The sequence below is a fragment of the Nelumbo nucifera genome, chromosome 4 (assembly GCF_055504915.1).
Source record: "Nelumbo nucifera cultivar China Antique chromosome 4, China Antique-T2T, whole genome shotgun sequence".
Lineage (NCBI taxonomy): Eukaryota > Viridiplantae > Streptophyta > Magnoliopsida > Proteales > Nelumbonaceae > Nelumbo > Nelumbo nucifera.
The window spans coordinates 55,290,550-55,434,728 of record NC_142652.1 but is presented as its reverse complement, the minus strand read 5'-3'; the positions used below and the strand labels follow the sequence as shown (position 1 = coordinate 55,434,728).

At 36.9% G+C, this 144,179-nt stretch overlaps 4 protein-coding genes, 1 long non-coding RNA gene and 1 pseudogene across 9 annotated transcripts; 5 read left to right on the top strand and 1 right to left on the bottom strand.

The window, feature by feature from the left end:
- Positions 1–27,138: 27,138 nt before the first annotated feature.
- IRX1 (cellulose synthase family protein) lies at positions 27,139–33,757 on the bottom strand. Its single transcript, XM_010276619.3, has 13 exons — positions 33,441–33,757; positions 32,928–33,007; positions 32,709–32,760; positions 32,478–32,619; positions 31,734–32,000; positions 31,140–31,485; positions 30,842–30,979; positions 30,094–30,219; positions 29,795–30,007; positions 29,456–29,711; positions 29,171–29,370; positions 28,274–28,627; positions 27,139–28,001 (listed from the first exon to the last, which is right to left on the bottom strand). Exons 1-13 carry the CDS (start codon positions 33,616–33,618, stop codon positions 27,414–27,416), a joined length of 2,940 nt encoding a protein of 979 aa, XP_010274921.1. The 5' UTR covers positions 33,619–33,757; the 3' UTR covers positions 27,139–27,413.
- A 14,782-nt stretch (positions 33,758–48,539) lies between these two features.
- LOC104610131 (protein CLAVATA3 INSENSITIVE RECEPTOR KINASE 1-like) lies at positions 48,540–61,516 on the top strand (annotated as a pseudogene). Its single transcript, XR_016085132.1, has 11 exons — positions 48,540–49,129; positions 49,558–49,658; positions 54,458–54,662; positions 54,840–55,099; positions 56,030–56,451; positions 56,549–56,592; positions 57,726–57,821; positions 57,941–58,090; positions 58,735–59,074; positions 59,692–60,083; positions 60,824–61,516. The product of XR_016085132.1 is annotated as a protein CLAVATA3 INSENSITIVE RECEPTOR KINASE 1-like (transcript).
- Positions 54,452–56,312, top strand: LOC109115675 (65-kDa microtubule-associated protein 1-like). Its single transcript, XM_019199882.1, has 4 exons — positions 54,452–54,662; positions 54,769–55,099; positions 55,194–55,345; positions 56,200–56,312. Exons 1-4 carry the CDS (start codon positions 54,452–54,454, stop codon positions 56,310–56,312), a joined length of 807 nt encoding a protein of 268 aa, XP_019055427.1.
- A 6,718-nt stretch (positions 61,517–68,234) lies between the features above and the next one.
- On the top strand, positions 68,235–104,272 carry CBR (NADH:cytochrome B5 reductase 1). 2 transcript variants are annotated; one of them, XM_010276618.3, is made up of 10 exons: positions 68,235–68,363; positions 68,489–68,630; positions 72,660–72,801; positions 72,997–73,087; positions 73,195–73,272; positions 77,003–77,083; positions 77,171–77,260; positions 84,286–84,351; positions 103,813–103,899; positions 104,020–104,272. In XM_010276618.3, exons 2-10 carry the CDS (start codon positions 68,528–68,530, stop codon positions 104,110–104,112), a joined length of 831 nt encoding a protein of 276 aa, XP_010274920.1. In that variant the 5' UTR covers positions 68,235–68,363; positions 68,489–68,527; the 3' UTR covers positions 104,113–104,272. The 2 variants fall into 2 exon arrangements, with proteins under 2 accessions (XP_010274920.1, XP_010274919.1); XM_010276617.2 differs by lacking the exon at positions 68,235–68,363 and having other exon boundaries at positions 68,420–68,630.
- A 9,316-nt stretch (positions 104,273–113,588) lies between these two features.
- On the top strand, positions 113,589–116,172 carry LOC104610129 (uncharacterized). 2 transcript variants are annotated; one of them, XR_737382.3, is made up of 6 exons: positions 113,589–114,272; positions 114,437–114,512; positions 114,622–114,672; positions 114,868–115,020; positions 115,107–115,311; positions 115,831–116,172. It is a non-coding gene; the product is annotated as an uncharacterized LOC104610129 (long non-coding RNA). The 2 variants fall into 2 exon arrangements; XR_016085958.1 differs by lacking the exon at positions 115,831–116,172 and having other exon boundaries at positions 113,590–114,272; positions 115,107–115,520.
- A 14,356-nt stretch (positions 116,173–130,528) lies between these two features.
- Positions 130,529–141,506, top strand: LOC104610127 (uncharacterized). 2 transcript variants are annotated; one of them, XM_010276616.3, is made up of 6 exons: positions 130,529–130,709; positions 132,112–132,274; positions 132,541–132,639; positions 138,659–138,729; positions 138,828–138,893; positions 138,975–141,506. In XM_010276616.3, the coding sequence occupies exons 2-6, from the start codon at positions 132,187–132,189 to the stop codon at positions 139,251–139,253; spliced, it is 603 nt and encodes a 200-aa protein (XP_010274918.1). In that variant the 5' UTR covers positions 130,529–130,709; positions 132,112–132,186; the 3' UTR covers positions 139,254–141,506. The 2 variants fall into 2 exon arrangements, with proteins under 2 accessions (XP_010274918.1, XP_088758799.1); XM_088902673.1 differs by lacking the exon at positions 130,529–130,709 and adding an exon at positions 131,292–131,606 and having other exon boundaries at positions 138,975–139,479.
- Positions 141,507–144,179: the final 2,673 nt, after the last annotated feature.

Here is a 144,179-nt window from a genome sequence, read left to right as displayed (position 1 = left end):
ATTTTTAGTTATAATGGATACAATCCTGAGATTGAAAATAACCTTTTTAACATTGATCAACTTTTTTTTTTCAACCAGGAGACATTACCAATCAGCCAATTGGCACCTTTGCAACATTGATCAACTTTGAGTTCAAAGTTTGTATTCTCTCATTTTGGATGTCAAAATGCCTTGAAATTTGTAAAAGTTGCCACTTTTGGTAAATAAATGCATTTTTCCCAAAGGAGCCTATAAGGCTGTGTTTAGTTGCAATGTAAATAAATTTACACTGATGCAAAACCATGACAACACAAATGATTTGAGTGTAAATTCTAATTTATTTTTGTTTCAAATTTTAGCTTATTTTGTTTGATTCCAGTACAAATAAAGTAAATTAAGACATGAAACAGAATAAAGTAAAATCCAAAACAAAATTATACAAGAATTTGCATTTTTTTTTTCAGTTGCACTCTCATGCATTTGTACTAATGCAAATAAAATTGCACTGCAACCAAATGCAACCTGCTGTGTTTGTCTTCGATGTAACACTCAAGCGTGGATTTCAGCACCAATGGATTTAAAATTTTAGTGAACCGTTGGAACCTTTTTAATATGATAATCAATGGAAAAATCAACCGATGGGGAGAACCTTACACCGAAAACAATGGCATGAAAATATGAATCATGAATAAAATTTTGCACTGATCCATATATACACTCAAAACAAACATGGGCAAATATAAACTAATGGTGGAATTTTATGATAATTTGCATTTACACCAAAAACAAACGCAGCCTTAAAAATTTTGAAACCTCAACTCTCTATTTTCTCTTTTATTTCATATCAAACTAAGCATAGCATTGATGCTAAAGCCAAATCCATATTTTCTTTATGCTCATGCAGTATTTTTAGAAGAAACCCTTCACTACGGGCAAATCCATATTTCTCTTCTACAACTTGTTTAATTAATTCCAACAAAATATAAATTAATTAATCTCTGAAAAAAACAAATAACTAGTGCAAAATAAAAAGAAAAGTTTTCATATATAAATTTATAATAGGTCTTGCAATTTTACAAAGCCAAAATAAGAAAAAGACAAAGCAAAATCTCAAATTAAGTCATGGCACCCGTTTATGGCTTTTATCTTGTTGGGGGCCGCTTTGATAACAGCTGAAGTGGTTGAAACTGAATGATTTATTGGTTTGTTTGTTACTGAATGTTATTATTAAGTATGTTGTAAGCCCCTTAATAGTTAAATGGATTGACGGATTTATTAAGTAGGCTGTGTTTGATATAATGAAAAAATATCAGGGCCGGCCCGTTTGGTTTGCAGAAATAGAGATTTCGAGTTAGAATTAGAATGGGTTATTCCAATTTCAATTGTTTTGTTGGGTAGAATCGGAGTTTCATTTCTCTATTTGAGGGAATGGCTATTCCCTCCCCCTCCTTTGAGAATTAAATCTTATTCTAGCTGATTTCAATTCCTATTCTGATATCTGTATAAATCAAATAGATCATAAAAAAAGACTATTCTGATTCAGATTCTGAAGAATTTTGATTCCAACTCCAACTATAAAACAAATGAACCCTCACACCGAAAAGCTTGAGAATTCAGTTTCAAGTTAGAGACGTACTAATTACTTTGTCACTTCTCATTCTGGTCCATAAATCATACATAATCAAAACTATTTTCTTTGACTTGGCCAAAGAAAAAGAAATGAGTGAATAAGAATAACAAGAATATATGGGTTATCATCCAATTAAATCCGACCAAATTGCAGACAAAGTAGAGGGATAAGACTTGGAAACATTTGCAGGATATAAAAATAAAAAAAAAGGTAAAGATAACCATATAAGTCTCATTCAATGCAAGATTAGACACACTAAGTGAACTATTATTCAAATTATTTGAAGAACAATGCTGCTACAAAAATTTCTGCAAACAAGTTCATTTGTGTAAGAGTTCTCAGCCGTCTGATATGTTGGTGGGTTCCACTTGCAATACACCCTGATGGGTACCATATGTGTAATATTAGAGTTGATGAAAATCATCAATGGGTCTTTATATTAATCATCATAAGAACTTAATGTGATTTAATTAACCCTTGATGCTGTTGCATTATATATATCATCATTGCTTCCAATACCTACATGTTCTCTTTTCTCACCTTTAAAAGAGTTTTTACAGCTATTCTAGAGCTCTCTCAAACTTCATACATTAATTTTTCACCACAATCCAAATATTTTTCTCAAGTTCTCAGATTTTAGATCATGGCTTTCAAAATCGGATCGGATTGGACAGTTAGACTGGAAGAATCGGAAACTAGTCAGGTGATTGGTTTTATTTTACCCTATAACCGTTATTTTTTCAAAACCATTGATTTGGTCAGCAAACCGCTGATCCGGGTGGTCAAACCGTTTAAAGATTTGGTCGGTTTTTATTTTTCTAAATGCTTTTATTTTTTTTTTATCAAAATGGGCCATTCATTTGGTTCAAATGGTCAGACTGTTTGACCCAGGAACTGGACCCTTGACCGGTTCGTTGTCTGGATCAGTTTTAAAAACCTTATTTAAGATGGCAATTTCAGATGAATTTTGGCCCACTTAATATTCAATATAGGACCCTTTCAATGTAGATGCAAATTGGGGCTCTTATAACTTGCCAACTTTAAAAAATTTCAGTGGGTCAGTGCTATATATCAGAAAGTTTGCTTATCAAGATGACTTTAATTTAACCATCTGATTATTTATTTTATGCTTTAGGTTGTGTTTGATTGCAGTGCAATTTTATTTGTACTAATACAAATGTATTGGAGTACAAATGAAAAAAAATGTAAATTTTCACTTAAAATAAACTAAAATTTGAAACATAAATAGGTTAGAATTTACAATCAAATCATTTGTATTGCCATAATTTACATTACAATCAAACATAGCATTAGGCTCAATATGGAAAGAGTACAAAATACAAGATTTTGCACTCTATATATTTGTATTTGTACTCCTTCTCAATTGAACCTTAAAAAAATTAAGGGTCCGTTTAGTTTGCAGTTGGAATTGGGATCGGAATCGAAATCTTCCGGAATTGGAATTGGAATTGGAATGGTTCATTCCCATAGTTTGTTTGGTTCAGACAGGAATAAGAATGGAAATTAAAATCAGAATGAATGGGATTTCATTCCCAAAGGAAAAGCAGGGATGAGGGAATGGCCATTCCAGCAGGAATGGGAATGGGATTCCGATTCCGCCCAACCAAATAGTTGGAATCAAAATAATCTATTCCGATTCTAATTCCAAAACTCTATTTCCTTGAATCAAACGGGGCCTAAATGGAAAGAGGGTGATTTGTCAAAACCAGGAATCCAAATTTTGCATCAATATCAACTGCCACGTGGAAATATACCCCTGGGTAGTTCAGCTGCTACATCAATTGATCTCAATCTCCTGTTAGAGTTCACTATCAACGCTAGTACTAATATCTATCAGTAGGGCTTATCAAGAAATCTGGGCTAGATTGTGTGGGCCCTTGTCTAGTACCAAAGATAAGGTGAGGAGACCACACTCGGATTTATAGTCAACCATTAAAAGGACCCATTCACTCCTCTCAGCCTTTTTATGGTTTTGGTTTTCTAGGGGTTGTTGAATATTTTTTCTGTTATCATTTGTTTCTCAAATCAACAGTCAGACTCGCTGTCAGAAAACGTGTGCTAACACACTGAAAGCACGTGGAGATGTAGTGCCATGTCAGCAAAAAACAAAAAACAAAAAACAAAAAACATATCCTTGAATAATCGTGTTTGTGCTTTGTTTTGAATTTGTTTGAAAAAGAAAAAGCAATTTAAAACCAAAAAATACATGTTTATAGCAAAAAAGGGGTAAATTCAAAGACCCACCTACTATATGGGGTCAGTGATAAATACCTCCCCTAAACTTTTATTTGCAGCAAAGACCCCGTGACCGTAAGTGTTAATTTATCAAGATGTTCACCTGAACCGTCCTTTATTTTTCTCTTCGCCTTTTTTTCTTAAACCCTAATTGACCAAAAATATTTTCAATTTTTCTAAATGAAACTAGCTAAAATAACAAGAATCATTGCACTAATTTAGATTTTGTTTTTTTCATTCTTGATTGATATGAATGTCTCTCTTCATCTTAAAATCTAAAAATTATCCACTCCCTCCATTAAATCAAGAAAAACCAAATAAAACCATAAATCTATATCTATCACAAAGAAACCTCTACCATTTCATAAATAGAACCACCGTGTCGAGAGGACTTCAATGTTATATTTAAAAATTAATTAAATCATCAATAGTTCAAATAAATAAAAAAGGGTAGTTTGGGGATTTAAAAAATTTTGAACAGCTGAGTGAGAATCTTTTTTCAAAGTTAACTGACGGAACTTGAAAGTTAATGGGGCTTTATCGCAAAGTGAAAGTTCAATGGGTCTTTATCGCCAATGAAAGTTAATGGGGCTATTTGTTACTAACTCGTATGAAGGGTCTTTGTTATTTACCTAAAAAATATAGTAAAATAAATGTAGAATACAAACATTATATTATTTAGGGTAAATTTCTTAAACTACCCTTATGGTTTAGCTAATTGACCAAGTATACACCTACTGTTTTACTATTGTCTAATACTACCCCTACTGTTTTGAAAAATTGCCACTGCCATTAAAATATTGATAGAAGGACTGAAATGTCCATTTTGCCCTTAAAACAAATTGGAAGCTCCTCCAATCCTTTCTCAGTTTGGTCTTCACCGCCCATGTCCAATTTGGTCTTCATCGATCAAAATCATTGCCGCCACTACAACTTCTAGCAATGATAGTGATCTTCTTCCTCCACCCCCTTCCCCTCTTCGTTCTCCTTCTCCACCTCCCCTATATACAATTCCATCTCAGGTTCCTTGATCTGAGATGAGGTGGGCAGCAACGAAGGAGCCTTGAATAGTAGCAGATCTGAGTAGACTTGACTGAGTAAGAAGACAGTTCGGAGGGTTAGGGTTCGAGGAGGCAATGTGAAGTGGTTCTTCTCAGAGCATTGGAGGCGGGGGATTGGACCTAGGCGGCAAAGACTAGACCCTCTTCTCTCTTTCTTCATCGTTGGTCTAGTCGCAGAAGACTTGGATGGATGAGACCCCAGGTGGTAGAAAGAACAAAGAGGGAAGGAGAGGGAGAGAGAACGAAGGGAGAGAGAGAGAGAGAGAGGAGGTCGAGGGGGCTATCGCCACCGCTGGTTAAGGACCGAGCCAACTCGATTTGTTAGTGCTAAAAGGAAGAAGATGGTAAGGGTAAAATTGGGTTTTAAAAAAAAAGTATACATCATGTATGTATGAATTTCAACGGAATATTAACAAATGCTAACAGTGAGAATATACTTAGTCAATTAACTAAACCATAAGGATAATTTAAGAAACTTACCTATTTTCATGTCTTTTTATTGTAAAAAAAAAAAGCAATTTGTTTTCAAAATTAGTAGCAAGAAAAAGGATTCACATCGAAGAACGCATTGGAATATAAATAAAGGCAGTTCATGAATCACATGTTAGGCTAGGTAGTATCACCATTTAATAAAAAACTATTAAAAGCTGAGGGGTTTGCTTAATGTTTATTTAATTCATAAAATACTAAAAGAATATAAAATCACTATGGATGGCAGGATTCTTAATCCCTTCTTTAATTATGTTTTTTAATTGACATTGGAACTCTGTCTTTGTTTTTAATATTATTATTATTATTTTTGGTCAACAATTACCAATCTGCCCTTCCTTTCTGCTGGAATTTATTATCTTTGTAAATACTAAATAGTGTTCCCTTGGAATGAATTAGTTTTTTCACTCATTATAAAAGGAATTGTCAATTTTCTTTATTGTTGTATTGACAACGGTTTTAAGCAGTGTTCTAGGCTTGGGTCAGATCTTTCTAAAAAAAGATTGGATCAGACCCAGCTGTTGAGGATAGGGGTGCACCATCAACATTAAAAAAGAAATATTAATACATCAGTCTTCGCTTGGGAATTGAAGAGTGGGGTTTGATTTTGTATTGATAAATTTATATTATTGATAAATGATTTTTAATTGTAATGGATGTAAATACGAATTCCAAGATTGAAAAATAATTTCTTAACATTTATGAATTTTGAATATAAAGTTTACATCCTTTCTGGATATGTGGCAAAAATCACATCAGTGCCTTATATGCATATCTCAACGTGCATTGAGAACATCTTTTATACTTGTCATCGGAAGATATTATCAATACATACATGGTTGGAATGTGCTATGGGGCATTGTGGGGTGCTGATGTAAATTCAACTTTGATTTCATTTTGTGTAAAATCTGTCACTTAACAAAATGAAATAAAAAATGACTTAAGATCAATATATCATGATGAAAATAATTTACGAAACTTGAAGTAAAAAAAAAAAAAACATTTAAACCAACTTTATCAATAGGTAAAAACATATAAGTTTTAAGCACATACTTACAAATTGAATTGAATTGAATTATAGTGTGGATTCATATGGATCCAATCGAAATTCAAATTTAAAATTAAATTTGGATAAAGGGAAGAGGCAGTTAAATAGGTAAAGCCGTGACCTGATGAACTTGCAGGTTTTTGGTCAGATTATTCAAATCTAAAAATATTGGTTTTTGGTGAGCACAGGGTAGGTAGAAGGCAGAAGCAGGTTCAAGCTGAACCGATTGGAATCCTTGTGAGCTCTGAGAGTCTGAGTCATACCACACTGAATTCTTTATTTCTTTCTTTGTCTTTTTCTTTCTTCTTCTTCTTTTTGTTTGCCTGTAATTTATGGCACACCAGATTATCAAGGGGATCTCTGAGATCTGAGGGCTGGGCAACTGAGTTGAATGTGGTTTGATATGATAACCCACACACCATTAAAATGAGTCCAACGTGAGAATCAAAAACCATTAACTGATGACTTTGAAAAGTAGAATTAAATTAAAGCTTCTACTTTCTGTGTTGTCTAGTGGGCCGTTTTTATAATGGCTTAAATGGTTGAACTGAATCACTTATTAATTTGTCTTTTTAGTGAAAGAATTAATCAAATATTAAAATGTTCAGTTTCAAAGGTAGCGTAAATAATTCAACTTTTCAGCTCTAGCCTTAAAGAGTGGAAGTATAACCTCCTTAATTATTTATTCACTGAAAGACAAAGCAATAAATTCAGTTTAATAATTTCAGATGTGAACCAGCTTTTTTTAGAAGCCCAGATGTGAACCAGCTGAATGGAAGAACCCAACCACCAAATAAAATGAAAGTATCCATTGTCAACATTTGTTTAATAAATAGAGGGAAAAAAAGTTGGGTTTTTTTATCAGTGATACTCATCTCCCAGATGACTGTTTTAAGGCTAAAACAGTTGTTGTCTCTAGGGGTGTCAATTCACAATTGGACTAGATTTGGTCCAATCCGATTCAGTCCAATGTGAGTCTATTATAAATGGACCAGGTCCAATCCAGTCCAATGAATGTTTTAGACTAATTTGGACCGGTCCATTTCAATGTTTGGGCCATCCCATCTGTCAAATTTATTTTGATTTAGATTGGTTTCAACCCAAACCCGGTTCATTGGCACATATATTCTTATCTTATATCAATGGACCAGATATTGACTTAATCCAACCCAGTCCAACATAAATTTATTATGGATGGACCAGGTCCAATCCAATCTAATAAATATTTTGGACCAGATTGGTCCAATCCAATATATCTTGTTGGTCTGTCCAATCTGTCCAAAATGATTTTTGGCTGCTCAATTACCTGAAAATAAAAGAACATGAGCAAATGCATTTATCCAGATAAGTACATTTACCTATCTGGTCCAAAACGAACGAGACCTCATTCTTAAACAAGAAAGACTTCCCCCCCCCCCCCCCCCCCCCCCCAATTCCTTCTTTCAAAACAAATTTAAGACTCCAAGGCTAAGTTTGGAAGTACTTAAAAATAAATGCTTATTCACTTATTTTGAGTCGAGACCATACCAATAAAGACTTATTTGCATTTTGATAAATAAACCTGGAATAAGTGTTTATTCTTCACGTATTTGTGAAGCCCAAATTTTAGACTTATTTTTAAGTGCTTATCTTGACCTGCCACATCATTTTAAAAATGCCTATACTATCCCTGTTTAAAATAAGGCTAATTTGTGATAAAAGGTGCGCCTCTATTTTCTCCCCTACTTTTTTCCCTCTATCTTCTAACTTACTATGATCTCTGAAATAATAATAAATAAATAAATATCCAAGCCTGGGCTTGAATTGGCCCACAACTAGGCCTGGGCCAATGCTTTAGGCCCAGTCTGCAATACATTTATAGTCATATGCATCGCATACATTTATATTTTATATTATATTAGATATTAATATTATAATATGACACAAGATATATATTATATAAGGTATGATATTATTTTATGAATATACTCCAGTTTTTGAGGACTTATAAATATATTATATTTCATAAAATATAAAGTATAAAATAGTATATAAATATTTACAACAAATTGATGCTTACACTCTTTGTAATTCTACAACTTAATATAAATACAGTTGGATCATCTTGCACAATGGATTGAATCATTCTCCTTATTTCAGCTCATGATGATATCGAGCTAGCACCCACCAGCTCTGCCATGTCCAACAATTTGGGCGGTGTTTGGAATAGATATTGTTTTTTGAGAAAACGATGCCACATTGGTGTCATGTTAGAAAAAACGGTCATTCAGAAGATAACTTTTTATTTGGTATCGTTTTTCTAGAAAAATTGTTGCTCTAAAGTACACCTTGGAAATTGGGAAATGTGGTATAAACAAACAGTAAATTTAATGTTTTCTCAAAAAACAGCCCATTAATGCTAGCGGTGCAATGATGTGACATCATCTTGGGGGTTGAATAATGTAGACCAACACTGAAAACAGTTATACAGCATTAGTACCAAACAAAACCAGTGCTGTTTTCCTAGAAAAAGTTTATGTGGCAGCATCGATGCCAAAAAAAGGGGGGTTATTTTTTGAGAAAACAGTGCAACACACCTTCATGCATACAACACCGTTTTCTCAAAAAATATCTCTAAAGCAACAACATCGATGCCCAAACACCTACTTGAACAACTCGGACTGCATCTACTACAAGACAACTGGGATCTCCATCCAATTTGTCCTCTTTATTAGAGGTGTCAATTGGACTGATTTGGTCCAACCCGATCCGGTCCAATTTGAGTCCAGTTACAAATGGACTGGACCAAATCCCATTTAAATCCAATACAAACCAAATCCAATCCAATCCATTAAAATGTAAACGGACTGGATTGGATCCAATCCAAACCGAATGAAATATCAAAAATTATATATAAAAAACAGAACATATAAATATAAAAATTACAAAAATATATTAACATGAAGAAATCTGAAAATTGCAAAAGTATACACTTTTGGCATTGAGAAAGCACTTTTGTAAAAGCACTTCCAAAGTACTTTCGCATAAGTGCTTTTGTAAAAGTACCTAAGTACTTTCGTAAAAGTGCTTTTGCAAAAATGCTTTCCTAAAAGTACTTTACTTTTATAAAAGTACTTTTGTATGTGTTTTTATGAAAGTACTTTCGTAAAAGTTCTTTCGTAAAAGTTCTTTCATAAAAGTGCTTTCGTAAAAATGCTTTTATAAAAGTACTTCCATAAAAGTGATTTTATAAAAGTACTTCCATAAAAGTTCTTTGGAAAAAGTGCTTTCGTGTAAAAGTACTTTTGTAATAGTGCTTTTTTAAAACTACTATAAAAGTGCTTTCATAAAAGCACTTTTTTGAAAGTGCTTTCGTAAAAGTATTTTTGTATAAGTGCTTTCGTAAAAGTACTTTCATAAAAGTGATTTTATGTTGGCTTCAGTTTTGATCAGTTTCAAATTGGACGAGGGTTTGGTCTCATGATCGGATTATTGGAAATTTGGTTTAGGTCCAATTTAGACCAATAAGAATATAGACGAATTTATTTTGGATTGGCCCAATCCAATAATAATATGGACCGTCCAAATTTGATTTGATAAGGTTTGGATCGGATTGGATCCAACCCAAAACCGGCCATTGACACCGCTGCTCTCTAGTATTCACTAATGACAATCTTGGCAACTTGATCTCAATCAAAATGGATGATCACAACTATCTGCTTTGGAAGTTTCACATTCAAGCTGTTCTTAATGGATTAAGTCTCACAAGCTTTGTTGACGGAACACACCGATGTCCCCCTTGTCAGTTGGAGAACACTATTGCTATCAACCCAACTTGTTCAGAATGGGTCAAGCAAGACCAACTTCTGATGAGGCGGATTTTATCGACACTCATCACTAAGATAGTAATTGTACAACTGATTGGATGTACCACTTCATATGAAGTGTGGCACACTCTCAAAAACCTAGCCATCGGGTGAGTATGGGTCAGTTCAGTTCGGTTCCATGATAGAACTTCGAACCTACCCCGTAGGAGTCGGTTCTAAGTATTTAGAAATGGAACCTATTCTATGAAGGTCAATTCCAAGGTTGGTTCTAGCTTTGATTGTTCCAGGTCAATTTTAGGGTCTACCCATGGAACCTGTTTCTTTCTTTACTCCCCCTTCAAACTTCAACAATAAAAAAAGAAACATATTCTTTAAAAACTTGAATTTAATAAACATAATATATAGTTTAAAACTTGTATTATCTTTATCAATTAAATTGAGTAACTCAATATGTAGATTATCATTATATGGTTCAAAACTTATAATTTAAATTTAAATTTTGTAAATATTACCTTTTGTGTTACTTATTGTACACATTCAAATATTAAAATGAAAACAAATGATCAAATAACTTAAGTAACTCAATGGTTAAATGTATGGCCTTTGTAACCATGACTACTTGGTTCAATTCTTCACATCCCTAAAAGCATTTCGGGGGTTATTTCAAAACAAGTTTGGTTCCAAAGTAGGTTTCACCAAGGTTGGTTCATTAGGTCAGTTTAGATGGGCTAAAACCCTAGACCGTGGAACCAACTCAGGTGGTGGTCAGTTCAAAGAATTTAGAACTAGACCCTACCCTGTAATAAATTGGGTAGGGTTGATTCAAGGCCAGTTCAAGGTAAGTACCATTCAGTTCCAGGTAGAACCTACCCATTTGCTTACCCCTACCTGGTTATATGCCCCCAAGTATCATTCATGAATTACCCAACTTAGAGATGAGTTGCTGCTTCTAAAGAAGGAGAACTCCGCTATCATGCAGAACTACTTTTAGAATGTTAAGAGCAAGATTTAATTATCAACAAGGCATATCATATCAGTATTAGTCAATGGCCAAAAGCATAGGTATTCCGTTTGTATTGGACCAATATGGGTGCGTATTGGCTTGTATCGCATTGACGCATTGTATCAGCCAATACGCACTGATACGTTGCATCTCTCTATTAAAAAACATGCATATGGTGTGATTCAAGCTCAGGGTCACTAACTAGCTCCTAATGACAAACCTTAAATGCAGATTTTAAACCACTAAACCACATTACATCTTGTGATAATAAATGAAATAAAATAATTTTTATTAACTTTATTGTCCACATGCAATTCAATCAAACAAATATTCAAAATTAGTATTTTATAAGTTAACGGAATAAATCATCTATGAAATCTACATTTATATTAAAATACCATTAAAATTGAACGAGAGTGCATGTGCATGCACTGAATCAGTATTTGCACTCTTCCCAAACAGAACAATGTTAACAAAATGAAATGAAAATGACTTTAAGATCAATATACCCTGAAGAAAATAATTTATGAAGCTTCAACTGATGATTGTTTAGTAAAAAACCCAACATTTAAAGCAACTTCATTAATAGATAAAACATATAAGTTTTAAGCACATACTTACAAATTGAATTGAATTGAATTAGTGTGGATTCATATTGGATCCAATCGAAATTCAAATTTGAAATTAAATTTGTATAAAGGGAAGAGGCAGTTAAATAGGTAAAGCCGTGACCTGATGAACTTGCAGGTTTTTGGTCAGATTATTCAAATCTAAAAATATTGGTTTTGGGTGAAGGCAGAAGCAGGAGCAAGCAGAATCGATTGGGATCCTTGTGAGCTCTGAGAGTCTGAGTCATGGCACACTGAATTCTTTATTTCTTTCTTTGTCTTTTTCTTTCTTCTTTCTTCTTTTTATGGCACACCAGATTATCATGGGGATCTCTGATATCTGGGGGCTGGGTTACTGAGTTGAATGTGGTCTATAAAATTTCCTTCAATCAGCATGCATCAGCCCTATAAATAAATGTCTGCTTTCAATGACCAACTCTAGTTGATCTTAATGATATCCTTTTCATTCTCAATATTATATCGTAAGGGTTATTGATTCAAGTACAAAAAAGATTTTGGATTAGTGATAGTGGTGGTGATGGTGATGGTAATGATAATAGTAATAGTAGTGGGGAAAAAGTAGCATAATCACATCATTTTCTCTCTTATCTACATTAAAGGACTATTATCCAAGATATTGGGAGGACCGGGGCTGAATGCAAATCTAACCTTTGAATTTGATATATCTTCTGCATAAATTGGGCACTTTCAGATTCAAACCCATACTCTCACACTTTATCAACAATGTTAGGATCTGCTCTACCAAAACCTGTCCCAACATGATCTGTGTCTTCACATTATTGTGAGATGTGTGGATGCAGATCATGTTGGAATGTTTTGGAAGCACATTTTGTTGGGAGCCTGAGATCTTGCCATTGCACCAAGCAATAGCCCTTATGTTATGTTTCTTCTCTAGATATCTCCACCTAGGGGTGCTCATAAAAAAAACCAAAAAATCAAACTGAATCAAGAAAATCGAACCGGAAAATGCGGTTAATCAAATCGATCAAAGTATATATTTTTAATGTATATCATATATTATATATAATTATCTATTTATAATCTATAATATATATTATAAATATAAAAAATCTAAAACTAAAGAATTGAATCGATCAAAAACCAAAACTGATCAACCAGTTACGTCAATTTTAGTTCAGAAAATTGCAAAAACTCGTGATACCGGTTTGGTTTGTGAACACCCCCAACTCCACCTATTCTTACTTCTACCATGTGGGGGTGTCATGTAAGTCAATCCAATCATCTACTGGATGGGGACTTGTGGATTAATTGGTCCTATGTGTACTTCCACAATCCAAGTTACTACTGTACCCCATCTTATGTTGGACTTCATTATTGATGTTGGTATCAATAACTATACTTTGCAACGAAAAAAGAAAAAAAAAAAAAAAAAGAGCTTGTGAGAAGATTTTTTTTTCTTGTGGAAATTTGCCTCCAATAATACAGAGTGAGAGAGATGCTTGGTGCTTCTTTAGGGCCTGCAAATCTCAGAATATCCATAATAAACTTTTCAACGAAGATATTAGATGAAAGAGAATTCACATCTGCTGCAATCATGGTTGTAGCATGCATTTTTTTTCTTTTTTTTTCGATTACCAATTAAACACAATCATAAAGCTTCAAATTCAAAACGGGTTCGACTATGATATAGAAAAGATATGATATCTGAAAAAATTTTGACAATCAACTAGTATCATAAACGTGATAGCCAATCAGGTGTTATTTATCAAAAATCATGGGTGGATTTTGATTGATCAAAACTCTTTCCATACCATACCTTTCCGGCATCATAAATTTTCCCTTTTGGGTTTCCTATTTGAAAGGAAACGAATATCCATCGTTTTAAAACCGTCATTGGCACAGGTGGTCGAACTGCTTGATCCAAAATCTGATTTTTCATTTGGTTCCATTTTTCATCTAACCTAGATTTTCTAAAAGAAACATTGATCAACAAATCACTGACCTAGATGGTTGAACCACTGAACCGTTAACCCAGGCAATGATTTACGGTTTAATGATAAAAAACGAAATTATTTTTTAAACTAAAGTAAAAAAAAAAGGTTAAAAGCAATAAAAGTTGAGGGTTCACTCAATTGGTGGGAGAAGAGAAAGCTATTGATTAGATGATGAGAGAGAGAGATAAGCCCAGGGCCACATCATAATCTCACACATGCAATATTGTGCCCAACTTCAGCCCATCTCTCCTTGTAATCATAAAGTTTAACCTAAATTACATATAGGTATCCTGTATTCACTTAAAGGGTCTAGACTTTTAATTACGACATTTCAGTATCTTCAACTTTTAGAAATATACACTTGAGTCCAATTCTCTTAAAATTAATGTTACAGTGAGAGTAAAATTATAGAAATGCCTATATTCAGATTTTCTATTTTTTTCATTGCTTTTCGTTGTTCCATTTAAATGTTTTTTTCTTTGTTAAAAAGAATTATAGAGATGGTTTCATATGTGAAAAAAAATAATAAAATAAAAGTTCAATGAAGAAAAGAGAATCTGAACATGGGCATTTTTATAATTTTAACTCATTGTACATCGGTTTTAACATAATTACTTGAAAGTTCAGGTCCTTAAGTGTCACTGCCCCTAAAATAAGGGTACCTATCTATAATTTACCCTAAAATTTATCCTTTCATCTCTACAGTTGTAACTATTATATTTATCTCCCATACTTTATAACAAATTGATGCTTACACTATCTAATTCTACAACTTAATATAAATATAGTTGGATCATTTGCACAATGGATTGAATCATTCTCCTTATTTTAGCTCATGATGACATATATTGAACTAACACCCACCAGCTCTACTATATTGAACAATTTGAACAATTCCGATTATGGGCCTATTCGTTTGCTCTGAAGTCTAACATCTGAAAGTATAATAATTACATTAAGAGGTATATTGGTATTGGTGAACTTTTCTTTCTTCTAAACTCGGAATACAAAAAATATTGTTATAAATTTTGAATTCTGAAAATTATCAAATATCCATTTTGACCCCATATATGAGAGTTTTTGTTTGTCCTTTTGGGGGTATCATTAGAAAACAAAAACTTGTATGATTGCACTTAAAGAGATAAGAGATAAGAGATAAGAGGAAATGAACATGCCCATCTACTATATGACAATCGGGATCTCCATCCAATTCGTCTTCTCTAGTATTCACTAATGACAATCTCGGCACCTTGACCTCAATCAAAATGGATGATCAAAATTACCTGCTCTAGAAGTTTCACATTCAATATGTTCTCAATAGATCAAGTCTCACCAGCTTTGTTGATGGAACACATGCACCAGTGTCCACCTTGTCAGTTGGAGAATGATACTGTCATCAACCCAACTTGTTTGAAATGGGTCGAGCAAAACCACCTTCTGATGAGGTGGCTTTTATTGAAACTCACTAAAGCACACCACACTCTCAAAAACCTAACTATAGGGGTGAGCATGGATCAGTTCGATTATTAGTCTCTCATTCAATAATTGACCACCCTTTGAGCATATATGTGTATTTTGTTCTTAATAATGGCCGAATAGGGTCTGATTTATAATAGTTGCTCACGGTTTCTTAGCAACAAAACTATAAGAAGAAGTCAATTTCTAACCACTAGAGCTAAATCTAGAGACCTAAACTGGTGGGCAGTTCTTCACCATTGAAAGAAAGAGTATTACATACATTATCTAATACTTTTTTGAAAGAAATGATTTATGGGTTTTGACCAGACAAATCTCATGGTCAGTCTGAAACCACCCTAGTCCACATTTCAAGTTGAAAATTTGGGCCTAAGCAGAGTCCGTTCCAAAAAACAGCTATGTGAGATTCATTGGAAATAGAGTTTGGTTGTTTTGGAAGGTTGGGTTAAAAGTTGCCATCCATTATACAGTACTGATTCGCAGTTGAAATTGAATCAATTTGATCGCGTTTTGGATTGAAAATAGTTGAAATTGAATTAATTTAAGCCTTTTAGATTGAAAATACCTTATAGCCCGAAAGAAAGAAAAAAATGAGAATAAGGTTCAAAAAAGTTCTCCTTCAAATAATTACAGCCCATTAAAATTAAACTCAGTCTTGTCCCATTGGGATCACAATAGAGCTGCAATTTGGTCCAGGTTAGCCAGAACCCAAACAATACAAAATGCCTTGGATTGAGTCAGTCGGATTGAAGTTTGAATTAGGGTTATGGTTGAAAAATAAGAATCCAACTTGAATTTGGGTTAAGTTAGGATTAAGGCTTTGGGCAATACAATCACGCCTAGTCACCTAATCGCAATTTCTTCATATATGTATGTATAAATATCATATTGATATGTATGTTTGTACATGTGTACATATGTAACTATGCATCCATGAGTGAATGTATATCAACAATTTTAAGCTTGTTTTCCTTTGATAATACAACAATTTAATGCTTAAAGGCAAAACATTTTCTAGTATATAGCTCAAGTATGATTAACTAAAAGGTTCAAAGTATTGACATGTATTGGCCCATATCGGTTGATACGTATCATGTCGATGGCTTTTCGATACGCCCCTCCAGGGGTTGTATCGAGTCAGATCATGGTTTAAAGGGTATCCGGGCCTTAAACCACCCTTCTGATTCGGTTTTGAAAAAAATAAATAAAATTTAAAAAATAAAAAGTACCGATATATCAATGCTTTGAACCTTGTGATTAACAATGTTATGGAGAATCAACTTTAAGGGGCAAAGGTCCAAGAAAAGGGAACATCTTAGCAAAAAAGAAATGAAGAAATCAGCCCAGCCCAAAGACTTTAGGTTGAATTAGGGTTGACCTCAACCAGACCTAACCCAACTCAACCTACATCTTACATTCCTACCGGTGAAGGGCAACTTTTGTCAAGCCTAAGGGATCATTAGTTATTGATAAAAATTAAGTCAGATAAATGGAATTTAGATCGTGTTTGGATAAATTTCAGGATTTGTGGTTCAAAGCCCAAAAAATATAAAGCCCCAATTTTAGGCTTTGAGCTTTGGGGCTTAAAAAGTACTTGGACTTCAGATTGTAATGTTTTTAGAAGCTACTTTTACCAAACACTCAAAACACTTTTTTGCTCAAATTTATTTCCACAACCCACTCTTAAGAAATTCCACCTGCTTCATCAGGTTCTCCCATTAAAGTGTGCCAAACATGATTTACACACAGAACTGAATGCTAGAGAGTAGAGGATATTTCAAATACTCTTTTCTAGTTTCAATCCTCATTCTTCTGGCTTGTTTCTCTTTTCCTTTCTTTCTCTTTCTTGTTCTTTCCTTTGTAATTTGTTACATATTTGTCTTCTCTTGATGAGTATTGAAAATTCAATAGACCAATCCGGCTAAAAAGTCAAGGGAAATGTTATGGGGTATTAGACTTTTCAAAAACAAAACCAACTATGTTGTCAAACACACCCTCAGTTGTTTTTCTTAATCTGGTAAGATTGGTTTTTGACTGAGAAAGCTTTCTTACTCGCCAAAACCAAGGTACAAGAGGCCCTAATAACCTTAGTCCATTGAATTCAAGGCAGGTTGATACTGCCCTTCAGTCAACAGAAACTTCTATTTGGCCTTTGAGCACAAGACTGTTAGGTTAGGCCAAGTTTGGGAGTGCTTATTTTTAATAAACGCTCATAAGCATTTGGTGAAATTGCACTTATTTCAAACTGGGATAGTATAGGTATTTTCAAAATGACATGGCAGACCAAGACAGGCCAGAAAGGAAATAAGTGCTTCTTGAATAACCACTTAAAAATAAACCCAAATTTTGGGCTTCTCTTGTTCTCAAAATTTTGAGCTTATTTCTCAAACACTAATAAGTGCTTATTGGTGTAGTCTCAGGCCTCCTGGCCCAAATAAGTGCTTATTTGAGTAAGTACTTATTTTTAAGCACTCTCAAACTTGGCCTTAATTTTCCTAATGAGAAGTACAAACTATTCCAAATGTAATTGTGTTTTTAAGTGTGAATCCCAATTACATAGGAATCTATATATATTTTATATAGGTTCCCACTATGATACCGAAGCATTAAGATTTACCCATATTATATAGGGGAAAGAGGGGGCTAGGGGGGCCAATAATCCTCTCACCTCAATGCTTGGTATGCACCCCCCTTCTCTCATTTAATAATTTAATTTATTTTTAAGTTAAATTATTAAAAAATAAAAAATAAGAAGTTACAATAAAAACCCACTTAAGTCATAATTTTCTCTAGTGAAATCCATTATTAGTCTCTCTAGAAAATCATTTTTAAAATTCTCTCTCATTAAATCCCTTATTTTCTCTTAATTCTCTCTGAACCATGGCTGGGTTAACCCAAAACTAGCTCTAAACATGAACCTTGGCCTTGGCCTGGCCCAAACTGATTCAAAATTTCAAATTTGCAACCAAACTATTTCTAGTAGAAATAAAAATGAACAAAATAATGCACACTAGACGCATTTGGCATTATGATCAAAAAGAAGATATTGAATAGGTGCCACTGTAAGGTTAGTACCTCTTGCATAAGATATGAGTAGACAAACCAAGCCCAGCTGGAGTTAAATTTGGATGAATTCAGGATGGGCCGGATCTTGGGCCTACTGGGCTTGGGTGGGTGGCTTAGACTTTTTCTTTGGTTTCATGGGACTACACAAAGGGGGTAGTTCGAAGTGAGCACATTTGCTGAAAGCCTGACGACCCCATTGGATGTGTATGTAATTGCCGTCTATTTTACTTTTGTTAAAATTGCTGCACACATTTTTCCCAGTTTTGGGGTGAAATGTAGGTGTCATTATAATTTATAAATGGTTGTGCTGTAGCTATTTGAATTTTGAGTCTCACCTTTGTACTGGGCCTCATAAACATGCCAATGAGGCCCGTGGATGTAAATGATGATCAATCCCCATGATAGTGAATGCCATGCCAGTAGGCCTATGAAAAAAAAAAATCTATATCTATACTACTTTAAAAAGTATGGATAGCGTCAACTGAAATTTTGTGAGGGTAAAATTTATCCCTCTATATTTAAATTTATTGATGAAAAATTAGGGCAAATAAGGTACGTAATTGGTATTGATAAGATATTCAATGCATTCAATTCTCTCTCAGTAAATTCAACATTACGCTATGTTTGGTTTGAAGGAAAGAGTAAAGGTTTCCCTGCATTTCCCTTCCTTTCCCTACTTTTTCCTTCAAACCAAACATAGCCTTAAGGTATTAATTTGCATTCACCTCCATTGGATCATATATTTAAGGTTTTTTTTTCTTCTCATCATTAAATTCTATATTTAAATCCATATGTAATAAATTAATAATTTCAGTAACATAAAAACTTATACTTTTAAAATCTACCTGGAAAAAAATAGTGTTTTCATCTAGGTGGTAGTAAGAAATTAAACAATTTGGGTCAAATGGGCCAATCCATGTTCCCACAATTAAATAATAAAATTCAAAACTATATAAAATATAGAAATGAAAAAAATAGGAATGTTTTTAACATCATATATTTGACATATTAAATAATAATAATTACGATAAACAATGTTTTAAAATCCAACCCAGAGGCCAACCAACTTTTGCCTTCGGGTGATAGGTCAAACGAGGCATACTCTACGTCAACACTATGTGTGTGTGTGTATGTGTAAAAATACATATTTTATCAATAAATAGTATACTTATGTTTTACAAATATTTTATAATTATGTTTTACATATATTACATATAATATATGTATTATGTTACATTTATTTATGTTTTTAATTCAATTTTAATTTTTCATTTATAAAAAATATTAAAATTGCAATTTGGGGCCAAAAAAGGAATTTTTTCGCAAAAATAACAAGACAAGGCACCCAAGGCCCTTGGGACGTATAGTCAATAGATCTTGAAAAGTTATTCAAAATAAAAAATAAAAAAAATAACAAGATAACCCCAATCGGACATTGGAGTGCAAAGTTATGGCTTTCAAAAGTTTGTACATATTTAAGTGTGCAACCTGCGACCTAGTTACTAGGTCGAACAGATCAATGGTTGATCCGCCCAAGTTTAGATCGTTTTTAACCAGAATGGGGAGTTTCAACAAAACCAAACCTAGAATCAAGGCCGAGTGATGGTTCGAACGGTTCAATGGACCAGGTCAACAACAAGTTGAAAACATTGGTGGTAAATAAGAAATGTTTTTATTAATGATGGAAATGAAATGTAAACTTTAAAACCAATTGGAAGTAAAACTATTTTCCTACTATCTCTCATTAAATCTTAAATCTAAGGTATATTCTCTTATGAAACCCTATACTTAAGATATATTTTTCTCATTATTAAATTCTACTAATTAATTCCACAATATTAATTTTAATCATATAAAAATAAATATTTAAAACAAAACTATTTTCTTCCCTCTAAGTGGGGGGTAAGCAATTCAACCATTTGGGGTCAAATCCATTAATAAATAATGTCATAATTAAATAATAAAAAATTAAAATAATATATATAATACAAAAATAAAAAGAACTGGACACGTCACTAATATTGTATATTCATCATACTGAACAAAAATAAGTATGAAATGTAAAAAAGTTTTTGCAAATGATGGCAATTCTCGAAAATGAGCTCGCATCTGCATCATACTGCGATGGTGTCTGCTCGTTTTCTGGTGACGGGATCTGGTAACATCAGCGACTGGTTTTATTGAGGGTTTGTAGTTTTCATTTTTTATTAGTCCATATGGCTTGCTACTTTCCTCCTAGCAAATCTGTTGGAGGGAAGAGAAGATGGGATGCTAACAACTGGTATCGAAGAGTGGAGAAAAAGCGAGGACAAGGGCCAACTTTTTCTACAGTAAAGCGGCGGCGGCAGGAGCCTGGCCTGGTTTCAGGTCGACGGAGGTGAAGAAGTTTGGCAACAAATGGGTTGTAGTTACTGATTCTCAGGAGGTGGAAGCAAGAAGAGAGTTTTTGTGGAACTGTTTGGTGGGGGAGGGGATTAGGGAAGTGGAGACTTGGGTAAACAGGTAATGCCGAAAGGAGGGGGGAGTAAAAGTGAAGAAACTGGCAGATGGTTTCTTCCTATTCATTTGCCCTTCGAGAGCTGATGCAGAATGGGTCTTACGAAATGGGCCTTGGCATCTGGGGAGAAATCCGCTCCTGTTGGATTGGTGGGGTGCGAGTGCGGAATGCTCTTACCCAGATCCTTTTTCTATGGGGGAGGACTTGGAGTTGGTTTGGATCAGGGCGTTCGGTCTCCCTCTTCTTCTCCGGTGTCCAAGTGTAATAAAAGCTATCGGTGATGCTTGTGGGGGCTTCATTGAAACAGATGATTTGCCAACAAAGATTGCTACTTGTGAGTGGGTTAGAATTAAGGTTCGCAGGGCGGATTCCATTCCAAACAAGGTTGAAGGGGTGTTTGGGAGTATTCAGAGAGAGGGGGGAGTGGTTTCAGACTATACCAAGACGTTGGTCTTGGAAGAATCTAGTGAAAGTTTCCAATCCTGAATGTCTGCAGATGAGTTGCATCAGAATCTTCGTGCTCGGTCAAGATCCCCAACAGCTGTTGGTAGAGAAGGTGACAGGCTCAGCTTTTTCCCGAGCCGTCTAATCTCAAAGGGAGTGAAGGGCTCAGATGTGCTCATGGAGGAGTCTAGTGGGGATGGGTTTCGAATTTCAAATTTTGGGGCTAGAGGGCAGACTTTGGGAGTAGAGAACATTAAATGTTTGATTAAAGAGTGTCTTGTTGAGATGTACATGGCACTTTGGGAGGTTTGCTCACCAAGAAACCAAGGTATTGACCGCTAGCTTCCTGGTCCTGAGAATCACCTGGCCCAAGAAAATTTAGAAGGTAATGGACCTGCCTTGCCCCCTCCAGCCCAGTCGAAGTCCCCCCTCTTTATTTCGGGTGTTGGGCCTGGGCCCAAAGCAATTAGTGAGCCCAGGCTTACTCTTGGTCATAGGACGCCCAATAGTCTGACTTTCAGGAATCCTGGATGGTCCAGCCAGCCTCTAAAGGGTTCAGGGGTCAACCGGGGTTCTCAATACCAGCGGTTGAGTTCTCTGCTGGTGGAGTCGAAGGATGATGGGGGAGTCTTGGATCTTCACTCTCTTTCTTCGAATCCTCTGCCTCCATCGACTACTTCACTTGGGGCTGAGACCCATCTGGATGCTCAACAATTTTCCTTGTCAAGAGTGGAAGACGCCCTGATTGAGGTGGATCCGATTGCGATGGTGGTTTCAAATTCACAGTTTGAAGACAGGGGAGATGATCAAGACCTTGTTAGTTCCCAAGCGGAAGCAAGAAGGAGTAGTGCAACCACGGAGGGTTCTGGAATAGTAGAACAGACGTAGGAGAATGGTAGAATGATGTTGATTCAATCGATTCAGTGAGGTAAACAACCAGTGACCTCTAGTGCTTCCTCTGGGGTTTCATCAAAACTATTGGAATTGGGTAATTATCTAGGGATTTCGTTAGGAGGGTTGGAGGAGGAGACAATCAAATACTTAGAGGGATTTGAACAAAGAGTTCTTATGGAAAGGGGGAAAATTGAAGCAAAGAAGGAGAGAAATAAATCCAAGAGAAGCAAAGAAGTGATGCGGCTGACGTGGGGTTTAAACGACAAGGCTGGCAGTAGTGAGGGGAGTGCGAGGGGGGAGGAGAAAGTCTTAAGGATTAAGCTTGCTTTTGCTTTAGGTTTTTGTAATGGAGATAAAGTTGTTATCTTGGAATGTAAGGGGTTTCAAGTCGGGTAGAAGAAGGCTTGTAGTGTGTGAGCCTCTGAAGAAGTTGGGGTCAAAAATTATTTTGCTGCAAGAAACCAAGCAGGATAGTGTAGAGGTTGCAGTAGCTAGAAGCATCTGGGGGGAGGGAGAAGTTAGATGGAGAGCAAAGTTAGCAATTGGGAGTGCAGGGGGCTGCTGAGTATGTGGGATCCGTCAGTTTGTAGTCTGATTTCCTCTCATATTGGAAATTTTTTGATTTCCCTAGTTTTGAAATTTGCAGATGGGAATGTTTGTCAAGTCACAAATGTGTATGGTCCTAATGATCGAAGTCTGCGGGAGGAGTTCTGAGAGGAGCTAGTTGTGGTGAGGGGAAGTATGTCTTACCCTTGGGTTATTGGTGGTGATTTTAATGTTACTTTGTCTACTGAAGAGAGAAATTCTAGAGGGAGAAAATCCAGGGATATGGTTCAGTTTGCTGAATTCATCAACATATTTGAATTAATAAACTTACCCCTTCATGGTAGTCAGTTTACTTGGACCAACAATCAAGATATCCCTACTCTTGTGAGACTAGATAGGTTTTTGGTTACTTCTAATTGGGATGAGCTCTTTCCATATTTTAAGTAGATTGCTCTTCCTAGGCCAGTTTCATATCACATTCCAATTCAGATAGTCTGTGGTGCCAGAAGTAGAGTAAAAGCCCCTTTCAAAATGGAGAATGCTTGGTTTGAAGATGTTACTCTTGTTCCTTTGTTGAAGTCTGTGTGGGATGATATGCATGTAGTGGGAACCAGCTCTTACATTCTGGCAAAAAATTGGGTGCCATCAAAGCAAGATTAAAGATTTGGAAATTGGAGAAAAGCATGAGTTTAGATACTAAAAAGAAAGCTCTTTTGAGTACCATAAAGGAAATTGATTCAGCAGAAGAGTTGGGTCCTATATCAGAGGAGCATAGATTAAAAAGATCTTAGGCGAAGTTGAAGTATGATAAATTGGCAGTGACAGATGAAATTAAATGGAGACAAAGAGCTAAAGTGGTTTGGCTAAAAAAGGGGGACTTATCTTGGTTTGGTTTGAGGTGGTCTCTGGCCTTAAAGTCAATTAATTTCAGTGGGTCAGGTTTCCAATTTAGTAGATTGTGCAAAAAATTTGGCTTGTCAGATTGAGTCCCTCCCAGTCAAATATTTGGGTCTTCCTCTAGGGGCAAGTTGTGGATTATCTTCAATTTGGGACCCAGTAATTGAGAGAACTGAGAGAAATTTGGCTTCTTGGAAGGCAAAATACCTTTCTTTCAGGGGTAAGGTGACTTTGATTTAAGAGCACACTTTCCGATTTGCCCACCTATTCCCTATCCCTTTTCCCTATTTTGAACAAAGTTGCAAGTAAGCTTCAAAAATTTCAAAGGAATTTTCTTTGGAGGGGTTGGGAAGGAGAAAAAAGTTCATTTGGTAAGTTGGGATCAAGTATGCCTCCCCAAGGATGAAGGGGGGTTAGGCATAAGGAAGTTGAAATCCTTTAACTCTGCCCTTCTCTGCAAGTGGATTTGGAGATTTGCAGCTAAAAATGATGCTTGGTGGAGATCTCTCGTTGCTGGTAAATATGGTGTGGAATGGGGAAATTGGAGAACTAGGGACCCTCCTCCCAGTTGGGGAAACTCTTTGTGGAAAGGGATAATGAAGAAATTCTCAGCTCTTGTTGATGGGATCTCAATTAAAGTTGGCAATGCTAATAGGACCAAGTTTTGGAAGGATTCTTGGTGCTCAGATGGCCCCCTTGCTAATTCCTTTCCTCTCCTTTTCTAGTGTGCTTCTAACCAAGAGGCTTCTGTTGCCGAGTGCTGCAGTGCATCTGGTGATTCAGTTCTTTGGTCTCCTTCCTTTAGAATGAACCTTTTGGACTGGGAGGTGGAAGAGATATTGAACCTATTGACTCTTCTTCAAATCAAGAGATAGATGTCAGCTCAGAAGATAAGTGGCAATGGAAGTGGAATTCAGATGGTGTTTTCTTTGTCAAGTCTCTAGCTTCTAATCTCTGTAGAAGGAGTGTTACTGATTTCCCTTGCCATCAAATGTGGAACTCCATTAGCCCAACTAAATATAACTTTCTAGTTTGGACTATGGCTCTAAATAAATGTTTGGCTAGAGCTAACCTTGTGAGAAGGAGCATTCAACTTTTGGACCTTTCATGTAGCTTGTGTGGGAGCATTGCTGAAACTACTGATCATGTGTGCATTCACTGCCCGTATTCTTCTCAGTTGTGGAATCATTTCTTCAGCTCTATGAACTTAAGTTTGGTTATGCCAAGTTCGGTTAAGAAGTTGTTGTGTTGCTGGAAGCTTAAGGGGTTGAACAAGAAAAAAAAGAGTGTATGGAAGACTATTCCTAATGCGGTTTTATGGTCCATCTAGTATGAGAGGAATAGAAGGATTTTCTGTAACAAGGCTTTAAGTCCGGAAGAGCTAATCCAGAAAGCAGTGGGCAAATTAATATCTTGGGTGTCAGTTTCTGAGGAATTCAAAAATTGTAATGTGTCTGTTGTTTTTCTTTCTTGTTCTTGGTGGAATTTGTAACTACTGATTTGGTCAATCGGCCTTTCTGGGACTGATCTCAACTTTCCTTGTGTATCTCTTGTTTCAATAAATATTACTTTACCTTTTCCAAAAAAAAATTAAAATCAACCTAGAAGTGAAATGATGTCAAAGTCAAATAATAAATTTTTTAAAAAGAAAATACAAAGAATCACAAAAATAAATATTATACATAAGATATAATGTTATATATTTATAAAAAATAAAATATTGGGTATATATATATATAATATTATATATTCATTATGTTGAACAAAAATAAATATTATGCATAAGATATAATTTTATCAATTATGGAAATGTAATACAAAATTGAATGTCAACCTAGAAATCACACTATTTGTCTTTTTGGGTTGTGGGTTAATGGTTTGGGCCAAATGGATTAAGTGATGATATGATAGTTAAATAATAGATATTTAAAAAATAATAAAAAAGTACAAACGTGTGATAAGTAAAAATTATGTATATAATCTAGATGAAATATATGATTTAAAACTGATCCAAAAGCAAAGGTATTTTCGTATCCAAATAGTGGGTCAATAATCCAAATTTTCAAAGAAATTCATGATGTCATAATTGAATAATAAATATTTAAAAAAGATATAACAAAAAAATAAAAAAGTATAGAATCTTGTCAAAGACATTTCGAAACATTTCTAATGTTATATAATCATAATATTAAATAAAACTAATTGTTAAAATAAAAGTTATTTTTATTTAAGACAAAAATAGAATACAAAATTTAATAATAATAATAATAATTGTTATTGTAATTTAAAATTTCTGCAACTACACATTTAGTACAAGTATTTAAGTTTATTTTTATTAATTTTCAATTTCTACCCTAACTATGATATATCTAAAATTCAAGTAATTAATATGAAAAAATTCATACCTGCAACACACGTGCTTAATTACTAGTATATATATATATATGGTGGAAAAATAAAATATATATGCGTTATTTTAATTTATATTTTTTTATTGTCTCTTATTTTTTTATTTGTAGAAAAATATTAAAAATTGTGATTTGATGCCCCAAAAAGGGTTTTTTTTTTTGCAAAAATGGTGGGGCAAGGCACCATATGCATAAATCTCAAAAATTGAAGCACAAAGTCATCCTCCGAAAGTTTGCATACATATTTAATGTGCTGCAACCTGTGGCCCAGTCACCAAGTCAAATGGGTCAATAGTTTGGTCATCTGGGTCAAATAGTTTTTGACCTAGTCAATGGTTTCTGAACAAATTCCAAGTTTTACTAGAACTGGACCCAAAATCATGACCAGGTGACAATTCGAACGGTTCAACCGGCCAGGTCAATGGCAGGTTGAAAACACTGCTTGTAACAATCACTTTTTCTTACAGGTGTTGTGGATGATCTTCTCTGTTTGTGACCCAACCATCTCAGTCTACTATTTCTTACAGGTGTTGGAGCTGTTCTTAGGTTCCTTAAATGATTCATTTGAGACAGTCTTCTAGTTTTTCTATTTATCCATCTCAACATTGACATTTCCACCTATCTTTTTTTTTGGGACATGTTTCTTGACTGCCCAACACTCTACTCCGATATGGATATAAACATTATGTACTTTGCATGATTTGGCCCCAGCTTTTTGTATAACCCAAACCCAGTTTGCTTGTAATTCCAATAGAAATCTAGACCTAGGCCCAGTTTGACAGGTCCCAGGATCGACTTGGGCCAGCCATACTCATTAGTCTAGGCTAGCCTGAATTATCATGCGTACATCTTCAAAATCCACTCAATGGGTCCTTTGCTCTGGAGTCTTAATTCTAGAATGATTATTAGTACAGATTTCAGTTACCATCTATGTCAATCAAATTTATCCAGTACCATCCAATGCACCCTCAGTCCAACCTACTGCTTATTTATGTGTTTCAGTTTGCATATTCTCTACAATAAAATGAAGATGGAAGATCATTACCACTGAATATGGTTGTCAAAATTATCTCTCATTCATTTGCAGATAAAAATAAAATCAAAACTTTAAAAATGTTACATACTGATGTTTTGACTATTAAACAACACCACCTAATAATATGTGGTAAAATAGTAAAGACAAACTGGAGACCTGTCATGGTGTGCAGTTGAAGAGTGACTGCTTGCCTCGAGACATAATTACAAGTCTCAGATTGATAAGAGAATCATAAGTGGGTTCCAAATCATCTGCTTACCAAAATATAGATAAATTTCCGGTGGTAACTGATTTCAACAATCAATAGAAATGCAGCTCTGGGCAACACTGGAACTATTTGAATTGCTCAAGAATGGATCCACCTTCACCCAAAGAAGTGAAAAAACAGAGGCCAACAACACCGACCAGAGGACCACAATGGTAGGGGTCCTGTTTTGCCGACCCATAAGACCCTTGAGGAATGGGTAAAGATGAAGAATAACCCAGAAAGCAAAGAAGACCTTGCCAAACAGAGGGCCCCATGCTTCATATCCATTGTTCAGTGCATCAGAAAATCCAGCAACAACACCTACCATGTTGACCACAAGAAGAGTAGTTGGAGGAATCAACAATGTCGTCCACTTGAAAATATAGAGTTCACCAAACTGTGTGTCATCGGCAGCTTTTGCTGTCACAGTAAAGTTTGTGTCAAGGCCAGCCAGCATCTTTAGGAATCCTTGGAAGACAGCAAAGAGATGAGCTGAAACGCCTCCAATCACCCAGAACTGTTCATTTCGCCACCAGTCCTCAATGCCAACACCACTCCAACGCAGCTCAAGCACACTAGTCACAATGATGGAGATGAAGAGGCCAAGAAACCAGATGCTTGCAAGGTTCGAAAGCTGAAACAAATTGAATAAGTACACTTAGAAGGAAGTTTATCATGTCTAACCTGTCCTTAAATAGTCTTTAGCTAAAGAACCTCGAACAGTCAATATAGAAGCAAAACCAATCATTCAAATATGAGAAATTTGTCATTAGCCAATTGGCTAAACTGACATAGAAAGACTTCAAACAGAATGTAGACAAACAAATATAAGTCTTCAAGGTACTTGAATTAGCATCAACTTAAAAAAGGGTTGTGTAACATCTGGATGGAGGACAAGGAAATTACCGTTGGTATTATAAATTTTCCAGTCAGAAGGCATATGGCAGGTAGAGAGCAATATGCTATGAGAGGGAGAGAGGTGAAAGGGTAGACAATGGTGTTTATGTATGCCAATCTTTGCAGCCATTTGAGGCGACCTCCAGCAAATCCATACCAGAGGGGACAGTGTCTACTGAGGAATATTTCCACAGATCCAAGGGCCCACCGGAGTACTTGGTGCAGCCGATCAGATAAGTTGATAGGTGCAGAACCTTTGAATGCTGGCCTCAAGGGCATGCAGTAAATTGATCTCCATCCTCGGCAGTGCATCTTGAACCCCGTTAAAATATCCTCCGTCACAGAACCATATATCCAACCAATCTGAGAAAACATAAAATAAAATGCATTCAACTATCAATAAAATAAAACATTATACATTTCAATCTTCCAAGGATATTAGTTGTTAACTTTAATTGTTTGGAAGCATTTCAGGTTGGGAAAGTGAAATAAGGTAAATATAACTGAACAAAGGACAGTAGAATTGTATCAAAATGATTACACAAGGACATGAAATACAAAAGTCATGAAGAAATTAAAAAAAAAAATCCTATTTCTGTTTTCTAGGATTAATAGATCCAAATTCCATTGTTACCATCCACCAGTATAAGACAGTCTTCTACAGTTATATTCTTTTCTTTGTTTTCCTTCCGTTCTTTAAGGAGCCTTCTGGAAATGAGCTCATACTATTCTTGTATTTCTGAAGAGAGGAATACGAACCTTAAATATAATCCTTGATATTTTAAAATCCACTCATCAAAAATTATACTGCTTGGTGTGAATTCCTTAATCAAACTTTAAAGAAGAAAGAAAGAAAACACAAAGTGAATAAAATGGACATAAAAAATATGGAATCAAACAGCAAACCTCTTTTCCCCATTCAGTTTTTTCTTCATATCCACAACTAATGACATGAATTGCTTCCTTTATCAACGTCGATGGGTTTGCAGACTCTGCCACTCCTCCATTTTCCATCAGTGTAGATTCAATGAATACAGAAGACAAGCCAAAGGTCTTTTCAAAGCTCATCTGGGAAATTAGCATTGACCTGTCATACTCATCATAATCTGCATGAAAATAACTGTATATGTTAGTATTATCACTAGTCAAACTGCTAAAATACTCAGATCTGATTGCACAAGGAACACTCACTGTCAATCTCTCTAAGGTTAAAAATAGCAGCATTAAGATCATCCTGTTTTGAATCTCGGTACACCTCTGAGATATCTTTAGAAGGCTTTTTTGAACGGCAGCAGCAACAGCAGCAGCCCCATGAGCAAGATGAAGAAGCCTTTGGTAGGCTAGGCAAGGATGGAGGTCCATAGCCATAGAGCGCTTGCCTATAGAAAACACAACCTGTCCCCACATAAACTGGTCCTTGAATGCCATCCAATCCTTTCATGTTAACCTGGAAATGTCAGTTATGAAATTCTCAATAAGATGAAAATATTGTCTCTTCTAACAATGCTGGATAATATATTCATAGCTTACATCAAAGAAGACTATGTTCCGGTTGGCATATCTGTCACTTCTATCAATACCATCAAATCTCTGAGGAAACTGGATATAGCAGACATCTCTACCAACTTGTGGATCCATCATGAAACACATTGCTTCACGAACAGCCTTGCTATTGTTAACATAGTGATCACAATCAAGATTGAGAATATAGGGAGCATTGGTAAGAACCGCAGACACTCTGACCTGTAAGGAAGCAATATTGAAGTGTTAACTAGAAAAAAAAATGTTCAACAGATCACATTTTGCTTAGATAATGCAGTTAGACATACCAAAGCATTCATTGCACCAGCCTTCTTGTGATGTTGGTAACCAGGTCTCTTCTCTCTTGATACATAAACCAGTCGGGGAAGCTCATTTCCCTCTATGTCATGGGCACCAGTATGTCCAAGAAAAACCTGAAATAAATAAATAAATAAATAGAGGACCTATGTCAAGCTCCAATTGCAAATTATATAGCTAACGTATATTAAAAAGAAATATCCATTAGAAAAAAAAAATCCTATTAAAAATGGCAATATCTCCCTACATTCTCATGAAAGACCTGGTACTTCACCTCAATATTCAAGGATGCCACTAAAATATATTAAAAATATTATTTGGTTACAAAATTTTTACAAGGTGTGCAGTAACCTGATAACTAATAGCATTCAAATTCCGCATACAGGCATCTCATTTAAGATGAAAGTAGTAGCAAACAAAAAATTGGACACTTCCTGAAATAATAAAAATTTGCACCTAGCTCTAAATTCATTTGAATGTACAGAACTTGTATTTTGATGTAAACTCTGCAAAAACATAGACAAATGTTGGCATGACTAGAGCAGGAGAATTTTAATAAGAGAATCACAAACGAACAAGAAAAACGTCTAAAAAGAAATGAAGTGTATTGAGTTGAAAAAATTAGGCTAAAATGGAACTGGAATTCTTAATACATTCAAAGCATAACACAACCAATTGCTTTTGTCACCTCTTATTGGACCGATAGATAAATAAAGATAATAGATGAACTGATTGAACCTGAATCATGCCAGGATGATCACGAGGGTTGTTTCCTGGCCAAGATGTCCCATCTTGCATTGTCCAGCCCTCATCTGGTGTTTTTTGAGCCTTTGCTACTAAAGCATTTATCCTCACTTTGTACTCTTCATAATCTCTCTGAAATCAAATGTAAAATCAATGAAAAAATTCTTGCTTTTGCATAATTTGATTAGTAAAATTGTAAATGTAGCTTCTTTTAATATATCAGCCTAATAATAGTAGATGCTGAATTTTACAGGCAATCCCATTGTTAAAAAGGATAAGTTCAAATTCTCACTTTCATTGCTCTTCGCTCCTTCACAAAGGAAGGTTGTACTTTATCCTTCAAGTAATCAATCTTCTGCGAGAAATAGAACTCAGGTGCACGTGGTTCAATTGAGAATTTTTTGCAGAAAGGGACCCATTTTCTTGCAAACTCAGCCGTTTCAGCAAGAGCCTCAAATGTAAGCATAGCAGACCCATCATCAGACACGTAGCAGGATACTTTATCAACAGGATAGTCCACAGCAAGAATTGAAAGCACAGTATTGGCTGTGATCAATGGTGGTTCTTTTAATGGATCCACTGTACTTACAAAGAAGTCCACAGCAGCAAGTTCGGAGGGCTCTCCCTCTCTTTCATACCTGCCATGACAGTTTGAAATAAACACTTCAGCATTATATTCAAGTATTAACCATTAACATTTTTAATAAAGTGTATTAAATTATTGATTGTCTTCAGAAGGCATGTTTTTCTGTAATTTTCATAACCCTTTTTATCAAGTATATTAAAATTTCTTACCATTTAACCATAATGTCAGGATGCACCAACTTTCAATGTCAAATGGCATGCAACTTAGTTACATCCAAAGGTTTTGCAGTTATAACTATACCTGGAGGATAGTTTGTCAAGGTATGTCACCCGATTAACAGGAGACCATTTAGGGAACTGATCCAAAACCCAGGAGACAGCAAACCAGATCTCACATATGACAGAGGTAAGCCATAGGCCATAAGCGCTATCAACAGGGTTTGTTACCCTGTAGTGGAAGAAAAGTCCCAGAATTATCAGTCTCATAATGATCACAATTCTGTATGGAGTGATTTTGTTGGGAGGAATTGGAATTGTTTTTGAAAAAGTTTGTATAGATTCTGGAGACCTGCATAAGCAAACTGCCCATATTAGGAAAATGTAAATATTACATAAAAGGTCTTGATATGGAACATAAACAATACATTTGCCAAGATATCATAGATCCATAAAACTAATGGAATATGGAATAGCTAATCCCTAAAAAAGGAATAAAATGCCTGCAGTTGATATAGGAATAATACATTCCTATATCCCATAATTAATATCATACTTTAACACCAGTAGTTGAAAATTTAAATGAGATCTCAACCATAAATGAACATACAACCGACTGATTGACACCATAAAATAATACTTTTGTTCCTTCTCTTAAGAAAGTAAAAAACAATTTCATAGATAGGAAGCAGTTTTTGAAATCCACGTAATGGTGTTATTCTTTCTTCTTGTTCTCTTTTTATTCTCAAGATATCCGTGGCCGCTTTTCCTATCTGGGGGCTTTAAAATGATATTCTACTTTCTTTACATTCAAACAACTTCTACTTACTGTTTCTCTTCCATCTGCTGTTCAGTTGGAATTTGAACTTCCTCAGTAGCCTTACTTGCAGCCTTTTTCTTTTTATTCTTTTTCTCCTTCCAACTTTCCACTCTGTTCTTCCATATAGGGTTCCCAGGTTCACCATTTGATTCTTCACAGGAAAACAAGATAATTAAGCTTAAGATATAATCAAGAAAAAGAACATAAGGACTAATTTGAAAGAAATGCAATAACACTCACCACTTTCCACTGCAGAGAGATTACTCACAGTTCTGGCATGGATTCCAGTATCCTGTACGATATTACATGATGATTAAAACAGCCAGGTCCCTAATATGCAGGGATTTAGTACAAGAATGCCATGTGAAGTGCTCAAGCAGCATCCCAGCAGGAATATTCTGGTGAAACGTCGGACTACAGAATGGTAAAGAATGCAATGAAAAGAACAAATAGGGTCACCTGATGATTATCGAGATGATCTGCCATAGTTGAACGACTGACTGGTAATTCCTTTCCAACATCATCCAGTGCCAAGTTCTCTGTAAATCCATGACCAAAAATTCAGCCAAGGATGTTAAATAACTGTAACCAGTAGTCATTAACAAAGAAAAAGATTCGCATCCTTGTAATGAAGATTCATATATTGATTATGAGATTTTAATAATTATCACCACCAAGCATTCATAGGATCATGGGTTCAGTTCTAGCACCACTTGAAAACAGAAAACTCGGATCCAAGAAAGTTAGCATAAATGCAGAGCATGATTCTATGACTAGCAGGTAAGTAGGCAGGCATCAGAACATTGTCATAATTTGCTTTGAAGAAACGGATGACAAAATGAAGAGTAGAAGCATTAATTTGCACGATCATTTCATAATCAATAAGAATCTCAAAGTGACAAAATCAGCAATCAACTGACAGGCAAGCAAAACAGTAAACCCCATTAAATCACAGAATAGCTAAAGATGTACCGTCGTATGGGTTTCCGCATCTCAAGCAAGCTTTCTTTCCCTCTCTGAGCTCATAATCAAAACAAGACCGGCAAATAGAGAAATTGCATTCCTGACAGGCGACAAAAACCTCTCCATTAGAAGCATGCCCAACAGATTCACCACAGGAGTTGCAGAGAGGGACCCCGGACTCCATCATCTTGGTTGAAATTTCCCTCAGAAACCCCAGCTAGGGTCTCCCTTCCCTTCTTCTGAATCTTGCTCTTGATCTCCTCAGAAACCCCAGCTAGGGTTTGTTGGTGGTGTCCAATGGAAGACATTGTCGGCATCTTTGTAATGGGGAGGGATGATGGAAGGGAGGTTGGTGAAGAGTGGAAGTTGGGAGGTTGGTGTCAATGGTTTCACAGAAAAGAGAAGCTAAGGAAAGATGAGAAGCAACGTCTATTTCCCATTTCTTTTCTGGGGGAAAAGAAGAAATAATTCGAAATGTTGAGAAGGCGGGCGTTTTAAGGAACCCTTCAGTTGGGCGGGAGACATCTTAACTAACCTACCGACCTTCTTTCCCCCGGGTTGTTTGTTTTTTACCTTTATCCTGTACCACCCCTCTGTTTTACCGTTAGGTTTCAGAAACATCCCCTATTTGGCCATTTGATTGTCCATAATTAATTGCATATATACGCCCCAGTTCTAATTTTTATTTTCTTACCAGGTCTTCTCTATGACTCTATCGACTATCGTCAGTGTGGATCACTTGCCAATAGAAGACGTTCCAAACACCCTACCAACATCATCTGACACCGCACATCTCGCAGGTCCACTCAATTTCATAGTGAGATATGTGGTGTCACATCAAGTTGCTAGGACATTGGAACGTGTTTTATTCGCAGGAGATCCCAATTCACAAGGTAATGGTGAGCAAGATTCGAAGTTTCATCAGGTAGGAAGGCATGTTACATTGGCCCCATTCAAATATGAGATCAAATCAGCCCTCACAAGATTGCCCCCACGGCGTCCCACAATATATTTCTGCTGTGTATTGGGAACATTTCCCAATGATGACATCATCATTTCTGATATTATCATCGGGAGATGTTTCCAATAGAGGCGGAGATGTGTTATGGGACGTTGTGGGGGGCTGATTTAAACTCTTCAAATACACAAAATGTTTTTTAAAATTTTAATAATTTCACAGGGGAAAATTCATGGGATAGGTCTTCCATTTCTTGCTAAGACTTGACCCCAATAAAACAGAAAAAAAAAAGAGGTAAAAAAATTAATCATACTTGAGTTTTCATAAATAGACCTAAATATTTCTGAGTTTTTCAAATAGACTTAGGGGCGTTCTTTTTTAAGATTTTGAGAGGGGGGAAAGTTGGTCAATGGGAACCAAAATCCCATTGACCAAGAGTCCCATGTTTTTTCTTCAGATTTATGTGGGGGCTAGGGAAATTTTATTTTCCTGGGTATCATTTACTTGGGCAAATGATACCCATTTCCTAGGTGGGTAAATAACTTTCCCACCTAGAGGGAAAGTTGCCAACACTTGAATGGGACAAAAATGCCCCTTTTAATAATGGGTTTTTATGGATAAAATTGTCATTGTCTTATTTACATGAGAAATAAAAGAACATGGGTAAATGCACTTACCCGGATAACTGTTTCCCATGAAAAACTTACCCAAGTAACTGCATTTACCTGGGCAACTAATTTACCGAAAAGTGAACGGGCCTTAAATATACCTAATGTTCAAAATATCGATACAATATGCCCTCTATCATGCATATTGTATAGTATTTTTTTGGTCCCCGATACACCTGTTTACCGGTGTTTTCGTGAATCCATTTTTTTAAAGTAATATATAAATATATATTTAAAACTGAAACTTCAAAAAAAAAACTAAAAAAATAAAAGGAGTATGATTTCAAGTACCGATACATGTGCAGAGTGTAGGATTTGCATTTGTCATATAATACTAGAGAATAAGTTTGTCCTAAAAGGGGATTCTACAAAGAGAGTTAGATGGAGATTAAAGTAATGGTTTCATTTCTCTTTGGTTCTTATTGAAAATTTGAAGATTTATGAAGGATAAAAAAGTATTTGAAGTATTAAAGTGATGGTTTCGTTTCTCTATGGTTCTTTTACAAAAAATAAATAAATAGAAAAAATAGGATTCACTTTGATCAAACGTTTGATATGTACAGTGGGATGTATAGACATTCTAAACCTTGATGGTAAGTGATTTTAGTCTGCAGTTCTTTTTTTTCTTGTATGCCTTAGTCACAATGCATTGTATATCACGTAGGCATGAAGAATATTGTTTGTAGTAGGGGTGTTCAACAAAAACTTAAAAACCAAAAAACCAAAACTGAATCAAAGAAACCAAATTGAAAAATTCGGTTAACCAAACCAAAATCAAATTGATCGGTTCAATTTCAGTTAACATTAAAGAAAAACTGACGATTAACCAAATCAAGTGGTATATATATTTATATGTATTATATATAAATTTATATGCATTATATATAAATACAAGTGTATTATATTTATAATAATCTATTTGTAATAACTTATATGTATATATTTGTAGCTAGTATTTATAATATAATATGTATATATGTATATTTATTATGTATTATATATTATATTATGTATATTTGTAGTATTTATATTATATACTTCTATATTCAGTTATAATATGTATTGTAAATATAAAAACCAAAAATCTAAAGAATTGAACCAATAAAAAACCAAACCAGTCAACTAGTTAATCAATTGCTTTTTAGTTCGAGTTCGATTCATGATTTTTCAAAAAAAAAAAAAAAACCGATGATACTAGTTCAGTTTCAAAAAAGAATCCACAGTTTGGAACCATGAATGGTTTATAGTACTGCAAATGGATTAGATTGAATTTGGACAAGGTATCCAATAACAGTTCAAGAGATTTTAGTCCAATTTGATATCCAACAGTATGTAATACATAGATTTAGGTATTGCAATTTCTACCCTACCAGGTGGGTACTCGCCAAGGTTCAAAGTACTAGAAACGCTAAGTGTATCTAAAAGGCAATTTTAAGAGACGTATCAAGATACACCTTAGACATGCATGTGTATCAGAGAAAAATTAAAATACGCATGGAAACACTATAAAATATACTTTAATAAATCATAAAGATACATCAATAACACTAAATATAAGGCCTTTGTGAGGTATACATATATTAAGTTATTATATTTTAATGGTTTTACAATTTATAATTTATAAATTCTAATTCTTAAGTTTTAAAGGGATGGGAAAAAACCCAACTATCATATCCAACCATAAAACATGCATTGGCACAACTTCTAAGTGAAAATATTATTAATAGTTATTTATTATTTAAATAATTACTATTTATTTTTTATTTTCAAAAATTATAAAAAATAAATAAACATTGTATAATATATTCAAAAAATAATAATTATTGAAGAAGATATTTCAATTGCTCTTAGGATATGATAAGTGATCCACATATAGATCTATAATATATCCAATCATTGTGATTAGATTACAAAATATAATTAATTATTATTTATTTTTTTAATTCTAAAAATATAAAAAATAAAAAAAAATATTGAAGAAGAAATTTCAGATATATAGATATGATAGATAATCCATAGATCTAAAACATATTAAGTCTTTATAGGTAGATAAAAAATTACATTTTCAAATTCTTTGTTATTTTATATTTTTCACAAATCTCTTCATAAAATTTCCATAAGTCTATTCATAACACAAAAAAAAATTATGATTTTTTGAATATTATAAGAAATATAGATCAACATATATTTAAGCATTTTCAAGCATTCAAGAAAAAATAAATAAATTACAAGATATTATGAAAATTTGAAAAAACTTACTTACTTTTGCCATATTTTTTCAAAACTTGAAAAATCTTCAAAAAACATTAATGATTCACACTTGTTTCTTGCATTTTTTTTATATATCTAGCACTCTAGGAATGAGGTTTAGAGTCTTAGAGTCATTTGGAGGTGAAAGAAAACTTTCTTTCCCCTTTTTATTTTTTTTTTCATTTTCTGTCTGCATCTTTTTCGTAGCATATGTATCCACCGATATGCCCTGGATATGGGTTCGATACAGTGGAAAAAAGATGATACCTTCAATTTTCTGTTGTATCTCGTATTAGGTTTTAAAAGATACGACACTATATGCCCCGTATCGGGCATATTTTGTCGAAATTAAAAACCTTGGTATCTGCCCCTACCCTCTCCAACGGGGTGGGTTTTTTTTTTTTTTTGCTTGAAGGACAGGTTTTGGGATTCTACAACCCATACGGGTATGGGTAGGGTACGATATTAGGCTAAACCCAACTCACATAATGTTAGAAAGCATATAAGCTAGCTTTATGTACTAGGTGTTGAATTTAATAATATTTTGAATTTTATGTGAAGGATAATTGATAGTTTATGTGTTTTCTACATGTCTAAATCAAATAATTGGCAATTTTGTTGTTTATTTGTGTTATTTTACTTATTTATTGCTTATATATTACAAGAAATAATAGAAAATTAGATGCAGGTTCTAAACCCAACCCACCCCTACCCTTGAATGTAGGGAGGTTAGGGTCAGGGAGGTTTTGCATTTTCATGTGCAGGGGGAGGGTTTGGATTTTCAAAATCCAACCCGCTACAGGTTTTGAGGCAAGTAAGGTTGAGAGGTTTAGGGGGGCAGGTAGGGTCTATAATTTACAATTACAACTCTCCCCGAATCCGCCCCATTGCCATCCCTACATAGATTTGAGTTTGATTTGTTTACAAATCTACAAATCCGATTTGAAACTTCATCTAAAACATCTGATATGATTAAAATATTAGTAAATCCATATAAAATTAGAATAAATTTATAAAATTAAATATAAAACAAAAATATTTACCATAAGTGAAAAGTGAATTTATCTTAATCCCAAATCCAACTTAGTTCTAAATAATTTTAGTACTAAATAATATATATATATATATATATATATATATATATATATATATATATATATATATTATTGGGCCATGCTTTCAATCTAAATGAAAATGGGCAAATTAGAGTTAGATGGAGATTAAAGTAAGGGTTTCATTTATCTTTGGCTCTTATTGAAAACTTGAAGAATTATGAAGGATGAAAAGTATTTTAGTTGATTCCTTATGGAGATTAAAATGAGGGCTTCATTTCTCTCTGGTTCATATTGAAAACTTCAAGAATTATGAAGGATGAAAAAAGTATTTTAGTTGATTCCTCTAAATCAAATGGATGCAAGGTATATTAGTTTTTTTGGAAAATCAAGAAATTTTCAAGTCAATTTATGAAAACTCAGGGTATGACTTAACATTTTAACAAAAAAAAAACTAGAATAAATTGGATGTGCTTTGGTCAGCCTTGATATGTACGCCGGGGTGTATCGATGTTTTGAACCTTAATGGTAAGTGGTTTTAGTCTAGAGATTCTTTTTCTTGTATGCCTTGGTCACGATGCACCGTATACCACGTATGCCTGAAGAATATTGTTTGTAGTAGGAGTGTTCAACAAAAACTGAAAAACCAAAAAAATCAAACCAAAATGAAAATTCTAGTTAACCGAACCAAAACTAAACGCATCAGTTCAGTTTCGGTTAACCTTAAAGACAAATTGGCGATTAACTGAACCAACCGGTATATATATTTATATATTATATATAAATTTATATGCATTATATATAAATAAAAATATATTATATTATGTATGTTTATAGTATTATATTATATATTTATATATTTAGTTATAATATATATTATAGATATTAAAAACTAAAAAACTGAAGAATTGAACTAGTAAAAAATTGAACCGATCAACTGGTTAACCGATTGGTTTTGGTTTGATTTCCATTCAGTTTTTCAAAAACTGGTGATATTAGTTTGGTTTCAGAAAAAACCCATTGGTTTGAAACTGTTAGCACCTCTGGTTTGTAGTACTACAAATGGATAGGTTGAATTTGGATAGGGTATGTATCCAAATACAATCCTATAATAATTCAAGAAATTTTAATTCGATTTGATACCCAACGGTATGTAATACAAAGAATTGAGTTTGATTGGTTTGCAAATCTACAAATCTGCTTTGATTAAAATATTAGTAAATCCATATAAAATTATAATAAATTTATAAAATTAAATATAAAACAAAAATATATAATATAAATGAAAAATAAATTTATGCTAATCCCAAATCCAACTTCTAAATAATTTTAGAGACAAAATTATTAAAGTAACCTTAAGGTGTAGGAAATTGACTAACTCTATTCTTACAATTTATACATTGTCTTAAACTAGAATACTCTACTCTTACCTCCAAGTTTTCTGACAATCATATGGTCACTAAACACTAATAGAAAAAAAATTAAAATGTGAAAATTTCCCTTCATTCTTCAAAATTTTAAAATAAAATCCAAGTGATAAAAATTTTTAGGAAAAATTACTCATGGAAAGAGACCTGATCCAAAGCAAGAAATTTGTTGGCCGAGCTCAAGTGACGAACCCACTTTTGCACAGCATCGAATCACTATTCTGAATTGATGGTCATGTGGAAGAGAAAAAAAAAAAGAAAAAACAGAGAAAAAGGGTTCGATATTGATTAGACGTTGTCTATCCTGGGTGCTGATAACGAGGTAAAGCAATTCTTCCCATTCCCCCATGGCAGAAACCGATCGAACGTTAATTGGAGTTTCTTCATATGGAGGTCAGTGACGATGTGAGCGATTGGGATGAAGATGAGGAAGTGGATCGACGATGTGAGCGATTGGGATGAAGATGAGGAAGCGGATGGCAGCTCTAACAGTGATGTTTGAAACGATAAAACCTCTTAACTACGAAACATGCTACAACAGTCAACAGAGTTCTCAATCTTCTCTGATGAAGGGTGATGACAACTCAGCTTGACAAGCTCAATTCGCAACAATTGAGCTCGCGTATTCAGTCACCTTGGCACAAAGGTCGCCTCGGCTCAAGGCTCACCTCAGAGCAGGGCCACCTCGTCGCAAGTCTCACATCGGTATCCAAGCCAGTTCGGAACTAAAAGACCGAAGTACCAGTTCGGAACCAACAACTCGAAGTGCCACGTAACTGACTCCAGAGGTCTCTCCAATGAATCCCGAATCCCTCGAGATCACGATGAGTTAACAGAGCCCGACTTTTCCGGGATCATGATAAGGACTTATCCTGACTCTGCCGGAATCGAAGGTGAAACGAGATAAGCCTTACCTATATACTGCTCCTTTGGAAGCGGAGCGAGCTCCATCTCCACATCCCGGATATCCCGGAACTCTTTCGTGTGCCCCACGACTATTCAACTATATAAAGGCTCCAACCCCAATGGCTTTAGGTACGCGTGATTTTTCTGCTCTCTAGCTCTCTACATATATTGGACGCTCTTGGACAGAGCCATGGACAACCTGGAAAAGCAGCTTTTAGGTCTACATCTACAGAGTCCATCAGTCGAGTCATGTTATGTCATTTTCGTTTGGGTCATTTTTTTTCTGTATTAAGTCATTTATTCCCAGAACTGTTTAAGGGAATTAGTTTGTCCAGTCTTCATTGTAAGTCGTGTGAATTGTCAAAACATTACTGAAGCAGTTATCCTTTGAGTAATAAAAGATCTTCTCCATTTCATATTGTGCACTCTTATGTGTGGAGGCCTTACCACTTACCTTCTATGGGTGGCAAAAAATATTTTATCTTGTTCATTGATGACTTTTGACAGCTTAGTTGGATATTTTTTATGAACTCCCGTGATAAAGTTCCTAGACTTGTAAGGCAATTCCATGAATTCGTTCTAACCTATATTGAAATCAGAATTAAAATTTTCAGATCTGACAATGCAAAAGAATATTTTGAGAAAAACCTAACCTACTATCTCATTGAATTAGGGGTTATTCACCAAAGCTCTTGTGTCAGAACCCCAAAACAAAATGGAGTTGTTGAAAGAAAAAAATCGGCATATTGTTGAAGTTGCAAGAAGTATTCTATTTGCCTCACATGTTCCTAGAAAATTTTGGGGTGATGTTGTCCTCACTACAACCAACGTAATCAACCGTATGCCATCTAGGGTTTTGGAGTTTAAGTCTCCATTCAGTCTTCTTCATCCGAGCAATGATCTATTTCCTATTCCTCTCTATGTCTTTGGCAGTACTTGTTATGTATATATCCTAAGTGTCTAGAGAAATAAATTTGTACCAAAAGCCCATAGGTGTATTTTCCTTGGTTATTCCCCCACAAAAAATGGTTATTGTTGTTTTGATTCGAAGACTAACACTCGGTATGTCTCAATGGATGTCACCTTTGATGAACTCTCTTCCTTTTATGATTCTTCTCAGGAAAGGCATTGTCCAAAGGGGAGAATTTGTAACAATTGTTTGCTCTCCCCCTTCCCGTCCCAGTTGAGTCTTCTATTGAGATTCTTCCTCCTTCAAATGAGTCAAGGGACGATCAATCATTTCATTCGCATTCCAGTGTTCCTAACCCTCCTCCTTTACCTCCTCATCCTCTTTTTAATCCCAGGTTGTACCAACGACAGAAAACCAGAAGTAAGTAGATTGTTTCCCCTACACCACATGTGCCTCCTATACTTTCAATCATAGAAGAGACAACAGGTACTGATACAGCCTCTTTGGAGTCATCTTTTCCAGACCTTGATATCTCTATTGCTATTAGGAAAGGAAAAAGGAAGTGTACTGCACATTGCATTTCCAAACACCTTTCTTATAGTTTGCTATCTCCTTCATATTTTGGCTACCTTTCTTCTGTTGCTTCTAACCCAATTCCCAGGTCTGTGTTAAAAGTTCTTACTATTCTAGAATGGAAGGATGCTATGAGAACAGAAATTGATGCCCTACACAAAAATGACACTTGGGAAGTTGTTGATTTACCTGAAAGGAAGGATCCAGTAGGCTGTAAGTGGGTTTTTACCATCAAATATCATGTTGATGGCACCATTGAAAAGTACAAGGCTAGGCTGGTTACAAAAGGTTATACACAGACATATGTGATTGATTATCTGGAGACCTTTGCTCCTGTTGCCAATATGACTTCTATGATAGTTCTGTTATCTCTAGTTGCACACTCAGACTGGCCACTTTATCAGCTGGATGTAAAAAATGCATTTCTGAATGGAGAGTTACATGATGAGGTCTATATGTCTCTTCCTCTAGAGATGTATGAAACAGGTATGAAAGGGAAGGTCTATAGGCTAAAGAAATCACTTTATGGACTTAAACAGTCCCCTAAGGCATGGTTTAAAAGGTTTAGGGCTGCCCTTGTTAGCTTCGGCTATGTACAGACACAGTCTAATCATACCCTCTTTGTAAAGAGGAGAGGGTCGTTGGTCGTTTACCTGATTGTGTATGTTGATGATATTGTTGTGACTGGTAATGATGTGCCGGGGATTAATGATCTCAAATCTTTCCTTCATACAGAGCTTGAGATCAAAGATCTGGGGGAATTGAAATACTTTCTTGGCATAGAAGTTGCTAGATCCAAAGATGGGATCCTTATCTCTCAGATGAAGTATGTATTTGATTTGCTCTATGAAACAGGAAAGATGGGTGCTAGACCAGTTGCTACTTCTATTGATATGAGTCATAAACTCTCTGTTTCAGATGGAATATTGTTGAAAGATAAGGGAGTCTTCCAGAGGCTACTTGGAAAACTTCTGTATCTATGCATGATTCAGCCAGACATTGCATATGATGTTAGTTACATTAGTCAATTCATGCATGCTCCCAGGGATACTTACATGGTAACAGTATAGCAGATTCTGTGTTATTTGAAGGGTTCTCTTGGAAAGGGAATTCTATTTTCTAAGCAGGGGCATATGAAACTTGAAGCCTTCACAGATGTTGATTGGGCCGAAAACATTGATGACAGAAGATCTACCTCTATGTACTGTAGTTTGGTGGCAGATAATATTGTTTCTTGGAGAAGCAAGAAACAATCAGTTGTTGCCCGATCTTCAGCCGAAGCTGAATACAGAGGCATGGCTCATGGAGTTTCTGAACTACTATGGCTTAGATCCTTGATGGAGGAACTGGGTATTAAACATGATAAGCCAATGATGTTATACTGTGATAATCAGGCTGCCATCAACATTGCTCATAATCCAATGCAACATGACAGAACTAAACATACTGAAATTGATAGACATTTCATTCGAGAAAAAGTGGCTTCTGGAGAGGTGTGTCTACCTTTCATCACTTCCGAAGGACAATTACCTGATTTCCTCACCAAGGGCATTCCCAAGGCTAAATTTCAGCATGATACTAGCAAGTTTAGCATGATTGACATCTATGCTCAGCTTGAAGGGGAGTGTGGAGAAGATGGGCTGAATGGCCCATAGGCTGTTTATCTTTTTTATCTTTTATGTTCTTTGGTGTAATGAGCCTTAATCTGGGCTTTGTTCTTTCTTATGTTATGTTTTTTAATTTTCTACCCAACTAAGGGCCTCTATAATTATTAAAGTTTAACTTAATGAAATGGAATTAAGGGTGTAAGAGAGGAGGTCCAAGGCTTGCACACCATTCTCTAAACCTTGCATCGTCGAATTGTTTGCCATTGTCAATGATGAGCATGTGGGGTATCCCGAAGTGGAAAATGATGTTCTTTTAGAAAAAGTTTTGGATCATTTTGGTTATGATGGTTGCCAAGGGCTTGGCCTCGACCCACTTGGTGAAATAGTCTACTACAATGACAAGGTACTTCCTGTTCCTAGTGGCTTGAGGGAAGGGTCTAAGGAGATTCATTACCCACTTGGCAAAGTGCCATGGACTGCTAAGGGTCGAGAGTGTAATGACTGGCCGATGGGAGATGTTGGAATGTCTTTGGCATCAGTCACATTTTTGCACTAGCTCAACGATGTCCTTCTGTATGGTCGGCCAAAAGTTTCCTTGCCTTAGTGCCTTTCGTGCTAAGGCTCTACCTTTGAGGTGGTTGCCGCAGATGCCTTCATGGATTTCTCGAAGCACATATTCGCCCTCCTCTTGGTAAAGGCATCGAAGGTAGGCAAGGTGAAAGATCTCCTGTACAGTTTGCCTTTGCAGAGCATAGTGGCATGCCTACCATCAGACTCTCCTCTCTTCATTCTTGTCGGAGGGGAGTTGCTCGTGCTACAGATAGGCGAGGATGGGGTTCATCCAACAGGACTCAACTTGGAATGGACACACCTTCTTCTCTTCAATGTTGGGCCATGCAAGCTTCTTAACATGTACAGTGCAGCCGAGGGCCGACCCCGAGCTACTTGCCAATTTAGATAGGGTGTCGGCTCTCATGTTTTTTAGCCTGAGGGACCTGCTGCAGGGCAAGGTGCTAGAAGTGGTTGGCTAACTCCCAGACTTTGGCCAAGTACTTAGCCGTATTAGGTTCTCTGGCTTCATACTCCCCGTTTACTTGGTTCACCGCCAACTGAGAGTTGCTGAAGACCTCAATATGCTTGGCTCCGAGGTCTTTGGCAAGCTGTAGTCCGAATAGGAGGGCATCGTACTCAGCTTCATTGTTAGAGGTAGGGAAGCCAAACCGTAGTGCATATTTCACCTCATTGTCATTTGGGGGTGAGAAGTATGAGGCCTGCCCCGCTTCCCTTGACATTAGAGGATCCATCCACAAACAATCCCTAAGTCATCCAAGGTTCCTTATCCTCATCGAGTGCTTGTCCGGGGTCTTTGATGAAGGTGCACTCCACCAAGAAATCTGCTAGGACTTGTACTTTGATAGCGAGTCTTGGCTGGTAGTGCAAGTCAAACTCAGATAGTTCAATGGCCCATTTGGTCAACCGACCCGATGTCTCTGGTTTGGAGAGTATAGACTTGACGAGTTGGTTGGTCAATACCGTGATGCTATGAACCTAGAAGTAGGGCTTGAGTTTCCTAGATGAGATCACTAATGCAAAGGCTAGCTTCTCCACCTCGGGGTACCTGGTCTCAGAATTGCAGAGGACCTTATTGACATAGTAGATCGACCTCTACACTCCTTCATCTTCTCTTACCAGAATAGAGCTGATGGCCTCGTCCCTGACCGAGAGGTATAAGAGCAGGGTTTCTCTTGGAAGGGGCCGTGTGAGCAGAGGGGGTGAGGCTAGGTAGGACTTCAGTTCATCAAAGGCTTTCTGGCATTCCATAGTCCACTAGAGGGCCTTTAGCTTCTTGATGGCTTAGAAGAAGGGTATACAACGGTCGACTGATTTTGAAATAAATCGGCTGAGGGCAACCACTCGGGCGGTCAACCTTTGTGTCTCCTTGATGGACCGAGGTGGCTCTATGTCAAGTATAGCATAAATTTTCTCTAGGTTGGCCTCTATGCCTCGCTAAGTGACTACGAAGCCCAAGAACTTTTCTGAGGTGACGCCAATGGTACACTTGCTAGGGTTCAGCTTCATGTTGTACTTTCTCAGCACCACAAAGGTCTCGCCGAGGTCCAAGGTGTACTTGTCAGCTTTCAGGCTCTTCACCACCATGTCGTCCACATAGGCCTCGACGTTCCTTCCCAAATGGTCCTTGAAGACTTTGTTGACTAGCCACTAGCAGGTGGCTCCAACGTTCTTTAATCCAAATGGCATGACCTTATAGTAGTAGGTGCCTTGCTCGGTGATGAACAAGGTCTTCTCCTCGCCCTCGGGGTGCATCTTGATCTGATTGTATCTAGAGAAGGCATCCAGGAAGCTTAATACCTCTTGGATGAAGCCGGCGTCGATTAACTTGCCTACCTCCTCTCCAATGGCTTTCCAACGCTCCGATGCAAAGTTCCTCTTTTTTTACCGAACTGGCCTATAGCTCGATTCCACGCTTAGCCCATGAGTAATGATCGAGGGGTCAATTCCTAGCACATCAGTGGCAGACCAAGCAAAGATGTCGGCATTAATTTTGAGGGAGCTTACCAATTCGAAAAGTGTGTCTAGAGGAAGGTGGGACTCGACACGCACCGTCTTCTCAGGCTCGGCCTTGTCTAGGGGAACTGAGACGAGGTCCTCGGCCGGCTGGCCTCGGCTCACTGGCTCATCCTTGAGGTCAAGCCCTTCCAACAACAAAGCTTCATTATTTTTGCCTTTTAGTGCTGCCACATAGCACTATTTGGCTGTTTGCTAGTTTTCCCTAATGACTCCAACACCATGCTCGATGGGGAACTTCATGGCGAGGTGATGGGATGAAATGGTCGCCTTAAGTGCATGAAGGGTCGACTTCTCAATGATGGCATTATACGGGGAGCCTATCTTTACGACCAAGAGTTTGGTTATCCTGGTCACCTGCCGAGGCTCCATCCTGGTTGTAACTGGTAGGGTGAATCTTCCTTCTGTCTTGACGACGACTCCAAAGAAGCCGACTAGTGGTACCTCGACTGGCTACAATTGATTTGGTGTTAGCTCCATCTTCTCGAAGGTGTCATAGAAGAGGATGTCTGCTGAAGAGCTACTATCCACAAGTATCCTCTTCACCATGTAGTTGGCGATGGTCATGGACACCACCAACACGTCATCGTGGGGTGCCAAGACCCCTTTCAAGTCATCGTTCGAGAAGGAGATGACATCGTCTGGCTTTGGCTTCTTGGGTGTAGGGCCTTGGATGCAGAGTTGCCTGGCATATGCCTTTCGGGCCGAGGTTGATGCTCGACCCGAGATTGTGCCCCCGGCGATGACGTCGATGACTCCTACCAGTGTGTGATGCTCCTGTTGCTATTGCTGTGAGGACGAGGTGCCAATGTCGCCACCCACATACTCTTTCAAGGGACCGCAGCAGTGGTACTTGCAATATTTTTTCAGATTACCCCTCTTGGGTTCCTCTTCATCTTGGTTGGCCACTTCATGCATTCCTCGTTCCCTATTTGCATTCCTCTTTGTTGTTGTTGTGGTTGTGACCGCGACCGTTTCTTTCCTTCCTCTTCTTCTCGAAGGCCCCTCGATTGGAGTCAACCTTAGGTTCATGGAGGCAGTCACTAGCCTCAGCCTCTTTAGCAGCAATGTACTTTTGTGCATTTTTCAAAAATTATACCTTATTCTTGGGCGGCGTCTTGGAGATGGACCATTTAAGGGGTCTAGGCCGAAGGCCGTTGATTGCGGCATGCATGGAGACTGAGGGGTTGAAGTCTTGGACTTCGATCTCTTCCTTCTTAAAACAGTTGATGTAAGCTTAGAGGCTCTCTCCCCATTTTTGCTTGATCGACATAAGGGACACAACGGTCTTCTAGAACCATCGGTTGTTGATGAAGTGGGAGAGGAAGAGGTCGATGAATTGCTCCCAAGTGTTAATGGACTGGTGGGGAGCATGGAGATCCATTTGCGCACACTTCCTTGAAAGTTGCTTGGAAAGCTTAGCACACCAAGGCGTCGAAGTACCTGTAAAGAAGCACGAGTGCTCTAAAGCTCTCTAAGTGGTCGTTCGGGTCAGTGATTCCATCATATGTCTCCAAAGTGGCAGCCTTGAAAGGAGGTGGGAGTGGCTTCGAGGTGATAGAGTTAGTAAAGGCGTCCATTTGAGTGGACGAGGGGTTATGACTAGTGGAGGCATCACCTCGGTCCTCCTACACCTATCAAATCTTGTCTTGAATGGCACCGATCTACGCCTATAGGTCGCCAAGTCGCCGGTCGATGGGGGCTTGGGCCTCATCCCTGTTTTCTCTAACATGGAACCGGTCGGCCCGATTCCCTAAGTTCTCAAACGCCAGCACGTCTTGGGCTTTTTGGGCTCAGCGATCATTGAGGAAATCGCGGAGGTCCGATATTGATTAGGGAGAGGCGTAGTGTTGACCCCCAACCCTCAAAGAAGGGTTGTAGTGACCAGAGCGCCTGCCTTCGTCCCGATTGCTCCCTGCACGGTGGTAGCAGTCGCGGTCCCAGTGATTGTCATAGGACCTGACTGGATCATCTCCCCTTCGGCTGGGGAGGCAGGATGTCTTCAACGGGAGCTTACTCGCTCATCAGTTGCTGCTATTGGACGTTGAGGGCCGATTGGGTACTGGACTAGTGGCATATGAGTGGAGTGCCCAGTGCCCAGTGGAATTCTCTTTCACTTGCGCGTGTCGAGCCAGGGAGGGGAGTAGGTGTGGAATACTAGCCTACCATTCTATGACATTTTATTTTCTAAATTCCAATGTCTCTCAAAAGAGTTTGCATTTGCATTCACTCATTTTGCATTTTTGCGTTCAAAGAGTCGAGTTGTGAGATTGTTGCAATTCGTGATACTCAAGTTTTCCGGGTGCTCAGTACTGGCCGGGCTGGGGCACGAGCGCGGGTGTGGGTGGGTATTTTTACCAACGGAAATAACCGTCGGTGTAGATGTACATATACCGACGGATTAACGTCCATCGGTAAAGGATATCTATACCGGTGATTAGTTTCGTCAGTATAGCATAAAAGTAAAAATGAAAAAAAATGGTGTGTGAGTAAAGGCGCGGGCTGATCTTTTCCTCCCCGGCGCATCTTCCTTCCCGCCCTCTCTGTCTCCCTCCTCTCCCATTCATCCCTCTCTTAGTCCTCTCTCTCGAGCTCTCTATCTCAGTCGATTCGTCCCTCTCTCAGTCCTCTCTCTCTCTCACGCGCTCTCTCTCACTCCTCTCTCTCTCTCGCGCGCGCTCTCTCTCTCGAGCTCTCTATCTCTGTCGCCCATCAACATTTGGCAAGTATCTCATTCACGCATCAGCGGCATTTGATTGAGGTAAAAATCCCTTTATCTAATTTTTAGGTTTTTTTTCTTGTTTGAAAAAATCAATGGTTGTTTTCTTGGTTAATAAATATGCATTATATATTTGAGTGGTTTAAAGGATCTGTAACAGGTTTAGACTTAGATTAGATCTAGGTATATCATAACTTTGTCCTAGATCCATTTAATCAGATTTAGGCATTTAGGCATAGTGTATCTTGAATGAAATAAAGTGCAAAAGTACCCTATGGGTTGAAGCCACAACCCTGTTTGTTGTGCTATGAAGAAACGAGTGTATGTTTCACCAGTTTGTTGAAGTGCCAACCTCTCTGTGTCATTAAGCTAACTGGATTGGCCTCTTCTTTCTTGATACATGCAGTTTTTCTGTGTGTGTTGCCATTATGTGTATATGTATATATATTGTATTCTCTTTCTTAATGCAGGCAGAGTTGTAATATTTGAATAAGCTAGAATGGCGGTCACTGATGCTCAAAACCCACTTCTCAACGAGATAACTTGCGGGTCTTTGCTGCAGAAATTGCAGGCATTCCTTTTTAACCTTTCCAACTTGAAAGTTTATCATATTTCATTTTCATTTTATTGAAAGAATGGTAGGATCCATCGAATGGACGCCATAAAGGTTGCGAAATGGGTGGGCGAATTTCAAAAATTTTCCTACTTTCTTCCAGCTGGGAATCATATTCCCTAAATTTAGAATACAATATTCAAGAATCCTACTTGAACTATAATCGAACCAGATCTTAACCAAAAGTCAAGGGAGGAATTATACCTGATCCAGAGAAGCAGTATCTCCCAAAGTTGGTGTTCACACCCAAAGAGGACACCCAGATCCGCTCATGCTGAATATGACACAACAATGTGTGGAACGGAACCAGCAGAGTGTGTCCTACACATTGAATCATTCACAAGAATTCTCTGGAAACACTGAGCACCGAATCTTTTCAGTTCTTTCTGCAAAACTGATATCAAGAACTGATTTCATGATTTATTTTCTTCAAAGATCAAATCTTTTTAGAGAATGGCGGCGGCTGGAGGAGAATTCCTGAGATGAATATGGCGAAGAATGCATCTCTTCTCTCTGGAGTGTGTATGGGATCCTATCTCAATTCGCAAGATGATTTCTTGCTCAAAACCCTAGGTTCGAAATCTGTTGTCTCTCTCTTAGGGTTTCTCCTCTTTTCTTTATGATTAAGAAATCTCCTAATTAGGAGTTATCCCAATCCAAATCAACATCTGGATAGGGGATGATCTTAATCCTATCTGCAGATTAGGTTAGATAACTCCTGATCTTATCAGGAGATTACCATATTCAAATCTGATTTGAATTTGGTCTCCCATAGTGGATTAGGTTAAAGGCCCAATCCTTTTGCTAACCTTAATCTCAGATCCGCCCCTTAAGTGGGTGATCATATCAGCCCAGTTCGAAATGGTTTTTTGGCCCATTAAATAATCAGTGCTTAATTAGTTTCCAATCTGCTGCCCAGTTGGATAATAGGATTATCCCAATCTGCTTACATTGATAAAATAGTCAAGAGATACAACATGGAAAACTCCAAGAAAGGAAATGTTCCTTTCAGGTATGGAGTCACTCTCTCCAAGAAGATGTATCCCAAGACTTCTGAGGAGATTGATGGCATGAAAGATGTTCCTTATGCTTCAGCCGTAGGGAGCATCATGTATGCCATGCTGTGCACTCGTCCTGACGTAGCTCAGGCAGTGAGTGTAGTAAGCAAATTTCAGGCCAACCCAGGGCAGGAGCATTGGACTGCTGTGAAAAACATACTTAAGTACCTTCGAAGGACAAAAGAGTTTTGTCTAGTATTCGACGGTAGCTCACTACAGATCCAAGGGTATACAGATGCTGATTTCCAGTCAGACCCAGATGATAGAAAGTCTACATCTGGATATGTTTTCACGATAGGATCGTGTGCTGTTTGCTGGAAAAGCAGCAAACAGGGGTCCACTGCAGACTCCACGACCGAGGCCGAGTACATTGCCGCAAATGAGGCTGCCAAAGAAGCCGTGTGGATGAAGAAATTCGTTCACGAGTTGGGAGTAGTTCCGTCCAGCACATCACCCATCCCATTGTTGTGTGACAACAATGGAGCCATTGCTCAGGCTAAGGAGCCACGAGCCCACTCGAAGTCGAAACACATCGAGAGGAAGTACCACGTACTGCGGAAGATTGTTGGTAGAGGGGACGTCCTAATTCAGAAGGTAGCGTCAGCGGAAAATGTAGTAGACCCATTGACAAAGCCACTATCACAGAAAGTGTTTGAGAAACACGTGGAAAGCATGGGACTCCGGCTAGTACCTGATTGGACCTAAGTGCAAGTGGGAGCTGTTAGACAGTTTTGTATGCCCTTAGCTTCAATCAGAATGATGTACTTTATGAGTTTATTGTAAATGAATAAAGGTGCATATTTGATTCATGTTCCCTTGGTATGTTTCTGTGTAATACCCTTAAACTGGACACTTAATGAGACTCGTGTTAGTTTAGAATGTTCACAGCCAGTGGGTCGGTCTGGGGAGACCTATCCTGACAAGGCTGACACTGTGGTGCCACCAAGTCGGTTGGGGTGGCCTGTCTCAGCTGCCAGGGTGAGACCCTAGGCACATACAGTGTAGGATTAATTGAATCTTTGAACTGGACCAGATTTCCAGTATTGCCCTGGACCTTGGAGATTGATGGGCAAAACTGGAAAGTTACACCCGACCCCTAGACTCGATTATGATACTGCACTAGGTGTCGGATTGGGCTATCTTTGATGTACCAATCAATGAGATCCTTAGCGGGGGTCAAAACCTGGGTATGTTGGGACAGTCCGAGAATTCATCTGAGTGGGTGATCATAGTGACAGGATCAGCCCCTTTGTCGGACAAAGGTAATGATCGGGGATGCACTCTCACTGATGGAAACCAAGACTGCCGGCAGCCGATTTCAACCGTTGAGATTTGTTTTGCAAAATATATTTTATATAAGATATAAAAGTATATATATGGTTTCTAAAATGTTTGCAAGAAGGTTTTAATTCCCGGGATCCATATAAGTGGAGAGTGCAACACTGTTCCTTGTAGCCGAGGGAGAGGTCCTCTCTTGTCGGGCAGTGTATGATCATTATGGGCTGAGAGGTTAAGTGTAAGACCATTGAGGATAATACCTGATGGGCTAATCTTGCATCTGCCCACAGTCCCTGGGTGTTACAAGGTGGTTTGGCCTAGGGACCACTTAGGGTAAGTGTTGGGCCCATAGAGCCCATTTGATGGGTTTCAGGGGGTGCACTGTCTTTAATAGTGTATTCGGCCAGGCCTTGTAACAGAGGCTGGGCCGAACCCATGTGGCTGATGTGTAGATCAATGCTTGGGTCCCACGCCATACAAGGAAGCCCAACTGGGCAGCAGTTAAGAGGGTTAAGTGAGCACATAAGCTTAATGGGCCTAATGCCCATTTCGAATTGGACTGTTTATTTAGTTAATAAAGGGGCGAAATCTGAAGTGGATCAGCTAATAGGATTGGACTTAGACCCTATCCACTTAGAGAGTCCAAGATCTAAATAAGATTTAGATCTGGAAACCTCCTAATTAGATTAGGAGATGGGTGATCTGATCTCCAGATAAGATAAGGATTATCCCTTATCACTTAAAGGGACTTCTAACCCAAATGTGATTTGGATTAGCAACTCCTAATCTGATTAGGAGCTGATCCCTTTAAGATTATAAAAGAAGAAGGGGGCGGCAGCCTATAACACACACAGATCATCAGGTTTTCTTTAGTGTTGAAAAGAAGAGAGAATTCTGCTCCCTGCAAATACTCTCTTGCCGCCTCCCAGTTCTTGCTGCCCTGTTTGCCAGTTCGATCTCCAGTTGTGGGGAGAAGTCAAGATTGGATCTTGACATCAGTTCTTTGAGAAAAGATTGAAAGGAAGCTGTGCTCACGTACCATCTTGCTGATTCTTGCGAAGGACAGAGTTCTTAGAGAAGAACACTGCTGATTCTGCTCCACCTGCACTGCGCCATCTTCAGTGGGAGCAGTCTTTGGATCCTTCCTTGGGCGTGAACACCTTCGTTGGGAGATTCTATTTCTCCGTATCAGGTATAATTCTCTCCTACCCCTTTTGGTTCAGATCTGGTTCAGTTTAAGGTTCAAGAATGATCCTTGAAAATATGATTTTCTAAATAGGGAATATGATTCCCAGTTGAAGGGAGAGAAAAATTTTTGAAATTCGCCCCTTATTCCGCAATCTCTGGGCGTCCATGGGATGGATCTTTCATCCCTTCATGTATGGCGTGGGACCCAAGCATTGATCTACACACCAGCCACATGGGTTCGGCCCAGCCTTTATTACAAGGCCTAGCCGAATTCACTGAGAAGCCCAGTGAACCCCTGAGCCCATCACATGGACCCTATGGGCCCAACACTTATACTAAGTGGTCCCTGGGCCAAGCCATCTTATAAAAACCCAAGGACTGTGGGCAGGTGCAAGATTAGCCCATCAGGTATTATCCTAAATGGCCTTATACTTAACCTCTCAGCCCATAATGATCAAGCACTGCCTGACAAGAGAGGACCTCTCCCTCGGCTGCAAGGAACAGTGCTGCACTCTCATATAAATTTTGCAAAACAAAATTCCAACGATTGAAATCAACTCCCGGCAGTTTGGTTTCCATCAGAGAGAGTGCATTCCCGATCATTACCTTTGTCCGACAAAGGGATTGATCCTGTCACTATGATCACCCACTCAGATGAATTCTCAGACTGCCCCAACATGCCCAGGTTTTGACCCCCGCTAAGGATCTTACTGATTGGCATATCAAAGACAGCTCGATCCGACACCTAGTGAAGTATCATAATTGAATCTAGGGGTCAGGTGTAACTTTCCAGTTTTGCCCATTTGTCTCCAAGGTCCAGGGCAATACTGGAAATTTGGTTCGGTTCAAGGATTCGAGCAATCCCACACTGCATGTGCCTTGGGTCTTACCCTGGTGGCCGAGACGGGCCATCCCAACACTTGGCGGCAGACCAGTATCAGCCTTGGCTGGATAAATCTCCCCAGACTTATCCAATGGCTGTGAACATTTAAAACTAACACGAGTCTCAATAAGTGTCCAGTTTTAGGGTCTTACACAGAATCAAACCAAACAACATGAATCAAACATGCACTTTGTTCATTTACACTAAATATCAAAAGTACATCAAATCAGATTGAAGCTAAGGGCATACAAAACTGTCTAACATTTATTTATGCACGTTTTTTATTATTGGAACATGAAGTTACATATTCAGCAGAGGAAATAAAACTGAAGTTTGGGTTTGTAATGCAGCAAATATGGGATGAGGTTGGTGAGAGTGAGGAGGAGCGTGACAAGATGTTACTTCAATTAGAACAAAAGTGTTTGGATGTTTACAAGAGGAAGGTTGACCAGGCTGTAAAGTCAAGGGAACAGCTTCTTCAGGCCTTGGATAATGCCCAGTCTGAATTGTCCAATCTTCTCTCAGCTTTGGGGGAAAAAAAGCTTTGTTGGAGCTGTGAGTTAACGCTCATCTTGTTTTATCTAAGATAGAATGTACATAATGGGTCCTTAATTTTTTTGTCAGAAAAACTTCAAGTAGAAATTTGTGAACAACTTTATAGGCATATATTCCTCTATGTACATTGCGAACCTATTCAGGTTTCCTCATGGATATGGCCTTTATGTCTTACAGCCAGAGAAGACTACTGGGACAATTAGGGAGCAACTTGCAGCTATAGCACCTGTGTTGGAAAAGCTTTGGAAGCAGAAGGAAGAAAGAATAAAGGAAATTTCTGATGTACAATTACAGATTCAGAAAATATGTGGGGAGATTGCTGGGAACTTGAAACTTAGTGAGCAGGTGGGGCCTCCTACGGTTGATGAAGCAGACCTATCCCTCAGGAAGTTGGATGAAAATTTCATGCTCAATTCCAGGAACTTGGAAAAGAAAAGGTAGTCTCTCTCCCCTGATCATCCAGTAGATGAAAAAATGATTAAGTTAAAGGTGATTGTGATTAAGTTGTTTTAACTTTCACATTGACTATAGTGGTAATAATCCATTGACTTTCCAATGTGGCAGAATGAGATTGCACAAGGTCCTTGACTTTGTAAGCACTGTGCATGACCTCTGTGCTGTGTTGGGCATGGATTTCTTCAGTACTATTACTGAAGTTCACCCAAGCTTAAATGACTCTGTTGGTATGCAAGCCAAGAGTATTAGTAATGATACACTACCAAAGTTGGCTAAGACAGTACTTGCCCTAAAAGAAGAGAAGTGGCAACATTTATACTTTAGTCTAGTCTTGGAAATCGGGGAAGTAGTCAAGTTGTGTACATAACCTAGTGCACATTTATTTATTGTTTAATACATAAAGATGCCATTAGGCACCACATGGGACATTAGAAGTGAAAACGCCTTTAGGAGCAAGAAACCTCAAAAAGTTTTTTCTATCAAAACTCACTATTGCATAAACAAGGTGAGAGAAGGTACAACTGGTTCTACTTGAATTAGCCCAACCAAATTAGATTTTAGTTAGGTAAAGTCAAAATGGCTACATGGCACTAATGTGGCAGCATTTTTTCAGGAAGCAACCATGGCACCAAAAAATACACTATATGTAGTTCTTTTGGAAGTGCCTAATCAAACAGGTGGTGCAGATTGTGAAAAATATTCATTTTTCTTTCATTGGATTAATAAAGCAAATATTATACTTATCAAAAAAAGAAAATCAAACAGCTGGTGCCATGTCAATGCTGTTTGATCTCTGGACAAGCTTATAGCAGAGCTAATGATAGAAAAAAAGGAAAAAATTGAGGCCTGTAGTGCTATGTGGAGGAACCCGGCCCAATCCCTTCACTCAAAATTTGATCTCTGGATTGCAGGAATATGAATATACGCATTGAATCACATTGATCATCAATTGATCTGTAAACAAGCCCTTGAAAGGAGCAAAAGTTCTATGGCCTGCATCTTCACAGGACACTTCAAGAGTTACGTTGTAGCCCTGTACATCTTAAAACTTGAAGCCATGCATGCACTTGACTTTATACAGAAACAAAGGGTCTCTTATATCATGTAGCTCCAGCAGATGCCAGGATTATTTTTGAAGAAAACCAGAAAGAACAAGGAATGAATCAGAGACCATCATCTGATTTGATGAGGTGATCTGATCATTGTTGTAAGAAAGCATGCACTGAATGTACATTTGCATCATGAGTATATGCTTTGCATCACTCGCCCACTTTCAGAACATATGAACACACACAACAACATATCAAAATAGCAAGGACAACCAGTAAACATTGCAAGAACAACTTCTATAATGGATTAAACACAGCTCAGAGGTTATGCTTTTAGATCCATATATCTTTCTCCTAATGATACGCTCTTTTTTTTTCTAGGTATTTACATTTGATCAGTGTTCATATCAAGGCTGTTATCTAAGGTTGATGATCAACGCCAATGATTGCCCTGTTTCTCATTTAATTATGCTCTTTATATTAATTAGCGTTGGTTTAATAATTTCCATTTGTCCATTTATTTTTATTTTATTTTACTTTTTAATTTTCATCTTTTTAAGCAAATACAGTATAGAATATTGCTTCCTTTCATTGATTTTCTCCTGAATATTACTGTTCAATGTTATTGATTGAGCCCAGGTTGAGAACATTGATTCCAAATCTTGGGGAACAGCCCAAGAGACCCCAAAGAGGTTGAAACAATGAGACCAAACTGTGGTGGAGAACTTGCAGTGTATGAGAGTATGATTCACATTCTCTGCTGCCAACTCACATAAGCAGCAATGGTTAACAATGAGCATCCCTTTTGATTGAAGCAGATCAATAGTTTGAACTCTTCCCTCACAGCCAACCACATGAAAAAAATCACCTTACAATGGATCTTCAATTTCCGGATCCAGCCCCAGGCCACACGCTGATTTGAGGAGCAACCAGATTTTTAAACATTGATTTTACAGTAAAACAATTTGAACTCTCACTTAACCACCCTAACCCATCTTCAAGATCGGGCTGAGCCTGAGGTCTTACTCGGTTACTTAGCAGAAGCTACAATTTTGAGAGGTCCTCCTAATACAAGCATACAACATCTCCTCTTCTATAAATAACCAAGATTCTCAACTGGACCTGAGGCTTAGTTTACTGTAACTTGGTACATTGGGTTTTGTCCAATTTCCAAAAGGAAAAAGATATCTATTTAAAAATGACCACTTTTAATTGACAAGGGGCCATTTATGACTGCATTTCTAATCATTCTGCTACAAAAAAAAAAAAAAAAAAAAAAAAAAAACCACTAAAATAATGTAATGTTAATTAGGCTGCATTTGGTATTCCTTATTTTAAGGACTTATCTCCTTTATATAGTTAAAAACTCAGTGTTCATAGGGGCACTTTAAGTTAACTTTGCTTGTAGGGATCTTTCTTATAACAATTTAAATGGTTCCTTGCCAAAAATATCTGCCAGAACTTTCAAGTACCCCTTTTTCTCAGTCTTATAATGCTTTTGTTTTCTTTTCAAGTTGTGTTGATTCTTAACATTATATATCTTTATTTCCTACTATAGGATTATTGGGAACCCTTTGCTTTGTGGGCCAAATACAAAAATTAACTGCTCTGCTGTGTCTCAAGAGCCACTTTCTTTCGCCAGATGTTCCAAGAGGTAGCACCTACAAATCCACAATTAGCACATATACATTTGTATTGCACAATTAAATAATTCTAAAGATTACTTACTTGAGTATGTCGATATCTATGCTATAAATAACTTTGGCTTTCCAGACCAGTCAGATTCTGGAGGAGCAAAAAGCCACCGTCTTGCTATTGGATTTGGGGTAAGTGTTGTGTTAATTTCTTTCATCATTGTTGCTGTTGGGCTGCTTCTCTGGTGGCGACACAAATACAACAAGCAGATTTTCTTTGATGTTAATGGTCAGTACCTATTCCTATTGTAGATTTTTTTTCGTGGATCATATCTTGTACTAGTATGTGAACACATGCAATCTTTCCAGATCTATCTTCCTTGCTAGACTACTATTTCAACTGGTGATCCGCATTACTGATTGGGTATCCTTAGATATGCTTTGACCGACTTATATCTGAATCCATGTCCTAATCATTGGTTGCACATTTTGTGAGCTGTATGACTGTAAAAATGGATTGGATGGAAGTGTTCATGTGAATGCCTGGGACATCTTGTAGAGCAAAAAGTATGTGATCAAGATCTAACAAATAAATATGGGCAATTTAAAGCCATTGTTTTTGCTTTCCTAATTTGTTAAATGAGTATGATGGATTGGATTGTGATTATTGATTTAGGAGTTCTATGCTGGACCAATTTAATGGTGCTTGGAATAAACTATGTGCATGACTTATAATGCCTCCTAAATAAGATTTTTTTTGTGCATTTTCTGTTTTACTCCTTTTTTATTTGGTTAAATTAGTTTGTTTATGTTTAACAATACTGAATCACTGATAAGACTTCATTTATTGCAAGAAGTTATTTTCCTCTGCACGTAGCAGTGTATTGTTGTATAATGTGCCTTAGTTTCTCAGTTTAAATGTTCCATTTGCAGACTAGTGATCCAGAGGTGTTCTTGGGCCACTTGAAGAAGTACTCATTTAAGGAACTCCGATTAGCCACTAACCATTTCAACTCAAAGAACATTTTAGGAAGTGGTGGCTCTGGAATTGTTTACAAGGGTTGCTTGTCAGATGGGAGTCTGGTAGCTGTCAAAAGGTTGAAAGATTATAATGCAGCTGGTGGTGAAGTCCAATTCCAGACAGAAGTTGAGACATTAAGCTTGGCTGTCCATCGGAACCTCCTCCGACTTTGTGGGTTCTGCATGACAGAGAATGAACGGATCCTGGTTTACCCTTATATGCCAAATGGAAGTGTAGCATCTTGATTAAGAGGTGAGTGATTTGGTTAGATTAAAAACTACACTATTGGGGACTCAACTTTCAAGAACTTCTTTTCAACATCTGATGACATCAGATATTTTTCCATTTGTTGAGTTTGTCCTCTGCTATCATGGGACTTGTTTTATTGTGTCATAACCATAATAGTAAAACTTGTCTCTGAAACATGTCATTTAAATAGTGATCCAGGCATCATGCATTAAAGAGAAAATTCCTGCAAATGCTAAGATTTAAAGGGAAAAAATACCAACTTGATTGAGTATTGTTGGTTGTATATAAATAAGATTATTGTGATTCATTGAAGCCAGGATTTTCTTTATTTAAGGGAGTACATCTCTGTAATTTTACACCGTTTTATTCTATAAACAGTGCTGCTATTTTAGTAAATTCTAAACTACATTTGTGACTTGTAACTGAGTTGTCCTGGTGAAGTTTTGTAGCTGAAGACTGCATCATCTAGGTCTGCATTATTTCATAATTTCATAATTTTATTGTTTGAATTGTTTTTTCAATTCCTCAACTACTAAGTCAGAACAGATTATTGAGATAGTCTTTTTTGGTGGTTTATTCCAATAGTCTATGATTGTTTGAAACATGTTTTTCCATACTAGATCATCATATCCATGGAAAGCCAGCTCTAGATTGGTCAAGATGAAAGAGGATAGTTTTAGGGACTGCTAGAGGTCTACTTTATTTGCATGAACAGTGTGACCCCAAAATTATTCACCGTGATGTGAAAGCAGCCTGTCTGCTTGATGAAGATTTTGAAGCAGTTGTTGGAGATTTTGGATTGGCAAAGCTCTTGGATCACAGGGATTCTCATGTCACCACAGCTATCCTTGGGACAGTTGGCCACATAGCTCCTGAGTACTTACCAACAGGTCAATTATCAGAAAAGACAAATGTATTTGGTTTTGGTATCTTGCTTCTTGAACTGATTACAGGTCAGAAGGCTCTAGATTTTGGACGGGCAGTGAACCAGAAAGGTGTAATGCTTGATTGGGTACTCTCTCTCTCTATATATATGTGTGTGTGTGTGTGTGTGTGTGTGGATCATGGAGGAATGCCCATTGTCCACAGGGAAGGTTTCTCAGATACGTAATAAGGGTGTGGCAAACTTATTTGTCGGTTTAAAGTTCCCATTTTCATATTCCATGTTCTTGGCACTTGGCTTCCTAGGCTGGAATTTGATCCAATTGGATGATCTTTCCATACAATGTACTTTATTCTTCTTTGTTTGCAATCTTTGACTTGGAGTTTATGGATTGGTTGATCTGACTTTCATACCATGTGTGCCCTTCTGAACTCTTGTTCTGGCTCTGGTGGTAGACTTAAAGCTTTGAGGGAAATCAAAATTTCCCCAGATTGAATGTAAAGCATAGTTATGATGGGGAAATCCAGATATCTAGTGCTGTGGATTTTTTGTTGGATCAGGTTCTAGCATCTAAACTATCCAAAACTATGCCACAGGTTGGTATGGTGGTTCACCAATCTCAGAGGAACCAATTTGGATCGGCCCCAAGTGATGCTCCTTAGGACTGGCCTTATGCACTCTTAATGATGGGGTTCCTTGATCTTGGATTGAACTCTGAAGACATACTTCTGCACCAGAAGAACTCCAAGAAAGAACTCTAAAGAATACTTTACAACCGAAAAAGAATTTAAGGTCAGGACTTTAGAACGAGCCAATATATAAGTTGATATCCTTCTAGCGTCTCTGATGTTGTTACTTATTTTGTGCAGGTGAAGAAGCTTCATCAGGAGGGAAAGCTCAATCTCATGGTGGATAAATGTCTGAATAACAACTTTGATAGAGTTGAGTTAGAGGAGATGGTTAAGGTTGCTCTTTTGTGTACACAATTCCATCCTTCTCAGCGTCCAAAAATGTCGGAGGCCTTATGGATGTTGGAAGGTGATGGTTTAGCTGAGAAGTGGGAGGCCTCATAGAGGGCTGAAACACCAAGATTGAGATCATCTAAAAACCTGCCTCAGAGATATTCAGACTATATAGAGGAATCTTTGCTTGTGGTAGAAGCAATGGAACTCTTTGGCCCGACATAATCTAATCTTATGATAAAAAAAGATGGAACTCATTGGCCTTAGAGACACGACTCTGGTTCTAATGACCAAATTGAAGAGTTTTTGAACTACAAATATATGATTGAGTTCATAACCATAGCAACTGAATGTTTGTATTCATCTGTACAAAAAGGAAAGTAATTTCTTCTTTTGTAATTACCCATCTCAAATTGGTTGGCCTGATTGAGCTTTTGCTTGGATTTTTTTTGGGGGAAATAGTCAAGGAATGCCATGTTTATTTGTTTGTCATTGAACAAGTTAAGCTTTTGCATATTGTTTAGTTTTTTGATGTATAAGTATTCTTTCTATGTTGGCCATTTTGGTCGAACAGGAATCTAGAGAACATTTTTTGATGTACATGTGTTCTTTTTGTGTTGTACATCTTAGGCAAACAGGATTGTAGGAAAAAAAAAAAATACCACCTATACCGGCGGACTATATCTGTGAACTTCTACCGGCGGACGACCTGTGTTGGTATATCCTGATCCTATACTAACGCCCACATTCTATTGGTATAAAGTGAACCTATACCGATAGACAGGACTCATATTGTGACGAACGAATCCGTCGGTATAGCAATTTATGCCATACCCTGTACTGATGATGTACACCGACGGATAACTTGACTGACAGTTTAGAATCTCGTTGGTATAGGTGTCTACACCTTATACCGACGGATAAAATCCATTGGTATAGGTATATACCGACGGTATCTTACCTGACGCATTGATTAACCGTCGGAGTAGCTCATATAGAGATATATCGACAAATTTTTCACATTCACCGACGGATTTGGTCCGAACATTTCTCAGAAGAGTTGCCACTTCTCTTACTTGCATTGGAAAATATATTTATACCCCCATGTATGAACATCCATTTGCATTCACTCATTTTTTATTTTGCATTGAAGAGTCGAGTTGTGAGATTGCTGCAATTCGTGATACTCAAGTATTCTAGGTGCTCAGTGTCGGGCCGGGCTGGGGCACAAGTGTGGGTGTGGGTTACCCATCTACCTTTTTATGACATTTATTTTTTAAATTTGAACGTCTCTTAGAAGAGTTGCCACTTCTCTTACTTACATTGGGAAATCTATTTATACCCATGCATGAACATCCATTTGCATTCACTCATTTTGCATTCTAAAGCTCAAGAGCCGAGTTTTGAGATTGCTACAATTCATGATACTCGAGTATTCTGGGTGCTTAGTGTCGGGCCGGGCTGGGGCACAAATGTGGGTGTGGGTTACCCATCTACCATTTCATGAAATTTATTTTTTAAATCCAAACGTCTCTCAGAAGAGTTGCCACTTCTCTTACTTGAGATGGGAAATCTATCTATCTATCTATATATTGTAATATATATATATATATATATATATATATATATATATATATTGTATTACGAATACAGACAAAATAATATAAAATGCAAGGTTTTGTACTCTACAATTTTGTATTTGTACTCCTTCCAAATTGAGCAATAGTAAAGAAAATAAATCCTTACCGTTGGTATAGAATTGTTCGTGTAAAAAAAAAGATAAGCTTTAAAAAGGCCTATAATATTAAAATATTTCTATTAAAGTAATCTTAATTGACTTCTTTCATATAATTAGTATATAAATTACATAAGAGAATTGGAAAGAAAACCGATCTAAGATGATGGAATTATGCATTCCTTGATAATATATTCATCACCTAGGGATTTCAAACTTGATAATATGAAGCAAATCAGCAACCACCATTCCCTTTGTAAATAACTAGGTCCCCATGTTCATTCGTTGGACAACAATAAATTTTATGTAGGAGAATTGGGACAACAAGGCATTTGCTATTAACTAACACACTATAGAGCTAAATTATATTACTAGGGATTAATTGAATTTTACGTGGATAGGAATTTCCCCACAAATAGGGGTGTAAATGGATCTGATTCAAAGTTTGATCTCATTTTGTTGAATTCGGACATTTCCACTTTGGATCTTTGAATAGGATCAGATAATAGGATTCAATCAGAAATCAAATTGAATTCAGATCATCCCCCTCCTATATATCCGATCTGATATATATATATATATATATATATATATATATATATATATATATATATATGTTATTTATTTATAAATATATTATTTATATTGCATTTTTGTAAACGGAGTTGTTGACAGCACTGGCTTCTACCAAGAGACAGGTATAAGTTATCAACTCTTCAAGGTTTCAACAAGTTGTTTGGCATGAACCATAAGTGAAGAATGTATAATACCTTAGCCCGTGGGTGCTCATTGGTTGTTCTAGCCATGACAAAAGAATGAATGTCGCGCAGTTGCTTAGCAAGCTTGCTGTGTAAATTAGTTCCAGTGCTTGGTAGTGCCCACACCATGTTGCATATATAGATGTAGGAGGTGTTTGGTACATTGGCATTGCATTATCGTTGCATTTTGGATTGATCAATACAAATTTATGAGACAATTTTTTCTATTTGAAATGTTTTGAAAATATTTTGAGTTGATTAATACAAATTGTTATTTCTACCTAAAATGCCAAATTTGATATTTCTCACACACATGCATTTTTTTTAATTGAAATGACACATATATAATGTGACGACACATTCTTGCAAATTTGTATTGATCAATCCAAAATTCAAGGTAACGCAATGCCACTATACCAAACACCCACTACTTCATAACCAAATATTAGAATCATGCCAATAATAATAAAGAGAACATTATAGATTAATAAATAAATAGCTCATAGGTTTTAGATTAATCTCATGAAAGTGAGACCTAGAGAAGGAACATCTTTTGAATCATCCAACACAATCTCATCAAAGTTATTCCTAACCTCTATTTTCACATTTTCATCATTCTGTGAATATAAATTTATAGAAGGAAATTTAGATCAAAGAACTAACTTGATGGCAAATCCTCATCAGCAAAAAGAACATATAATTCTGGGATGGGATTAGACTTATAGAAAAGCTTAAGCCTGTCTTCTAGGAAATCCTCCCCAAATACTTGAGATATGGGTGTAACTAGTGTAAGAGAAGGATGAAGAAGACCAATGATGTGAATGGCTTTCATTAGATTAAAATATTAAAAAACAAGTATTTATACTACAAAGTATTTAAATTGTACTCAAATTATGCCTAATACAATCCTAACAGAATTATATTAGGCATAATTTGATAAAGGGATCTTGTCTTCTATCAACAATTGCCTTGCTATCTTGAACATTCGCATGTTCATTATTATTTCCAATCTTCCCTGTGAACTCAATGGCCAAGCAACAACATTGAGTTTTCCATGTAACAATTGAAAACAAGCACAAGTCATGCCTTTAGTAAGAATATCAGTCATCAATCATCAGAAGATCTTGTATCTATCTACCTATCTATTTATGTAAAAAACCACTCCAAACTGAAGAAAACCTTTTACCAAAGAAGAAGGCTTGATTGGGCACCATTTTCTTTGAAAAATCTTTGCCTATTTATGTAAAAGAATCTCTATTGAATCCCAAGCACTATAGCTAAATGAGTTCCAGACCACTTCTTCTCCCTTCCTCTAAAAATAGACCCAACTCAAGCTTTAAGAGGAGGAGAAAACCTGGGGGGACTTTTGAGAGAACTTTGGGTGCGGATATGAAGAGGGGAGATCTTAGAAGCACTCCCAACCTCTGTAAAACTTTTATTCGCGAAAAACCCCTAGATATCTGAGCCTTAAACTTCAAAACCACCATCTATGTTTTAGATCTGTAAATTTCTCAAAATCCCCAAGGATTCATCCATATCAAACCTCTATTGGGCCCATTCAACTACTCTTTTGATAAGTTCGATTGTTTGAATATCGCTGTAAAGGTTACATACAAGAAGTAAGCCTCTCAACCTATTTGTAACTCGAGTTTGTGCTTTCTATGTTGGTTGAAGTTCTGAGACATTGGAGAATCATTGTTCTCGAATTCTTCTAGACAGATAATAAAGCCAGAGAGGCGAGGGTCTTAGGGAAGTCAGTACCTAAGACATAGTAACATCACCTCAAAATCGGTCTTAGGATAAGTTGAGAGAATGTTTTTTCAAATTTCATAAATTCCAACAACTATTTCTATTGTTTTTCGCATGAAATAGAGCATAGACAACTCCCATATTAAGCTACTACAGCAACTTGGAGAGAGGGGTGCCTAAGACCTTTCCTCTCCCAATCATTCCAGATTTAGAATCTCTCAGTTGTGTGTCTTTTCATATAGAGGACGTAATCACTATCAAAGACATAAATCAACTTTTCAAATCTAAAAATGAGGGCCTATTTCCTCTAAAAAATGGGTGGTGACTCTATTTATTTGAGTCGGTCATGAGCTTCCTAGATCTCACAACACGGTTACAGAGACCTATTCCCAGAAGTTGAATGTTGATAGGGCTTACAAACTAAGGAATTATGTCAATAATGATAGGGGAGAAACCTTTGGCTATTTATTTCTCTGTGCTGAAATCTCTTTGGAAGGAGATTGACTTGATGGAGATTGTTGTGTGGGGATGTAGTAGAGGTGCTGAGACTCAAAGGAAATTAGAGGAGAGAAACTAGGTCTTTGAGTTCCTCACTAGACTCAATCCCTAGTATGATATTGTCAGACAGAATATTCTGGAAAAAGATGAAGTTACCTTTGCCCCAAGCCTATGCAATGGTTAGTAGTGAGGAAAGTTGGAGATAGGTGCAGGTTACAGAGGTATTAATGAATCATTTTGCAAATGCTGGGACAAAGCCGATGGATGGTACTAAGAAGAAATATGTGGTATGTGAGTATGACAAGAAACGCACAAAGGATACATGTTAGAAACTACATTAAAAAATTATACCTCCTAGATTCAAGAATAACTACAATGGTAAGAAGAGCGGGGCTAGGAGTAGTGGCAATGCCAATGTAGCCACCACTTCTTAGGTTGAAAAGGGTTATGGTGATGAGAATCAATGGGGGAATAGCTTGTAGCTATTAGAGCAGAGCATGAAAAGTATGGATAACTCATTATCCACTTAAAGCCTACTAATGTAGCCAGTGCATTTTCAAGAGATGACTCTACATCTGCATATGCCCATTCAGGTATTTGTGCTACTATGAATCATGCTTCTATCTCATGTAATCGTAGGATTCCTTGAATAATTGATTATAGTGCCTCTAACCATATGGCTAGTGTGTTCCATTTATTTCCTACTTACCAGCTTTTATCTAATTGAGATAAGATTGCCTTTGCTAATGGCTCCCTTGCTCCTATCTTTGGTAAGGGAAACATCAGAGCTTCGGATACCCTCACCTAATCCTCAGTTCTTCATGTTCCTAAACTAAATACTAACTTGCTTTCAGTTAGTAATTTGACAAAATCCTTGAACTATAGTGTGACATTTTTTCTTTATTATGTTTTTAAGACATGAAATCTCATAAGGTGATTTGGAGTAGCCATGAGGTGAACGGAATATACCTATTGGATATGTCTGGACACAGTCAAGTATCACCTCAAAGAGCAACTTTTGGTTCAAATGTGTCAGAGTCAATCAATTGTATTATGTTATGTCATCATCATTAGGGTCTTATCTATTTTTCTTCGTTGAGTCTTTTGTTTCAAACATTGTTTAATGAAACTAAAGTGTCAAGTCTACATTGTAAGTGGTTGTTTAAAAATGGAACAAGAATGAAGAAAAAATGAGAGAAGGTATGTTTTGAAAATTTAAACATACCTTAACGAAAATCAAATTTCCAAAACTTTAGGGGTACTTTAAGTAGGGTTTCAAACCTTATGGGTACTTTAAAATAATTGTCAGAAAGTTTAAAGGTATTTAAGTAATTTTCCCTTTTATTTAAGTAATGGAATACCGATAGGGGTGCAAATGGATCAGATCATGGTCTAATCCGATTTGAAGTCCGATCCTTTTTTTGTTGGATTTTAATATCCCCATTTTGGATTTTTGGATATGATTTGATAAGATAATAGGATTTGATTAAAATTAATCAAATTCGGATTTGTGTGTGTTATTTATTTATAGATATGTTATTTATATTGCATTTTTGTAAAATTTTTTATATTATTTATTTTTTATAAAAAACATGTTTATATATAATGAAAATGGTTGGAAAAATACTTGTATTTTTTGTTTTTTATTTAAATGGTTATATTTTCTTTTTCTTCTAATAATTTATTATTTTTTTAAATTAAATTAAATCAAATCATATTCGGATATCCAACATCTTTATTGGATTTGAATTTGAATCAACATTTGTGAGATCTGATCGGATCTTCGAATAGAACCACGTCAAATTCGGATATACCCATATTCGAATATGACTGGTGCCTTCACAAAACGCACCCCACATAAGCATCTCATCATGCATTGAAAACATTTTCAATACTTGTTATGGGGAGATGTTTCCGAGATCAGCTTTAGTCGGTGCAATGCCCATTTGAGACACCATTGGAACAACCTTTACAACCTTTTGCATTGGGAATATCTCTATACCTATGTACTTTATTTCATGAGGAGATATTCCCAATGCAAGGCCATAAATGCTATTGGAATGGTCCTTGCACCAACTCAAGCCGAGTTTAAAGTTTGGGATAAATAGATTGTACTCCCCTAAAAAATCTGAAATTACAGCCACTCCCTGATCTACTAATAGCTTTCTATAAACCGTATCCTACCCGTGCGTTTGGCATTAATCCACGATCAAAATTCAATTCTATCCGGAGTTAAAGAATAGTTGAAACACGGTTGGTACGTACTGTACAGAGAATATCTCCGTAACTATGTACTTGGGGGAGATATTCGCAATGGAAAGCCATAAAAGCTATTCGAAGATGGAAGCCGAGTTCGGTTGTTTGGTACACGGTTGGTACGTACTGTGTGGGGCGCTTACGCCAATTCGGCTGTTTGGTACCACTACCTGTCTATCAAGAGACCGGATCTGCTTCACTCAGGGCGCTTCACACGCGCCTCACGCACATATGTACGGTGGATGTGCATGTGAGGCGCCCTGTGTGAGGAGCAGATCCCGTCCTCTACCACATGCTAAAAGCCTACAAAATCACCCTACTTGTTTTTCAAACTCTAACAAGTCTGAAGTTGAAGAAGGAGCGGTATTGTTGCAGATAAACCAAAAAAGAAGGTAGAGGTGGTATTGGTAGCTACCCACAGTAAAAGAGTTAGGTAGACCAGATCCTCCAGGTCTCCATCGACAACCATCTTTTTCTAATTTTATATTTCTTATATAAATAATAATTATGTCCCTCTCTCGTTAGCTGGAGAAAGAAAACAAATTCTCTCCTTTGAATCTCTTCCCACCATTTCAGAAATCTAGGGATTCTAGGTGGATCAGACTCAGTCCAGAGATGGAGTTGTTACAGTCTCCTACGGTGGAGATAGTAGGCATTGCCGTCGCTCTTGCCGCCGTTGCTGCTGCTGCTTATATTTATTCTAACAAGAAACCCAGGGGTATAAGCTTCATTACTTGTCAATTTCGTTTGACCAAATTGTTTCGTTTTCTTTTCTACTTAAATTGGTCGAAGAGTAATTATAACGTTTTGATCTAGTCATAGTTGGTTCGTTACCGGGTTATTTAGATTTTGAGATGAGCTTCTTTCTTTAAAGTGCTGCAGTTTCCTCATGGTGTAATCATCACTAGTTCCTCCACTTTTGTTATGACAATCAAGTAACGATAGTTGCGTTTTCTCGACTCTTTCACTATATGGTTCATTGCCCATGTTTTATTGCAAATACTAAAGGAGTTGTATTTCTATTTTTATCTTTCTGCAATTATATCTGTATGGGGTCAATTACTCCTCAAGTTTAGCAGAGTTCATTTCATATCTCATTCTCTAGGAAAATCCTCCATCTCTCCAGGAGAAAAAAAACAATAAGAATAGATCTCCGTGTTTTTACTTTATTAACCTTTTCTATTAATAGGTTTTCGATCGTTATCTTACTTCTTGAAAGTTAAATGATAATTGGTTCTTGTGAAGATGCAGTGACTCAACATCCCAGGCTTCCGTGATCCAATAAATATTGACCACTTCATCCATGCTTTCACGCTTTTAAAATGTGAAGATTAAGTTTCCCTAAAGGCTATAGCATGGATGACTTAGCCATGTCCTGATTGACCATGTCTGTCTAGAACTTCAGTGTTTCTAAAGCAGAAGTCTACAGTCTTATATCTTACTGATCATTGATTTAGGTCTTTTTAGCTCTTGATAACAAAATAAATGACAGATAGTTGCTTCTATGATAATGAGTTTCATAGATATTGAAAATTGGGTATATCTGTGTAACTTAAATGCAATAGTTTGGAAACGAAATTACATTTCTCTGGGTGGGAGAATAACTTTGATCAAATCTACCTTAGCTAAACTTCCCATCTATTATATGTCGGTTTTTAGGATGCCCCGAGTTATTGTGAGAATTTGAAAAGCTTATGAGAGTTTTTTTGTGGGAACCCGGGGAAGGGAAGGAGGATCATTTTCTTAGTTGGGAGAAGGTGATGAAGTTGAAGGCAGAGGGGGGGCTGGGGATTGGGAATGTTTTTTTTCTTTTTGTTTTGTTTTTGTTTTGATCAACATAAATTAAGTTTTATTTTATAAAATAGTAAAAGTGGTGCTTAGTACAATATCAGTACAGAACTGTCAAACCCTTTCCTCAAACCTAAGTTACATAGAAGCCCAGAACAAAAGTTGTCTTGTATCTTCTTGTTTAGCTAGGAAATCAGCAAACCCATTTAAACTCTGCTCATATGTCCTTTGCGACCTATTGCATTCCTTACTGCATGTTTAAGAGTTCAAGGGGTGTGCCTGTTTGCATTTACCCAAGATATAACTACTTTTGAGTCCCCTTCCACCACAATTGATCTGAAGCCCAACTGTTTAGCTAATCTGAGCCCCTGCAGTAAGGCCAATAATTCAACTTTTAAAGATTTTTCCATGCCAATCGGTCCTGAATATAAGGCCAATATATTCCTTTCTGATTTTCTTTTCATCCCTCCTATTCCTGCCATGCCTGTATTCCCAAGGGAGCTCCCATCAAAATTCAGCTTAACTTTGTTACCTTTTGGAGGCTTCCTCTCCAGTCTCCATTAATATTCTATGTTTAACTCTTGAAGAGTGTCCTACCTCAGTCCAGGCCCGTAGAATGTCAGTGATAGAAAAGTTTTGGAAGCAGTCCAATGACTTTACCTACAAAGCTATCGTTAGTTTTATTCTATCAATCAAACCCTCCAAAGATTTGCTTTATTCAGTGAAAATCCTACTATTCCTTTCTTCCAATACAACCCAGAAAATTGCTGCTTTGGTGGCCTTCCATAGCACTTTCCCTATTTTCTTAGATTGTCTCAAGAAGTTGGGATTGAAAATGCCCACCACTTCCTAAGGGGGATCCACTTGCAATCAAAAAGAGAGCAGAAATTCAGAAAAACATCCAAATTTTATGCACAACAGGACAATAGATTAATAAATGAGACAGGATCTCACCATTGCCGCTATTCAAGAAGCAAATATGAGGAGAAAGGCAAACATGAGGCCTTCTTCTCTGCAGCATATCACAAATATGTACCTTACCAAGGAAAATTTCCTAGCAAAAGGCTTGAATTTTACGAGGGATAGGCTTACACCAAACTCTTTCACTAGGAAGTCCACCCCTTGAGCTGTAGATGAGGCAAGGGATTTGTAAAAAGAAGAGAAAGCGAAGAGGCCATCTGGGGAAGGCAACCAAAATCTAGAGTCCTCAAGGGAAGGGTCCAGATAGACTTGCCTTAGAGTGTCTAGTAGGTGAGCCAAGGAAGAACATTCGTTTTCTCTTAACCCTCTTTTGAATCCCAAATTCCAGTCCAACCCTTATGGAGAGACACAACAAAGAGATCGGGGTCTTCAAGTGGAGTTTCACCCACCCATAAATCTTTCCAGAAACAAAATCTGTCAACCCTTCCCACATAAAACCTGGTGGAGTTAAGAAAGATTGGGTACACATCATGAATTGCTTTCCATGGGGAAGCCGAAGAAGAATGAGGGTCTATTTTCACGTCCCAACCATTGCCTTCCAGCCCATGAATGCTTACAATTACCTTGTGCCACAACCTATCCCTCTCAAAAGGGAATCTCCATAACCATTTACCTAGGGATTGGGAATGTTAGAATGAAAAACTTGGCCTTATTGAGTAAATGGCTGTGGAGATTCCTGACTTTGACACAAAGTGGTATCAAGTATTCATGGGCTGTCAAATAATGGATGGGATGCTGGTTGTCTTCATAGAGCTACTTTGGCTACTCCTTGGAAAGCCATCCACGACTTTCTTCCTGTTTTCCTTGCCATATAGGTATGGACCCTTAATCTTGTTGGGGTCTTCACTTGTAAGGCTTTTCCTACTAAGAAAATATGGCATTCTCCCATTCCTCCTAGAGTCTGTGCTTTCTGCTGGTGCTTGTCCCCCAACTGGTGTAGCCTATGCAAGCCAAATGGTGAGACTGCATTTTATCTCTTAATCTCCTACTCCTTTGTTGGCTTTATGAGGGATTTGTTTGCTTCACTTTTTGGTTGTAGTTGGCTCCTTCCTGTTAGCTTGGAAGGGTTGTTTAGCCATTCTGTTTGCAGTTGTACAAATAGGAGGGGCAGATTGATGTGGAAATGTACAAGGGTAGTAGTGGTTTGGACAGTCTAGGAGGAAAGAAATTCTAGAGTATTTGGGGAAGAAGTATTGATAGAGGTCATAACCCTAAGAGTGGTACATTGGGTCAAGACCTTGGATCTTTTCTCAGATTTTAAGGTTGATGATTTTTTCAGAGCTTGGGGGGCTATAGCTGCCTCTTCTTCTAGACTGGTCACCTCTGCCTTGTGGTTGGCTGAAACTGAATTTTGATGGGAGTTGTGTGGGCAATCCAGGCCCCTTTGGAATTGGAGGTAATCAGGGATGAGAAGGAAATATATGTTCTCTATTCTCAGGTCCAATTGAGCAAGGTGATGTGGCAACAACTGAATTCTTGGCAGCTGTTTTTGGTGTTGAGAAAGCCAGAGAGTTGGGTTTTGAAAGGTTAGTTATTGAAGGTGACTCCAAAATAGTTGTGGACTGGCTAAATTACCTTTTATCTTGTTGTATTAGCTAATTGGTTCTGTAGAAAAATGTCTAGATGATACCTCTTATAGGTAGCTTAGACCTCCAAAACAGGGATATCTTGGTGCTTTCCGTGTATAGTTATGGTGTGTGCTTCCTTTCTTATAATTATGCTAGCTCATATAATTTTGCTTATCTCATATAACTATGGTGTGTTTGTGTGCTGAAAGGCATGGTATGTTCTTTCTTTCCTTTATGTCTTTAGAAATTGATGTCAGTGTCTTTATCATCTTAGATTTGTAATTTTGGGCTCATTTACCTGGCTTTTCTATTAGCTCATCCCCTCTACACCTGCTTTCTTTAACACTGAGCCTTGGGGAACTAAAAGTTGCTAGTATGCAACATGGCTAACAAGTGATGTATGCTTATAGATTGTTTAGACCCTGAGAACTTTAAGGAATTTAAGCTTGTTCAGCGTACTCAGCTCAGCCACAATGTTGCTAAGTTTCGATTTGCTCTTCCTACACCTACTTCAGTGTTGGGCCTTCCAATTGGACAGCATATAAGTTGCAGGTTCGTTGCCTTGGTCTTGTCTCAGGTTTATTCAATTCACCGTATTTGAATTTATATCGGATTTTTAAAGGATCATCAAAACAGTTGGGCTCAATGAGTGTTGGTCCAAATCTTCTCATCTGTGGCACTTTAATAGGCATGGTTGAGGTCTGACGTTGGATTTCCATTCTGAATATTTAATATTATCTCAAACAGGGGTAGGGATGGCCAAGGTGAAGAAGTTATCAAGCCATACACCCCAACTACTCTGGATTCAGATCTTGGACACTTTGAACTAGTTATAAAGGTGCTCATCTGAAACCCCAGGAGTCAATTTTATTATTTTCTTGCTTGTTCTTTTGCCCCAACTGATTTTTGTGTTCTTTCTTGCATTTGGCTTTTGCACATGAGTAGATGTATCCACAAGGAAGGATGTCCCACCATTTCCGAGAGATGCGTGTGGGTGATTATCTGGCTGTGAAGGGACCTAAGGTATATACTCTTGCCTTTCAAGATGTTTTTTTTTTTAATCAGCAACAGAAGCATTTAATTAATTAAAATTTACACAAATATACAATGTAGAAGAATCCCCCCCCCCCCCCCCCCCCCCCCCCCCCCAAAAAAAAAAAAAAAAAAACAGCTAGCTCAATAGAGCATAGCAACTGTTATCTCCCTCGAAACAAAATATTGCAATTCAGCCCAAATATCTTGGTTTCTATTAACCCCTTCGATAGCTAGCATATCAGCTATTCCATTTGCCACTTTATTAACCCATTGGACCTTAATTTGTAGATTCCTAATCAACACTTGAATTTCCTCATCAGATTTCTCTGTATGCCCAAATAGCCTTTTCCTCATTCAGTAACCAACTTATTACCAATTTTGAATCACCCTCTATAATTTGATTAGACACATTCATTTCCACAGCCTTCTGCACTCCAAACATAGCTGCCATAATTTCAGTTCTTATCGAACCTCCAATACTCATTGGACCTGAAAACATTGCAACTGCATTTCCCTTCTCATTTTTGAACACCCCCTATTCCGCAAGGCTCTGAATTTCCAATGCTGCTGCCGTCAAAGTTCAATTTTAAGAAGCCCCTTCTTGGTCTCGTCCCTACACATTCCTCCCTCCTCTTTTTTGAAGACGGCCCTGCTACCCCAGCCCAAATTCTTAACCCTAGAGAATGGTTAAAACAGCCTTCAAAGTTTTCAGCCACAAAGCTGCCCTATAAGTGGAATTCAAAGATTTCCTCTTTACTTTCTTTCCTTGTCATTGAAAGTATTCCTTTCCTATCATAAAGTCCGCACCACTACTATTTGCACATCTCCACATAATTCTTCCCCTTCTTTTTGGCCATCTAAAAATTATTGGTGAGAACAAGTTAGCCACACAAGTAGGATTATTCCACCTGTACCCAAAAAGAGAAAAGAGCCTTTGTCAAATACTAAGAGCAACTGGACAGGAGATTATTAAGTGTAAACAAGACTCACCATTATTGTTTCATTGCTCACTAGTATGGGGCATTATACCAGTTAGGCCTCCTTTTTTGCAACAAGTCACAAGTGGTGACATTTTCATAAAAGAACTTCCCAATAGAGAACTCCAATTTTAGGAGGCATAGGCTTGCATCAAACCTGTTCAATTGGGAAGGGTTGCATATCCTGGGAAGAGGGAAATAAGGATTTGAAAAAAGAGGTACATGAGAAATGGGGTAAGGGGAGAATCTCTGGATTCCATCCAAATATGACCATCTTCTTTTCCAGGCTCAAGGTAAATTCCGTCCAAAATACCTAACAGATTAGAGATTGATTATAGTTCAGAATCTCTGGATTTCTCCTAAAACTCATATTCCAATCAAACCCTTTAGAGAATTTGAAAGCACAATAAACTCCGCAATAGGCTTACCCTTAAAAGAAGAAAGAGAGAACAATGAAGGAAAAAAAAAACCTTCAGAGGTGATTTTCCCACCCACCAATCCTCTGAAAACTTAATTTTACTACCAGAATAAGCATCATAACTTAGAAAGTTAGAGAACAGAGGAAGGATTCCATGAATTAATTTCCAAGGAGAAGCAAGAGTAGCTCTAGGAGAGAGCCCAATATCCTATTCCATTTCCTTTCAGCCAATGAATGCTAACCTCCACCTTGTGCCACTGTTTTTCTTTTTTCAATTGGCAATTTCCAAAGCCATTTTCCTAGCAAAGCCACATTCTTCTTTTCCAAGTTCCCAATCCCCAACCTACCATGCTCTTTCTTTCCTTCTATGCACCCTTGCCTTTCGAGATGGATTACATGCCAAGTTTACTGTATTTTCCTTTTTCTGTCATGTTACTCTGCAAAATCTAGATTGTCCTCTTACATAAATTAGTGATGGAAAATAAGGTTAAACTATTGTGATTCAAACTATGCTTCTTCACCTGGTAAAAGCCTCATTTGGGTGAGGCTGATTTGTTTTCTTTAGTAAATTGGACTTGTTGACTCTGACTAGTAATAGCTTCGTAGGTGTTTGGCACCGGAGCATTTCACAAACGTTCCATTTTTGCTAATGTGTTATTCATGCCACATCAGCAAATAAATGGAATCGGTAAGAAAATCGCATTTTGGTAGTCTGTTTTTCAAAAATATGTTTTTGCAATGATTAGCTCTGGGATTCAGGAAAGGAGGAATCTAGGAGTTACAATGATGCCAAATGTTGAGATGGATGAGTAGGAAAAGCTAGAAATGATAGGATTAGAAATGATCAAATTTGTAGGAATCTAGGAGTTAGCCCCTATAGGTGATAAAATGAGGCAAAGTAGTCTAAGATGGTTTGGTTGTGTGCAGAAAGGCCATTTTCAGAACTAGTAAAAAGAAGCAAGCGCATGGCAGAACATGATTCATGTAGCTGATCCCATATAGTTGGGACATGTTTTTGTTGAGTTGAGTCTGTTTCTACAAGCCCTCTTTAGCTTAATTGAAACTCACAATCTTTACAAACCATGTACTTAGAGTCTTAGACAGTTAGGCCAGACAATAACCCAATTATAGTCGGTATTTTGAAGCATTGACTGGTTTATCGACAAGTCAGTTGAGGAACAGACCAACTGCATCAATCACTAATTGGTTGATACTCATGATGTGGTTTCCTAGGACAGCTAAGCATGAACTAGCTCGACTAGTCAACCTAGTCAACCACAAGTTCATTTTAAAAGCTTTGTTTGTTTGTCACTCTGATTGTTTGATATAGAATATATTTACATTATGTTGCATTCATGCTGTTGCTTTAAATATTTGTGATGGGACATGATTTGATGATGGTGTCTAAAATAGAATAAAGGGAGGCAGCAGAGAAGTTCTTTCAAGTTTTCTTTTTTTTTTTCCCAATTAGTGGTGTGTTGGTGTGGAGTTGCCACAAAGGCACAAACAAAGGACATATTGAATGGTCAAGGTTATACTATTTCTTTGGAAAACAAAGACTGTGATTCCCTATCCTAGTCCATCCAGCCTAACTTTAATGTTCAATATCATTCTTTTCTTGCATAGTTGTGGTTTTATTAACTTATTTCTGGGATTGCATAGTTGTAGTTTCTTTTTATTGACTAATATATGCTTAGGCACTAATTAATCATTGCATTGGCCAGAGAGGACAAAACAACTAGTCATTGCTTCAGTGCATTGATAACGCTGAGTACAGCTTCCCATTTAAACTTGGCATGTTCTATTTTGAACAGGTTTTGTATGAGAAGAAGAAAAGAATGGTGCCATAAAATCAAATACCTTGTTTATACTTAATGATCATTCACTGTCACCAATGTGAATAAATAACAACTTAGACATGTAATTAAACCATACAATCTTTTCAGATTTCTATTCTCAATAGAAGCTGATCTAGACCATGATATTTTTGAAGCCTCAATACATACCCTGCAGATCCTCATACTTTAGGAGATTAACCCATTTTGAGTGATTTAGGAACATTATTGTTGAAGCAATTTCTATTGTACCAGAAAGGTATGGTACCTGAAAAGCTTTTACAAATCAGAAATCCACTTAAACTTGAATGAATACAAGTTGATTGGCTACCAATTGGATGACACTGGTTGATTTGTTATCAGTTTTTTAGGTAAAATACCATTTCAGTGTCATTTTTGGACTCTATTGAAGATTGGATTATTAAAATAACTACTGTCATAGTGATGAACTCATGCTGGGTGGCTATTTTATGTTTTTGTGCATCTAGGGACGTTTCAAGTATCAACCTGGCCAAGTTAGAGCTTTTGGGATGCTTGCTGGAGGCTCTGGCATTACTCCTATGTTCCAGGTATGTAAGTGGTCTATTTTCTTGCCGAGTACATTTTCCACTATTTGTTGAGGTTAATCTTTCTTTCTGTTTCTGACTGCAAATTAGGTTGCTAGAGCTATCCTAGAAAACCCAAAAGACAGAACTAAGGTACATCTTATATACGCCAATGTCACGCTTGAGGACATTCTTTTGAAGGTAAGGTCCTCTCTCTCTCTCTTTATACACGAACACATACACTTAACACAACACAAATGGATGTCATTTCTCTGAGCATCATGACCACCTTTACCTATTCTAGAATATTACTTAGGAACAAGGAATAAACTTTAGACAGATTTGACAATGAAGTCATTATTTTCATCATCTAAGTCTCATTCCAACTATATGGAGCCAGCTACATGAATACTGTTTTGCCATTCTGTTATGTTCAGTGCCATATCCATTGTTAAATTATGGGTGCTTAAGTCATTTCTTATTACTTCTACACAAGTCCTTTGGTCTCCCCTAGAACTTCTAGCCCCTTCAACTTGTAACAAATCATTTTTTTTTTCTAACAGGTGTTGTGGATAGTCCTTTATGCACATGATCAAACTATCTCAATCTAATTTCTCTCATTTTATCACTTATTGGAGCTAGTCCTGGGTTCCTTCATATGACTTCATTTATAGCCCTGTCCTTTCTAGTTTTACCACTCATTTGATCATTCTCATTTCTGCCACACTCATTTTATGGACATGCTATTTCTTAATTGTCCAACACTCTTCTCCATACAATGAGGTCATAAAAGATGTAATAATGAGCATCAATAGAAACTCAAGAGTTGAGAAGGTGGAAAAAAGGAATAAGATGGAAGTCTTTTAATTTTGAAATGAACTTGTCTTCATTGCTCCCATGTTGTATTTTAACTGCTTTAAAAGTGAGAATCTTCTTGATTTTGGTTGCCAAAACTCTTCACCCGGTCTCCTTATGACTTGCGTTGTAATTTGGGTCCTTCTGTAGTTCATTTTGTTTATAGGAGCCACCTGATCCCAGCACAAAGCCGCCTTGTTTATCCTTTTTTCTTTTTTCTTTTTTTTTATCTCTAATAACACATCAAAACCTCTATCATTATCAATAATCACCCACATGTATAGAGGAAAATCTATGTTGCTGGAAAGACATGATACCAGAAGGGCTTTGAGCAATCAAAACCTCCCTGTGAATTTTGATAAACACCACCTGATTGATAACCACATTTATGATACCAATTAATTGGTTTTCAAGTTTTTCCGGTATCATAGTTGAACCCTATTAATATGAATCCTACATTTTTTTTAGTTTTCTTCAATTTAATGTTTTTACATGTGAGGTGTAGGCCTCTTGTACCACCTAGAAGCAGTTTGGCTCTGCCTTGTCTTAAGGCATACACCTCACCTCCTTGATATGAATCTTCTATCATATGCAGTGTTTTTTGTTTACCATAGAATCAACACAATGTTTTTTTTTTTTTTTTTAAGTTTTTTGATGTCCATCTTAGTAGCATCCAAAGGTCTGACTTGGAATAATAAGTTTAGTGCTGTATATGGTCTTTATTGCTTATCAACTTCAGCATTTGTTTATCAGTATTAAACACTAGTGCATGGTTTTCAAACATAGTTGTCAAGGCGACGCCTAGGCGACAAGGCGCCCTTGGAGGCTCGCCTCGCCCAGTCGCCTAGCAATTTTATGCACTGGGTTATAAAATAATTTTATATTTTTAATTTTTTGACATTATAATTATAAAATAGACATTATTAAACTAGAATATTCATTTTATGTGTTTATATACTAATTTCCTTTTATTATTTTCTTATTTTCTTAGGGTTTAATCAATGCAACATTGCTAACTGCTGTATTGAACCCATGGTTCGCAGTATTGATACACCTCTGTGTATTGGCAGAGGTGTATCGGTACTTATAACGATACTCCCCCTATTTTTTTTATTTCTTTGGTTTTCAATTTCATTTTTAAATATATATATATATATTATTTAAAAAATGGGTCCCCCAAAAACACCTGTAAACAGGTATCGGGACCCCAAAGATACAATACAATACACCCGATATGGGGCGTATCGTATTGAAATTTTGATCCTTCATTGAACCCTCAAAAATTTCAAAACCTGAACCTATAAGCAAAGGAAGAACTTAAAATTTTGTCTAATCAACACATTTTCTTCTTCCATGTCTTCTTCTTCTTCCACCTTTTCTTTTCTTCTTTCCTATAACAAAAGTAGGGGTTCAACCCCTATATTTTTTGAATTTTCTTTACTTTATTCTTTTTCTTCTCATAAAATGTTGATTTTCTAGACTTAAACATGAAACTTATACATTTCTTATGAAAATTATGAATAATTATTAAGGTAATATGGTTATGGAACCTAGGGAACTACCCTAGGATATATGGTTTTACTTAAAAAAAATTCATGCCTAGTCGCCCCCCTGTTGCCTAGCCTCGCCTTGGCACCTTGAAAACTATGTTTTCAAACCGTTGTTGACCCGGATGGTCGGACTGTTTGGCCTGGGAACTGTCCAGGCAACTGATTCCATTTTACCCCAAACTTGGTCCCTGACCAAAAACCGTTGAATCGTCAATGACCCGTTGACCTGGGCAGTCAAACCGTGAACCCGTCCAACGGGTTTTGGCCTTTTTTTTTTTTTTAATTTTTTGTCAGAACGGGCCATCCGTTCAAACTGTCGACCCGGAAACCAGTGGCTAGAATGGTTACAGTCAGTGATTTGAAAGGTGTGCCTGAGGCGCATAGGGGAGGTGCATTTTGGGGTATGCGCCTCGCCCAGGTCCTAGGCACCCTTTCAAAAGGCGCAAGCCTAGTGCGCTTAGGCGTGCGCTTGATGCGCCTTGTGCCTCAACCTAGGTGTGCACCTTTTTAAAATTTTGTGCTTTTTGCTTTTATTTTTGAGTCTAACGGTTGGGCCGGGGGCTCCGCCCTTGGACCCCCGACCACGCCCCTTGAGGCAAGCCCGAACAAGTATATGTTAGGGTCAGAAATTCTTATTTTTCACATAAAAAATAATGATTTTATAACTTCCATTGCCTTTTAAGAAGATATTTTATTGCAATGAATGAATGAACAACACTAGCAAATAGGGGGTTCTCGGAGCAAATAGGAGGTTCACTTGCTCACCAAGGCTCCGAGAACCCCCTATTTGCTAATGTTGTTCATTCATTCATTGCATTAAAATATCTTCTTAAAAGGCAATGAAAGTTATAAAATCATTATTTTTTATGTGAGAAATAAGAATTTCAGACCCTAACATAGACTTTTTCGGGCTTGCCTCAAGGGGCGTGATTAGGGGTCTGGGGGCAGAGCCCCCAGCCCAACCGTTAGACTAAAAAAAAGGCAAAAAGTTCAATTTTAAAAGGCGCGCACCTAGGCTGAGATTGTGGGTTTTACATGCTTGAAAATGCTTTATATGTTTGCTTTTATTTTTAAAATTTCATTTGAATACACTTTACATGTTATGTTTATGTATTTTAATTTTAGATAATAGGTTTTTTAAAACATTTATTTTAAAATTTAAGTTTATATTTTTATTAACATTATTTTGCATTTTTTAATTTTTGTCATTTTTTTGAATTTTCTGACTTTCTTTTTGATTTTTTAGCTTTTTCTTTTCTTTTTTTGTAATTTTGCGCCTTGCTTAAAAAGACACATGCCTCGCCTTGCGCCTTAGGCGCAAATTTTCCCTTGCGCTTTTAAAACACTGGTTCTGGTTCTGGGTTGTTTTTTAAAACATTGCACCAGTGTATACTTTCCTTTGGAAGTCAATAGTAACTATGGAATATCTAATTTTTTACTTAATGACAAATATGACTAAATTAACTAATGAATCTAGTTAATGTATAATGTATTATAGGAAAGAAATTGATTAATAATAAATGCACTCCCTTGCTTAATGAACCATTGCTATGAATTGATGGAAATTGATAATCAACCAAATAAGTTATATTTTGTGCCCCATTGATAAACCCTTTCAGTTGGTCAATACTTTTTGCAATAAAGAACAACCTTTCCATTGCTTATCAGAAAAAGAACAACCTTTCCATTGAGGTTGCCAACTGTCATGCCCCTCTCATGTGGGCCTTAAGAATTGGAGGCCATTCAACCAACTACCACCTAAGACTCACCAGGCCTGGGGCATTGAGTAGACATCAAAGTGTATTCTTTAATTATGGCACACTTCACAATGGTCCTCTTATCTGAACCTCTTTGAATATAACAGTTTATTCTCTTTTTTCATATCCAATAATCTCTTTTGATAGTGTTACCTGTATAAATGCCATCTCTGTATGCATTCCTTCAATAGAAAACATGTTAAGAAATCTCAAGTTAGAGGCTGGGAGATAAATAACCTTATTCAATAAGCCTATTATCAATGTTGTCCACACATGTTACAACACTGTTTCAAGGTTTTCAAAGGTTAAAGGGGCAGGGTGAGGTGGTTGGATGCCAAAGAGGCAAGGTGTAAATATAACTTTTCACTTTTTATAGCCAATTTACATATTTTCTTTTTATTACAACTATATTCTTTTTAATGTGAATCTTATGTTTTTAAATTTTTATTTTGTGTTTTGTTGTATGTTTATAACCTTCTCTATCTAAATTAAATATTCTATACATACATACTAAAATTATTTGTAATATTTTATGCATTTAAGGATACAATTTATTTCTTTTATAGAGATTTTTATATCTATATTCATATTTATTTGTTTTAATATTAATCATATATTTTGGAAATTTTATTTTATTTTTTATGGTTATGACCTTATTTACCTAAATAAAATAATCTGTTTATTTAATTTGCATACTTTCTAGTTTACACACACACATATACAAAAGATTATTTTTTTAAAATTATTTAAACATTTAGATATATATATATATATATATATATATATATATATATTTGTTTCCTAGTTAACGTATATTATTAACTTTCTATTAAATTATGTTCTTTTTAATATGATATTTTTAAAATTTATAACCTTATTTACCTAAATAAAATAATCTGTTTATTTAATTTGCATACTTTCTAGTTTACACACACACATATACAAAAGATTATTTTTTTAAAATTATTTAAACATTTAGATATATATATATATATATTTGTTTCCTAGTTAACGTATATTATTAACTTTCTATTAAATTATGTTCTTTTTAATATGATATTTTTAAAATTTATAACCTTTTAACTAAATAAAATAATATCTTTACTTAATTTGCATATTTTCTAATGTTTTCAATATTATCTAATTTATAAGAATTAAAACTAGCAAAAGGGGAGGGGGTGTCCATTGGAACAAAGGCAAGTGAGCAAAAATTTGTCTGTAAAATTTCTGTACAAGAGTATTTTGGTTTATTGTAATTAGATTAAGGCCTCAAAAAGAAACCTTAGTAGATATTTTTCATCATATAAAATTTATTTAATAGAAATAAATGGCTTTGTATATAAATCAAGGGACTTTACTAGGCCAACCCACCTTATTGCTCAAAGCCCCTATTTGCTAATGTTGTTTAAGACCCTAACATGGACATGTTCGGGCTTGCCTCGAGGGGCGTGGTACAAAGGCGACTCATAGAATCGAGAATGCAATATGTTTTACATCACATTAGCTACTTGAAGTAATGCAATTGAGGAAAAGAGATTGTGGATCTTACATGCATTAAAATGCTTTATATGTTTGATTTTAATTTTAAATTTTCATTTGAATACACTTTACATGTTATGTTTATGTATTTTAGTTTTAGATAATAGGTTTTTTTAAACATTTATTTTAAAATTTAGGTTTTTATTTTTATTAACATTATGTTTAATATTTTTTGATTTTTTTTGCAATTTTTAAATTTTTGGGCATTTTTTTTGAATATTCTGACTTTTTTTTTTGATTTTTTAGCATTTGTTTTTGTAATTTTGCGCCTTGCTTAAAATGGCGTATGCCTCGCCTTGTGCCTCAGGTGCAAATTGGCCCTTACACTTTTTTTGTGCCTTTGCGCTTTTAAAACACTGGTTATAGTAGTTAGGTTGTTTTGGGGGTTTTATTTCTTCTCTTGAGTGATCCTTATTACCTTCCTTGTGTACTTTCTTTTTCCCTTTTAATGAAATTTTCTCTACTTTTCAAAAAAAAAAAAAAATCATCCCAAAGTTTTTGATTTTTCTTCAAAGCCCTTACTATTTTGTTGTTTTGTGCATACTCTGAACCTTACCAAACTTGGTTGCCCTCTGCAATTACCTTTTTATTGATGTGTCCTTTTTGCAACTAACCATTTTTTTTGGTAATTCTTTTGCACTAACCATCTAATCATACTTATGAAATTTCATTGAAAATTTCTATTCCAAACATATTTTCCTTATTTCTAATTTTTTATCACTCAATATTTTTTAATCCTAAACCCTTATACCAATCCTAGCCCTCTTGAAAAATTTCTTGTACTATGAACAAATTTCTTGTTATTTCAATAAATTACATGTACACATACTTGCAGTTGTGTGTAATCTATACTTTTATTACAGTGCCTGAATATTACTATTAGTTTACATAATTGGTAAAAGATTTCATTTCCTTATGATTTTCATATTCATTGGCATTTTATTCTTTTGTTTTGGCCCCAAATATTCATGGTGGTGGGGTCGCCACTGTCAGATTTTATTAAAATTTTGAATTGGCATTTTATTCCTTCAATTTAATGGTAAATATGACAGCTAATATTTAGTTAGAAGCATTTAAATTTAAACTAGTTTTTTGCACTTAATAATTTTTAGTAGTTTTCTTTAAGACTGTTTTGGTTTCCTTGCTTAAAATATAGAAGCTTGTGTGTAACTGTATATTCAGTACTCTAGCTAATAGCTTATTCTGGTTTACATATTTTTGGTTCAAATTTGTGTATAATATAGGTGTATGGTTTCCTAATTATTTGATGGACTTTGTTTGATTACATCACTTGTGTTGATTATCTACTATCATGCTTATTAATGTTATTTTAGAAATAGTAGTTTAATTTGCATAGTGTGTTCAACTTCAACATTCAAAAATCCCCTACAAATTATTGCCGAAATAAGGAATACTAAGAATATTTGAAAAATAGTAACTATGAAGAACATGTACACAATGTCTTACAATCTGTCCTTGTGGTTGATAGGTGTATATTGAATTAATTTATATTGGATATGTGCAGGAGGAACTAGATGGCCTTGCAAGGGACTACCCTGACCGCTTCAAAGTCTTCTATGTTCTGAATCAGGTCATCTGCCTTGTATTCTTTAGTATTTTTCTTGAAAATTTTGGATCTCCAGTTGTGGGATTACCTTTTTAAATACACAAGAAATTTATATTATCTTTAATATCATTTTCATGCACAATTTGGATTCATGTTGGTACTTGGTACAAGTTATTTCTAACAAATTACAGTTTACTTAACTCTTCTAGAAGAATCAAATCCAGCAGTTTTTGATGGTCTAGCTATATTCATAGAATAATAAAATTTACCAATCAATTATTAGTTAGAAGTTAAGGGGAAAGCTAACGTATGAAGTGATCCACATGTGCCATATTTACTTTTTAATGACAAAACTAACTTTGACCAACTCATTTACCCTATTAACTAATTTCTTATACCTTTGGTTTATTTCTCTCCTCTATTTCATTGCCTTTTTAGTAGAATTTCTTGCCTATTTTATGTTTACTCATCTCACAACCCACCAACAATTTGTTCACCCATCGAGAGTTCAATTTGAGTATATGGAGAACTATTTTTTGTAATTTTGGTTATAGGATGGAGTTGAATAGAGGGGCATCATTGTAATCTTTCCATTACTTTTAGGTTTCTAATGGTAAATGTCTAACAAGGGGGTCTTGGAGGTATCAGAATGTCAGGGTAAGGTTTAAGAGTGTAATAAGACAGAATACAAGAATAGAGGAAGAAGGTTGGAGAGGAAAGAGGGAAAAGAATGAGTGAAAGAGCTTATTTACCTGTTGACAAAAGTTCTTACTTACATAGACCCAACCAGGCAGTAAATGGTGTCAAGTCACATCATAATCCTGTTATGTACAATTAAGGACTGGAGTGTCCTTATTATTCTAAGGGAAATCTCCGAATACCCTACTGCCATCTACACTACTTAAAACATAAAATAAAGAATGAAATCACACACTTATTAAACAGATTACACACTCCAACACTAAGCTAGTATATATATGTCATATAAACCCAGCTTGCTAGTGATGAAATCAATCCGCTGTCTATGTGTAGGTATGACACTGTGAAGATGGTCCAAGTTCTGGAGGTAGAGTATAGGATGCTAGGAAGAACAGGGCGTCAAGGATGAGACTGGATTGGGATGATGACAATAGAACTCTCAGGGAATAAAGGATGAAATGATACTAGGGCTAGAATGCTCAATTGCTTAGACTGATATAACATTTGGAGTTGAAGGATCTCTAGGGTTAGGTCACTGGTGACAGAATGACTTTGAAGGTATCAAATGAATGGAATGACCCCCTTTAACATCATGAACCCTACTATTTATAGATGAAGGGAGGGCTCACTTTGTGCATGGGCAAGGATCAAGAATTCTAGAATATTCATTAGGTGGTTAAGGGCTCTAGTCCCTAGGTTGCTCCCATGAGGGGACACACGTTGGGCTGTGATGCAGGGAGCATATTCACTCTGACTGTGATGCAGGGAGCATATTCGCTCTGATTCCCACACCCGCAGGCTCCTACCACGTGTTGTCTCAGGGGAGAGAAGATCTTCCATATAGACGGCCTTTCCAGTTATTTGCTCCCTAGACTGCAACTTGCTTTATTTATTGTCTTACATCCCACGAAGGGTATCTGTGGTCCAAGTCTGAGTGTGAAGAGTGTCCATGGCTTGCCTCTGTGGAGAAAGTCCGTGATCCTTCTTAGACAAGCGTTACTAACCAGATGACCACGGAGCCAGTAGTCTTGCTACTGTGGCTAGTCTGCAGCAATACTTCAGTGTTATATAAGTCTATCCCCTTGCACTATGTAGAGTCTAGTGAACAAATTTGCTAACTGATTATCTGTCTTCACTCTTCAGTCTTTGCAAATACAGTAGTTATTTCTTCTCTTTGAAGTTTTTCTTGAACAAAATGACAATCAACTTCTATGTGTTATTCTCTCATGAAACACAGGATTTGAAGTGATGTGTATATGGCAGCATGATTATCACAATGAAGATGCATAGGGAGTGTCATGGTAATCCTGATGTCCTATAAGAGGCTTTTTAGCCATATTACTTCACCTGTAATATGGCTCATAGCCCCATATTTTGCATTAGCACTAGACTTTGCCACTATATTCTGCTTCTTTTTTTTTTTTTTTTTTAATCTGTAAAAGGATTTCATTAATACTTAAGATTTAAACTTAATACACCCGTTTGCAAAACCCAGTATTCATCAGTACCCTATTACAAGTATGCCCAGAAATACTTTGCCTATTTACTCCCTGTTTAGCTAGTGTATCTGCTACCCCGTTTGCAGTTCTTCTCACCCAGCTGAAGTTTGTACTCAAGTCTTTTGCAATCACTTCAGTCTCTCTAAATGCATGTCTGTATTTCCATGGTGCTTCTTTGAGGTGCTTCGCCCAATGGATTACTAACTGTGAATCACCTTCAACATCCAAATTTCTGAGGCTATGCTGTTGTGATAATCTCAACCCTTGTAGCAGCCAGTGTTTTAAAAGCACAAGACGCAAAAAAAGCACAAGGGCCAATTTGCGCCTGAGGCGCAAGGTGAGGCGTGCGCCTTTTTAAGAAAGGCGCAAAATTACAAAAAAAAAAGTTAAAAAATAAAAAAAAGAAGAAAATTCAACAAAAATGCCAAAAAAATTTAAAAAAATGCAAAAATTAAAAGAATATTAAATATAATGTTAGTAAAAAATATAAACTTAAATTTTAAAACAAATGTTTTAGAAAAGCTATTATCTTAAAATACATAAACATAACATGTAAAACAAATTCAAATGAAAATTTAAAAATAAAAGCAAACATATAAAGCATTTTCAAGCATATAAAACCCACAATCCCTTTTTCTCCTTAATTGCATTGCTTCAAGTAGCTAATGTGATGTAAACCATATTGCATTCGTGATTCTATGAGTCGCCTTTTTACCATGCCTCTCGAGGCAAGCGCGAACAAGTCTATGTTAGGGTCTGAAATTATTATTTCTCACATAAAAAATAATGATTTTATAACTTTCATTGTCTTTTAAAAAGATAATTTATTGCAATGAATGAATGAACAACACTAGCAAATAGGGGGTTCTCGGAGCCCCCGGCCCAGCCGTTAGACTCAAAAAACAGCAAAAAAGCGCACGCCTGGGCTGAGGCGCTAGGCGCACCAGGCATGTTCCTTTTGAAAGGAGTGCTTCTAGGACCTGGGCAAGGCGCATACCCCAAAATGCACCTCGCCTGTGCGCCCTTTTAAATCACTGGTAGCAGTGCCAAGGTTTCTGCCATGACTGAGTCTCCTATACCTTCTGGACCTGAATACAACACAGCCTTAGTGGTTTCTATTCCCTCCCCCAATACCAGCTCTTCTTGGGTTACCCAAGGAGCTACCATCGATGTTCAGTTTCAGCCTACTTTCAGTTGGTGGTCTCCAATCCTGTCTTACCTCTTTAGGGTGGGTTCCAGTTTGTTTTACTTCAGGCCGAGATTTGAAGTTTTTACCCAATATGCAGCTCGGAGCAGGATAGCTTCCAACAGTTCCTCCTTTAACCTGCTCCTTTTCATTAAAAATTCTATTGTTCCTTTCTTCCCAAATTGTCCACACCATAGCAGCTCCTATGGTTCTCCACATGATCCTTTTTTTGAAGAATAAAGAAGTTGAAGTGTGGCAGGCATTTTTTTATTGTCCACCCTCACCTCACCATAATCCACATTCCATCCATTTTTTTTGATGAATGAAGATAATTTATTAATCAGAAATATGAGGCAATACAGGAGACCCAAGAGGTGGCACGAGTTGTTACCTCTTCTAGCAAGTATTACATCAATTTAAAAAACAGAAATACCTAGAAATAAAATTACAGAGCAGCCCAAAATAAATGTTCCCTTGAAGCCCCTTGCTTAGCTAACTCATCCGCTAAGGTAATTTGCTGATTTTCCCACCCAAAGAGAGGTAACAGTCATGTTTCTTGTGAGCCAGTTGACTTTGCTTTGAGCCTTAGGAAATTGGGGTTGAATAAGCTTACCACTTCTTGTGGAGGGGCTCATCTGCAACCAAAAGAGAACAAAAATATTCCCAAATACAGGATAGAAGAGGACAGGAAATTACTAAGTGGGAAATGGATTCTCCACAGGCCTTACAGAGTGTGCGTGCGCATGTGAGGAGAAAGGCAAGTATTTGGCCTCCTTTTCTGTAGCATGTCAAAAGTGTTAACCTTGCCAAGGAAAACTTCCCAACAAAGACCTTGAACTTTGGGTGGGATGGGTTTACACCAGATTTCTTTCAATGGGAAGGCCAAACCTTTGAAAGAGGAGTTAACTAAGAGATTGAAGAAAGAAGCACAAGAGAAACAGCCATCAGGTGAGTTTTGGTCTAAGAACACAATCTCCAAAGGTGAAAGCAAATTCAGAGTCCCTTATTCCTCTCCTGAACCCAAAATTCCAACTAATCCCATTTTGGGAAGAAGCACCAAAGGTGGATTCAAGTCTGAACTTGTAGTCTGAGAGGGTGTAAAGAGTTGGAAATTGTTGGAAAAGAGGTATATCACCAATCCAGAGGTCCTCCTAGAGAAGGATTTTGTTCCCACAATCCACATCAAAATGGATGGAATTAAGGAAGGAAGGAAGTACCTCAATTTTTGCTTTCCAAGGGGATCTTGACGAAGTATGAGAGTCTAGCTTTGCATCCCAGCCGTTCTCATCTAAACCATGAATGCTTTCAATGACCTTGTGCCACAACCTATCTCCTTCTAGGGGAAATCTCCAAAGCCACTTCCCTAGCAGTGCTGTATTCCTCTTGGTCAAATTCCCAATTCTAAGCCACCCTGCTCCTTTGGTTTATATACCTTCTTCCATTTTATCAAGTGATCCTTTCTTTCATCCCCCAACTCCCAAAGGAAGTCCCTCATGAATTTTTCAAGCTGCTTAGCTATTTTGACTGGGATCCTAAAGGTGGAGAGAAAGTAAATGGGCAGGTTTGCTAAAGTGGATCTGATTAAGGTTATTCTACCCCCTAGAGAGATAATAACTCCTTTTCCACATAGCCAATTTCTTGCTAAATCTTTCTAGGACATGTTTCCAAAAGCTATCAGATCTTGAGTTTCTTTCCAAGGGCAGGCCGAGGTAGTCTAAGGGCAACTCTTTCACCTCACAACCTAGGGTTTCTGCCAGAAGCTGCAATCCACCCTCTTCCACCTTGATTCCAGCCACACAACTTTTCCCCAATTTACTGTTAAGCTTGAAAATCTTTGGAGCTCATTGACTAAGTCCTTTAGATTTCCTAGTTCAGCCTCACTACTGCCATCACAGAAAATGATAATGTCATCCACAAATTGAAGGTGAGAGACATGCACCTCATTCCTTCCTACCCTCCATCCACTAATCATGTTATCCAAATTAGCCTTAGTGATCATTCTACTTAGGACTTCTGCAATTAGAGTAAATAAGAAGGGGGATATAGGGTCTCCCTGTCTCAACCCTCTTTTGGCTAGGAAAAAATCTCTAGTAACCCCATTTATCATGATCAAGAAATGAACTAAACTAATACAACCTCTGATCCAATTTCTCCATTTCTCCCATTCCAATCTTTTCTAGCACAACGAGGAGGAAGTCCTGGCCCACCAAGTCATAGGCTTTTTCTAGGTCTAATTTGCGAATCAAGCCCTTTTCTCTCTTCTTTCTCTTTTCTTTCACACACTCATTTACCACCAAAATTTGGTCCACAATTTGCCTTCTAGCAACAAAGGCTCCTTGGAATTGACAGATCACCAAGGGCAAACAAGTCTTCAGTCTCTCTGATAGGCCTGAAGTCCTTTGGGGATTTTGCATCTTTTCTTTTGGATATCAAAACAATGAAGGTTGCATTTGTTCTAGGTGAGATTTCCCCTTTTTCATGAAATTCCTCAAAGACTTCCCACAAATCCCCCTTAATAATCTCCCAACAATCCTAACCAAGATAAAGGGGGTAGTGGTCCGAAGTTACTCTAGGAAGTGCTTTCAAGACGAGATTTCCCCAAAGCTCCTCCCAGTTAACTGAGTATAGGAACCTCTCCAATTTAGAACACACTGGGACCTCCTGGAAATTTGACTAAGTAAAGGTAGCTTGCAACAAAGGGGGTTCTTTTAATTCCATAGATTCCACCAAAGCATTAAAATTCCTCATGTTTGTGGTTATGCCCTTATTGGAGTTATTTGTTTCATTTGTGAACCTGATAAAATTGAAGTCTCCCCCCACACACCATGGACCCTCCCACAATCCCCTAATTGCAGCTAGTTCCTCCCAGAAAAGGTTTCTATCTCTATAGGAGTTAGGGCCGTACACATTGGTTAAAACCCTTTCCTTATTGTCATTCTCCTTTTTCATCTTCACTGAAACTGAGAATTGCCCAACAAGTTTCTCTAGACACTCTAGTTCTTCATTTTTCCAAATTGTCAGAATTCCTGTAGATGCTCCCCAAGATGGGGCAAAGGACCACTAGCTTAGCCCTCTACATCCCCAGATACTTCTTATCCATCTCCTGTCCATCTCTGACAGTTTTGTTTCTTGCAACATCACTACACTTGGTTTCTCTTTCCTGAAGACATTCCTATTTTTCCAATGCACAATCCTATGAATGTTTAATGTCCTGTTGTAGAACATCGACTTGTACATGAACCAACCTAGTCCGCATCTACAAAGTCCAAAACAGTCAAGTGTCCATGATTTCTATACCCACTTCTCTACCTAGTGATCCCTTCAAATATTGTAAAATCTGGAATACAGCTTCAAGATAGGTACTTGAGGTTTGCTCATGAATTGGCATACTACACCAGCAACAAAGGGAATGTCTGAATGAGTAATGGCGAGATAATTCAACTTTCCAACCAATCTTTTAACTGTCCAGGATCATCTACCAACTCGCCCATGAACCAACCTAGTCCGCATCTACAAAATCCAAAACAGTCAAGTGTCCATGATTTCTATACCCACTTCTCTACCTAGTGATCCCTTCAAATATTGTAAAATCTGGAATACAGCTTCAAGATAGGTACTTGAGATTTGCTCATGAATTGGCATACTACACCAGCAGCAAAGGGAATGTCTGAATGAGTAATGACGAGATAATTTAACTTTCCAACCAATCTTCTAACTGTCAAGGATCATCTACCAACTCACCCTAATCTGGTGCAAGCATAGTGTTTGGATCCATAGTGTAGCTACAGCCTTATACTTGTCTCCTCAAGTAAGTCAAGTGTATACTTGTGTTGGGGCAATAAAATCTCTGTGGCAGACTACATTAACTTCAATTCTTAAGAAATATCTAAGCCTACCCAAGTTTTTAGTATGAAACTTCTCCCATTGGAATATCTTTAAATCATTGTTGCATTTAGAGTCAATTCTTGTTATCACTATATCATCCACATACGCCACTAGGATGTTGCTGCATGAAGTTGAGATTTTCTAAAAGACCAAACAATCTAACTAACACCCATGCAATCCAAATGGAACCATAGCATCACTAAACTTCTCAAATCATGCTCGTGGAGACCCCATTTTTGCACCTTTCTTTGTCTTAGTCTAGGTCCTTTGTAGCTCTTTGTAAGCTGCTTCTTTGCATCAATTTGGAATTATCAGTATGTAGGGGTATTATGGTCCTTTTTGGTATTCAATAATAAATTAACTAAACCAAACTCTGGGGATGTGTAGGGGAAGAAGTTCAGAGTCTATGCATACCTTCGCCTAAATCGAATCTTAATTGACCATCTACTTCAAGGCTGGTTTGTTGAACTAATCACATGCCTTGTTTGGAATCTTTTCATTTCAGACCAATTCTAGACTTAGCCAAAAGATCAAGGCCAATTAGAATATAAACTTGGTTATTCCAGACTATCCTTTACAAGATCCTTTAGATCAAACCACATATGAATGGTCAATCATTTCCTGATGGAATGCAGACCATCCAATCAGAATCTCAGCTGGATCAAAGGCATTGAATGAATGGAAAGGCCAAACCAAACATAGATTAGTGGTATCATGATCATGGGTGTAAGCTGAAATGTTGTAGCCGAAGTAGTAGAAGAGAGGAGGAGACCAAGAGGTGCTGAGAATGTCGAACTGCTTAACCCAGTCAACAGTACTATCATTTATATTAGATTACAATACAATGTTACAGGAAATGTCTAGAATGCCCCTGATTAGTGATGGGACACCTAGATTACTTAAAACACCAAATAAACTTAGGCCCAGTACATAACAACTTAAACACAAATACAGGCTAATAAGAACACTTATTAGCCGAACCATCAATACATAAAACCCTTCAACCTAACACTCCCCTCAAGCTAAGCATGGATGTCAATCTGTTTAGCTTGCCAAGAAGGTCCACTAATTTTGCTGCAGCCAACCCTTTAGTCAGTACACTGCAATTTGCATCTCAGATGGAGTAGAAGGAATGTAGAGTTCTCCCGAGACTATTCTCTCTCTAACAAAATGTCGATCGATCTCAATATGTTTTGTCCTGTCATGTTGCACAGGGTTATTTGCAATGTTGATGTCAGCCTTGTTGCCACAATACAGTCTGAGAGGGCCCTCAGCTTTAATGCCAAGCTCATTAAGAAGAGTCCTGAGCCATAGGAGTTCAGCAACCCCGTGAGCCATAGCTCGATATTTAGCTTCGGCACTTGATCTAGCAACTACATTTTGCTTCTTACTGCACCATGTAACCAGGTTCCCTCCCACAAATGTACAATATCCTGAAGTTGATTTTCTGTCCCCAACAGAACCGGCCCAATCTGCATCAGTATAAGCTTCAATTTCAATTTTATTGTTTTTTCTGAATAGAATTCCCTTTCCTGGGCAAGTCTTCAAGTATCTAAGAATCCTTTGAATTGCTTTCATATGAGGGATCTTTGGAGAGTGCATGAACTGACTGACAACATGCACAACATAAGCAATATCTGGACGAGTGAGAGATAAATATATCAGCTTCCCTACCAATTTTTGGTATCTCTCTCTATCACAATAGTCCTCCCCTACTGATTTCTGTAGGCCATGATTCTGTTCTATTGGAGTATCTGCTGGTCTACACCCTATCATGCCTGTCTCCTCTAGGAGGTCAAGAACATACTTCCGCTAACATATGTAGATCCCCTCTCTTGACCTAGCAACTTCAATCCCAAGAAAATATCTCAAATGACCCAATTCTTTGATCTCAAATTCAGAAGCTAAAAACTCCTTCAGTCTTTTGATCTCTTCCAAGTCATTCCCGATAATCACCATATCATCCACATAAACAATGAGTGCTGTAAGTTTGCTATCCTGTCTCCTTTATGAACAAGGTATGGTCTGCACCACTTTGAGTGTACCCCACTTTCTTCATGGCCCCACAAAGCCTCTCAAACCATGCACGAGGAGACTACTTTAAACCATATAATGCTTTCCTCAGTTTACACACCTTTCTATCAAAGTCATAGCCTGGTGGAGGTTCCATAAATACCTCTTCATGAAGGTGACCATTTAGGAAGGCATTCTTCACATCCAGCTGATGAAGTTCCCATGAAAAATTTGTTGCTAATGACAATAGAACCCGAATTGTGTTGAGCTTTGCTACTGGGGCAAAGGTTTCTTTGTAGTCAATCCCTTCTTTTTGAGTAAACCCCTTTGCCACAAGCCTAGCCTTGTACCTCTCAATGGACCCGTCCTCCCTATGCTTTACAGTAAACACCCACTTGCACCCGACAGTGCTCTTCCCCTCTGGTAGATTCACTGATTCCCAAGTTCTTGCTTTCATTAGGGCTTTCATCTCTTCATTCATAGCTTCTTTCCACCTTGGATCAGACATGGCCTCTGAGTACCTAGAAGGAACATGTACAGAGGAAAGAGCAGACACAAATGAGTGATAGGCTGGAGATAAATGTGATTAAGAAACAAAATCAGCAATGGGATGCTGAGTGGTGCAAGAACGGATAGGCTTACGGAGAGCAATAGGAAGATCCAAATTAGAAGTATGTGTGTTGGAATTACCTTGGATTGCAGAGACAGATTGATCTGAGTCCAACTGGTTGCTGTCATGAGTTTGAGGTCCCTTTTTCCTTTTGTTGTAGGTGATTCGTATCTCTTTCTGTTCCCTACTGGAGCCTTCAGGGATATTTGCAGTATCAGGAGAGGTAACTGACACAGTGGGAGCCTCACTAGGCTGACCCGGGATGCCACGACTAGGAGTAGAAGAAGAGGATGGAAGCCCGAGGCAGATAGGGGAAGAAAAAAGGAGGGAGAATGAGAATCCTCTTCCATCCCACTAGTCTCCCCCTGAATAGGATTATGAGAAGAATGAAAATAGGGTTGAGACTCAAAAAAGGCCACATCTCTGGTGACATACTTTCTCTTGGAGATAGGATCATAACACTTGTAACCCTTTTGTGTAGGAGAATACCCCAAAAATATTCCTTTCGTAGCCCTAGGATCTAACTTGGTCTTCTTTGGATCCTTCACATGTATAAAACATATACAACCAAAGACCCGTGGAGGAAGAGGAAAGTCAGGAAGAGTAGGACACAGAACAGAGAAAAGGGGTTTTCATACCCAACACCTTAGATGGCATCCGATTTATCAAATATGATGTAGTAAGTATAGCTTGAGACCAGTATTGCTTGGGAACCTTGTGCTGGAATAGTAAGGCTCGAGCTGTCTCCAATAGATGTCTATTCTTGCACTCAACAACCCCATTCTGCTGAGGGGTATTAGCACAGGATGATTGATGTAACATGCCAGCATCTTCCATGAATAAGTTCAAGGATTTTTCAAAATATTCAGTAGCATTATCTGACCGGAATTGCTTAATGCTCTTATCAAATTGTGTTTCAATCATTTTCCAAAATGCCATAGTTATCCGTGGCACTTCATCTCTTCCTTTTAACAGGTAGATCCATGTGCATTGAGTAGTGGTCAATAAAACTGATAAAGTAACGAAAGCCATCAATAGAAACAATAGGTGAAGGGCCCCAAACGTCAGAATGAACCAAATCAAAAGGAGTTCGAATTTCATTACTGGAAATTGGATAAATAGTTCTACATTGTTTTGACATTTGACATACTTCACAAACTAGACTCTGACTTGAAGTGCCCTTAAACAATTCAGGAAACAACATTTCTAATGAAGAGAAAGGTAAATGACCTAGCCTACCATGCCACAGATGCAACCTAGCTATTGACTCTGCACTCTCCGGACTACTAGCAGTAGATGCTTGTAAGGCTGAACCGATGTCTGCATCAAAATAGTAGAGGCCTTCATACTCATGACCGCTCCCAATCGTTCTCCTCGTCAATCTGTTCTGAAAGACACACTGAGTAGGAAAAAAGGTTATACTATAGTTCAAATTTTTGGTAAGTTTTGAAATAGACAAAAGATTTGAGGTGAGACTGGGAACATGTAGAACTGATTTAAGAGAGGTCCTTGCTTAGGTCAACCACCCCTTTTCCAGAGATGGTGGAGAAAGACCCGTCAACAACTCTCATCTTATTCTGACCAGATAACAATTGATATGAAGAGAATAAGGAGGACATATGTGTCATGTGGTCAGTTGCACTGGAATCAATGACACAATAAGTAGAATCAATAGAACTAGTTGCACTAAAGGCAGAGACTATACCTGATCTGGCAAGAGAGGTGGAAGCAAAAGAATTACTCCTTAGACGGGCTAAAGCTCGGCTAAGGACCTCTACCTCACTAGCAGTGAAGCCCAAGGCACCGGCTCCAGAGGAATCATCTACCTGCCCCTTGGGAGAAGAAGCCATTGTTGGTATACTCTGTGAGTTGTCACCATTGTTACTAGTGACAAGGTTCTCACTTGCCGCATGACCCTTCTGTTGCTTCTTGTCCTTTCTCAATGCAGCTGGCTTCAGGTGAGGATACAGGACCCAACACTTTTCTTTTACATGTCTCTCACCCCCACAATGAGTGCACTTAAGATGCTTCTTGTCTGGATGTCTGTTTCCCTTAGTGGAAATCAGGGCTGAATGTTCACCAAATTGTTCGGCTGGTTGAATCTGAGAGTCAACTTGCATCTCCTTTCTCCTGACTTCTTCATTCCTTACCAGATAATAAACATGATGTAACTCGAGCAGTTCATCTCTTCCTAGAATTTGTGACCTTATGCCCTCATACACTGGGTCCAAGCCAGCCAAGAACTTAAAGGCTCTGCTCTCTTCAATCTGCTTATCATGTCTCTCCTTGTCCCTGGTATTTTCCCAGTCCAAAATCAAGTGATGGTCAAGTTCTTCCCAAAGTCCTTCCAGAGTTGCAAAATATGTTGCAACTATCATATTCCCTTGCCTTAAGGCAGCAATGTCTTGATTCAATATGTAGATTCTAGCTTATTTTTCTTCTGTCCATAGGTTTTAGACACTTTTTCCCAAATCTTGGCTGCTGTGGGAAAGTGTTGAACAGTCCTGGCAACTCGTGGAGTCATAGAGGCAAGCAGCCAGGACATAACTGTGGCATTCTCCTTGCGCCACACTGCATACTCCGCACTGCCAACTTCAGGTTCCTTCTTACTCCCATCTAAGTAGCCTGTGAGATCACGGGAAGTAATAAAAAGCATTGCAGAAACAGACCACTCCCTGAAGTTCATCCAGCAACACACTTGTAATCTGCAAGCTGTGCAGATTCGGGTTTTCCAGATTTGAAGACCTCCCACCAGGTCTGATATCCCTAGAAGAGACCTCTCCGGATATTGAAGACATCTTGGCTGCAGACTGTGTAGATAACACTGTTTCAGACTAGCCAAAGTGTTCACAGTGCTGAAAAAAAAAGACTAGTTGCAGTATTGAAGAAGGTTCTGACAACTCGCAAAACTGGTTCAGACTTGCCGAGACTGTCACATTCTGAAGTAGTTCAGTTACAGCAGCAAATAAGGTGTTTTGTGAGCTGGTAACCGACCTGAAGCTGAGAGCTCTCCACCACAGCACTATGCAGACTTCTCTTGGGCTTCGATTACTGCAACTGTAGAGAGTGTTCCCCCCTACGGCCAATACTAGGACTGCTGAAATCAGTCCTCAATCTAGGTCTGTCCTATACAGACCTCTCTTAGCAGCCGAATGGCTACTCACTACTAGAAACAGTGTAGTAGGACGTCAACTTCTGGGTCTTACTTCCCTTGTGCCCTACAACCAAGGGAAACCCTAGGTTCGAACCTTATATTGTTCTCCTGCAACCCTAGGGTTTCACCGCAGCAACCAAGATAAAAAAAGAAAGAAAGACAGCAAGAGAGAGGAGATGGCGTCGGCTGTAACCAGGAAATTGCTTAATGCTCTAATACCATGTAAGCTGAAATGTTGTAGCCGAAGTAGTAGAAAGGAGGAGACCAAGAGGTGCTGAGAATGTCGAACTGCTTAACCCAGTCGACAGTACTATCATTTATATTAGATTACAGTACAATGTTACAGGAAATGTCTGGAATGCCCCTGATTAGTGATGGGACACCCAGAATATTTAAAACACCAAATAAACTTAGGCCCATTAACACAGGCCCAGTATACAACTTAAACACAAATACAGGCTAATAAGAACACTTGTCAGCTGAACCATCAATACATAAAACCCTTCAACCTAACAATGGGAAACAGACCCTGCTGGATCAACACGAAGGGCATGTGTATTGGTGAACCAATCATAAATTCCGATTTGGAATCTTTTATCTAAATACCATAAGACAGGAAATTTATGATTGGTTGACCAACACATGCCCTAATTAGTGAAATTAATTTGGTGTTAAATAGTAGGTTGGTATATAACTGATGTTTAGTGTTTCTTTACTGCATTTGCTCTAATTAGTTTTTCATTCTGAACTTCTAATAGTTTGGTCTTCTCCCAATCATTCCATATTACATAAATTAGGATAAATTTTCACCTTTTTTTGCATTTAATCCTATTAGTCCATTTTTCCAACATTGCTTCTTGGTTTTGAGATAGAGTTATTCTTATCAAATTTAATTTTCATTTCAGATTAGTGTGTTGGTGGTTAGAATTAGCTTTCTGAATATGTCTTGATTGATTTTAGTTTGATTAATTCATTATTAGCTCCTCCTTTCCTATCTTTAATTATTTCTCTTGATTACTTGTTTATGAGTTGGTGTATGTGGTTCATTTCTCAATAGAAGCAAGTCCAAAACTGTTAAAATTTTAACTTGAGAACCTAACGAAATAGAGGCTGATTTAATACCGGGCGTGTGTGGGGTGCTAATGCCTTCCCATAAGGTACCCTGTCCTACAGATTTAGATTCTTGGGTTTATATTGGGCAAATTGCCAAAAGAGGAAAACTATTTTTGGTTAAATTGGGTTTTGCTAAGCTCCCATTTTCTATAAACTTAGGTGGATACCCCCACTTTGACTTGTTATCCACATTTCCGAATCTTCATTTGAGAGGAGCCTAACCATTTAACACTCCTGCTCAAGCACTGAAGTGATTTTAGCAACTAGAGAAAATGTTTCATCAAAATCTATATGCTGTAAGTCTGTGTGAACTGTGAACCCTTTAGCTACAAGTCTTGCCTTCTCAAGAGTTCCATTCCATCTGGTTGAAACTTCATATCTACACCCACTGACGTCTCACTACTTTCTTACCAGAAGAAGAGGAACAAGCACCCGAATTCCATTTTAGTGTAAGGCTGACGTTTCTTTTTCCATAGCTGTCTTCCACATAGGATCAGTTTGCATATACTTAGTAGTAGGAGTTGCAGACAGATATGAGATAAAAGCATGGGCTGAATGAGACAGTGAATCATAGGAAACAAAAATGGCATAAAGGATGGACAATCCAAGATCTCTTGGCCTTTCTTAGGCTGTGTTTGGTTTGAAAGAAAAGGTATGAAAAGGGAAAGGTAAGGAAACCTATACACTTTCCTCTCGCTACCTTTTCTTCCAAACCAAACAGTCTTATTGTAAACTTGTGTGATATGGCTTGGGTGAAAGAATCTATACTAATAAAAGTGCGAATGAGGAGGTATTGGCTTCTGGAATTTTTCTTTACTGAAATGCCCCATCTCTTGAATTTAGTTCATCTCCATTAAAAGGGTAGAAAGTGTAATTAAAAGAATACCATTAAGTACATTCAATTACCTCTCATCAAGTCTCACATTTAAGTCATTAAATAAATCACATTCTATATTATTGGATCCAACATTTATACTTTTGTTTATCATCATTAAATTCCACTAAAAAATCCATACACAATAATTATTAATAGAATGAAATTTTATATTTTTAAAATACACAGAAATGAAATCATATTTTTCATCTTGGTGGTGGGTAAGTAGTTCAACCAATTGGGTCAAATGGAGAATTTCATGATGTCATAAATAAATAATACAAATTTAAAAATATAAAAAATACTTTTGTTTATCATCATTAAATTCCACTAATAAATGCATACACAATAATTATTAATAGAATGGAATTTTATATTTTTAAAATAAACCTAGAAATGAAATCATATTTTCCATCTAGGTCATGGGTAAGTACTTCAACCATTTAGGTCAAATGAATAATTTCATGATATCATAAATAAATAATACAAATTTAGAAATATAAAAAATACAAAAACTATAGAAAAAAGTTTGAAAAAAATTGGACACATTTCTATTATTATATATTTGTCATATTAAAAAATAACTATGATAAAATAGACATAATTTGATTAATGATGGACATCAAATATACAACTTAAAACCGATGGAAAATTAAACCGTCTTCCTATCTAGGGAATGGGTTAGTGGTTCAACCTTTCAAGTCAAATAGGTTAATTCATGATGCATAATTAAAAATATATTTTTTTTAAAAATAGAATAGTACAAAAAATATGAAATAATTTTGGGCACATCTATAATATTATATACTAATAATATAAACAAAAATAAGTATGATAAATAATAATTATTTTATCAATGATATAAATGAAATGCAAAATTTAAAACCGGTTTGATGTAAGAATTACTTCTATCGATGATGAAAATAGAATACATGATTTAAAATCAGCCAAAAAAGCAAAATGGTTTTTCCATCCAAGTGGTGGATTGGTGGTTAAACTATCCATGTCAAATGAATGTTATTATTAAATAATAAAATACATAAAATTCTAGAAAATGTAGAAATTTGTTGATAATTTTGGATACATTCTATAATATTATATATTCATCATATAAAAAAGTGTGATTAATGAGAATTATTTTCATTAATGATAGAAATGGGTAAAAATTAGGATAAAAAATAAAGAGCATTAATGTCTTACACGTGACCCGACTAACCATGTCAAATGGTTTAATAATTTAATTAGCTAGGTCATCGTAGGCAAGTGGTTTGGTAGGGATGCAAACAAATCAGATCAGATTTGATTCGAATTTGATCTGACCTATAGATTCAATTGGATCTCATAAATATTGATTCGAATCCGAATCCAAATCCGAATCCGATCAAGATGTTAGATATTTGAATTTGATACGATCTGATTTAATTTTTTAAAAAAGTAATAAATTATTTAAAAAAAAAGAAAAACATAATAGTTGAAATAAAAAAACAAAAAATATAAGTATTTCTTCAACTATTTCCATCATATAAAAAGTTTACAAAAATGCAATATAAATAACATATTTATAAATAAATAATAAATAACATATATATTATATATAAATAATTGATTTGACCACAACATTAAAAACCAATATTCAAACAATATATTGGAATTGCATTTCCTCTTGGTAAATAAGTAATTTTTATTATCTCATAAATTAAATATTAAAAATGAAAATATAGGATTTTTTATAAATTTTATAGAAAAATATGAACATGCATTGATATTATATATTCTTCATATTAAACAAAAAATGTTTGAAAAATAAAAATTATTGTTAGTAAAGATATAAATGACTAAAATACAAAGAAAAAAATGAATTAATGTCTTAATCATAGTCCATTAATTAATGTCTTAATCATAGTCCATTTTCCTGGTTAAATAGGTTAATGGTTTCATTTGGTTGCTTACTATTATCATCATCATTTGATATTGCCACGTGTACGTACACTTTTACTGGTCATATGAAGAGGATGAAGAGGAAGAGGACATAGAGAAATAAGGTTGCAGATTCATGAAAAGTGACATCAGTACTAACAAAGTGAGATACCCTTTCTCTGTCTTGTAGCATCCCATAAATACACATTTCATAGAACGGGGTTCACATTTATCAAGATATTAGAATCAAACAAGTGAACAAAACATACACATCCTAATCTATGTGGATGGAACAACTACATAGAAGGGGAGAGAACAAATTATGGAATCTTATTTCCTAACACAGATAAAGTCATCCTGTTAATAAGATAACATACAGTGGGAACACCATCACTCCAATATTTGTTTGGAACACTCATTTGAATAATAGGAAGAGCTCTAGTCACTTCTAAAAAGATGGTGATTTGTACATTTTGCTACACCATTTTGTTGTGGTATATGAACATAATATGTTTGAGCACAAATAGTGATGCCAAACTGAGTTATTATTTCCATAAAAAATGTTTGAAAATAGAAAACAGCTCAAATCTTTCATCAAATATATAACAAGTGACTAGACAAGGACCCCATAGATCAGAAATTCAGAACGAACAAGTTGAAATGATTTAGACACATGACTCTCAAAGCCCCATGGAGGAAATGGTGCCTGATGATGCTTGCTGAATTGGCATGCCTCACAATCAATGGAAGGAACTGATTGAAAAGCTGGAAACAAAACACGCGAACTCTTAATGACGGATGAACCAATTGGCAAATGAGCTAGAACGATGTATCTGCAGACAATAAAGACTATCCATTCACCATCAAGATAATAAAGACCACTTGACTCAAGCCCTCCACTAATCTGCCTCTTCATCTTTTATGTCTTGTAAAACGCAACAAGAGGGATATTATATTAGTGTCTGTAAGTTTACTCATTAACAGAGGTTAAATGGAAATTGAGAAACATAAGATACTGAAAATACTGAAGACAAAAATAGTTGAGGTGTAGAGCAAATTTGTCCAACTCCAGATACATGCCAGACTTGGCAAACAGAAGGCAGGTGGAGCCAGTACCTGATGCATGTGCAAGAGTAAGCAATGGAAGATGTTGGTGCAGTAACTACCAATAAAGCATGCTCTTTCGAAATTGTCATCGTCTCACATTCAGATTGTTAGGAACTCATACATGACTGCCAAGGGGCAGATGAGGTGTCATCATGATATGAGACCTAATTTACATAACTCCCAGGTCTCGTAAGCAGCCTAGAAACGTCAACCATGTGTCCTCACGATTATAATATGTACAGACACGTACACCATGTAAATCTCTTCAATAATCAATCATGTTCTCATCCAAACAATAGGTGCAAAATCTGGTATTCGTGGTTCCACCACACTCACGACCAGCCACTATAATAGGATTACCTCGACCACTAGATGCATGTCCACCTCTATGACTACTAAGACCCCCACAGCCAACACTTCCATAAACTGCCAATGCAGATTGATCTACCGTGGGTGTTGGATGATTCTCTGATAATTTTGCCCTCTGAAGTCAAGAGAAAACCTCCTAGACTCCTAGTCCTCCAAACAAGGCAACTCAGGGCTGCCTAAGATCAAACCAACTCATACTCCGATTTAATCATAGAAAGAAGCTTTGCAACACATGAATCCTTCATCTGATTCTCCATAACTGTAATATTTGAGGAAATGAGTTGATAAATATTAAATTCTTCACATAGACCCATCATTTCAGAATAGTAATCTTCCAAAGATCTATTTCCCTGCTGTAAGAAAAAAATAGATTGAAAAATTTTATTCCTGTTGACCTTACTGGTTGAACTGTTGAACCATCAGTAGGTATGTATTTATTTTTTTTCTTTTTCTTGTATGTTTAGTCAATAATTCTCACTTCTCACACTTTTTTTTTTTTATTTTTGTTTAATAGAATATGATGAATGTATAATTAATTAAAGACATCCAATTATTTTTACATATTTCTGTAATTTTTATATTTTTGTATATAGCTTATGCATTATTTATTGTATTTACACTATAGGGTTGACCTGTTTGATCCAAAATTCCAAATGGTTGAACTGCCACTCATGAAAAAGTACTTGGGTCGTCTTTTAAAACGATTACTAAAACACTGTAATACAAAATATAGAAAAACAAAATCTTTAAGTTTCATACCATATCCATTTAGTTGGATTATATCTTCACAAAATTTGTCCTCACACCATCCTCAACAATCCGAACATCTCCGTACTTGTATGTTTTCATTAATGGAAGATATTCTCAATAATGCATGCCTGAAGTATTGTGAGGACGAAATCCAGATTTCATGTTTGCAGGTTGATGACTAACTTCTTAATCATTGCTTACTTTATACTTAATTCTGGTTTCTTGTCATTAGCATAATGTTTCTCTTTTGCCACTGTTGTTAGTAAAGTATACATCAATTTCTGATGATGCCTGCTTTAAATCCCACAGCCTCCAGAGGTATGGAATGGTGGCGTTGGGTTCGTATCCAAGGAAATGATTAAGACCCACTGCCCACTACCAGCAGCTGATGTCCAGGTAGATTAAACTATCTACATTGACTCAATATCTTACTATGCACCGATTCGGATTCAGACCATTATTTACATTATTATGTATATAAAATTTAGTGCTGAACTTTAATCCCATTATTTGCAGATTTTGAGGTGTGGCCCACCACCCATGAACAAGGCCATGGCTGCACACCTTGAAGAACTTGGTTACACTTCAGAGATGCAGTTCCAGTTCTAAATTTTTTGCCTCTCATTGCCTATTTATCTCTTGCATGGAAGTCATTAAACAAGAGACGTCTAAATTTTCCATGCTCCTAAAAACAACTCTTTAATTTGAAACAGTTGTAGTACGTTTTTTTCTTTAACCACTTGAGAAGTGACTAAGCATTTTTCATATATATGACTGCATCTCGAACAAGGATAAAAAAAAATAGTTACGTATCGGCTTGTATCGGTCGGTCAATATGTATCGTATTGGGACCTTCCTAATACGCTCCTACGGGTCAGGACCTGGTTTAGAGGGTAGTTAGGACTTAAACTAGCCCTCTGAACCAAAACCAAAAAAAATAAGAAATACTTGAAAAAAGGGACGATACCGGCCGGCACGTAGGCATATCGGCCAGTATCGATACTTTGAACCTTGCCCTCCAACACTATGAAGTCCATGAATATGGGACTCTAATCAGAACACCTCGGAAAAACCCTTGTGACCTGGCCTCTTGTGTGAATCTGGATCTTGCAATCATATCTTGGGCCTTGAAGATGAGATATCTCTTGGTCAGTAGAGCTGCTAGATTTAATGGAAAATTAGATTTGAAGTAACTTAAATCAACATTCATTAAAAGAGAGGAGGGTATAAAATGCAATTAGAGTTTATGATGTAATTTGGGTTTTTTTTTTTTTTGGTATTTTTGGGTAAGGTCGTGATCAAGGATATTTTCACTCCATTTTTAGATTAGAAATTTATAATATTTAACATATATTAACAAGTTTTAATAAATCTTTTAAAGCAAAGTTTTCAAAATATCTACATTTCAATGGCAATAGCACTTCTATTCTATGTTTTAGGAGTTACTAGCAAGATTTCTTAATCAATTAGGATTCATGAGCTATATTATGCAGATACGACGGTAGTGGTGTATTTTTTTTTTTTAGTTTTTTTTTTTGAATCTGGTTTAGAGGGGCTGGTTTAAGGTTTGTTCACCCTCTGAATCAGTTGAGACTCCGAAACACTCCCTGTAGGGGAGTATCAGGAAGCTCCCGATATGATATGTATTGATACTTTAAACCTTGAAAATAATCGATTCCTCGCTCCTAATCCTGAAGATTGTGGTTGTTGGTTTCTTCTCACTTACCATTGCATGTAAGGTTAAAGGTCCTTCTACTCTCAAGTCTCACCCCCTGAGTTACTTTTATTTATCCACCATGATTGAAAAGCTGGTGATGTGGAGGAACCACCATTTGTAGGCGAACGTGTTGGACTGAAACTTGTTTGGATTGTGATGATGTGTTGCATTCTTTTTTAATCTACAGTAGTTGTAAGTTCATTGTTGGCAGTTGGAGAATGGTGAGCATCAGAGTAGGGGATCACAAGATTCACAAGTCACAACCTTGATCATTGCTAGAGCTCCAAAGAGTAACTCATTGTTCACTAAAGTTTGAATAGAGATCTAAATGAAAGGTGAAATAGGTGACTAGATTCATCTCTGGAGCTTCTATAGGATTTGTTATTAGTGCATTAGTAGGTTGGTGGTGTTGAACACAAGGTTCAAAATATCGATATGTCCAATACGTCAGTAGGGGTGTATCGGGCAAACCGATACTGCTTTTTGTTGTGTTTTTTTTTTCGCAACCAGTTCAGAGGGGCCGGTTTAGGACTCCTCCACTCCTTGAACCGATCGGACCCCGATACACTCATACCCACTGTAAGGGTGTATCGGAAGGGTCATAGAATGATATATATTGATCAATATGAGCTGATACATGTCGATATTTTGAACCTTGGTTGAACAGTAATGGCTCTACTGAATTGAGATGGCAGGTTTGAACAGTGGCTTGGATACCCTGCTTTGTCTCCATTGATCAAAAGAGTTGCTGGTTTGAGACACGAGACTTTGGGACTTGATGAGTGGTGGTTATGATAGATTTGGTGAAGGAAATGTCAATATAAAAGAATTATAATATGAAGAAAGGAAACCTAATATTTAAGCTAAGAGAGCAGATTCGACGAATGACTAAGAGGTGTCCACCTGCCAGACAAATGAGAAAGCCTTTAGGATGAACCTTTTGGCTTCGATACCATAAAAGATTTCAGAAAAAAAGGTGAATAAATTGCATTTAATGAATTGAGAATTACATTCAATATCTATAGACTATTGACTAAGAGGTCCTAATTCAATTGGGAATCTACCAATTGAACTTTGAAGTGATAAAACAGTTTGCTACTTTAAACTTTAGCTTAAAGGCTGAAGTTCAAGAACCAAGAAAGGAAAATACAAAGGTTGTAGAAAGCTTCACTGGTGTGACCAATAATTTTAACAAGATGCTTGGTAACCCCTAGGAATCCCAATCCTAGAACCAAGTTTGAAAGGGGTTTAACCTCTAAACAAACAAGTAAAATTTGCACATCTCTAGAAGAGGGCATGTTTCTCATTATTACCATTTAGAAGAAATTCCCGATGATCCAATAGTTTCTTGGAGAGTTAAAAAGAAGCAACTAATTTACAATGACCCATGATAAAGATGGGGACCATATTACATACTTGATTGATTGTTGCAAGGAAGATAGTTGGAGTTGGTTCAGTCTAGAACTAGGGGTGGATTCGAGTCGAGTCGAGCCAAATAGCTAGTTATTTGAGCTCATTTCGCTAAGACAGTATGAGGCTCGAGCTAAAGACTTGAGATCGAGTTCGGCTTGAGTCAAAAGTTCATAAGCTCGAGCTCGGCAGGATTCAAGTTTGATCATGAGTCAAATGCTTTATAAAAGTAAAGAAAATATATAAAAAATTTATTTTTATTTGATATTTAAAAATTAATAATTAGTTGTTATTATTATAATATATAAAAATAAAAGTATTATATATAATATATATGTAGAAGCTCGATTAGGCTCGCGACCCTACGAGCCAAGCATTATTAGGCTCGAGCTCAGCTCGATTAACAAATGAACCTGTAAATTGGGCTCGAAACTCAATTTAAACTAAACCGAGTTGTGCGTTTTCACGATCTGAACTCGAATAGCTCATGAAAAACTCGGCTCGTTGCCACCCCTATCTAGAACTCTTCTACCTCTTATAGATAACGTCTTACTTGTAGATGAGCTTAAGCGTTATTCAACTTTGTGACAAAATTATAAGGTTTCAAATAGCACTTAGTCAACCCCTAATCGTTACTCGAAAAAGTCTTAGCTTGGTGGCTTAATCAATAGTTAGTCTTTGCAGGCATAAATATTTAATCGCCATTGGCGGGTATTGCACACCGCCCATCTCTATACGGGTGGGGCACAGGGCAGCAAAAAAAGTGGCCCAGCCTGCGCAGCTCTAGCGTCTTCAAGCAGCGAAGGAAGAAAAGAATGGCATAACTCTACTAAGAAGGATGTGGCATAGCAATTAATTCTAGTAGGCTCTAGAGTAAACAATGTTTGTGTTGTTGATTTTGCAAAAATAGAAAGTAATAATGTATGATGCTTAGCTATTTTGGAAAAAAAATACTTGTTATGACAAAGGAGATTAGGCCATTCTAGAATGGATTAAATAAATAACTTGGCTAAGAACAATCTAGTGGAAGGTCTTCTCAAATTAAAATTCTCTAAAGATAAAATTTGTGAAGCATGTCAATTTGGTAAACAAATTAAAATATCTTCCAAATGAAAGAAGCACTTGTTCACATCAAGGCCTCTTCAACTACTTCATTAGATCTTTTTGGACCCATGAAGACTATTAGTTTAGGAGGCAAGTCATATGTATTAGTAATAATTGCTGATTTCTCTAGATACACATGGATATTATTTCTAAGCCATAAAAGTGATACAATAAAACCAATGTTTTTAACCTGTCGTTGACCCAGTCGGTCGAACTGTCACCTGGCCAAGATTTTGGGTTGGTTCAATCAAGACTCCTTAGATAGTCAAAAACCATTGACTTGGTCAAGAACCGTTTGACTGTTGACCCGTTTGACTCAGTGACTGGGTTGCAGGTTGCACATTGAATAGATGCAAACTTTTGGAGGCCATGACTTTGCACTCCAATGTCCGATTGGGGTGATTTTTTTTTTATTTTGGGTAACTTTTTAAGACCTATGCATTCCAATGTGACGTAGGCGCCTTGCCCTGCTATTTTTACGAAAATACCTCTTTTTTGGTCTAAAATTGCAATTTTTAATATTTTATAAATAAAAATTTGAATTAAAAAATATATATTAAGTATAAAATAATACATATAACATATGTAAAATATATTTATACATTATTCGTTGCTAAAGTATATACTTAGACACACTAGTAAGCATGCATATGCTCTGCATGTGGTAATTTTAGATGATGATAATGATAGTAATAATGTATCAAGAATTTATATTAATATGTATTTTTTTATTTTTTATTTTTATATCTTGATTTTTATTATTAATAGGATGCAAATTGCAAAATCAAAATTTGATTACATAAAACACCTCATCCAAATATCACCGGATAGAGTTGTGAAGCTTCAAGTATTATTGATAGGCCTACCTACTTGGCTAAATTATTCATTTTGTAATGTTATATATTTTTGGTGTATCTTTTTTTGTTCATTTGTCAAAGAAATGTAAGATTTAAATAGAGAGAATTGAATGAGGTGAATGATGCTATTCAATTTGAGGTGTGTCGAGTTGAATAAGCAGCAAATAGTCCTGCCAACTGGATGAAATCGAGGCAGAAGGACAAGGCCATGCACTGTAGTCTGTAAGCATAGGGAGAATCAGAGGCCTGAGGAATTTATCCTCGAGTAAGCACTTCGACGCTCAAGTCAGTAATGAAGAGAGAGAGAGACTGGTTGGGCCGAGCAGGTAGAGAGTTGGTCCAAGCCAAGGAGAGTAATGTGTGCTAGATCCCATAGAGCTTACCTTGAGGGGGAGATGCCTTTATATAGATCGAACACACGTGTTGTAGTTGGATGAGGTCCACGGGGTTGTCAAGATGAGGTCACCCACCGAGGTTCTCGAGAGGTTCCGCTCTCCCTAGCGGGCTACGTCTCCTTGTCTATGTGGGATTTTGTTTCCTCGTGAGGCCTCTCCATGACGTGTGCCGACATGGTCTGAAGCCTATACAATGGTAGATCACGTGGTAGCTTCGACCAACTAAGACGTCATCCATACAATGAAAAAGTAGTAGTATGGGTGTTAATGGACCAGTTTTGGACTAGACCCCATCCCGTCCAAAATTAATTTGCATGGATTTGATGGACCAACCGGACATATTGGATTGGACCAATCTGGTCCAAAATATTTATTAGATTGGATTGGACCTGGTCCAAAATATTTAGGAGTTACTATCAAGATTTCTTAATCAATTAGGATTCATGAGCTATATTATGCAAATACGACGGTAGTGGTGTATTTTTTTTTTAGTTTTTTTTTTGAATCTGGTTTAGAGGGGCTGGTTTAAGGTTTGTTCACCCTCCGTATCGGTCGAGACTTCGAAACACCCCTTGTAGGAGAGTAGCAGAAAGCTCTCGATATGATACGTATCGATACTTTAAACTTTGAAAATAACTGACTCCTCGTAGCTCCTAATCCTGAAAATTGTGGTTGTTGGTTGCTTCTCATTTACCATTGCATGTAAAGTTAAAGGTCCTACTCTCAAGTCTCACCCCCTGAGTTTACTTTTATTTATCCACCATGATTGAAAAACTGATGATGTGGAGGAACCCCCATATGTAGGCGAATGTGTTGGACTGTATCTTGTTTGGATTGTGATGATGTCTTGCATTCTTTTTTAATCTACAGTAGTTGTTGTAGGTCCATTGTTGGCAGTCGGAGAATGGTGAGCATCAGAGTAGGGGATCACTAGATTCACAAGTCACAACCTTGATCATTGCTAGAGCTCCAAAGAGTAACTCATTGTTCACTAAAGTTTGAACAGATCCAAATGAAAGGTGAAATAGGTGACTGGATCCATCTCTGGAGCTTCTATAGGATCTGTTATTAGTGTATTAGTAGGTCGGTGGTGTTGAACACAAGGTTCAAAATATCGATATGCCCGATACGCCAGTAGGGGTGTATCGAGCGAATCAATACTGCTTTTTGTTGTGTTTTTTTTTTTTTTCTCGCAACCAGTTCAGGGGGGCAAGTTTAGGTCTCCTCCACCCCCTGAACCGGTCAGACTCCGATACACCCACACCTACTGTAGGGGCATATCAAAAGAGTCCTATAACGATACATATTGATCGATATGGGTCAATACATGCTGATACTTTGAACCTTGGTTGAACAGTAATGGATCTACTGAACTGAGATGGCAGGTTTGAACGGTGGCTTGGATACCCTGCTTTTGTCTTCATTGATCAAAAGAGTGGCTGGTTTGAGACATGAGACTTTGGGACTTGATGATGAGTGGTGGTTATGATAGATTTGGTGAAGGAAAGGTCAATATAAAAGAATTATAATATGAAGAAAGGAAACCTAATATTTAAGCTAAGAGAGCAGACCCGACGAGTGGCTAAGAGGTGGCCACCCGCCAGACAAATGAGAAAGCCTTTAGGATGAACCTTTGGCTTCGATACCATAAAAGATTTCAGAAAAGGTGAATAAATTGCATTTAATGAATTGAGAATTACATTCAATATCTATAGACTATTGACTAAGAGGTCCTAATTCAATTGGGAATCTACCAACTAAAATTCTATCCTAATCTCTACACTGTCTCTTATCCTTATCATAACAACCTAACAATCCTGATCTTCTCTTAATTCCTTAATAAAGCTAGGAGTTTGAACTTTGAAGTGATAAAACAGTTTGCTACTTTAAACCTTAGCTTAAAGGCTGAAGTTCAAGAAGTAAGAAAGGAAAATACAAAGGTTGTAGAAAGCTTCACTAGTGTGACCAATAATTTTAACAAGATGCTTGGTAAACAAAAATTGACTAGTGATAAAAGTGGTTTAGGTTACACTCAACCCCCGTAGGAATCCCAATCCTAGAACCAAGTTTGAAAGGGGTCTGACCTCAAAACAAACAAGTAAAATTTGCACATCTTGCTCTAGAAGAGGGCATGTTTCCCATTACTACCATTTAGAAGAAATTCCTGATGATCCAATAGTTTCTTGGAGAGTTAAAAAGAAGCAATCTAATTCACAATGATCCATGATAAATATGGGGACCAGATTACTTAATTGATTGATTGTTGCAAGAAAGGTAGTTGGAGTTGGCTTAGTCTAGAACTAGGGGTGGATTCGAGTCGAGCCGAGCCAAATAGCTAGTTATTTGAGCTCAGTTCGCTAAGACAGTATGAGGCTCGAGCTAAAGACTTGAGATTGAGTTTGGCTCGAGTCAAAAGTCATAAGCTCGAGCTCGACATGACTTGAGTTTGATCGTGAGTCAAATGCTTTATAAAAGTAATATATATATATATATATATTAATTTATTTTTATTTGATATTTAAAAAAATAGTAATTAGTTATTATTATAATATATAAAAATAAAAATATTATATATATAATATATATGTAGAAGCTCGATTAGGCTCGCGAGCCTACGAGCCAATCTTTATTAGGCTCGAGCTCAGCTCGATTAGCAAATGAACCTGTAAATTGGGCTCGAAGCTCAATTTAAACTGAAACGAGTTGAGCTTTTCACGATCCGAACTCGAATAACTCATGAAAAACTCGTCTCGTTGCCACCCCTATCTAGAACTCGTCTACCTCTTATAGATAATGCCTTACTTGTAGATGAGCTTAAGTGTTATTCAACTTTGTGACAAAATTATAAAGTTTCAAATAGCACTTAGTCAACCCCTAATCGTTACTCAAAAAAGTCTGAGCTTGGTGGCTTAATCAATAGTTAGTCTTTGCAGGCATAAATACTTAATCGCCATTGGCAGGTATTGCACACCGCCCATCTCTATACGGGTGGGGCACAGGGCAGCAAAAAAAGCAGCCCAGCCGGCGCAGCTCTAGCGTCTTCAAGTAGCGAAGGAAGAAAATAATGAAATAACTCTACTAAGAAGGATGTGGCACAGCTAGACCTGTTCATGGGCCGGGCTTTTACTCTTTATTAACAGAAAAATGTTAGGCCCGAGCCCGAGCCCGAGCCCGGCCCGACCAACGGGCCTACAACTTGGGCCCGAGCCCGACCCTGATAAAAAGCTTGAAGCCTGAGCCCGAGCCCGAAACCCAACCTAATAAAAGAAATTCGAATTTTTCCCTATTCAAATGAACATTATTTATTTTAATTCAGATGTTTTTCCCCTATTTAAATGAACAATGGGCCTACAAGTGAATCAACAACCTTCTTAAATCAAAAAAATTATTCAAATGGACATCACATAGGGTTTTTACTTAGGTTTAACTATAGGTTGGGTCGGGTCGGGCTCGGGCCGGACTTTTTTGGCAAAGCCCAAGCCCGACTCGAATTTTATGCGGGTCGGGCTTTTTGCCCCGAGGTTAAGCCCACGGGCCAAAAAGCCTATTCAAGCCCGTCCGGGAGCCAGGCCGGGCCGTCGGGCCACTCGGCCCATGAACAGGTCTAGGCACAACAATTAATTCTAGTAGGCTCTAGAGTAAACAATGTTTGTGTTGTTGATTTTGCAAAAAATAGAAAGTAATAATGTAAGATGCTTAGCTATTTTGGAAAAAAAATACTTGTTATGACAAAGGAGATTAGGCCATTCTAGAATGGATTAAATAAATAACTTGGCTAAGAACAATCTAGTGGAAGGTATTCTCAAATTAAAATTCTCTAAAGATAAAATTTGTGAAGCATGTCAATTTGGTAAACAAATTAAAATATCTTCCAAATGAAAGAAGCACTTGTCCACATCAAGGCCTCTTCAACTACTTCATTAGATCTTTTTGGACCTATGAAGACTATTAGTTTAGGAGGCAAGTCATATGTATTAGTAATAATTGCTGATTTCTCTAGATACACACAGATATTATTTCTAAGCCATAAAAGTGATACAATAAAACCAATATTTTTAACCTGTCGTTGACCCAATTGGTCGAACCGTCACCTGGCCAAGATTTTGGGTTGGTTCAATCAAGACTCGTTAAAAATGTGTGTATGTCTCAAAAATTGGCTAGAAGTGGAGAATATATTACAAGATTGACAAGTACATAACACTTCATTCAATGAAACATTAAAAGATCCATACGATGGTCAAGAAGGAGATAGAACTTCAAAACCCAATAATTGTATAAAATTTCTAATATTATTGTAAATTTTGGCTTTTATTTGTAAATTTTAATCCAAGTCATTTGTATTTTTTTCTTTCAATATTTGTATTCTCAATTTTATTCTACCATTTCATTTTATTATTTTATATATGAAGCATGTATACATTAAAATTCATATGAAATAAAGGAAAATTCCAACCAAGTACCCTGCCAAACTTCTTTTTTCAAATTTTCCTGAAAGTTCCAAAATAGCTCCTTGTACTTAAGGGGTCGTACAAGTTAGTACCCTCCACTTTTCGAAAGTGAATATTTCAAAGTGGCAAAAATGCCCCCTTGACTAGACTAGGAAGCAATAAGCATTGTTCATTCAAAGCCTTGGTTTTCCAACCGAGTTGTTATAGTGGTCGCCGCTAGTGCATTTGCAAGGGAAATCATCGTCAGATATATTTTTTCAGGCGATTAAAGTCACTGGAAACAATCAGAAAATGATATTCTCCACTATACGATTATGTTTCTTCACTTTCTTTCCTATTTTACGCTCAATTAGCGGAAAAGATAGTGTTTTCACTCCGTTGCTTTCACCGGAGAAGATGGACATCATTGCCGTCGTTGGAGAAGAAAAGGAAGTTTATATTTTTCCATATTTTGTTTCCGTTTTCTATTTCATCATATGATTATCCTTTTTTGTTCTCTCGATACATATGTAAAACCCTACATTTTCCTACTTGTTCAGTAGATAGTGTGTCGAAAAACAAAGAAAAGTGTTTATTCATGTCATTGATGACAAGTATTTTTGTTGACATAAGTGTTGTTGATTTTCATGCATGTTTGACAATGTTCGAGTTAATCCTGGCTGTTTAATGACTGCCGCTACAAATACTGATATAGACAACTAATGGCTGCCGCTACATAAAAGGCGCAATTTTCACTTTCCCTTCCTCACGCCTCTTCCCGCCATCTCTCTCACGTCCCTCTCTCGCTCTCTCTCTCTGTCAAGGGAGTGTTCTGTCTCTGTCAAAACAGTGTCCTGAGGTAAAGTCCATGCTTCTTCTGACCTTCTTCTCGGATTGGAAGCTTTCTCTAGAAGCATTCTAGGTTTTATTTCTATTGTTTTGTTTTTTTGTTTACCTCTGTTTTAAATGGCTGGATAATCTGTTTAAGGAGTACTCATTTTCTCATCATGTTTTATGTTTCAGGGAGTAATCTATCCTCGTCAGTGAGGAAGCCGATTCTCCTCTCTCTCTCTCTAATGGCAGCTCTCTATATTACATGGTATGCTTTTGTTTTCCTTCAATTTCAAAATAACATTTGGTTCTTTACCGACGACCAGAGATTTGAAGTTCATGCTTTCCTTATATTTCATTTCATTTCTCCTGTTTAGTCTTCTTTGCCGAATGAAGCCGTTTGCGATAAGGAGAAATCTGGTGTTACGGTAAGCAGATTTCTCTCTTTCTTTCTTCCTTTTCTGTGCTTAATTTGATTCAGTTTTCGATTTACTATTGTTATTTTCTTCCCGTGTATGATCTTTGGTTCTCCGGGATTCGTCCTTTGATCTTCCGGACATAGTTTTTTTTTTTTTTTTGTCTCACTTTCGATTTTAACTCTTACTTGGGAAATTTGGTTCCAGTGGCCAAAGCAGTTGAATGCTCCGCTCGAGGAGGTCGATCCGGACATTGCAAATATCATCGAGCTCGAGAAAGCAAGACAATGGAAGGTGCTTTCCAACATTTGTTGTCCTTTGTTATGGATTGAAAATTAAGGTTTCAATGTTGTCCTTCTGGTAAGACCATTTACAATTATGTATATTGAGTTGCTCTTTTCCATACAAGTATATATTATCATAATTTTAACTGCACAACTGTGCAGAATCAAAGATTGCAATGGTTCGAAGATGGATGGTCAGGTCTACGAAAGCTTATTTCTAGTGGTTTCTTCTTTAGCTTGTCAAGTAATTGAATGCCTTCTTCCCCTCCCCTCTTCTTCTTTTTGACTCAAGGCTGGACCAAGGAAAGCATTATTTGAAGCCATCTTCAAGGCTGTTGGAAAGATAAATATTATAGTAGAAGACGTGGTATGGTTTATTGTACTCTAGTCCTCCAACTATCCTTAATCTCAGTCTGTGAAGTCATACCCTGGTGGTATGAAATTAAAATTGTGTTTTACTGTTTACAAAATCCTGACTCAAGAACATGTACATATAAGATTTACATTCCTGTGGTCCCTTATCATGGTTCAGAATCTGGTGGTGTTTTAATATTATAGCATAATGAGCTTACTACATCTTTCATAACCATCCCCCCTCCCCATAATTTTCCTTCCATGTATTTGATGGATGGATGTGCATAAGGTCCAAGTGTCAAAGGTTTCAGCTGAAAACTGTCAGCATGAGATTACTAGTGCTTCTTTTCAAGTATTGGAGTTTCTTAACTAAAAACAATGTGAGATGAGAAAAGGTATCATTGAATATATCAAATAATTCTTGCACTTGTCTTTATTTCAACTCCTAAAAAGCATTTTGGATTATTTTGGTCAACATATTTGCTACCTGTAATATTGTCTTTAATATTCTTTAATCAATCTATTATAACAGGGAATAATCACAGAGGATGTAGTTCAACTAAGGAAAGCTATTCTGTTCTCCAGAGAAGTAAAACAGGTCTGAAAAATTCTGATTAACTATGAGTTGATAGCAAGAAAGTGCGAGAGAAGTTCGGAACAAGAGAAAGAAAAAAAGTGAAAAGAAAAAGTTGGAAACACGAGGTTGCTACCACAAGAGCTCCGTGAGCGAGTTAGCCAACATGAGGGGTGGAATAAGAGAGCTTGGTTCAGACCCTATTGAATTCTTGTACAAACCAAGAATTTATCAAATTGAAGTTAAGATGTATTTGAAATATTTTTTTATATTTTATTGTAATTGATGTTTTTTTCTTTATTTTTTTTTTTGTATTTTATTCCGGTTTAAACGAATATAGAGAAAACAAGTAATTTGAAGAAAATAAAAAAAAAAGTATACTTTTAGTGGCAGTCGCTAAAAAGCACACGCCAAATTTATAGAGAACTTTTAGAGGCAGTTTAACATTTATATCGGCAGCCGCGAAAACTGCCGCTACAACGTTTGGCGATAGTTGTTTTAACGGCAGTTTGCTGGCTACCGGTAAAGACTATAGCGACAGTTTTAGGGACTTTTAGCAGCTGTTTTGACTGCCACTGAAAGTGTCATTGTCTGGTGGTCCCCTATCTTGTCCACAACAATGTGTCGATGGTGGGGGATAAAAGAGGAGACCATATATATTTTTTTTTTATTACATCGTTAGGGGATAAAAGAAGAGACCATATGGTTTTCTTTTGTTACATTGATGGGGGATAGAAGAGAGGATCATATGGTTTGACTTTGTCATTGTCTATGGTGGTTCCCTACTTTGTTCCCATAAATGTTCAAATTTCTATGTGGAAAACTAGCTCAGCATACAACATATCCCAAATTGACATTAAGTTGATACCCTGATTAAAAATGCACCCAAAAACACAATTTAAGGTGGATGATTGATTGTTTTGTTTTTTAATTGTTGACAACATTTGTAATTATCATTCTTTTTGAGTTTTATTGTAGATATTTACCATTTTCAACTACCATGGGCCACCATTGAGGTGCAATGAGAAATAATGTGGATGATGATTTGTTGTCATTTATTGAAATAGATACAATAATTATAGAGTTGGGGTATGTTGATAAATGGAAAGGGTTTTGTAAGAAGCTAAGGTATGATTTTGAAGATGGATTAGTACTCATACATAGTGACCAAGATGTGTTGGGTATGTATGTAGCCCGTGTGATTCATAAGGTGGATAATAGGACAGCCCTTCATAGGAAATGGTGGATGGCGAAGATGAAGTAGATGATTGCTTTGATGAAAGGGATGGTAGAATTGAAGATGATAGTGATGATGTGGACTATGTAATAAGTGGTGGTGATTATGAAGAAAATAAATAGACTACATTAGTAGAGGAGGAAACAAGTGTAGCCTCTAGTAGTTGTGATGCAGGGGAGTATAGTAAATTTGATGAGCAAACATCAACTCTTGCCCTACCCAATGAATCACAACAGACTGACAATGAAACTCATTATGGAGTTAGTCGTACAACACTTGAATTGAATGTGATTGGACTAGATTTATTGGATGACTATGAAAAGTTAGATGAGTTGCATTGTGCACATGATTCAGATGATGAACATGCAACATAGTTTGAATCATTTGTACCCAAAAGGAAAATTATTGCATCAAAGTTGTCAATGAGATTGATATTTCCTAACCCATCAACATTTAAGGAAGATTTGATCACATTTGCAATTATGAATGGTATCCAATTTAATTATTTGAAGAAGAACAAAGAAAAAATCATCACAACTTGTAAGAATAGATGTGGTTGGGCATATATGCCTCTTGAATGCAGGAGGCATATAAATTTCATCACAACTTGTAAGAATAGAAAAAATCTTCACAACTTGTAAGAAGTGTGAATGTTCAAGGGCTTTGAAGAATGACAAGCTTAGTGTAGCATGGATTGCAAAAAAGTATAAGAATATAAATTCCTAATTGATCCAAATTTTAAATCACTTGCATTACGCATTGAGACCTTCAGAGAGTACAAAGTTGATATTAGTAGGTCAACAACATTTAGAGCTAAGAGGAAGGTAATCATTGGTATTAAGGGGATCTAGAGTGAACAATATAAAAAGCTGGTTGATTATTGTCATGTGTTGATGAATTTAAATCTAGGGAGTATAGTGAAGATTGGTTTCTAGGAAGATTCTCCAAACAGTTCCAAAGACTATTTGTGGATTTCAATGTAATGAAGGTTGTTGCCCATTTATAGGGCTTGATGGCCGCCATTTGAAGAAACCTAACTTTGACATATATTGTTTGCAATTGCACTGGATTGCTTTTACTGTTGTTTAGTTAAAGGCTAGAGAATCTTAGACTTGGTTTTTATCTTTATTGTTTGAAGCAATTAGAGGGCTAGAGGAACATGGTTGGACATTTATTTCAGATAGACAATAGGTATTTACGCTAATTGTATTCTAGGGCCTTGTTGAGACATTCAAGAGATGATTCCAAGTGCTGAACACTAATTTTGTGTGAGGTAGATGTATGCAAATTTCAAAGGAATCTTTCTTGGAGAGACGGACTTAAGAGCTTGTTTATGGGGGGCAACCTATGCATACACAACTGTTGAATTTGATTGCCACATGGAGAGCCTCAAGTCTCTGAACAATGATGTGTTTGAATGGTTGAAGAAAATACCCCTAATCTTATGGTTTAGGTCAACCTTTAGATCAAGAGCCCATAGTAATGATGTCCATAACAATTTCTCAGAAGCTTTCAACGAGTGGATATTAGATGCAAGAAACAAACCCATCATTACATTGGTGGAGACAATCAGGAGGCAATTGATGAAGTTGGTGCAGATGAGATATCAGATGCTTGCTAATGAGAAGAATCGTGTTTGCCCAAATATCATGAAGTGGATAGAGTATTTGTAAGAGCATGCCTGTAATTGTTTCTCTGTATATGCTAAGATGTCTACATTTGAGATAACTTACTTTGATAGGAGGTAGTTGTCAATTTGGAGAGGACTTGTACATGTAGATAGTGGGCACTGACTAGGATACTTTGTTGTTATGCAATTTCGTGTATACAAATGTAGAAGGGTGTAATATATGATTATGTATATCCTGTGTACACTGTTGCAAGGTGCATATACGAGCATACAATGATATCATTATGCCTATTCCAGATGGTACTCAATGGCTTTGTGTTAAGCAAGTGATCCCCATTGTCTGACCTGCCATACCCTATGTAGGCAAATGAGCCATAATAAGAGGGTATGTAAAGGCAAGAAGACCACATACTAGGATGGGAGAGTCATTCCGAGGTGGGGGGATCATTATCCTAAGGGGTTGGAGCTCCACCATAGGAAACCAGTGGTTGACCAGTGCTACAACTGCCACTACCCCCAAAGAGAACTACAATAGTTGTTTGTTCTCAACTACATTACTTATTTACATGTTCTGATTATTGCCTCAAACCACTAATTCTATTGATGAACCCATATTTTCATATATGTTATCTCTCTACTTGTTCTCATGATTATATTGATCATGTAGGAAAGTTTTACCATGGAGGGAGGGCCATTCACACAATAGTTCAGATTATATTAATATAGAAGGTATCACAACTTATAACAAACTGGTTTGAATTATGACTTAACTTTACATTAGTAATCTTGCTTGCTAATGACAAGCATGATTCTTATTTAACTCACTCACCAGAGATTGTCATGTAGCTCATTAGGGGTTATGATCTAACCCATTAGAAAGTATGATTTAACTTAATAAAAGTTCTGATGACTCATCTTTGATTTTTAACTCACTAGTAAGATTTGAGTTAACTTATCTCAGTGGATGTTTTGATGTAACTCAAAAAAAATCTGTTATATGACATTAGAAGTGATGTTTAACTCACTAGTAATGTCTGACTTAACTAACTAGAGAGAATGAGAATGATAGAGAGAGTAACAGAGAAAGGAGATGACAAAGAGAGTGATAGATTGAATATATAAGCCCAACTCCATTGTAGACCTTAACTGCTACAAGACTAGCCAACCAAATCATTTTTGGCAGATAGGACAAACCTTGGAGCTCCCATTAGTGTGTTGAGATCATTAAATTCATTAAGTAGGAATGACACATTACCTACATATAATAAGTCTTCAATTTGTTTGGCAGTGCAAACAATGTTTAAATAAATGTACCCTATACTATTTCAACATAGTAGTCCTTGGGTGATAGTTTATGCTAAACAAGCAAGAATTAGAATGAACAAGAAGAATCTATTAAATATTGCTAAAAAATCAATGGATGTTAGAATCCAATGCATTTTTTATGTTGATGGCTTTTTATTTAGAAGAGTGAAGCTGGATCGATCCACTCGTGAGCTTTTTGTTAGATGGAACCTTCCCTGCGGACCGTAATGCAGCCAGGAGGGTGCAGCGCCAGACAGTCAAATACGTCATAATAGATGAACAGTTGTACCGACGGTCCTACACGCTCCCCTACCTGCGTTGCTTGCGACCTGCCGAAGCCGAGCTCGTACTCCGCGACACTCATGAAGGTCTGTGTGGCGGACACTTAGGAGGCAGGGCCCTCGCTCAAAAGGCACTTCGACAAGGGTACTACTGGCCAACGATGAAGGCAAAGGCCGTCGAGCTCGTTAGAAAATGCGACAAGTGTCAGAAGCATGCCAATATCCACCATCAGCCTGCCGCCGACCTCAAGTACCTCACCAGTCCATGGCCCTTTGCGCAATGGGGCATCGACCTCCTGGGGCCATTCCCGCCAGCAACAGGTGGGAGGAAGTTCCTAGTGGTGGCGGTAGATTACTTCACAAAGTGGATAGAAGCTGAACCTCTGGCAATAGTTACAACCTGAAACGTACAGAACTTCTTTTGGAAGAACATAGTATGTCGCTTCGGGTTACCTCGGGTACTGATCTCCGACAATGGCAAGCAATTCGAGGATATCAAGTTTCAGGAATGGTGCCAAGATATGGGAATTCGGCAGAACTTCACATCGGTCGCACACCCGCAGGCAAACGGTCAGACAAGTAATGAACAGAACTATCCTCCGCGGACTGAAAGCACGACTAGACCGAGCTAAAGGGTTGTGGGTGGATGAGCTACCAAGTGTTCTATGGGCTCACCGAACCACGGAAAAAACTGCCACAGGAGAAACCCCCTTTAACCTCACCTACGACACTGAAGCGGTAATCCCGGCGGAGATCGAAATTCCTACACTACGAATAGAAGCATATGACAATCAGACAAACGGAGACAAGTTACTTACCAACCTCAACCTACTGGACGAGGTAAGAGACCTTGCGTACATCCGGACCGCAGCTTACCAGCAAAGAGTAGCTCAGTACTACAATGCCAGAGTAAAGAAGTGGAACTTCCGCGTAGGCGACCTGGTTCTCCATAAGATCATGGCACCCGAGCTTGGCGTGGGCAAACTTGGACCGAATTGGGAAGGGCCCTACTGAGCATGGAACGTCATTAACTTGAGACGATACTATCTATAGATCACCAAGCGAAGTGGACTAAGTTGCTACCAGAGCCTCAATGCTAGAATGTCGAGTTAACAAGGACCTCGGCATAGGCAAGCAAAGGCAAAACAGGCCGCACGAGTGCAGTAACCCGGGCAAAACAGATTGGGCATATGGTCAATTTGGAAAATACGGTCAGTTTGGGAGAGAGAGTGACCAACACTTAACCAAAAGAAAGTCATTCCATTGCAAAATAAGGGAGTGTACATTTTCAAAAAATATATATATATATATAGTATCGAGCTCACAGGCCCGGAGGTACTTCTTCACCATCATAAGGCACTTCAACGAAACCCGAAGGTCCTGCCTCATCCTCAGAGTCTGGTTCACCGTCTGTAGCATTGGCCATCTCCTGAGTAATGCGCGAAGTGGTTATAGCGCTAATATCGAGCTCGGGGTACGTATTCTGGATCATCCACCGGCTTAGTTTAAAGCCCCTTCTGTACGAGCCCCCATCAGGTCATCAAAGCGCGACGAGGCGATATATTCATCGACGGCCTTCTTCTTGGCATCCTCGATGCCTTGAGAAAAGATCTCTGTCCTCTCCCTAATATCCTCTTGAAGGTATTCAACCTGATGCTGCAAATCCAGCCTCAGGTCCGCCATATGCTTCACCACCACTCCCATGGCCTTGGTATCTCTCTGAGACCTCGTCCGCCTGGCCTGTGCAGCGCGAGAAGCCACCTCAGCAGCTCGAGAAGCTGCCTCGGCAGCGCAGGAAGCCTCTTCGGCAGCTCGCACTTGCCTCGAGCTCCTTTCCACTTGGGCTGCCAAGGCATGGATAGAAGAGTTCACCTATCAGAAGGAAAAATAACAAATGTTCAAAAGAACAATACCAAGAAAGATAATAGCAAAGAGCCCGACAAGAAATTGCTGACTTACCACCATGGCATGAGTGGCAGCACGACAAGCTACCTGGTTCAAAGGAAGCTTAGTCCATGCCACGACCTCCTTAGGGTAAATGGCCTCCCTACTCTTTTGAAGATCATGGTTCGGCGACAACACGCTCTTGAACTCGCCTTGGGATCTCGAGCCTGAAGGCCCAGCTTGCGTATAAGCAGACTCAGAGTAAGCGGGAGCCCCCGTGTAAGTAGCCTTGGCGTAAGGGGCCCCTGCTGCTTCTTGAAATGGAGGGGCCATCTCGGGCTCCCTGGGCGGATCCACTGACGGGTAGTTTGGTACTTCGGGCTTCGCATCTCAGGGTAGCTCGGCGCGAGTTCGTTTGGCGACTCGCTTCCTCCTCTTCATGGTGTGAAATAGGTTCCCACCACGAGTCTTCTCTGCGTCCATCACACCTGCAAAAAGAGCTCGGCATTAGGAAAACGAAAGAATAGAACAAAACAAAAGGCAAGCCTTTAAGTAAGGAACCTACCCGAACTCAGACCAACCTCAATGAGCTTGGCCTCCGTAAGATAATGGTGGCATTTTAGCCCAAGCCGTGCCCATTCCCGGAGGCCCTTTGCCGTCTCCCTATCAAGCGTAACACCGGCATTAGGGGTAGTCATCCCCCACCCGGTTTGTAACGGCCACCCCAATGCACTTCGCACCCCGAAGTAGTCCTGTTTCCACGCCGGGACCTTGTTGGGAAGATTGTGTAAAAGCTTAAACCCCGGGCGAGGAGACAGGTAATAAGCCCGCCTACGCCCGGGAAGGGGACCCACTTGCTTCTTAAGCACTAGAATGGAAGAAAAGATCTTCAGGTCTAAAGGCAAGATCTGTTCACAAAATAGGGAGATTGTCCCCACCAAGTTATGAATAGAATTCGGGTGAAGCTGGCCGACAGTAACGCCGAAGTGGTTCATAACCTCGACAATGAGGGGGTGGAAAGGCAGGCGCAACCCAGCAACGAGCTGCTCCCGGAATACCACGATCTCATCAGGACCGTGTTCCCAAGGGAAACTGCTCGAGGGTATAAAATAGGTGTACTCCCTAGGCAAGTTGAACTGGGTAATAAGGGAGTGAAGCCCCTCAGGCGTCATGGTCGAGGGCCCAAACTTGTCTAACGTCCGACCTCGACGGGAGGAGGACGCTAAACTACCCGAGGCGACTCGGCCTATGGGTTCGGACTCTTCCTCGAGCTCTACCTCGGGTTCACTAGGGCTGTCAGGGGATGCAGCTCGGTTTGTAGAACTTGCATCTGACCCCCTCGAAGAACTGTCTGAGCTATCCGAGGTAGACATCGGGAGGAGAAGGATTCCAAGAAAGTACTCACCCGGAAAAAGCAAACAGACTACGGGAACTTGAACGTGAGCTAAAGACTTGGACGCGAGCTGAAACTTGGACACGAGCTCAAGAAGCAAAACATAGGAGAATGACAAAGCGACTGGGGTCCCCCACTATTTATACCCACAGTAACCGAAAATCAACGGTTCTGATCAAAGAAAATCCAATGGCCCGCAGTCACGCTGACCGCACGTCTCCTAAGACCGAGACGTGACTGGCTGAACGTCTTTTGAAACTGAAAGAGTACCATCGCACATCTCCCCGCATTAAAGGCGGCAGCGGCGCGTTTTTTCAAATTTGAAAAGACGCCCGCCGTCATGTCTCCCAGCGGCGCATTTTTTAAATTTTGAAATAAACGCGCGCTATCCCGTCTATCAGCATTTATGGATGGTATGGCGCGTTTCCCGACTTTTTGGCGCTCGAGAAACCCGGAAAAATCCTTACGAACGCGCACTTCGCGCTATCTGTCAAACCAGTTCGAAGTATGGGTCAAATCCACCCGCCACCTCGCGAACTCCCCGCGCCAGGGCAAGTCCCTTTGCGCGAGGAGTGGGGGGCAATTGATGAAGAAAGATTTGGCCCGACCTCGTAACCACTCAACACGTGGAAAGGCAGCAGTTTGGCACAATAGTACGCCTAAGGCGCGAGCTCTGAAAATAGGAACCCGCGGTCCGAACTCCCCACAAGGAGCCCGAGCTCTCCCTTGGACCCCGAGCCTTACAAACACAAAGGGCAACAACCCGAACTGGCCCGCCCCATGGCAGTTCGGGCCACACCTCTATCCGAACTCAAGACTTCACCTCGCACACCACTCCAGCACTTCGCCTCCAGGACGTGAACTGAACAACCGCACCGTACCTGACACCGAAGGAGTCCGTATCCTGAGGCGGCGCACCTGACTAACTTGGGATCTGATGCTTGACAGCCGCACTTCAACGGCCACCTGCCACCGCCATCTCTAGTTACAGAGACTGCTCCGACAAAGGGAGCAGTGGCGGTTCTGCCCCAGCAGAGGTGATGACACCCGAACTGGCAGAAGCGCAGAGGTAATCATACCCGAACTGGCAGAAGCTTAGGAGTGAGTGCGCGAAGTGGTTATAAAAGGTTATCTTCCCCCCAAGAATGAGGTATGTGATAACTTTGCACCATCTGGTTTTATCTTGCCTTTCAGGAAATACTAACTTGAGCTTCGGAGCATTCTCACCGGGTTCTTCCCCGGAGAGTACTCGCTTTCTCTCCCGTTTTAGGCACCTTCCAGTCCGAGGCAAGATCGTTGACAGGTAGGACCGGCCAAATTGCGCCCCATCACTTATCATTACTGGCCAAGATTCTAACACCCAAGAACGACCAATTTGCTAGAAGTCTGATAGAAATAATAGGTCGCTCATGCTTTCTAGTGGTTCTTCTTATTTTAGTTGTTCTGTCTTTCTCATTTTCTCAAGATTTTACCTTGTTTTACTACTAAACTAATTCTTCTCCTGTTCTCATTGTCTAAATGGTTTTTTCTTTTTGTTCTTCTTTTCTCTAGTTCTACCGTAACTACTGTTCTTGATTTCTAGGGTTTTGAAAATCAGAAGTTCTTATTTTCGTTACAGTTTCTGTTATCATGTTAAATCCAAGAAAAAATATAAAAGTTTGAACAAGTTCTTACCGTTCATATGTGGGATAGCAACAATGGTGGCTAGCAGAGCAACGACAGTGGCGGGAAAGATCACCGGCGGTAATTGATTAGAAGAATGACAATGAGCTTGAAGGAGAGAAATAGCAGTACCAGTAACGGGAGGATGGAAGCGGCCACAAAACTGCAAGTTGAGCAGAAACCTTGAGCCTTTAACCATGGGTATTTTTGACAAATTAATTTTGAGCATTCACTCTCCACTCAGGAAAGTAAATTTTTCCAAGTAGGAGAAGGGGATAAAACAAATTTACGATGGGTCTCATTTAAATTTTGAAGGAAAATGTGGGAGGGCTAATCAATGAGAATCAAAATCCCATTGACAGACTTTCCCCTACTAGAAGCCTAAATAAAAGTACATAATTCATTGATAAAAGTACAAACTTTGCAAATGAACAACATAAACAAAAAAGGTGCAGATGCATTTTTTTTTCCAGACTAAGCAAATTGATATTCTACACTGGAGAGAACTTTCTATCCAAGAAAACATGACAAATTAGCCCTTAGACATTTTAAAGTTAACCATCTAACATGTTCCTTTAGGTATAATAAGAGCAACTAAAAAGCCACACCATTGTACTGCTTCATGTTTTTGTAAAGCTACAAGTTGAGAGCAAATTGATAGATGGTATTAAAATTTTGTTTGACACATGGCCTCTTTATCAAATATAGCATTAGATAAAACCACTGTTGATGCTCCACCAGCAATATATGTTCCTATAGAATTTGAATACAGGTAATAGGTGAAATACATGAGAATGGTTTTCTGATAATCCAAATAACTGATTGCAAAATAACATTTCTTTCCATTTATGGGCCAACTGCATTTTTTATCTAGAGCAAGGAGCCTTAACTACACATAACTGACTGCTAGGATGCCGGTTACCACATAGTTTAGAAAACAAAAAATTTGGTAAGCCATGAGATAGAAAATTACTTAGAATAATATGGACTTATTGCTTCATAAGATCAACTTCACTACCTTCAGGTAATACTTGGTTTGAAGTGATTTTCGGATTGAGATTAAGGGTCCATTTGGTTCACAGTCGAAATCGGAATAGTTTATTCCCATAGCCTGTTTGGTTCAAATAGGAATGAAAATAGGAATTGGAATAAGCAAGAATGAGATTTCATTCCCAAAGGAGAAGAGGCAAGGAATGGCCATTCCCTCAAATGGGGGAATTCCATTCTAGCAGGAATGGGAATGGGATTCCGATTCTGCCTAACCAAATAATTGGAATTGGAATGGCCCATTCTGATTTTGATTACAGACCCCTATTCATGCGAACCAAATGAGACCTAAATTCTAGAAAGAATTCAATCATCATTGTGGGGTAAGTTGAAAGGATAGAGAACATGATTACAGGATTGGATCATGGGACGAGTCACTTCCCAATCAAGTATTTGGTGGTCTATTGGGAATTAGATATACATTCTAGATCATTATGAGTTCTGGTAGTGGAAGGATTCAGCATAAAGTTGTCTTCTTGGAAAGGAAGGTATTTATCCAAAGGTGGGGAATTACTTTAATCAACATCACTTTATCCAACCTCCCATTCAATTTCTCTCCCTCTTTCCCATTTTGGTCAAAGTGGCCAACAGGTTGGAAAAAACTTACTTTGGAGTGGATGGAATGCACATACACATGAAGACACAAATGTGAGAGATCATGCCTCTAAACAAAGCCATCTAAAACCCCTCTCCATTTTGATATGGAAACCTGAACACTACCTGGAAATATCAACACCTAATCCATAATAGGTTACTAATCTCAACTTCATGCTTTATGGAACCCAGTACCTTTATTAGAACTTCAGTTCTTATAATTTTGTGATTGTTATTTGAAAATGTTACTACATGTTAAGGAATATTTCTACCATTCAATTCCCTATATAATTTCAGCTCTTATAATCCCATTTAATTAATACTTCAAACATTCTTTCTAACATCTAATGCTTATTGGTTCATGCAGAAGTTGATGGAGTTTGGCAAAGATTTCGATGGAGTTATTTACATATGGTCTCTACTACATGTGTATACACATGTTACAAGTTTTTTTTTGGAAGAGATACAATTTCCTTTGTTTTTATGGGCAATTAGGGATATAAGATTTTTTTTTTCTTTTTCGTGAAGAGATATAGTTCCCTGACATGATTTTCTACTAAATTCATTTCTGGACTGGCTTCGTTGCACCATCCATAGGAACCACCCACTAAAAGTTTTTTTTTGGAAGAGATACAATTTCCTTTGTTTTTTTGGGCAATTAGGGATATAAGATTTTTTTTTCTTCTTTTTCGTGAAGAGATATAGTTCCCTGACATGATTTTCTACTAAATTCATTTTTGGACTGGCTTCGTTGCACCACCCACTAAAAGAAGTTGCATGGTGTAGGTGTGCTCCCCTACATATATAGTCAGATACACATAAGCACATTACCAATTGATAATCAATACCCATACATATATGAAGTTGTAATTCTACAAGATTATTGGGGCAGCTGTAAAATATCCGATTTAGGTTGTAACATGTCTCGAACACCTTGATCATTCATCTCTTCCCACACTTGCAATCTTTGGCTTTATACCTCAAGTATTTAACACATGAGGACTCACTGGTAGATTGAAAAGACATCATTGCATTAAGTTTCAACCAAAACCATTACATTTGAACCATAAACACAACAAAAAACAAAGACTCAAATTCAAACAAAAAATCAAGTGAGAAGCTTAAACTAGTGTTACGTTTCAGGTAAGAAACACAACCAAAATCATTTCATTTCTGTAAAAACATTATATTTGAACCATAAGTACAACCAAAACAAGGGATGCAAAGTGGATCAGATCGAATACGAATTAGGGTATATCCAAATCCGGTTAGATCTGATAAACATGGATCTGAATTTGAATCCGATAAGGAAGTAGGATTTTCATATCTGATCCAATTTGATTTTTTAAAAATTAATAAATTATTAAAAAAAATAAAATATAACATATTAAATAAAGAAAAACAAAACTACAAGTATCTTTTCAACTATTTTCATCATATATATACATGTTTTTTATAAGAAATAAATAATATAACATTACAAAAATGCAATATAAATAATAAATTTATAAATAAATAAATAAATAACATATATATCGGATCAGATCTTCTCAGATTGGATAGGGAGGTTGATCTGAATCTGATTTGATTTATGGCCGGATCTTATTATCCGAAGATTCGAGATGTGGCTATCCGAATCCGAGAATATAGGATCGGACTTCATATCGGATCGGACTTCATTTGCACCCTTAACTAAAACCAAAGATTCAAACAAAAAAAATCAAGTGAGAAATGCAAACTAACATTACATTTTAAGTGAGAAACACAAATCATTACATTTGAACATCATTTTGGTTAAGTAACAAACACAAACTAATATTTAAACAAAAAAAAAATACGGAAACCACAAACGCCCGAAATCATCTCTTCCAACCTTTTTCCAGCCATTGTTCATTTAATGAACCCTAATTTTCTGATTTTCTCTTTAAAATTTAAGTTCGTCTTGCAAAGGGCAAGATTGTCTTAAAAATACTTAAAGGGTAGTCATGACATTTTGAAAAATTCTAACCATCACATACCATGATGTGACCGATATAATGGAAGGACCGTTAACAAGGACCAAATTGATAGGTTTTGGGGGTTCAAGTACTAGTGGCACATTTTAAAGTTCGGATAGTAACTTGAGATGACCCCTAAAGTATAGGGTAAATTTTCCTAAAAATTTTCATATTAGTCCACTGGTAGGCCCGGTCTGCAACAGTAAACTCAATTGGAGTTAGGAAGGGCTCAGAAAAAAAAAAAAAGAGTTTGGATGGGCTCCTCCATCTCTGTTCAATTCACCTTTTATTGTTTGAAGTAATACCAAGGTTTCAAATTTCAATACAATATGCTTGATATAGGGCGTATTGTATCATATCTTTAAAAATCTGATACGAGATATGGTGGAAAATTGGTGGTATCGTTTTTTTTCCATAGTATCGAGAGCGTATCAATCGATATGCTACGAAAAAGATACGACTAAAAATTGGAAAGGGGGGGGGAGTTTCTTTCCCTTGAAATAAGCCTTATTTCACCCCCAAATGAATCTAAAACTCCAAACCTCATTCCTAGAGTGCTAGATATGCAAAAAGTTTGCAAGAAACAAACGTGAATTGTTAGTTTTTTTTAAGATTTCTCAAATTTTGAAAAAATATGTAAGTTTTTTCAATTTCTTTTATAATATCTTGTGATTTCTTTTTTTTTTCTTGAATGTTTAAATATTGATCTATATTTCTTACATTCAAAATCACAATTCTTTTGGTGTTATGAGTAGATTTATGGAAATTTCATGAAGATATTTGGGGAAATATAAATTAACAAAAAATTTGAAAATTTAATTCTTTCTCTACCTATAAAGACATAATATGCTTTAAATCTATGGATTTATCTATCATATCCATAGAGAAATTGAAATTTATTTTTTAATATTATTTTTGATTTTTTATATTTTAGAATTAAAAAATAAATAATAATTAATTATATTTTATTATTTGATCACAACGATTAAATATATTATAATTCTATGGATAATTTATCATATCCACAAAGCAATTGAAAAATTTTCTTTCTTAATTGTTTTTTTTTTAATTTTTATATTTAAAAAAAAATTAATTATATTTTATCATTTGACCACAATGATTGAATATATTATAATTCTATGGATGATATATCATATCCACAAAGCAATTGAAATTTCTTCTTTAAAAACTAATTTTTGAATATATTTATAATGTTTATTTATTTTTTATTTTTTATTTTTATAAGTTCTGAGAATAAAAAATAAACAATAATTATATAAATAATAAATAATTATTAATTTTATTTTCACTTATAAGTTGAGCCATGCATGTTTTATGGTTGGATAGTAGAATTGGGTTTTTCCCATCCCATAAATTTTAATAATTTCAATTTATTAATTATAGTAAAGAATGAATTTTTAATGAAATTATAATTAGCTATAATGTATTTTTTCATAAAACCATTAATATATATATATATATATAGATATATATATTGAGGTTTTATATTTAGTGTTATTTATATATTTTTATGATTTATTAAAATATTTACAGTATTTTCATATATATTTATACGTATTTTAATTTTTCTACGATCCCGACATCTCTTAAAATTGACTTTCAGATACACTTACCGTTTACGGTTTTGAGCGCCTCGCTAAAGAGCTCCGGAACTGCGAGAAGCACCTCTGCAACCTCTCCCAGCGATTGCCCCCTGCTCTCCGTTAATTGCAGCTGCTTTTCTCCGACTCTAGGCGAGTTTGAAATAGCGTACAAGTTCCATATTCCCTCCCAGACGCAGGTTGAGGTAATTTGGTTGATCTTCATGTTTTAGGTATTTCATCATCTGTGATCGAGCCCCCCAACCCAGGTACATGCGGGATTCAATCACTAGTCTCTGCTACGATCAGCAGGAGACCTTACCAACCAGATGGTTGGTTGGTAGCCACCTGAGACCCAAGTCTCTGCTACGACGGGATTCAAGACCCCCTTCATGTTATTTGAATGTTCGTGTCTTTTGATTGCCACTTGAAGCGCCTGAGCTTATTTCTAAGTTTCCTAATCACTCCCTCATCCATATTCGTAAAGCCCTTTTTCCCAGCCCCATGTTCAAGCAAGAGCATGATCTCTGTTTTATAGCTAAGAAACAGTAGTGATGATGAACATACTACTATTCCGCTAATAAACAATAGTGAACTAACGAAGTTTTTCCTTGTGATATTGTTCCATTTAAGCCTTAATGTTTTCTCAGTTTTTTTGGTATTTTGTTATTTATTGCTCTTTGTGCTTTGGCATCAAGTCCTCTTAGTTAATATTAGATCCGTGGTTTGCTGGAATTAGATCTCAAAGGATGCCTCAGTCTAAGCTTGCTGCACATATTATGTGCAAATGGAATAAAAAATTGTTATTTAAGAAGAAGCCTGATTGGGGATTGTTCCACTTCAGTGGTGGTCAACATCTAACAAGCAGCACTACATTGTGTATTATTTGACGGCTTGTATCCATCAAGAAGTGATACGTGCATTTATAATGTTATAACGTTTGTAATCCTTTAAATTGGTACACTGTCCACAGAAATTTTGTTCTCCTTCAAAAGTTATACAGCTTAAATAAGTTGTTAAGTATATCATACGGGGGCTTGTATCTATCAAGAAGTGATATGGGGGCTAACGATGTTGTGATGCTGTTATCCTTTAGATCACTGGTATGCTCTGCACAAGAAAAAGTTTGTTCTCCTTTGGACAGTATTCAGCTTAATCAGTTATTAAATACATGGAAGCCCCCATTACCATTATAGCAACATATTCTCAAAGAGAGTGCTCAAAGAGAGTGTATGATTGATGATGGATTATCTATTTATTGGGTGTAAGCTTAGTTTAGGTTGTACTTACATAGACCAGCAAACAAATACGCATCCATACCTAGAGTTTAAACTCAAAGCACAGTGCACATTTATGAAGAATGGGGAATTCTGTTTTAGTAATTTCACTTCATAAATTGCTATTACTGCAATACATTTCATGGATGTCTAGTTGGAACACCATTGCTAGGTAATAAAGGAATGCTGGTTTTGATAATTCAGGAAGTTCTAAATTCTAACAAGTAGTTGTTAATGTTGAAAGCAACATTGTCATTTCATAGTCTAGTATAATTTGTTAAGTCTTGAAAACAATATTAATAATGAAGTTTTCTGTTTTTGGCTATTGCAGATAAAGAGTTGCAGTTTGGAACAAAGAAACATAGTTGATTGCCAAACTTGAGCAACAAAATTCAACAAGTTACAGATGGAACAGCCTGGGAGATTAAAGGATAAAATAAGGCCTAACAACAAAGATCTTTTGGAGTTGGAGCAAAAGAAATCTTCCTCCTTAGGTGCCTCTCTCATTTCTGGTTTCTGATTTTGAGTTTTTAGGTTCTTTGCCCTGCTTTTACTAATGCAAATTGATTTTGTTTCTCTTTTACATCATTTATCACAAAATTCCATTTTTAGCTGTTATTTGTGATGGTCTATTTATCAATTAAAGAAGTGGGAATTAGTGGCCATTTTGTTTTTCCTTGATCAGCCACTTACTTCACTCTTTGTCCCTCCAAGATTAGTGAAGTTGAATTATTGATATGTATTTGATTGGATTTTGCAGAATCTGCACTTCTTGTTTGCAAAAAGAATTCACTGTCAAAATTCAATAAACCTCATACCAGCAAGAAACTTATGACAGCCCCAGTTCCGAAGAGTCAAAGTAAGCTTTAATTGCTAGTTTATGGATATCACTTTTGTTTCTTTTAGGTGTACAAGAATATTAGTTGTGGTCTTGCATTTGATAAGAATGAGGTCCTTACATTTTACTATTCTGTACTTTGAGTAAAACTACTACTCTAAGCATAGGTCTTCTCACAGGTTGTTGAATTTTTGTACTTGTTAACGCAAGAGAATCATCTAAACTATGCAAACTTTGATATGACATAAAGATTTGTTTGCAAGTAAAATAAAAATTTTATTAAAAGAAAAAAGAGAATTACAAGAAAGGTGACAGGAATTCACCCAGGAGAAGAAATTAAAAGCACCCCCAAAATCAAGAAAACAACACAAAACAAACAAAACTCCCCATCTTCATTCAACTCCACCCAACAAACCACTGCAGCTCCCAATAGATGAAACTCTGGACACACCAAAATACATCATAAGAAAATAACACGCTATTTCTTCTGAAAGTTTTTATTTTTATTTTCTTATTTCTTCACCTTCTTGTTTGGCCCAATCCCAAATAATCTCCTTTCAACCTAGCATTAAGTTTTTTGATCTAATTCTTTACACGTCATTTATGTAGATGTTTGGAGGCCTTTCCTGTGCTTACTGTTGCTGGCTTCAGACATTTTGTTCTATTTGATTACAAGTTTTCTTGTTATACATGGCTATATTTGATGTGATCTAGAGATGAAGTACCTAATGTTAAAGATTTTCATTATGTGTATCTTGGTTGAGGTGAAGGAAATTCACCTATTGCTGTCTTCTCTGTTGCTTCAGTTTGGTGGAGAACTTTATGATTTGAGGTTAGTGGTCAAAGGAACTCTGGCAAGCTGGATTGAAAATATGACAATATGGGAGGAGGGTAGTGGGTTTCGTTGAGCATTTGGTTCGAACAACTAGAAGTTGAAAAGTGTCTCGGTCAAGGGATTGGCTGAGGTTGGAAATGAGGGTATTTTTCGTAATAAAAAGATTGTTTCTGCTAGTGGGGGAGGTTTGTTGGATATGTTTGATAACTGAGGAAGAGAGGAGGTGAAAAGGTGGGAAGATGGAGGTCAACTGAAGTTTAATTTGATTATTGAACATGTGGATGGCCAAGATGAAAGGTTGTTGGGAAATGAAAAAGGTGGAGGGGTTTTTTTGGTAAAAGAATCGGAAGAGGCATGTACGAAGAAGAGGTGGCGGATTAAGTGGGGACCAATTTTTGAAGTCTAAAGCTATTGGTGTTAAGCCCGGTTCTTTCTCTAACAGGTTAAAAGTCTATAAGAGAAAAGGCTTTAAGTTCAAGCATAGTTGTCAAGGCATGCCTAGGTGACTAAGCGCCATTGGCTGGGCACCTCGCTCAAACTCCTTGACTTTAGCAACTAGGCATAGGCGACTAAGCGCCCACCTAGGTGACAAAACTGACAAGGCGGGCGCCTATTGTAATATGATTTATGTTACTGTATCTTATTAATGTATGTGTTAATACATTTTATTATATGATATCTATATATCTCTATATATATATATCAACTATACTTTGTTTTAATGTTTTACTATTGAAATTTAAAAGATCAAAGGGTTTTGACGAGAGAAAAAGAAAGAAAAAAAGGAAGAGGAAAGAAATAATAGAATTATAGAGAGGTTCTGTTTTTTTTTCCTATTCTGTCTCTAATTAAATAAAACAGAAACTCCATCCTTGTTTTTTCTATTTTACTTTCCATCTTGAATATTTATCATATAAATTTAATAACATTCTTTAGCTGTTAATTGATATGAAATTTCTCCATTAAATCTTTATTATAGTAGTATTATTTTTGAAAATAATGAAATTAACTTATGTAAATGATTTTTATCTTTTACTTCTGATGATTTGCCACATTTTTAGAAGAAATTTAATGTTCTTAATAAAGAGAGTCACTATTTTTTCAATTAATATACATGTTGAATGGTATATAAAACTAGGGGGCTAGTCAAAGTTAGTTTTTTATATTATAAAATTTTTATTGCCTAAGCGACTAGGTGCCCCAATGTTGCCCAAAATCGCCTAGACACCTTGAAAACTATGAGTTCAAGCGACTGAATAAGTGAATTTCCTAAGGGGGGTGGAGACTTTATCTAGTTGCAACACGAGTAAGAGAAGATCTGGAAGAACAGCCGAATGGGTATGGGAGACCCATAAATATGAGAGATATAGACCAGTGTTTTAAAAGGTGTGGGAGGCGTACGCCTTCAGGCGAGGCGCTCCCAAAACGCCCCGGGGCCTATGCCAGAGGCGCTGACACCTCTGAGGTGTACGCCTCAGATGTAAGAGGCGTACACCTCATGCACATCTTATATAAAATGACAGAAAAAAAGAAGAAGAGAAAAAGGAAAGGAAAAGAAAAGGGAAGGGAAAGAAAAAGAAAGAGAAGAAAAAAAGAGAAAAAGAAAGAAAAGAAAAGATAAGGACAAAGAAAGTGGTTTGCCCCTTGCCCCTTCAACTGGGGGGCTTCGCCCCTTCCCCCTTTTCGATGCATACCTAATTTGTTTTTTTTTTGAGTTAGGGGGTCTTGCTCCACTTCGACAAGACCCCTTTCTACTAATGTTATGCATCTTTATTCTTCTTAATATAAAAGATTTTTATTAAAAGTAAAGAAAAAATCAGATCCCCGCTTCCTCTTCATCCTCCTAACCCCCCCTCCTCTTAAGGAGGCTTACGCCTCCTTGTGTTCGGGAGGCTTACACCTCTTGCGTTCTGAACTATGCTTCACGCCTCTAGGTAGTGGAACGCCTCGCATCACGCCTCCGTGTTTTAAAACATTGTTATAGACTTAAGAAGTCTGTCACAAAATCTGGAGAATCTAAGATTGATGGAAAGAGTATTTATCAAAAAAAAGATTGATGGAAAGAGAGATCAAGGTGATGGCTCTATGGTTCTGTGGTTCTTTGCCCTGGCTTGGAATGTTGCAGTGTTCATGATTCGGATTTGTCTTTGGTTGTTTATGACCAAAGGCTAAAGCATCGACTCAGGTGGGGGGCTGCAACTTGGGTGTTCCTTCGGATGTTGGCACAAAGGAGGGTTGATATGGAGGCGATGGATGGGGCGGGGGACATTGTGGTTAGATCAGAAGGATTAGTGGAAAGAGGTGAAATTTCAAGCGAAGTTGCCGTTGGAGTGGATGAAAGGGATGTGGCAGTGAATGTGGAAGAAGTCTGCCAGTCTCAGGGTCTTGAGTCAGGTTTTGTTCATTTTGAGGTCAAGGAAGTGTTGATCGGCAGGATAGGAGTGGATCTTGGCCTGTAGGAGGAGGTTGGTAGAGGAAGAGAGAAGGGTGGCACTGTTATCACGAATGCTAAGAAATCTCATGGATCACATAACTCTCATATAGTGCAAATGACTAAAGTCTTCTTGCAGTTGAAGGAAGGATTAGTGGGGGCAGGGCATACGAACAAGTATAAAAGGATTTTTAAGAGGGGGGGAGCCAAAGGTGTTGATATTTGAAGCATGATGTGAGGAGGATTAAGTTCCTCCTGAAGTAAAAACTCGGTCAGGGGCTACTGTTTCAGAGGAAAAAAAGGTAGATGGGCTTAATTCTGAGACAAGGACTCAGGATTTGTCTCCAGTTGATAAAGTGCTGAGGCAAGGAAGTGTTCCCATTGAAGATCTTGTTAACAAAGATGTTAATGTGGGTAAGGGGCTTGGGTTGTTTTTTTGGGGAAGAGAGGAGTTTGCCAGAAAAGCTTCTGAGGAGTTTGAAAAGAGTAGGGAAGAGAGGTCAAAGAAATTGATGGTCAGAGAAGGTGGAGAAAGTTGGAATGAGGATGATTCAGGCGGAAGGAAGTGTTTGAAGGAGAGGATTAGGTTGTCTGAGTCAAGGGTTCAATGAAGTTTCTTTTGCTGAAGTTTTGCTCGTGTTTTTAGGGGGTCTGTGGTTGGTAGTCTTTCTTGTCATTAGTTTGTGTGGCCTTTGGTCTTTTCTTTCTTCTTTTGGGTGATTTCTTATCACCTTCTTGTACTTTCTTTTTTTGGTTAATGAAATCTTTTCTCTTTTGTCCTTCAAAAAAAGGTGAAAAGAAAATGAATAATTTGATTAGATGTGTTTCATCATTTTTCTATTGGTGACATTGTTGGAAGCTGATAGATTTTGGCCTCTTTATCCTTGACAAGGTGATAGTCCTTAGTTTCCTCCATCTACTAATTATATCAAGTTAATTTATGATGGTGGTGTGTAAGGAGATCACAGTGGTCATATTTTGGCCGTATTTTCTGGCCCCATTGGATATGGAGATTCCTTTAGGGAAAATTAATGGTTATACCACATGGTCTAAGATTTAGAAAATCTCTAAAGTCTATGATAAGATAGTGGTGGGATGGTTGGTTCAGGTCCTTGGTCATGCAGTAAGGGAGGTGAAAAGGAACAGTAAAGGATTTAGGAATGACCTTTGTATGGATAAAGACCAACTAATGGTATGACTGATGTATTGGCAAGAAAAGGAGTGAATAGGAATCAATTGTATGTGGTCCCAGGGCATAAACTTGTGAAAAGGGATCAGGTATAAGGTTCACAATGGCCAAAGGGTCAGGTTTTGGTGTGCTGACAACCCCTAATGGACATCTTTCCCATTCTGTTTTTAATATTCCCAAGTAGGAATGCATTGGTTGCTGAATGTTTTGAGGTGCAAAAGTTACAAAATGGGGAGGTGCCGTGGACCCAACATTAAGAGGAAATCTAAATGATTGGGTAGTGGAAGAAATAGTGGATTATTGGATTTATACTTATTGCAAAAAATGAAACTTGATACTATTCATAAAAAGGAAACCTGATACAAACAATGAGGACAAAGGACAGGATGGTATGGAATTTTGAAGCTTCAGAAGCATTTTCCATTAAATCCCTGGTTTGTTCTATTCAATATCAGCCCTAAGCTTTCTTTCCAATCTCCAAAATTTGGATATGCCATAGCCCTTTCAGAGGGGGCATTCATGATGTGGTCAGCTGTGTGAGGTAAGCATCTAACAAGAAGTCCAGAACCAGTCTCAAAAGAAGACGGGTGTCATTGGACTCTGTTCAGTTGTCTTGTGTAATCAAGCTGAAGAGTTAGCAGATCGTCTTTTCATCTGTTGCTGCTTCTCATATTCTATGTGGGTTAAATTTGTGCGCTGTGAGGGACTGAGGGGGTGAACAGGTGTTTTCCAGCATCTTTGGAGAAGGTGCTTTTAGGCTGGCAACTGAGTGGATTAAGCAGGAACGGAAGGATCATATGGAACACAGTCCAGGCTGCAATCATCTGGAATATTTGGAGAGAAAGGAATACCTGAATCTTTGAAAAGGATTTAAGCTCAGAGGAAAAGATTTTGCAGATTGCAGAGTGCTTGGCTCCCTTTTTTCCCTGGTTTTTTTAACACAAAGATCTTAAAGAAATTCCTTTTAACTTTGTTTTTTTTTTATTTTTTTATTTTGACAACCTCTTTCCTAGATGATATATACCATTTGTACAGTCTTAGGATACAGAATCTTGTATACAGGGGGCTATACTTAGGTAATTACTCTTCAACTATAGTAATTCACTTCTCTTTACCTTTTCCAGAAAAAGGATTTTGTTCTCGAAAGAAGGGTTTTTTTAATCAAACTAAAAATGTTTCCATTTTGTTTAATGAAAACATGCATCCAAGAACACACTATGGATTTTTGCTGATGTGGTGTTTCTAGAAGCCAAAAGAAAAAAAAAGAAATGAAAAAAAAAAATTCATGCTGAAAATACCCCTGCATTAAGGGGATGTTCAACAACATGGTTGGTTTTATTTTTGAAAACAAAAACAACTGCCACATCAGGAGAGAATTATATTGTTTTTGCTGATGTGGTTGTTGTTTTTGTTTTCAAAAACAAAATCAACCATGTTGTTGAACACCCCTAAGTGTTATAGATTTTAATCTCTATTGATACTATTACTGTCCTTGTATTAGTTCTTACAATGCTGTAATGATGTTCCCACACTCTCAAGAAAATGATGATAATATTTCCCAAGTAATATCTTGCCTTTGTTTCAGTGTTTGGAAAAGTGAAGGATTTCTTAGGAATTATGGCAGAAGCTAATAGAAGATTGCAGTTTGATGTACAGGTAGACACACTGATCTTATGCTCGGAGAGTATCCCCATCTGAATTCCATCCCTCCACTCTATTTTCTGATTTATGTGTAAATATTCCTCGAGTTTTAGGAGAAATCCTGTACAGACTATGATATTGAAGTGCTTACGGGGAACGAAACTCAATACATAGAAATGGTAAGTGATTGTTTTGAGTGCTTGTCTGCTTGATAGCCTAATTGCTTCAACAATGGATATTGACTGTCATCTGTTGAACAGGATTTGATGCTTGGTGTTGCTAATCTTCACACTCCAGAGGCAGTGGAAGCTGCTGAATCTGCAATGGCTGGTTCCCAACCGATACATAACTTATCTCCTAGCAGTAGTGAATCAGATTCAGATGATAGCAGTGACAAGTCTACCGACGATAACTACAATGCTGATGAGAACGCTGACATATCCTCCTTGAGCAAATCTCAAAAACCAAATTTGGATGGGGGTGAATCTTTAGGTGGTGATCAGCCAAAAAAGCGGCCCAAGATTATTGAGCTGAAGTGAGGCATTATGGTTGGAAATCCTGGATTCTGCAGCTCATGACATTTGGGGCAGAAATGAGAAACCAGATACAAAACAACTAGCAGGGGTAAAAGGAAGCTAATCTTTTCTTTTTTCAAGGTGTTTTGGTAAATTTACATATGAATGAAGTTGGTCAAGGTAAATTTGGTATTTAAAAAATTAATGTATTACATCAGCGTTTTCTATTGAGAAAAAACCTATTGGGGAAGGTATTTGCAGCTTTTTTTCAAAACTACAGGGGAGGTTTATAGGATTGTCAGAAAACCCAAGTTTTTTTTTAATTGTCACTATATTTATATGAAATTTAAGTGAATTAAACTAATTTTTAATTTAATAAATTTTTATTACTTTTATTATTTATTTATTAATTCATATTAATTTATACTACACGAAATTGAATTTAAATGCATTTTTTATTAATCCTTATTAAATTTAATTAATTGTATTAAGTCTTTTATTTTCAATAGAATTTAAGTTTGTTTTAAATTAATATAATTTAATTATAATTAAATTAAACTAACATAATATAATTGTTATTTACTTTATAAAAAATTAAATTCTATTTAATAATAATTTATAACCCATTTATATTCAATAGTAGATTATTAAGCATAATAATCTCTCTTATATTTAAAAGATAATTAATTTTAAGCTAATTAATCAAGTAAACTCTATTTCAGAATAAATATTATTACTTCCCTCAAAAATAAAAATACTAATATTTGAAATGTAAAATTACATCTAATTGTAATTATATGTTTATAACCAATTTAAATTCCATTTCAAACTTAAAAATTATAATTTAAAATCCATTGAATATACTTTCATTTAATTATACTTATTAATGAAAATGTATAATTATTAACAAAATAATTATATACAACAAAAAGTATTAATAAAAAATCATCACTTTTTAAAACTATTCAATAAGAAAATTTAAAATTAATTACCACAAATAAAACATTACAAAAATTAGAATCCATTTACATTCTGTTTGAAAATAAAAAAAATTAATTATTAATTGCCATTATTGATAACATAGTTTTTATTAATAGAATAAAATAACTACATTAATAAAAAGTACTAAAATAAATTGAAAAATAATACCCATTCAAAATTCATTTAAGATTAATATAAAATAAATAGGAAATTGTATAACAAATATTAGTTTTATAATTGTAATTTGATATAATTTTTTATTACTAATTATAATCTAATGTAAATATTAATCTAATGTAAATATCAAATTACAATTATAATCTAATTGTAATTTGATATAATATTAGTTTTATAATTGTAATTTGATATAGAACCCCCCCCCCCCCCCCCCCCCCCCATCCGAAATTTTCTTATCTAAAACATACATTCCATCATGTCACTATTAGTGACCATTAACGGTGGTTGTCCACATAAGCCAAAAAGCTTTTTAATGACCAAAATAGCCCTGAAATGCCAGTCAAACCAGACACATTTTTCGTATTTGGATCTCCTACCCGCAAATTAATCTCAGATATCCCATTTGTTATTTATATTTTTAATTGGATTTTTGAAAAAAAAAACAGAATTAAATCTATACTATATATAAAAGTGGGAATGCAATGCAAAACTTTTTTTGGACTAAAAGTATCCTCTACTTTTTTGTTTGAGAAAAGGTATAAAAGCCATTTTATTACAGCTTTAATGTTGGTTTTAATGGTTACTAAAATATAATTTCAATTATTACATTCCACATCATTTAATTCCCTCTCATTAAGTCTTATACTTAAATTATTAGCCTCCTATTTTCTCTTATTAAATTAGATATTTGTCAATATTTTTAACAATATAAATTCATATATTTTTAAAACTGACTAAAAAATAAACCATTTTTAATCCAAGTGATGGCTAAAAAATTCAACCATCTGAATCAAATTGATCAACCTACAAAGTCATAGTTGGGTAATAAAATTTTTAAATAGAAATAAATATTAAAAACTTACAAAAATATAGTAAAATTAGACACAATTATGACATTTTTATTAATCAAATTAAAAAATAAGTTTAATAAACAAGAATATTTTTATTGGTAATGAAAATGAAATACATAATTTATATCTGAACAAAAATGAAATTATTTTACACTTTGGCAAAGATCAATAGTTCAAATTTTGGGTCAAACATGTTAACATTTAGTGTTATAATTAAATAATAAAGTTAATAAAATATAAAAATATAAAAGTGAAAAAAATACATAAATTTTACAAAAAGAAACATTTAGGAATATGTATAATATCCTATATTTATCATATTAAACAAAAAAAGTAAGTGTGACATATTAAAATTATTTTTACACACAAAAATACAAAACGAGCTATAAAAAAAAATTGAATACATCTGTAATTCTATATTTACACTACTATTGAAAGTATAAATAAGATTGTGAAACTTTCTTTTGATTAAAACATTCATTTTTAAATTTTGTCCCTACTTAATTATTAGGTTTAAATTGTAAATTGAACTACTACTTTTCACCCCATTCAATTCCTCTATTTAAATCTTACATTTTTTTGATAAATAAACAAGAGAAAGATTAAATATTACAAAAAGAAGAATTTAACCAAGCAAGTAGGTTTATCAATGATATTTGAAACTTCACAATTCTGTCTGATCATCACATATTTGGATGAGGTGTTTATGTAATCAGATTTGGATTTGCAATCCACATCCGATTAATAATAAAAAATAAAAAATATATAAGGTTTATAAAAAAAAATTTGGGTGCATTATTACTATCATTATCATTATCTAGAATTATCATGTGCACGCTTACAAACATGAATGAAATATATGAATTTTGGAGATTTAGAGGAATACTATAACTGAAAAAAAAAACAAGACAAGAAATCAAGGATGAAAGTAAAGCTAAGAGGAAATAGAAAACCCTAAAAAATGGAAGTAGAAGACAGAAAAGTGAATGTTGCATGCTCTGTGGCTTAAGAAACCTCAAGGGGAGTGAGGGAGAGATTACTGAAGTGTACAAATTTTAGTTACTCCCAAAAGGAAAAGAAATGATTAAATTATTGACCAAATGTCTTTCTCTTCATGGCAAAGAGATGCAATTTACTGAAGCGAATGCCATTAAAATGCATGCATTTGGTTCGAGACAAAATCATGCACTCTGGGTTGGGCTTACCTATCACGAGTGAACATACCAATGTTCAATACAGATGAGGCCCACAGTGAACAATGGCATGTTCGCTCATGATAGGTAGCCCAGTCCAGTATGCATGATTTTGTCTCCAGTTCATCCCGTTCCGTGAAATGTCGGTGTTGGTTTAGTAAACATCTAAGCCACATCTCCTAGGATATCAACTGTGGCGGTTTTCCTTCATTGGACGTCTGTTTTCTGGTATCACTGATCAGTTTGAAGAAATTGAAAATTCTCTATACCATTTATGGCGTAGGGATGAAGAGAGCCTCCTTGTTTTTCCTTATAATGACGAGGATATTTTAGGTTAAGGTTTAGACTGTTTAATGTTCAATGGGTCATTTTGGAAAGAGTATAAATACAAATAGGTAGTGTAAATACATAAAAAATACAAGGTTTTGCACTCTACATATTTGTATTTGTACTCCTTCCAAACTGAGTCTTAGGCTGTGTTTGGTTGCAGTGCAAATTTATTTGCACTAGTACAAATGCATGGGAATGTAAATGTAAAAAATGCAAATTCTTGTTTAATTTTGTTTTGGAATTTATTTTATTTTGCTTCATGTCTTAATTTACTTCATTTATATTGCAATCAAACAAAATAAACTAAAATTTGAAATAAAAATAGATCAGAATTTACAAATTTATTTACATTGCAACCAAATACGGCCTTAGGAAAATTGAGGTTTGGATCCATATCCATGATGTGCTTGTTGAAATCCTATCTGTTGATGTTGGTTGACACTTGGCTGATAGTATTGGTCCGGTTAGAACTGTCACAGTGATTTACAACTACATCCGAGCTTGTGCTGTGATTTCTGTAGGTGTGTTCTTTAGTCAAGATAATTGGCTTACTTTTTGGTTCAAGGATTTACCTTGGTTTTTTATTTGTGTCACTGTGTGGGCACTTGTTTCTAGGTTTGCAATTTGGGCAGGCCTAACCTGAGCCTGAACCATCAAGCAATTCAACCCATAATTTTATATGGGCTGCGCTAGGGTCGTCAGGCTGGACCTGGGACCAAAACCTCGGGCTTTTGATCTTTTTGGGTTGGGCCTAGCTTTCCTAGCTTTTAGGTAGCCCGAACCCGGTCTGTGCTTATCCCAATCCGAGTCCGACCTGATTATATACATATTTATATGTATATATGTATATATGTATAATTTTTTAAATAAATTATATATATATATATATATCAACTTTTAGTATGAGCTAGATTGACTAAGATGAGCCCAATCCGGGCCTGGGCTCAACCCCAAGTACATCAAATATCAGTGTGGGCTTGGCTCTGGTTGAATAATCCGGGTTTGACCTCGGGCTCGGACTTTGAGCCCAAATGTTAGAGTTGGGTTTGGGTTAAACTAAAACTCGAACTAACACGCCCGACTTGCACCCTACTTGTTTCATCGTTGCTCTATTCCCCGACCACACACTGGTGGCCGATCTTATGATGGTTATTTCCAAAACCGCTCCATGAACCATCCCGGTCCTTGGTATGATGGCTATGCCTTCTTGAAAGGGTTCTATGGACAGGAGTATAACAAGTAATTACAAAAAAAAAAAAGGTTTGTTGTTCACCCTATGATTGTACAAATAAACTCCCATCTCCTATTAAGTGTTCTATGGACAAAAGTAAAACAGATAATTATAAAAGAAAAAAAAAGTTTATCCTTAAGCCTATGAAAACTACAAAGTCCTCTCTTAGTCTTCACTATCCAAGTAT

Excerpts from the sequence above, each read along its gene's own strand:
- CBR (XM_010276618.3), top strand. The coding sequence starts at position 68,528 with ATGGAGTTGTTACAGTCTCCTACGGTGGAGATAGTAGGCATTGCCGTC. Across the intron at positions 68,631-72,659 it reads TTCTAACAAGAAACCCAGGG|ATTGTTTAGACCCTGAGAAC; the intron begins GTATAAGCTTCA and ends GTATGCTTATAG. Across the intron at positions 73,088-73,194 it reads ACTTTGAACTAGTTATAAAG|ATGTATCCACAAGGAAGGAT; the intron begins GTGCTCATCTGA and ends GCACATGAGTAG.
- LOC109115675 (XM_019199882.1), top strand. The coding sequence starts at position 54,452 with ATGCAGCAAATATGGGATGAGGTTGGTGAGAGTGAGGAGGAGCGTGAC. Across the intron at positions 54,663-54,768 it reads AAAAAAGCTTTGTTGGAGCT|GCATATATTCCTCTATGTAC; the intron begins GTGAGTTAACGC and ends ACAACTTTATAG. Across the intron at positions 55,100-55,193 it reads AGGAACTTGGAAAAGAAAAG|TGGTAATAATCCATTGACTT; the intron begins GTAGTCTCTCTC and ends CATTGACTATAG.
- LOC104610127 (XM_010276616.3), top strand. The coding sequence starts at position 132,187 with ATGGAACAGCCTGGGAGATTAAAGGATAAAATAAGGCCTAACAACAAA. Across the intron at positions 132,640-138,658 it reads CCCAGTTCCGAAGAGTCAAA|TGTTTGGAAAAGTGAAGGAT; the intron begins GTAAGCTTTAAT and ends CCTTTGTTTCAG. Across the intron at positions 138,894-138,974 it reads AAACTCAATACATAGAAATG|GATTTGATGCTTGGTGTTGC; the intron begins GTAAGTGATTGT and ends TCTGTTGAACAG.
- IRX1 (XM_010276619.3), bottom strand. The coding sequence starts at position 33,618 with ATGATGGAGTCCGGGGTCCCTCTCTGCAACTCCTGTGGTGAATCTGTT. Across the intron at positions 31,486-31,733 it reads CTTGACAAACTATCCTCCAG|GTATGAAAGAGAGGGAGAGC; the intron begins GTATAGTTATAA and ends CTGTCATGGCAG. Across the intron at positions 30,980-31,139 it reads AGGAGCGAAGAGCAATGAAA|AGAGATTATGAAGAGTACAA; the intron begins GTGAGAATTTGA and ends ATTTGATTTCAG.